This window comes from Theropithecus gelada, chromosome 15 (genome assembly GCF_003255815.1).
Source record: "Theropithecus gelada isolate Dixy chromosome 15, Tgel_1.0, whole genome shotgun sequence".
Taxonomy (NCBI): Eukaryota; Metazoa; Chordata; class Mammalia; order Primates; family Cercopithecidae; genus Theropithecus; species Theropithecus gelada.
Genome location: NC_037683.1, coordinates 8,717,817 through 8,861,218, shown reverse-complemented (window position 1 = coordinate 8,861,218; position 143,402 = coordinate 8,717,817). Strand labels below are relative to the sequence as shown.

At 47.1% G+C, this 143,402-nt stretch overlaps 2 protein-coding genes across 11 annotated transcripts in view; one reads left to right on the top strand and one right to left on the bottom strand.

Annotated features, from left to right (window-relative positions):
• FNBP1 (formin binding protein 1) overlaps positions 1-26,825 on the bottom strand; it is a 161,705-nt gene extending 134,880 nt beyond the window's left edge. For all 10 annotated transcript variants that reach the window (XM_025360746.1, XM_025360747.1, XM_025360750.1 and 7 more), the window contains exon 1: positions 26,552-26,825. In XM_025360746.1, coding sequence (XP_025216531.1) covers positions 26,552-26,575 — 24 coding nt within the window. In that variant the 5' untranslated portion in view covers positions 26,576-26,825. The remainder of the gene's footprint in view (positions 1-26,551) is intronic.
• Positions 26,826-37,628: 10,803 nt separating this feature from the next.
• GPR107 (G protein-coupled receptor 107) lies at positions 37,629-121,046 on the top strand. Its single transcript, XM_025360754.1, is given in 20 exon segments — positions 37,629-37,946; positions 55,356-55,469; positions 56,141-56,191; positions 57,027-57,106; positions 59,364-59,503; positions 63,210-63,247; positions 66,200-66,256; positions 70,995-71,102; positions 72,349-72,482; positions 80,221-80,296; positions 81,352-81,425; positions 81,830-81,947; positions 85,240-85,370; positions 88,575-88,618; positions 90,932-90,963; positions 90,965-90,989; positions 105,766-105,815; positions 108,149-108,232; positions 109,296-109,417; positions 115,940-121,046. Coding segments are annotated over 20 exon segments (1,716 nt in total). The 5' UTR covers positions 37,629-37,805; the 3' UTR covers positions 116,037-121,046.
• Positions 121,047-143,402: the final 22,356 nt, after the last annotated feature.

Here is a 143,402-nt window from a genome sequence, read left to right as displayed (position 1 = left end):
TGAAATGGAGTCTTGCTCTGTCGCCCACGCTGGAGTGCAGTGGCCAGATCTCAGTTCACTGCAAGCTCCGCCTCCCGGGTTTACACCATTCTCCTGCCTCAGCCTCCTGAGTAGCTGGGACTACAGGCGCCCACCACCGCGCCCGGCTAATTTTTTGCATTTTTTAGTAGAGACGGGGTTTCACCGTGTTAGCCAGGATGGTCTCAATCTCCTGACCTCGTGATCCGCCCGTCTCGGCCTCCCAAAGTGCTGGGATTACAGGCTTGAGCCACCGTGCCCGGCCCACAAGGAGAATTTCTACAAACTGTAAATTCTTGTTCCCTGAAAACCTGAAGTGGGGACTTTATTTTAAGCAGGCAAGAATCATCTTTTGCTAGCTAGAAACAGTAAAATAACACATCAAAAAAGATGATTAGGGCTGGGCACAGAGACTCATGCCTGTAATCCCAGCACTTTGGGAGGCCAAGGCAAGTGGATCACCTGAGCTCATAAGTTCAAGACCAGCTTGGGCAATATGGTGAAACCCTGTCTCTACCAAAAATACAAAAAAATTGGCCAGCCATGGTGGCCTGTGTCTGTGGTCTCAGCTACTCAGGAGGCTGAGGTGGGAGGATCGCTTGAGTCTGGGAGGCAGAGGTTGCAGTGAGCCAAGATTGCGTCAATGCACTCTACTCCAGCCTGGATGAGAGTTAGACTTCCGGGAGATAGAGGTTGCAGTAAGCCGAGATCACGCCACTGCACTCTAGCCTAGCAACACAGAAAGACTCATCTCAAAAATAAAAAAAGAAAGAAAAAAAGATCAAATTGTTGTATTTCTCCCCCAGACAAAAACGATCATAAACCAGCCAAATGGTGTTTTTTTTTTTTTGGATTAAACTAACAATTAGATTGCATAGGGTTTTTATAGGTTCAATAGTGATGTCAGATGAAAGATACAACTTTGGAGTGATTTAAGAAAATATTTTGGAATATCAATTTTGTAATTTGCTGAAGTTTACAAAAATCAGTGAGTGAACTTCCAAAAGCAGATCATCATGACTGCTCCATCTGGAACCAAAATCTGCCATATAAATTCAAATTTGGCAATAATTAACTGGAAAGAAATAAATGATAACCACTCTTGCTTGTTTTGTTGTTTGTTTTGATCTTTGAAGTAATGGCTAGCCAGAGAGAAACTTCACTTTTTTCAAGTGGCCAAATGCATAATGCTTATTTTATTTTATATTTTAATTAATTTATTTTTTATTTTCATTTTTTTGAAACGGAGTCTCGCTTCATCACCCAGGTTGGAGTGCCTCCCAAAGGGCTGGGATTATAGGCGTGAGAGCCACTGCGCCTGGCCCACAATGCTTATTTTATCTGTGTAAACACTGGGCTATTTTCACAGGACCCCACTAGATTAAAAACAAAACAAAACAAAAAGGCTACTTGAGAGTGGCTGCTATGGTCCCTTTTTAAAGTTGTTCTAGCTGGTGATTTGCCTTTTAGGCAACAGAATGATGTTTAATCACATTTCTCAATGTGAATACTAAGAAGGAAATTCCTGTTGGCTGTCAAAACGCAACCATGATACAAATAGCATCAAAAGCAGTGACTCTGCCTAGGAAACAATGTGAATGATGTTCATTTTCATATCAACAACATAGATCTCATTTCATCAGAGGACTCCAGAATGGTCTTTTAACTTTTCTTTTTCTTTTATTTTGAGATGGAGTCTAGCTCTGTAGCCCAGGCTGGAGTGCAGCTGCAGGATCCTGGCTCACTGCTACCTCTACCTCCAGGGTTCAAGTGATTCTTTGTTGCCTCAGCCTCCAGAGTAGCTGGGATTACAGGCGCCCGCCCGCCACCACGCCTGGCTAATTTTTGTATTTTTAGCAGAGACAGGGTTTTACCATGTTGGTCAGGCTGGTCTCGAACTCCTGGGTCTCAAGTGATCCACCCGCCTTGGCCTCCCAAAGTGCTGGGATTACAGGCGTGAGCCAGCGTGCCCAGCTTATTAGGCAATTTTTTTTCTTTTTGTTTTATTAAGTGCTGCCTATTTGAGAATGGCAATAGCATAACTTTAAAGCCACTGTTTCTGTAACGCTTAAACTACTTCGCACCAACGTAAAACCAAAAGGTACTAAGAATTTAGCAACAACAAAAGTTACCAATAGAAATAGAAAATTAATATGCTACGCCAGCTCAGCAGACACTGTCCAATTCAAACCTTGAGTTTCTTGTACTGGGCTCTGAATGCCTTAACAGATTCAAGGGAGGTTAACACTCGAGAACTTTGAAAAGCTGCCATTTTTCTCATGTGGCAGGCAGCTTTCAGGCCTTCATTGCCACTGCAGGAACAACGGGGAATGTAAAATGAGATGGCCCCGTTAGGTTGTGGCACTTAGTGCCAACATCCTCTATCACTGAAACGAACTGAAATCACTAGGAAACACTCAGAGTACTGCCTGTTTTTTTTTAGAAAAAAAAAACAGAACATTACTGCTGCTTGCTTGGTTGGTGAAAAACAGAACAGAATAAAACATTTCTCCAAAATGACGTCAAATTGCTGATGATTTTTTTCCAAGTACTTCTGATATAGGATAACACAAAAAGTGGTCATTCAGAACAGGTGAGTTTTAGGCAGTAACACGTTAGTGGAGCAGTATCTAGAAATCTCATGCCTATTAAACTGAAGGACAGTTGTTAAGCCATTTCATATCTATTTCTTGTGGCACCTAAATCAGTGCCTGGAGCAATACATGTTTGTGGAAGTGAATCACAACACAGGTAAACTGAATGATGTTTATAGTCCATCTAACTATAGTGGTTTAAAAAAAGAACCAAATAGTTATTTTCAGCCACATGCTGTAATTACTGTAAGGTATTTTTAAAAGTCCGCCTTCAACACTCACTGCAAATACCATTTTCTGCTACCTCAGCTTACTTCTCCCACGTGCCATGAGAAGGCTACCATAAGCCAACTTGACTAAAAACCACTAAATACTGGTTTTAGTAGATAGCTTAACAACTGATTTGGTGGAAATTACTTTGCAGGAATAACAATTTCCAATTAATTCCCTGAATTCAGTTTAACGTTGTGGGTGTATTTTAAAATAGCACCTAATATACCCTCATTACCTGTTTTGCAACGGGGAGTAAGTACATAGACAATCATTAAAGACTTCAAAAAAAAAAAAACACAGCAATCTTTCATTACTCAGGAGAAAATTTATAGATCCCGCTGAACTGTTAAAGATCAATTGTTTTATACAGCATTTGCATTGGCTTTTTTAAATTTCCAAACACCAAGGAGTGTCCATCCCAAATTAATCCTTTGTCGTCTAAGAGATAACTAAGATGCCCAGTACTAACCTGTTGTTTATTTCTGAAACAAGGTCTTGCTCTGTTGCCCAGGCTGGAGTGCAGTGATGCTATCTTGGCTCACTACAGCCTTGACCTCCTGGGCTCAGGTGATCCTCCCACCTAAACCTCCCAAGTAGCTGGGACCACAGGTGTGGGCTACCATGCCTGGATAACTTTCGTATTTTTGTAGAGACGAGATCTCACCATGTTGGCCAGGCTGGTCTCAAACTCCTGGGCTCAAGGGATCCGCCACCTCAGCCTCCCCAAGTGCTAGGGTTACAGGTGTGAGCCATCGCACCCAGTCTCTTTCTTTTTTTTTAAAATTGAGGTGAAATTCATCTAACATAAAATTAACTTTTTTGTTTGTTTGTTTGTTTGTTTGAGACGGAGTCTCACTCTGTCACCAGGCTGGAGTGTAGTGGTGCGATCTCGGCTCACTGCAATGTCTGCCTCCCGGGTTCAAGCGATTCTCCTGCCTCAGCCTCCCAAGGAGCTGGGAGGCTGAGTTGGGTTGTTTACACCTTTGGCTATTGTTCATAGTGCTGCTATGAACATTCCTGTACAAGTATTTGTTTGCATACCTATTTCCAGTTTGGGGGAGTTTATACATAGAAGTGGAATTCCTGGAGCATCTGGTAAATTGTATGTCTAACTTAACTGCCAAATGGTTCTCCCAAGAGGCTGAACCATTTCACACCCTGCCAGCAATGCACAAGGGTTCCAATTTCTCCCCATTCTAACACTTGTCATTTTCCTATACTTTCCTGACTATAGTCACCCTAGTGGCTATCTCATTGTAGATCTGCATTTCCCAAATAGTAATGATGTTTAGCATCTTTTCATGTGTTTGTTAGCCATCTGTACATCTTCTCTGGAGAATCAATCTGCTTTTATTCCCCACTACCATGACAATAAATAAAAATAATCTTAATCTTTACTATCACTTTCTTTAAAACTGACCCCCACACACTTACTGTTTTTTTGTTTTTTAGACAGAGTCTCACTCTGTCCCCCAGGCTGGAAAGCAGTGGCGGGATCTCTGTTCACTGCAAGCTCCGCCTCCCAGGTTCTCACCATTCTCCTGCCTCAACCTCCTGAGTAGCTGGGACTGCAGGTGTCCGCCACCAGGCCCGGCTAATTTTTTGTATTTTTAGTAGAGATGGGGTTTCACCACATTAGCCAGGATGGTCTCGATCTCCAGACCTCGTGATCCACCCGTCTCAGCCTCCCAAAGTGCTGGGATTACAGGCATGAGCCACCATGCCCGACCTTAAGAATACTGTTAAGGATACTGTTTGGTATACTAAGCAGGCATATTTTACATAGTTACAAGTAGAAAATGAGTCACAAAGCTTTGGGTTCCAAGTATAGAACGTCAACAGTTGGTCTTAATATCCTCAATAAAAATTTCACACAAATACCAACACTCCCTCTTTTTTTTTTTTTTTTTTTTTTTTTTGAGACAGGGTTTCACTCTGTGGCCTACGCTGGTGTGCAGTGACTCAATCACCGCTCAGTGCAGCCTTGATCTCCTCGGGCTCAGGTGATCATCCCACCTCACCCTCCCAAGTACCTGGTACTACAGGTGTGCGTTACCACGCCCAGCTAATGTTTGCTTTTGTTTTGATAGAGACGGGGGGTTGGCCATGTTGCCCAGTGTAATCCCAGCACTTTGGGAGGCTGAGGCAGGAGGGCTGCTTGAGGTCAGGAGTTTGAGACCAGCCTGGGCAACATAGCAAGACCCTGTCTGTCAAAAAAGAAAAAACAAAAACAGAAAAACAGAAGAAGGATTAATAGTTACATTAAGAAGAATGAGGCAGCTAAGGAAAAGAAAATCCCACCAAGATATTATAAGTGGTAAAAGGTACCAAAAAGTGTGACTAGTATGCTAACATTTGTAAGGGACGGGGGAATTTACTCATAAATGCTTGATAGCTCTCTGGAAGAATTCACAAGAAACCAGTTACGGTGGTTGCCTCCAGGGAAGAAAAAAAAATCCCCTAATGACTGGGGCAGTCACACACCCATGGTGTGGCCTATTCAAAAATACATAAACAAGTAAGAAATAAAGTATGCTTTTAAAATCTGGCTTTTCCCCCAATTCCCCTTCTTTAACAGAGTGTATTCAATCTTGGCTGAACCCTCAAAGCTCACTGGCGTGTGTAGCTGACTTTAAAGAGAGCCAGGAGATCGGGACTGCACACAATAGGGTTAGCTGAAGGTGAAGCACCTGGGACTAGAGACTTCCCCAGCCAAGAGTGAGCTGGGACAAAGGAACCCAAAGTCCTGAGGTGGAAGAAGGCTGGTGCATATAAAGAACGATAAGGCAGCTTGGCCTGAGGAGACTGTGTTGCAAGAGAGACCAGCAACATAAAAGGGTTGTCTAAATTTAGCTTTTACTCTGAGAAGTCCTTGTTGGGTTCTGCTCAGATCTGAGCCCCACCCACTCCATGTTAGGTGATCTAGGTACCTAAGTTCTCCCAACAGTACCCTCTTGGTGATGCCTACAGGACCCCATGGAAACGTCATCCTTTTATTGTGAGCATTTGACATTTTACTCAGTTTCCCTGAACTCAATCTTCCATCCACATGAGTGTATCCTACAAATGCAGGATTTCCTTTCCTTTCTTTACTTTTGCCCCATGTCCCTAGGACTGGTCCACAATTCAGACTGGTAACCAAGTACATAGTGTATAAAATAGTACATAATAAGCTCATAATCTCCCCATGTGCTGCCTTGCCTGATCTCGGCCACATCTAAAGAATCAAGATACATATAACCTCTAGGTTGGCTGGCATTTGCAGTCATTTAACGCCCAGGCCCCTCACCCTAAGCATGAGAACTGGGTGGGGTCCATACTACCAGCAAATATTATCTAAACAAACAGAATTGGCCAGGCTCAGTGGCTCACGCCTGTAAGTAATCCCAACACTTTGGGAGGCTGAGGCAGGAGGATCACTTGAGGCCAGGAGTTCAAGGCTAGCCTGGGCAACATAGTGAGATCCCATCTCTACCAAAAAAAAAAAAAAAAAAAAAACCCCGGAAATAATAAGAAATTTACAAAATTAAAAAATTAGCTGGGTGTGGTAGTGTGCACCTGAGTCTTAGCTACTGGGGAGGCTGAAGTGGGAGGATGGCTTGAGGCCAGGAGCTTGAGGCTGCAGTGAGCTCTGATGGAGCCTGGGTGACAGAGCAAAACCCTGTCTCAGACTACTGCACATTGGTGACACCTAATTGAACACTGCTAATAGAGAGTATCTGTTGCCCACCCATGCAATTAACAATTTACATTTTCAATTTTTCTCTAATAATCCAGTGACAATTTCTAAATCTGCTTGAAGTTATCAGAAAGTCTTTTTTTTTTTTTTTTTTTTTTTGAGACGGAGTCTCGCGCTGTGTCACCCAGGCTGGAGTGCAGTGGCGCGATCTCGGCTCACTGCAAGCTCCGCCTCCCAGGTTCAGGCCATTCTCCTGCCTCAGCCTCCGAGTAGCTGGGACTACAGGCGCCCGCCACCACGCCCGGCTAGTTTTTTGTATTTTTAGTAGAGATGGGGTTTCACCATGTTAGCCAGGATGGTCTCGATCTCCTGACCTCGTGATCCGCCCGCCTCGGCCTCCCAAAGTGCTGGGATTACAGGCTTGAGCCACCGCGCCCAGCCTATCAGAAAGTCTTTATCCCACCCAACTACTTTCAACTTCTCTGGAGGGTTTTCTTCCATCTCTAATGACTGTTCATTCCGCTTTCTCAATTACTGGCATTTCAAAATAAAAAGAAAGCGAGAAACTGAAGGAAGAAGCCATAGTATCATCCTGTTTTTCATTTCCATCAGGTGGTTGAATCCTTTTGGCAAATAAAGCACTTGACTGGCTAAAACTTTTCTGCAATGACATTGTTTATCTACCTTACTGACTTGCTGATCGACCAAACTGACAAAATAAACAACAAACCTTCTTAGCCAAAAGATTTCTGTTCAGCAAAATAGTCCTTGAGGCTGGGCGGCTCATCTTGTAATCTCAGCACTTTGAGAGGCCGAGGTGGGTGAATCACCTGAGGTCAGAAGTTCGAGACCAGCCTGGCCAACACAGCAAAACCCCGTCTCTACTAAAAATACAAAAATTAGCCGGGCGTGGTGGTGCACACCTGTAATCCCAGCTACTCAGGAGGCTGAGGCAGGAGAATTGCTTGAACCCAGGAGGTGGAGGTTGCGGTGAGCGGAGATCATGCCACTGCACTCCAGCCTAGGTGACAGAACGAGACTCTATCTCAAAAAAAAAAAGAAAAAAAAAGTCCTATGTCTCACGACTTAAGGAATGTGCCTGATGATTTTACGTATGTGTCACTTTTTGAATTGTTGAACCCTTTACAAACTTCCTGTTAACATTATTAGCACTTCTTTGAGCCATAGTGTGGGACTCAACATAAAATTTCTAAGTAAAGTTTCTAGCTTTAAAAATCGTCTCTTGTCGGCCGGGCGCAGTGGCTCATGCCTGTAATCCCAGCACTTTGGGACGCCGACATGGGCGGATCACCTGAGGTCAGGAGTTCAAAACCAGCCTGACCTACATGGAGAAACCCAGTCTCTACTAAAAATACAAAATTAGCTGAGCATGGTGGCACATGCCTGTAATCCCAGCTACTAGGGAGGCTGAGGCCGGAGAATTGCTTGAACCTGGGAGGCAGAGGTTGCGGTGAGCCAAGATCGCGCCATTGGACTCCAGCCTGGGCAACAAAAGCAAGACTCTGTCTCAAAAAAAAAAAAAGAAATTGTCTCTTGTAATAGGCACTGCCATGTTATCTGCTCATTATGAATCAGTACTCCTAGGATCACTATTTCAGCGTCAGTTGATCCTGGAACTCAGATTACCTTGAAACACTTGAGTTGAAGGGACTCGAGGTCACACAGTCTCGTTCATACCAAATTCACTGATCATGTCCACAATACCCCTAACAAAAAAGTGACCAGTCTCGACAACGAATTCAAGATATCAATGGAAGGTCAGGCGCAGTGGCTCACGCCTGTAATCCCAGCACTTTGGGAGGCCTAGGCGGGTGGATCACCTGAGGTCAGGAGTTCCAGACCAGCTTGGCCAACATGGTGAAACCCCGTCTCTACTAAAAATACAAAAATTAGCCAGGTGTGGTGGTGTGTGCCTGTAATCCCAGCGACTTGGGAGGCTGAGGCAGAAGAACTGCTTGAACCTGGGAAGCGGAGGCTGCAGTGAGCCAAGACCATGCCACTGCACTCCAGCCTGGGTGACAGAGACTCTGTCTCAAAAAAAAAAAAAAAAAAAGATATCAATGAAATATCATGACAGCCAGCAACATGTGGAGGTGGATAATTATAGCCAACACTAGTAGAGCTTATTTCATATATAATCCTATGGAGTAGGCACTATCATTATCTCCATTTTACAGATGAAGGAACTGAGACTAAATGACTTGTCCAAAATCAATCAGTTAGTTAGTGTCAGGATATGAACCAAGCAGTCTGGCTCCAGATCCACACTCTTGAACAATATGACACACTGACTAAATTGTAGAAATCTAATAAGAATGAGAGAATTGGCCAGGCACGGTGGCTCATGCCTGTAATCCCAGCACTTTGGGAGGCTAAGGTGGGTGATCACCTGAGGTCAGGAGTTTGGGACCAGCCTGGCCAATGTGGCAAAATCCCGTTTCTACTAAAAATACCAAAATTAGCCAGGCATGGTGGCATGTGCCTATAGGCCCAGCTACTTGGTAGGTTGAGGCAGGAGAATCACTTGAACCTGGGCAGTGGAGGTTGCAGTGAGCGGAGATCATGCCACTGCACTCCAGTGTGGGCCACAGAACGAGACTCTATCTCAAAAAAAAAATAATAATAATAATAATAATAATAATAATAATATCCTTTCAAGACGTGAGGAGTGAAGACAGAGTGAATAAGTAGCAGAGACAGAACTAGATCTAAGATGCCTAACTGTAGTCTGGCTGATTTACGGCCTCCAGAACAGGAATTCTATTTCACCACTAAAGCTATAGAAAGTTGTGGGTCAGGTGCAGTGGCTCACGCTTCTAATCTTAGCACTTTGGGAGGCCAAGGCGGGTGGATCACTTGAGCCCAGGAGTTTGAGACCAGCCTGGGTAACATGGCAAAACCCTGTCTCTACCAAAAAAAAAAACACACACACACAAAAAAATTAGATGGCCGTGGTGGCTCACACCTGTAGTCCCAGCTACTCTGGAGGCTGAGGTGGGAAGATGGCTTGATCCCAGGAGGTGGAGGTTAGAGTGAGCCAAGACTGCACCACTGCACTCCAGCCTGGGCAACACAGCCAGACCCTGTCTCAAAAAAAAAAAAAAAAAGTTTTGCATTTTGTTTTATATTCCTCAAAACGACACTTCTGAAGGAGATTGGCATGGCTCATATTTCAAGGAAGAGGAAATGAAATTGGGGGGGGGAAATGGCAAAACCATATCTTACTAAAGGAAATTGCAATGAAATGTCCCCTTTTGTGACTCAGTGGTTATGTGGTTATGACGATAATGTAAAAAACCCTGAGATTTTATGAAAAATAACACAGAATCACCATATTCAAAGTGTATGATCTTGTGACAAGAACCTTAGAAAAAACTCCATTTACGGAATTTGCATCATGAAGACATTAAGCCATCATGAAGTCTTAATGTTTTCACATCAGAGCTTTTTGGTTTACTGTTTTCTCATCTTCAGAGAAAAAAGTACAAAACTCTTTGAATGTTCCTCAACTTTTAAATTTCATTTTCTAAGCATTTCTTCAAAGAGACAATGATTTCATTTTATCTTTAAACTAGAATAAAAGGATACATGGTAGCTCTGTTGTTGGATAAATGAAGAAGGGGTAGTGTTAATACTATCTATTACAACTTCCAAAGATATTGTTCGTTCCTATTGTTGTATGATAAATCACTCCCAAAACTTAATGGGAAACAACCACTTTATTATGGGTTAGGAATTTGGACAGGGACAACTTTTCTCTGCGCCATCACTGCTGAGGCCTCAGCTGGGAAGACTTAAAGGCTAGGGGGACCCAACTGCTGGGCGTTAGAATCATCTGGAAGCCCTTCACTCATGGCTGGCAGCTGAGTATGACTGTTGGTTGAGACCTCGACTGAGCTGTCAACATGAACCTCTATGATTGGCTTCTCTGTGTGTCTCTCTACGTGTGCTGTTTCGGCTTCCTAACAATATGGCAACTGGGTTTTAAGAGTAAATATCCTGGCCGGGCGCGGCGGCTCAAGCCTGTAATCCCAGCACTTTGGGAGGCCGAGACGGGCGGATCACGAGGTCAGGAGATCCAGACCATCCTGGCTAACACGGTGAAACCCCGTCTCTACTAAAAAATACAAAAAACTAGCCGGGCGTGGTGGCGGGCGCCTGTAGTCCCAGCTACTCGGGAGGCTGAGGCAGGAGAATGGCGTGAACCCGGGAGGCGGAGCTTGCAGTGAGCCGAGATCGCGCCACTGCACTCCAGCCTGGGCGACAGAGCGAGACTCCGTCTCAAAAAAAAAAAAAAAAAAGAGTAAATATCCTAAAAGAGCAAGGAAAAAGTGCATGGTATATTTGTGATTCTGCTTCAGAAATCATTAAAAACAAAAAAACAAAAAAACCTGGATCTTTCTATGTTGCTCAGGGTGGTCTCAAACTCCTGCGTTCAGACAATCATCCCCCTCACCCCCACCCGCACCCCCACCTGGGCCTCCTAGAAAACCAGGATTACAGGTATGGGCCACCACGCCTGGGGCCATCACTTTCACCATACTCTGTTGGTCAAGGCTGTCACACAGATCTGCCTAGATTCAAATCCAAGTGGTATCAGTCCCCTCTCACCACTCAATGGGAGGAGTCTTGGGGTCACATTCTAAGATAAGCAATGTGGGATGGGCAATATTGTCGCAGACATCTTTCCAAAATATAATCTGTCACACGTCAAGTATCTCTAAGAAAGATAAAGAGGAAAATTAAACAATGTCAGGTACAACAGAAATCTCAGTCAACAGGGTATGAACTGAGTAATTCTAAACTTTCTCTTTTCATTTCCACCTCAAAATAAGCACATGGGCAGCTTTCAAAAGAAAAGCCTACACTATTAGTCTGTCTTCAAAAGCCTGTTAGAATCATGTGTGACATTAATTTCTGATTACTACCAAAAACTGAATGTCCATCAGTAGCCATTTATTTATTTTTTCCACTTATGACTTGGTACATCAGTTCTACTTCTAAGTCTATCAGAACTTCCAGCTCCACTTATTATGCTGTTATAACAATTTGCAAACCAATCAACTCTTAACAGTGTACACCCCTCCCAGTCTAAAATACGATTCACACAATGGTTCTCAGTGAGGTAAACACTTTGGCAAACACAGTGAAGAGTTACTGTCCAAAAGGGCAACACATTATGACAGCTACGCTAAGTAACAGAGTCTTGAAGTTAAATAAAGTGCTTGGAGGAATACAACTACGCCAAGAGCTTAGCATTTTACCAACTTAATTCTAGCTTTTTCTGGTTATCCAAATGTATATCTCCAGCCTGGATCTCCTCCCTGGGTTCCAGATGCATATATTAAGCTATTGATGCAATATTAGATAATTAGTTATGTAACAGGCATCTTGTAAAATGTCTAGCACTACACTTCTGTTCTTCTCCCCAACAAGCTCAATCCTACTGTTCTCAGTCTCCCATTTCCTTGTATTTGTCCATAGCATTTATCATTATCTGATACACAGTAAATATAGATTACATATAAGCAAAACATTTTTTACTATTTGGTTAACTGCCATTTTCCCTTTGCCTGGAACAATGCTTGGCACGTAAGTAGTTTAATTCTTTTTTTTTTTTTTTTTTTTTGAGACGGAGTCTCGCTGTGTCGCCCAGGCTGGAGTGCAGTGGCCGGATCTCAGCTCACTGCAAGCTCCGCCTGCCGGGTTCACGCCATTCTCCTGCCTCAGCCTCCCGAGTAGCTGGGACTACAGGCGTCCGCCACATCGCCCGGCTAGTTTTTTGTATTTTTTAGTAGAGACGGGGTTTCACCGTGTTAGCCAGGATGGTCTCGATCTCCTGACCTCGTGATCCACCCGTCTCGGCCTCCCAAAGTGCTGGGATTACAGGCTTGAGCCACCGCGCCCGGCCGAGATGGAGTTTCACCATGTTGCTCAGGCTGGTCTCAAACTCCTGGGCTCAAGTGATCTGCCCACCTTGGCCTCCCAAAGTGCTGAAATTACAGGCATGAGCCAGCATGCCTAGCCCAATAATCTTTTTCAAATGAATTAATGAATGATGACTTATCTGGGTACCTTAATAAGTCATTACTAGAAAACCATAAAGAACAAAGAGTACCTTAAAGTGATGGTAATGTTTGTCAGTAGCTGACTGGGTAAGGAAGTAGAATATTGCTAGATTTTAGATTTGCTATAAAGAATAAAAATGAGCAAAAACTGAGAATGCATGAGAAGGAATCAAAATGTTAAACAGTGCTACCTAAGCCACATCAAAACTACCTAGAAGAGCTTTTGAAATGACATATTCTTATAAATGGCCAGGTGCAATGGCTCACACCTGCAATCCCAGCACTTTGGGAGGCCAAGGCAGGGGGATCGCTTGGGCTCAGGAGTTCAAGACCAGCCTGGGTGACATGGCAAGACACCATCTCTACAAAAAATACAAAAATCAGCTGGGTGTGGTGCTGCAGGCCTGTAGTCCCAGCTACTTGGGAAGCTGAGGTGGGAGGATCGCTTGAGCTCAGGAGGTCAAGGTTGCAGTGAGCCTTGATTGAGGCACTGTACGCCACCTGGGTGATGGAGTACAAACAAACAAAAATTACAGATTATTATACATAAAAAAACTACAGATTTCTCAGATTGCCAGTTTGGAGAATGCTAGAAAGTGATGAGATAATAAATATCCAGCACCCAATCTGGGTACCTGAATATAATCTCAGGCATCCAAGATTGAATAGAGATTGGAATTAAAAAGATCTAAACAGGGCCAGGCACGCTGGCTTATGCCCGTAATCCCAGCACTTTGGGAGGCCAAGGTGGGTGGATCACTTGAGGTCAGGGGTTCAAGACCAGCCTGGCGACATGGTGAAACCCCACCTCTACTAAAAATACAAAAATTAGCTGGGCGTGGTGGTGGGTGCCTGTAATCTCAGCTACTCAGGAGTCTGAGGCATGAGAATCTCTTGAAACTGGGAGCCGGAGGTTGCAGTGAGCTGAGATCACACCACTACACTCCAGCCTGGGTGACAGAGCAAGACTCTGTCTCAAAAAAAAAGGGAAAAAAAAAAAAATCTAAACGTAACTAATGTGCTATAGTCTGCCTAAAGAAAGAATGGGTTAACAGTAAAGGAATCACCTACACAGCATCTATAAAACAGACTCTATTCTATCTGTAAGGTAGACCTGTCCTTCAGAGGAGGTAGACGCCTAAGGCTGCCATTGTCATCAGCCATTCCATTCATCCAATCCTATTTTCATATTATGCTCTCCAAGAAATGCTATACACAGTTTAGCTTTCCACCCAGATTAGGCTACAGGGAGAGAACGTAGAGATCAGCAAACATGAATATCCAGTCTGTTTATGAATATACTTCTCACTATAAGTTTAAAATTCATTCTGGTTTATTCAACAGCCTTGGGAATTAGGTTAGCGTGAGTCACCTCCAGGCATACTAAAAATAAGAAATTTGCTAACTTAAAAGAGCTGGGGAACAAACCCTGATAACCCTAACAAGGTTGTATCATCTGAGCAGAGACAGAGAGGACAAGAATAAAGTGCTGGTAGGCTTAGGTTCTGCAACCAGCTGGTGGAAAAAAGGACCTGTGGCCGATATTTGATTTACCTCACAAGCCAGAGCAGGGAACGTGCCTCCCCCTTGAACATCTTGAAGTGGGAGGAGGCAGAGGGTGGTTCCTAGGCCTTCTTTGTTCACTACTAGACCTTCCCTTGAATGTCCAAGCCTCCTCAGCAACCCATTTCAACCTAATTCCACCCATATATAAACAGGTTGAGAAATGCAACACATAGAAAGACTCTCTACTGAAACCCACTCCAGTAATCCAGTCAGCCAATTGGCCCAGTGCAGCCTGCAGCTACTGAGCTCCTCTCCATCCTTCTCCACACTGAAAACTGGCACCATAGCTACCTGCTTTCAGCAGTTCAAGGGTATTTCCCATGCTCTCAAGGTGAAGCCGTAGTCCTCGCATGGTTTTTAGCTATAGTCTGCCTCTTCAGGCTCCTATTACAACTCCATCACCTGCTCATCATTTGAGAGCTCTGTGCTCTCCATGACCCTTTGGACATACCATTTCCTTCTTCTTTTCCTGGAAGGCTATGTCTAGATCCCCCTCCACCCTTCTGACCACCCCACTTCACCTGTAAAACTTACTAGTCCTTCAGGACTCCACTTGGATGCCATTTCCCCACCTCAGTTACACTCCTGTACACATTTCCATGGAGTTACCCTACCTTAGTCCTTATTACACAATAATTCCCTCCCTCCCTCCTTTTCTTTTTTCTTTTCTTTTCTTTTCCTTTCTTTTCTTTTCTTTTCTTTCTCAGGGAGTCTCGCTCTGTTGCCCAGGCTGGAGTGCAGTGGCACAATCTTGGCTCACTGCAACATCCACCTCCTAGACTCAAGCGATTCTCCTGCCTCAGCCTCCTGAGTAGCTGGGATTACAGGCACGCGCCACCACACCTGGCTAATTTTTTTGTATTTTTAGTAGAGCTGGGGTTTCACCATGTTGGTCAGGCTGGTCTCGAACTCCTGACCTCATGATCTGCCTGCCTCGGCCTTCCAAAGTGCTGGTATTACAGGAGTGAGCCACTGCACCTGGCCTAATGAAATTTTTATAATTTTGTTTGGTTACCTCTTTTATGTACAAAGTTATAAATATTGAGCACTACCACCATCACTCCTCTTGCCAAAAACGGCTATAACAAGAACTAAACTTCTCCTAGGATGACAGGGAGACACCTTACTTGTGAAACTGAACAATGTAAATAGCCTATTTTTAAGGATAAGTTAAAATAAACTTTTTTTTTTTTTGAGACAGAGTCTTGCTCAGTTGCCCAGGCTGGAATGCGGTGGTGCAATCTCAGCTCACTGCAAGCTCTGCCTCCCGGGTTCACGTCATTCTCCGGCCTCAGCCTCCTGAGTAGCTGGGACTACAGGCACCCCCGCCACTACGACCGGCTAATTTTTTTGTATTTTTAGTAGAGACGGGGTTTTACCATGTTAGCCAGGATGGTCTCGATCTCCTGACCTTGTGATCCACCCGTCTCGGCCTCCCAAAGTGCTGGGATTACAGGCGTGAGCCACTGCGCCCGGCCTATAAACTTTTTTTTTTTTCTTCAGACAAGGTCTTGCTCTGTCACCCAGGCTGGAGTGCAGTGGCGCAAACACAGCTCACTGCAGCCTCGAACTCCTGGCCTAAAGTGATCCTCCCATCTCAGCTTCCCAAGTAGCTGGGACTACAGGCATGCACCACTATACCCTGGTAATTTTTAAATTTTTAGTAGAGATGGGATCTCAATATGTTACCCAGGCTGCTCTTGAACTCCTGAGCTCAAGCTATCCTCCCACCTTGGCCTCCCAAAATGCTGGGATTATAGGTATGCGCCATCGTGCCTGGCCGATAAGTAAAATGTAAATTTAAAAAGTCAGTCATGGTGAAGAATATGTTTTACATACACATATACACTTAGGAAATCTAAATGTCCTTGCCCAAACACTTCCAGAAATTTCCATATCTGTTCCAATGCAAATACTTCTAAACCTCATTATCTCTGCCAAGAAGAAATCAATCCCAAATAAGCTGATAGGCAGAATAATTCATTAGATGTTTCAAGCAGCAAACATCCAGCTTTTTAGGTGGGGAAATAATGTGACTTCAGTGGAACTTTTTTTAAAAAGTGGTAATAATAGCCAAAGAAAACTATTTCCCCCTAGGAAAAACCTTAAATCTTAAGGAGGCCGAAGTATACTGCTAAAAATTAGTATGATTAGTGTTTTGGAGTGGATTTTATTTTTCTTCAAGGAGGAAAAGATAAACATGTGATTGATATGACCTCTTGAAATCCAGATTTCCTGTCCAAAGCAATGCTTTCTAGGCATTTTCCAAATATTAGGTTTATTTTGTTGTTAACATGTATACCAAATATCAAATCAGAGGGCTAGGACCGAAAATAGCTCATTTTTCATGAATCCTGCTTACAGCAAGTGTTCTACAATTTGTTCCCAAGGACCAGAGTTTTTTTCATTAACCCTCCCCATGATTATAATAACTTCTATTTACCTATCACCTTTCATCCAACAACCTCAAAGTACTTTATGAACAATTTCTCATCTTTATGCCTTCTTGTCAAGAGAAAGGCAAGCATCATACCATGCTTTATAGATTGGGAAAGCGAGGAACAGAGATGCAAGGACTTGCCGGATACTAATAAATATTAGATTAGGCAAGCAATGCAACCCAGGCTGAGTCCTCCAGCACTTCCTCACTCAACTGGGAGCACTCACACCGTTTGTCTCCAGAGCCTGTCTGGTCTTTAAACGGATTTCAGGAACCCATTCTCAATTTTGGCTGTGCAAATAGAAGTACAAGGGGAATAGATTCCTTTACAGGTCCCAGGTTTTCTTCTGCTATAGATAATAGAGAAAGTATTTCGTTTCTTGTTTCTGAAGACTCAAAACTTTGAAACCCTGAATGTGGGCCAGGCATGTAGTCCCAGCACTTTGGGAGGCTGAGGCGGGCGATCACTTGAGGTCAAGAGTTCAAGTCCAGCCTGGGCAAAACAGGAAGACCCCCGCCTCTACAAAAAAACTTTTTAAAAAAAGTTACCCAGGCTGGGCCAGGCATGGTGGCTCACGCCTATAAACCCAGCACTTTGGGAGGCCGAGGTGGGCGGATCACAAGGTCAGGAGATCGAGACCAGCCTGGCTAACACAGTGAAACCCCATCTCTACTAAAAAAAAAAAAAAAAAAAAAATTAGCTGGGCATGGTGGCGGGCACCTGTAGTCTCAGCTACTCGGGAGACTGAGGCAGAAGAATGGCATAAACCTGGGAGGCGGAGTTGCAGTGAGCAGAGATTGTGCCACTGCACTCCAGCCTGGGTGACAGAGTAAGATTCTGTCTCAAAAAAAAAAAAAGGCTGGCTGTGGTGGCTCACGCCTGTAATTCCAGCACTTTGGGAGGCCAAGGCAGGTGGATCAAGCAGTCAGGAGATCGAGACCATCCTGGCTAACACTGTGAAACCCCGTCTCTACTAAAAATACAAAAAATTAGCCGGGCAAATGCCTGTAGTCCCAGCTACTTAAGAGGTTGAAACAAGAATCGCTTGAACCCAGGAAGTGGAGATTGCAGTAAGCCGAGATCACACCACTGCACTCCAGCCTGGGTGACAGAGTGAGACTCCATCTCAAAAAAAAAAAAAAAAAGTTAGCCAGGCGTGGTAGCGTACACCTGCGGTCCCAGCTAATTAGGAGGCTGAGGCGAAAGGCTCATTTGGGCCCGGGAGGTTGAGGTTGCAGTGAGCCATGTTTGTGCCACTGCACTCCAGCCTGGTCAACAGAGTGAGACTCTGTATTCCTCCTTGTTCTTTCTCAATTTCATTAAAAATAGTTTTCACCAAGATATACTTCTGTTAGGCAAATTCAGAAACTTGATACTATTCCTACTAATTAATATCCACATAAATTAATTTCTTTAAATTAGAAAAGAAAAACAATAACTGGCTTTGAAAGAATGAGATTACGAGACATCCATGAAGCATCTGCTTGAATACAAGCTTCATTCATGACTGTTTCTGCTGGCTCTGCAGCATTTAGTGGTGTGAGTCATTGATTCTCAGTGATTCTCAATATGAATAACATCAAATGTTTTAAAAAGCAAAATCTACAGCAGTGATGGGGAAATATGAGTGAATGATGGGGATAAAGGGAACCGTGCACTACTAACACAGAAGATCCAGTTTTTGGCCAAGTGCGGTGGCTCATGCCTGTAATCCCAGCTCTTTGAGAGGCCAAGGTGGGAGGATCACTTGAGCCCAGGAGTTCAAGGCCAGCCTGGGCAACATAGACCCCGTCTCTACAAAAAAAATGCAAAAATTAGCAGAGTGTGGTGATGTGCGCCTATAATCCCAGGTACTTGGGAGGCTGAGGCAGGAGCATCACTTGAACCCGAGAGGCAGAGGTTGCAGTGAGCCGAGATCATGCCACTGCACTCCAGCCTGGACAACATAGAGAAGTGCCGAAAAATGACTCGCTGCAAGGACTGTGGCTAGCATGCAGCCTCCTTTAGGGTCCACCTCATCTTTTGAGTTGTGGGCATCTCTTCTTATAGCACCCCAGCCAATGACTGAGCAAGCTGGCAGCCAAGACCACCCTCTTCTTGGGACGACCTCTGGCCAATGATAAAGGAAGGCAGAGGTACAGAGGCCTAGCCATTTCTGCCAGAGGATTCTTGTGTCTGCTCTGGAGCTCCCCATTGGCCTGGTGGGGACTCTGGCAGGTCTGCATCATGATCTGACGGCTTCCACTCTTTTCCCTTCACGGATGTTACTCCCCAATAAAACTGCACTCCTGACTCCATCTAAGCATCTTCTTCCAGGATGTTGGCACAAATGGTACTTACCTTACTGGATTCTTGTAGCAAATAAACAAGATGATGGATGTAAACACTTTGCCCAGCACCTGGGACATGGCAGGCACTCAATAAATGGCAGTGATGATAACAATCATTCAAGAGTTTAAGATAATAGGGAGGCCAGGCACGGTGGCTCATACTTGTAATCCCAGCACTTTGGGAGGCCACCGTGGGCTCTGCAGCATTTAGTGGTGTGAGTCGTTAATCACCTGAGGTCAGGAGTTCAAGACCACCCTGACCAACATGGAGAAACCCTGTTTCTACTAAAAATACAAAATTAGCCGGGCATGGTGGCGCGTGCCTGTAATCCCAGCTACTTGGGAGGCTGAGGCAGGAGAATCGCTTGAACCTGGGAGGCAAAGGTTGCGGTGAGCTGAGATCATGCCATTGCACTTCACCCTGGGCAACAAGAGTGAAACTCCATCTCAAAAAAAAAAAAAGACAATAGAGGATGGCACACGTGAAAATATTACAATAACTACAGAGTTCATAGTAAGTTATTCCCATTTTGGCACCACAGAGAAAGTAGACAAGTACAAATGGAAACTGTGGCTGCTATTAGGTGTTGATGTAGGAATTAATTCTTACTAAAAACCTAATTCCAATCACTAGAACTGTATGTTCTAATTTAAAAAATCGTATCGTTTATATGATGTTATAGTTTACATGTGAAAGTTATTATGGCTTTTGCAACAAGAAAATGGAAGTTCCATCTACCTTTCTTTGTTGGTGGGGGTGGTGGTTTGAATCTATTTCTAGTATTAAACAATTGAGGTTGTTAAGCTTTACATAAGTTTAACATGGAATTTTACAAATAGGGTGAGGTTTGAGTTAAAAGTTGGTCTGAAGTGGAAGATCACGATAAACTGGTATTAAAAACTTACAGCCGGGAGCGGTGGCTCACACCTGTAATCCCAACACTTTGGGAGGCCGAGACGGGTGGATCATCTGAGGTCAGGAGTTGGAGAACCAGCCTGGCCAACATGGCGAAACCCCATCTCTACTAAAAACAAAAAATTTGCTGGGCGTGGTGGCACGCCTGTAATCCCAGCTACTCGGGAGTCTGAGGCAGGAGAATCGCTTGAACCTGGGAGGTGGAGGTTGCAGTGAGCTGAGATGGTGCCATTGCACTCCCGTCTGGGCGACAAGAGCAAAACTTCATCTCAAAAAACAAACAAATAAAGAAACAAAAAAACTTACATACCCCCAAATTACTCTCTAATGTAAATACACACATTTGGCCTCTTATCATTTAAAAAACCAGTTTTTTAACTAAACACATTACTAGGCTCAAGCTAATATGAGTGTACAAGTAAAACAGGAAACAAATATTCCTTTATAAACACTGATTCCAGAAGACTTCACACCCACATTCTAAAATCTAATTAGATTAATTTCCCAGGGCATTCATGTATTCTTAGTAGCTTTCAATTTTTAAGTGTCAAAATAAAGCCTTATTTTTAAATGTGGGTGGTGTTGATGAAACAAGTATGAGTAATACTTGCAGGAAACATAATATTAGCTTTAGGTGGTTAGTGGGTGATACTTGAATGGTCCTTCAAAGAAGTACTTTCCATGTCTCACCAATGTAAAGCATGAATTGTAATGTGTTCACATAGTAAGTACAGACACTTATAAAACTCTTTTACATGCTTAAAGTACAGTTTTGCCTACCAAAATGGCAACTTACACAAATTTTCAGGATTCTGTCTAATGTACAAAGTGAAGGCAACAAACTGATGTCTAAATATCAACTGCAAATTCTCTCCAGGCCTCCCACGGTTTGTTTTCTTTTAATATCTACTAAACAGAAAAGACATGTGCAAAGTTTGTTCTCATGGAGAAGTAAGGATGGCAAAACTAAGTTGATTTTGTTTCTTTTCTGAAGCAGTTCTGCCCTACCCACCATGGTTCAGGGAGTATTATCTCCCCTGTTGGTCTTGCCACGTTTATCCCAAACAGAAATCTCTGAAGGGTTAAGAAAAAGGAGCAGTAGAGGCCAGGCATGGTTGCTTCACCTGTAATCCCAGCACTTTGGAAGGCAGAGGCGGGCAGATCACGTGAGGTTAGGAGTTTGAGACCAGCCTGGTCAACATGGTGAAACCCCATCTCTACTACGAAAAATACACAAACTGGCAGGGCATGGTGGTGGGGGCCTGCAGCTACTCGGGAGGCTGAGGCATGAGAATCACTTGAACCTGGGAGGCAGAGGTTGCAGTGAGCTGAGATGGCGCCACTGCACGCCAGCCTGGGAGACAGAGCAAAACTCCATCTCAAAAAAGAAAAAAGAAAAAAGAGCAGTAGAAGAGCTAGGGACTATTGTTAATACGGTTCTCCAATGTAGCATTCAAGGGCAGTAAGAAGAGGTAATACTTCTCCAATACCTGGAACTGTTAATAATTAGTTACTTTAAGATTAAAAAAAAACTAGTTTAAAATTTCGACACACTAGGAAAAAAAAATTCAACACACCATAAAGTGTTCTTACATAAACATATGTACACATATCATGCCTAAGTAGAATGGACAACAGAGAAGGGATAATTTTTCAAACCCTACTTTAAAGGCAAAAAAGGTCCCTAGACTATGTGTATTTGGGGGGAGAAAGGATATGGAAAATCTCTGTACCTTCTCAATTGTGCTATGGACCATAACTGCTCTAAAAAATAGAGTCTATTTTCCAAAAAGATACCTAAAATTATATATATTTTTTAAACTGCCAAAGTGCAGAAAGGTGTTATAATTATCTTCCCATTATTTTAAAAAAGCAAATGTTAAAAGGAAAAAAAGAGATTTATTCATTTATCCAATAAATATTTATTGAACTCCTACACGGAGTCAAGCATTGTTCCCAGTACAGTCGGTAGACAATCCTCACACGGCTGCCTCTTGAAAGTGCACACCATGATCACGGTCAACATATTCAACAGTCGAATGTACATTATATGCCTGGCATGGTTCTAAAAATCACAGGTTAAAAAAAAAATTACATACAATCAACACAGGTGGGTTTTTTTTGTTTTGTTTTGTGTTGTTTTGTTTTTTTGAGACAGTCTTGCTCTGTCGCCCAGGAGGTAGTGCAATGGCGCCATCTTGGCTCACTGCGAACTCCACCTCCTGGGTTCAAAGGATTCTCTGCCTCAGCCTCCCGAGTAGCTGAGATTACCGGCGTGGACCACCATGCCCGGCTAATTTTTGTATTTTTAGTAGAGATGGGGTTTCCCCATCTTGGTCAGGCAGGTCTCAAACTCCTGACCTCGTGATCTGCCCACCTCAGCCTCCCAAAATGCTGGGATTACAGGCGTGAGCCACCACACCCAGCCCACAGGTGGCTTCTTACTATGCTAACCAATATGCATTATTCAGGTTTCTCTGTTCTCTTTCTTGTACATACTTCATTTCTCATTAGCACCAGAGCAAATAAATAAAGATGACAGAGAGGACACTAGAAGGCAGCAAAACCAGGTTCTGTCACTGAATAATTTGTTAGCTGCAAACAGAATAATTACGAGGAAGGCTTAACTTTCCAATGGATTTATTCATACTTCACACTAACGAGCAAGCTAATAAAAAGCTGAACTAACACTTCAGTAACCTGTCACTTCCCTCAGTAAGCAGGCAAGGAAAAAAAAACAACATTCAAATGTAAGCAACTCTTGCTTTGCCATTTCTCCAACAACCAGCCACAACTTCCACAAGTCAGTGAACATATTTACCTTACTAACACTGCCTTTTTAACAAGTCTTGAGTAAATGTATTTTGGTTGATTTTACATAAAAACATACTTTTTCTTTTGACTCTGATGTTACAGGCTAGAGGTAAAACCTACTTTCTATGCTTCCACGTAGATAGCTTTCAATATATATAACGTGACTTACAACAGATTCAGGCTGGTGTCTTGCGCACACCGTAGTTGTTAAATAAAAATTTTGAAAATTGATTAAAAGGCAATGTTATGAAGAGCTGTAAACTATTTTATTATAACCTAATCACTTCAAAATGGCCATTTAAGCCTGGGTGAGGTAGCTCACGCCTATAATCCGAGCACTTTGGGAGGCCGACGTGGGTGGATCACTTGAGGTCAGGAGTTCGAGGCCAGCCTGGCCAAAATGGTGAAACCCCATCTCTACAAAAAAACCAAAAACTTAGCCAGGTGTGGTAACGCACACCTGTAGTCCTAGCTACGCGGGAAGCTAAGGCAAGGGAATTGCTAGAACCTGGGAGATGGAAGCTGCAGTGAGCCGAGATCGTGACATTGCACTCCAGCCTGGGCAACAAGAGCAAAGCTTTATCTCAAAAAAAAAAAAGAAAGAAAAAAGAAAGTTTATTTCTATGAAGGAGTTGAAGAAAAAGTAAAAAAGAAAGAGGAAGAGAAAGGTTTTACTCCCTCTACAAAGCAGGATGTGGCTTAGAGTAGGCCTTCAGTGTAAAATGCACATTAGAAACCTGTAGCTTCTAAAAGCCTATATTGACTTTAACCTGAAGTCCTAAAATGTATGTAAAATCTGATAGTATTTGTGAAGGTCCCTGAGAGCTGCAACCACCTGTTACAAATAACTCATGGCCACCCAAACCATAGCTCTTTCTCCATCTAGAAGAATAATTCTGCCAAGTTGGGCTTGAGTGCACCATCATTATCTCATTATACATGTGCATGATTCCAAAGCCACCATTCAAGGAAAACCCTTAATCACTGCCCTCCGCTCGGCTACCCAGTGTACCACACATCACCAAGTCTCTGACCGCCGGAGAAACGGGGTTTACTTTTCGTAATCCTTCATTATTCTAGTTTTTTTAAATCTCAAAAGCTACTAAGCCTTATACATCTTTGCATTTCACCTGAAAACTTAGATTTTGCATTTCTCTTAGTAGCACAATCATGTGTTCATTCCTTTCCCTATATTAAACTGTAAGCTACTCAAAGGCAAATGCTAGTACTCATGTCTTTTTTAAGGTCAGGTGTGGTGGCTCACGCCTGTAATCCCAGCACTTTGGGAGGCTGAGGCAGACGGATTACCTGAGGTCAGGAATTTGAGACCAGCCTGGCCAACATGGCGAAACCCCGTCTCTACTAAACACACAAAAAATTAGCTAGGCATGGAGGCAGGTGCCTATAATCCCAGCTACTCGGGAGGCTGAGGCAGGAGAATCGTATGAACCTGGGAGGCAGAGGCTGCAGTGAGCCGAGATCACGCCACTGCATGCCAGCCTGGGCAGGCAACAGAGCAAGACTCCGTCTCAGATAAAAAAAAAAAAAGAAGTTTTTAAAAACGTCTTTTTAAAAACTCCTCATTGCCATACACTTGCATATATAGAACTGTTAACTGATTCATTCTACCTCATAAAATTATCAAGTGAAAAAATTAGATAGTTCATATCCTTCTCCTTTAAAAATATTTTCCAATTATTTTTATTGTAGAAAATGTCAAACATATATACTAGAAAGAATAATGTAATGAACACTTCTGTACTCAGCATCTGGCTTCAATAATGGCCAATTCTGTCTCACTATCTCCGATCTACTAACAACACAAATTATTGTGAAGCAAATCTAAGATTTCATATCATTTATTTGTATATATTCCAGTTCCCATTTATTTTCTTTTTTATTTTTATTTTTAAGAGAAAACATCTCCAGATATTCCCCAAGCTGTTCTTGAACTCCTGGGCCCAAAAGATCCTCCCAACTCGGCCTCCCAAGGTGCTGGGATTACAGGCCTGAGCCACTGTGCCTGGCCTCTCTCATTTATTTTCAACCACTCCTAACCCTGCCTTCCTTCCCACTCCTCCACCCTCAAAAATAAATGTACGGAATAATGCAGGCAATTGCTGCTGTTTTAGCAGTTTTGCTCATAGCCACTCCCTCTCTTTGGAATTATATTCTATCCCATTTACCAACATCACTGAACTGTCCACCAAGGTATTGTGTTCGGTCCCTATTTCACTCAGAAATATATTGTACCTTTTCCCTCCATAATTCCATCTGCTGTTTGAACAAGTGAAAAAAAAATTGTGCCACAGTTTCTACTGTCTTGATAAAGATTTCTTCTGATTTGCTTCCCCACCCCAGATAAGCTAAAGAGAGTGGAAGGATTAGAAGAGGAAAGAAACTTCAATACAGCACTCAAAGTGGTAAATTTTGCCTAAACTGGTGTGTGCAAATATTTTAAACGATTTTATTTTCAAAATGGATACTTGTAAACATCAGTGGAAATTTTGTCATAAATCCCTTTTAGGCAGAAGATGTTTATAAAATGAATTATCTTAATGTAAGGGAGCTATTGCCCTCAGGATTTTGGTAATAACAACCGTAGCTGCTTCTGTACCTAACAGATGGTTATGTAAAAACAATTAAAGCAAAATAAAACAAAACAAAAAACAAGGGAGGACTCGCTCTGTTTCTGCAATTGCTCTAACCTTGTTTTATTTTGACAACAGATTTCTCGGCCTCATCTCAGATAGCAACACCACCCTACACTTTCTCCTCCACACCCTTTGCAAATAGAATTCCAAAAGGCAGTGCAGGCACTTCAGAGTTCATTCTGGGAAATGGCTCATCTTGAGGGCATTTCAGTGCAGTAACTGAGATTTCGTCTACTCCTTCCCCGGCCGCCGCGCTGCCCATCCCCTGCCCAGTGATTTCCCCAGGAATCCGCGGACGGCAGGGAAAGAGCTCCATCCACAGCCGGCCACTCGCCTTCCTGGGGACGGCCCTCAGCCCCGAGGGCTGCCCGTTTACCGTGTGCACCTCCCGGCCAAGCATCCCCGCCAGGCGTCCCTCACCGTCAACTTTCCCCACTGGAAACTCTTTTCTCCGAGCAACCGTTAAAGATTGACCACGCGAAAGCCTCTTCCTGAGGGAGATCACGTAAGATGTCTCCCCAACTCCCACTTTCTCCTCCAGACCAGACGTCGCAGTGCCCACATCCACTCAGGATTGAGCTACCCCGAAAGAACAAGCGCGCCTGGTGCCGCCACGGGCCAGAAGTCCTCGCCTCCAGAGCGAAGACCGCACTGTAGCCCCGGCACCCCAAAACCCGACCCCCGGCGCTCGCCCCGGCCGCCCCGCCCCCGGGGAAGCGCCGGATCCGCCAGCGCCTCCACCGAGCCAGGACAAAACTCGCAGCCGGGGCGCCCAGAGACCCAACGCAGCGCCGCGCAGCCGGGGCCTCCACGCCCCCACGCCCGGTCCCGGCCCCCCCCGGGCATCCGCGGCTCGCCCCGGGGGATTAGGGCTCGGCCCGACACACACCGCCCGCCCCGGGGCGCAGGGGACAGGGAGGCCCGCCTGTGCCGTTCCTCAGGCCGCTGGGAACCCGCACTAACTCCCCTCGCCTCCGAAGGACTAGCCGGTCCGCACCTCCTGCTCGGGCCAAGGCCGACGAGGGGCACGGGGACCCCGCCTCCTCCCCAGGCCGCGGCGACCCCGACGAGCGCGCCCTCGCCTCCGCCCGGCAGCGCGGCCCGCGCCCCCTCCCCAGGCCGCGGGGAAACGCAGCGCACGCCCCGCATCTGCTCGCGGGCCCAGACCCTCACTCACCCAGAGCTCGGTACCCCAGCTCATGGTGCTGGGGGCGCGAAGGGGCGCTCCGCGCGGCGGCCGCGGCTCTCTGGTCCCCCACCCCGGCGATCCCTTTGCCCCCCGAGATCCCCGCGACCGCGGAAAGCCCGGAGTTCGCGCGGCCTCCTCCGGCTCGCAGCTCCTTGCCCGGGGTCTCCTCGGCGGCTCCTCCTCCCCGCCGCTCCACAGCAAAATGGCCCGAGGAAGCAGCAGCCGCGGCCGCCGCAGCGCCCGCCCGCCCTACACCAGGAGAGCGGGGGAGGGGCGGCAGGGGCGGGGCGGGGCGCGGGGGCGGGGCCGGCCTGACAGCTCGCGCACGCGCGCCCGCCCCGCCCCGGCTCGACCCCCTCCCCCGGGCTCCCCCGGGCTCCCCCGGCCGGGTCCGCGTCGCCCCGGGGTCCGGAAGGACGTGGAGGGAGGTGTGAGGGACGGCGGGAACCGCATCCCGAGGACTCCCCCTGCCAGTCTCCTAATGACTTCTTAGTGACCACTCTCTGCTCGCAGTACTAGCGCTTGCCTTGGAACGCGGCCGGCCCTGGGATCACCGATGCTCCGCGGAGGTCTGAGATCGCTCCCCTGCGCGCAGCGCCGCTCTGGATTTAAGGACAATACTTTCCCCTGGCAGCCATGCGCGCCGAGTAGAGTGAGCCCGGGAGGCTCTTTTCCCACCGCCTGAGGGAGGCCCGAGAGCCCCGCAGGCTGGCGCGGTGAGAGTGGGGCGGTAGTATCTGCGTGCTGTGCGAATAGAAACGTCGAAGCAAGCGCGACGGCCTCGAGTGGTTGGGGAAAAAATCCAGGGGCGTGCACCCAGTGATTTCCAATCTTTGAAACCAATGATTTCCAACTTGTTCAGCCAAGAAACTCTCAGGCGTGAAATCACGTTACCGCCTAGTGGGTAAAAGCAAAGGCGTGGGGTACACAGATAACTTGTTTGGTTCAAATCCAGCACGTGCTGACTCGGTGGAGGCGGACAATTCCTCCACCGCTGGAAGCGCAGAGCGCAGTCCACCAGATGGAGGCAATAACGCGACCATCTCACCGCCCGGCGGTGAGGATCAGGGTGAGCCAAAGCCTAGGGTTGGTAAACCCAGCGCTCATTTTATCAATAGACGGACTCCCTCTTTATATATCCAAAGATCTGCACAAATGTCGTTACTGACAAGCTATGGAAAATGTTTGGAATTCCAACTCCTCTGACTCACTAGGCCTTTCCTCACAGCTTATCTTTCTCCCTCGGTTAATGCTACTACTGGATCCTTTTCTGAGTAACCGTGTGGCTCCCAACATGGGCCCCCAGTTAAAAAATACTTTACGATGATGCATTTCTCCAATCCCACCCCACCATTTTCAACCTGCTTATCATTCTCCTCCATTAAAAGGTGCAGCTAACCCGGGTCTAGTGGCTCACGCCTGTAATCCCAGCACATCAGGAGGCCCAGGCAGGAGGATGGCTGCAGGCCAGGAATTTGAGTCCAGCCTGGGCAACATCACAAGACCCTGTCTCTACAAAAAAAAAAAAAGTTAGCTGGGCATGGTGGCATGCACCTATGGTCCCAGCTACTTGGGAAGCTGAGACAGGAGGATAGCTTGAACCTAGAAGGCTGAAGTTGCAGTGAGCCATGATCATGCCATTGCCATCCAGCCTGAGCAAGAGAGCAAGACCCTGTCTCAAAAATATTAACAATAATGAATTAAAGCCGGACATTGTGGCTCACGCCTGAAATCCCAACACTTTGGGAGGCAGAAGAGTAGATCATCTGCGGTCAGGAGTTTGAGACTAGCATGGCCAACATGGAGAAACCCCCTCTCTACTAAAAACACAAAAGGTAGCCGGGCGTGGTGACAGGGCACCTGTAATCCCAGCTACTCAGGAGGTTGAGGCAGGAGAATCGCTTGAACCTGGGAGGCAGAGGTTGGAGTGAGCCAAGATTGTGCCACTGCACTCCAGCCTGGGTGACAGAGCGAGACTCTGTCTCAAAAAATAAAATAAAATGAATAATAATAATAAATTAAGAGGTGGAGCTACAAAAAACAAAACAAAACAAAACAAAAAACCTCTTGGAGATAAACCTCCAACTCTACTTCCTTTGTTGGGCAGTTACAATAAATTTAAGTTGTCAAAACTGTTTTGGTCTGCGTTTTTTCAGTTACAACCCTCCCTTCCTGCCCACCCCCATTCTTGTGTCTGTATAAATATTTTGCTCTCAGTTACTAGGTCTGAGTTCTCTTTCGTCCAGAGACTGCTAGATATATAACAATGAGAACAGCCAGCTACCTATCTCCTAAGGCAGATTAATAGCCAGAGTGAGTTGCAGGGGGAAATTGAAACAATGCTGCACAGTTTAGTCTGCTAAGATTTGGAAATGGTACATGCAATGCAGGTTTATCTAACAAGACTTTGCCTCAGTAATCACCTTCCTGCCAGGGCTTGACTTAGTCAAATACAGTGATCTAATCTTGACCAAGTTCTTGGAGACTTCTCAAAAACAGTGACCACTTGTGAAAATACTCTAATCAAGAAGTAAAACAACCTGCTGCTTTAAAGAGGAGAAAGAGGAAGAGGAAGGGACAGCAGAAGAAAAAGAGACCACATGAAGATGAAACTTTTTAAGACAAGTAAGCAGGAAATTGTTAGTTATAGGAAGGAACCCAATAAAAGTTGCTGCAGAACTCTATGGAAATGAGTTAATTATACCACACTGCAAATATCTTTAATTTTATTAAGCTTTGGCAGTAACTGGAAAATGCTTGAAAGTGTCAAATCTTTCAAAAAATAAAGGAGAAAGACATCAATGATCATGAAGCAATGAGAACAGGGTTTGGGATAAAATGAAATAAGCCAGAAGAAAAAAAAGGCTAAAATACAGCACAGCATGTTTTTAGGAAGAACTAAGTCCATTTCAGTTTCCCTTCAGAGCAGGAGGAAGTGATTCTAAGACAAGGAAGTATCCCCATTAACGAACTACTGTGACCTGACCTACTTAGGAACCAGTTTTCACCAGGGGTACTCTAAACTCGATGTAAACGCTGATATTATCTAGGGGGTTAGTCTGGGTTGCATACACTGGTTTCACCTCTCAGTAAAATCTAGAGAACACTGATTTACAAAATTATGATCTTGGTGTGATATTACAAAATATATATTTGGTCTTCAACCTTGTTTCCTGAAGTACAGCTCCCAAAATCCTTAAAGACCCCAAAATGACGTATTTTTATATACTGAGATGACTGATGGCTGACAGTCCTTGAGTATTAGTAGCTTCAAGACGGGACTGGTCATCATAAAGACCAAGACAAGATTAGAGGCGTGGGACTTTTATCTGCACCCACACTGTCACTCCAACCTCTGGGGACTGGGGAGAGGTGCTGAAAGTTAAGTTGCTCAGCAATGGTCAATAGTTTAATCAATCATGACTACATAAAATAAAGCCTCTATTAAAACTCCAAAAAACAAAGTTCTGAGAACTTCCAGATAGCTAAACACATAAAAGTCCCTACAGAGTTGGCTGGATGTAGTGGCTCACGCCTGTAATCCCAGCACTTTGGGAGGCAGAGGCAGGCAGATCACCTGAGGTCAGGAGTTTGAGACCAGCCTAGCCAACATAGTGAAACCCCATCTCTACTAAAAATACAAAAAATAAAATAAAATAGCCCAGTGTGGTGGTGACTGACTGAATCCCAGCTGCTTGGGAGGCTGAGGCAAGAGATCACTTGAACCCAGGAGGCGGAGGTTGCAGTGAGCTGAGATCGTGCCACTGCACTCCAGCCACTGTACTCTGGCAACACAGTAAGACTCCACCTCAAAAAAAAAAAAAAAAAAGTTCCTAGAGGGTGGCATGCCCAGAGAGGGCACAGAAGTTCCACTCTCCGGCCGGGCATGGTGGCTCAGGCTTGTAATCCCAGCACTTTGGGAGGCCGAGGCAGGCAGATCACGAGGTCAGGAGATCAAGACCACGGTGAAACCCCATCTCTGCTAAAAATACAAAAAATTAACCAAGCATCATGGCGGGCGCCTGTAGTCCCAGCTACTCAGACAGGCTGAGGCAGGAGAATGGCGTGAACCCAGGAGGCAGAGCTCTCAGTGAGCCGAGATCGCCCCACTGCGCTCCAGCCTGGGCGACAGAGCAAGACTCCATCTCCAAAAAAAAAAAAAAAAAAAATAGTTCCACTCTCCTTCCCCCATACTCCATATATCTCTTCATCTATATCCTTTATAATAAACATGTTTCCCTAGGTTCTGAGAGGCACTGTAACAAATTAAACCCAAAAAGGAGGACTTGAGATTTCTGATTTATAAACAGTTGGTCAAAAAGATCACATAACCTAAAACTTAAGATTGACACCTGCTTGGGGTGGGGGGCAGTCTTGAGGACCAAGCCCTCAACCTGTGATATCTGACACTATCTCCAGGTAGATAGTGGCTGAGGCACGTAAAGTTCGAGGCTGCAGTGGGCCATGATCGCACCATTACACTATGGCCAGGGTGACAGCAAGACCCTGTCTCTAAAAGAATAAAAATAAAAACAAAAAAACACTAAATTAAAGGACACTCAGCTGATGTCCACTAAAAAATTACTTGGTTGGCGGTAGGAAGAAATACCAACACATTTTGTCACAAAGTCCCCTATGTTAATTATTAAGTAAAAAACAAAACAGCCGGGCGCAGTGGTTCACGCCTGTAATCCCAGCACTTTGGGAGGCCGAGGCGGATGGATCACGAGGTCAGGAGTTCTAGACCAGCCTGGCCGACATAGTACAACTCTGTCTCTACTAAAAATACAAAAATTAGCTGGGCATGGTGGCGCACGCCTGTAGTCCCAGCTACTCAGGAGGCTGAGGCAGGAGAATCGCTTGAACCCGGGAGGTGGAGGTTGTGGTGATCCAAGATTGCGCCACTGTACTCCAGCTTGGGCAACAGAGTGAGACTCCGTCTCAAAAACAACAACAAAACAAAACAAAACTCTGTAAATTTATGGGTTTTTTTTTTTTTCTACTCTCAGTGGGGGACTCAAACATGTTCCACTGAATAATCTGATCACATGGTCAGTATTAGCAATGAAATAAGGTATCTGGTCAAACAGAACAGAGACCCTGTGTAGTTAGAGGCAAACAATTGTATTAGGGCTTTTTGGCAATTCTAACCCTGCCTGCAACTAATGAACATCTAATTCAGGGGCTTAGATGGACAGATATTTATACAGCTGTAGATAGATATGAGATTTTAAAGCAGATAGGGTTTCAAAATTGTTAAATTGGGATCTGGTGTTCTACTACTTACTCGTTGTATGGCCTTCTGCAAGTTACTTACATTCTCTGAGCTTCAGTTTACTCATTCAGAAGACAGGGATCTTGGCCAGGTGCAGTGGCTCACGCCTGTAATCCTAGCGTATTAGGAGGCCGAGGCAGGCGGATCGCTTGAGCCCAGGGGTTCGAGACCAGCCTGGGCAACATGGCAAAAACCCGTGTCTACTAAAAATACAAAAAAATTAGGCGTGGTGGTGTGCCTGTAACCCCAGTTACTCGGGAGGCTGAGGCAGGAGAATTGCTTGAACCCAGGAGGTAGAGGTTGCAGTGAGCTGAGATCGCACCACTTCACTCCAGCCTCGCGACAGAGAGAGACTCCGTCTCAAAAAAAAAAAAAAAAAAAAAAAACAAACCACGGATCTCATAGGTTGTCATTAGTCTGAAATTAAGGAATTGGAGTTGAGTACAGTCTTTGGTGTTAGCCAGATTTGGATAGCTCTGTCCAGACAGCTATAGAGACCTTTGGCTGAATTACTTTCCTTCTCTAAGCCTCAGTTTCCTTTTTGAGATGGAGTCTTGCTCTGTTGCCCAGGCTGTAGTGCAGTGGTGCAGTCTCGCTCCCTGCAAGCTCCACCCCTTGGGTTCACACCATTCTCCTGCCTCAGCCTCCTGAGTAGCTGGGACTACAGGTGCCCGCGACCATGCCTGGCTAATTTTTTGTATTTTTAGGAGAGACGGGGTTTCACCGTGTTAGCCAGGATGGTCTCAATCTCCTGAACTCGTGATCTGCTCGCCTTGGCCTCCCAAAGTGCTGGGATTACAGGCGTGAGTCCCGATCAGTTTCCTCTTCTTTCTTTCTTTTTTTTTTTTTTTTTTGAGATGGAGTCTTGCTCTGTCACCCAGGCTGGAGTGCAGTGGCCGGATCTCAGCTCACTGCAAGCGCCGCCTCCCGGGTTCACGCCATTCTCCTGCCTCAGCCTCCCGAGTAGCTGGGACTACAGGCGCCCGCCACCACGTCCGGCTAGTTTTTTTGTATTTTTTTAGTAGAGACGGGGTTTCACCGTGTTAGCCAGGATGGTCTCGATCTCCTGACCTCGTGATCCGCCCGTCTCGGCCTCCCAAAGTGCTGGGATTACAGGCTTGAGCCACCGCGCCCGGCTCCTCTTCTTTCAAATGGAAATATGGCCAGGCACAGTGGCTCACGCCTGTAACCCCAACACTTTGGGAGGCCAAGGCAGGCAGATCGCTTGAGACCAGGCATTCAAGGCCAGTTTGAGCAACATGGAAAAACCTTGTGTACACAAAAAAATAAAAAAATTTGCCAAGCATGGTGGTACACAACTGTAATCCCAGCTACCCGGGAGGCTGAGGTGGGATAATTACTTGAGCCTGGTAAATTGAGGCTGCGGTGAGCCTTGATCATGCCACTGCACTCCTGATAGTGAGACCCTGTCTCAAAAATCAAACAAATAAAATGGAAATAACGCTACTTCGAAGGTTATTGTAAAGGTGGAAAGAAAGGTGGTTTATGCCTATAATCCCAGCACTTTGGGAGGTGAAGGTGGGAGAATCGTTTGAGCCCAGGAGATTTAGACCAGCGTGGGCAACACGGCAAAATCGTCTCCACAAAAAAAAAAATACAAAATTTAGCCCGGCAGGGTTGTGCTTGGCTACTTGGGGGCTTGAGGTAGTAGGATCGCTTGAGCCTGGGAGTTGGAAGCTGTAGTGAGCCGTGATCGTACCACTGCACTCCAGCCTGGGAAACAAAGTAAGACTCTGTCTCAAAAAAAAAAAAAAAAAATTAAAATTAAACGAAAGAATATGTACAAAATGTTTACCATATAATATACATACAAGTGTCGGTTACCTTTCCTTTCCTCCTGTTTTCTGGAGGATTTTTACTTATTGTAGAAAATAAAGCAACCCTTTCAGCATTTTCTTTTCGTCTTTGTTCTTAGAGAGGTCTTGCTCTGTTGCCCAGACTGGAGTGCAGTGGCATTATCATAGCTCACTGCAGCCTTGAATTCCTGGGTTCAAATGATCCTCTGCAGTAGCTGGGAATACAGGCCTTTAAACATTTCTGATGCAGCAGGACCGCTTGCTTGAACTTACAGTTGATTGGTTGTCTACTGGTGAAGAACTACTTCTAATGAAATTCTCAGGATTTTTTCTTCTTCAAAATAACTTGTTTTTAGCTTAAAATTTCCAATTTCTTTTGCATTCAAACTACTTACATGGGACCCAAGAAAGTGATCAACTGGCAAAAGTGGAGTAGGATAAAACCAGGAACTCTATGGTGAGTGAAATGCTAAAACTGCAATGAATTTTCACAGCGAATAATCCAATTCCCCTGAAAGTCTGTAACGATGTACATAAAATCAAGAAAAACTGCCTGTCCTGTGGCTGCGCAAGTTATAACTAGGGTCGACAGGTTGAGGAGTAATTTTGAAGTTCCTCTCCAATCCACAGGACTCAAAGTGTGTCACAGCCTGGCTTTTCCATGATCACTTTCTGCAGAAAGATGCGCTTGGAGGCATTCCCGACACCCCAAGAAATGCATGAAAACTTTAGCTGCAATCGTGGAAGAAATGGTGTTTCAAGTCAAAGAACGAAAGTAGCATTTGACTTCTGAATGTATTGCTAGGCCCCAATTTGACCACCAGTTTCCTATACTGTCTTAACAGAGGTTTTTTGATTTGCAATATCAACCAACTTTTTTTTTTTTTTTTTTGACAGGGTCTTTCTCTGTCACCCAAGCTGGATAAAAGTGTCAAGGCTTACTCCAGTGTTGACTCCTGGACTCAAGCGATCTTACCACCTCTCTGCCTCCTGAGTAGCTGGGACTACAGGTGCGTGTCACCATGCCCGCTAATTTTTTGTTGTTGTTGTTGTTGTTGTTGTTGTTTTTGAGACAGAGTCTCCCTCTGTGGCACAGGCTGGAGTAAATTGGTGCAATCATGCCCACTAATTTTTTTTTTTTTGAGATAGAATCTCGCTCTGTCACACAGGCTGGAGTGCAATGGTGCGATCTTAGCTCACTGTAACCTCTGCTTCCCAGGTTCAAGCGATTCTACTGTCTCAGCCTCCTGAGTAGCTGGGATTACAGGCATGCACCACCATGACTGGCTGATTTTTGTATTTTTAGTTAGAGACAGGGTTTTGCCATGTTAGCCAGGCTGGTCTCAAACTCCTGGCCTCAGGTGATCCACTGACCTCAGCCTCCCAAAGTGTTGGGATTACAGGCATGAGCCACCGCACCTGGCCTAATTTTTGTATTTCTTGTAGAGAAAGTGTTTCACTATGTTGCCCAGGCTGGTCGCAAACTCCTGGGCTCAAGTTATCCGCCAGCTTTGGCCTCCCAAAGTGCTGGGATTACAGGCATGAGACACCAGCCAGGCCTATCAAGTCTTTTGATAGGAAAAACAAATGGCAATTATACTTTATTAAACTGGAGAATATTAACCCCTTAATTACTTAAAAGAGTTCTGGAAATGTCTAAACCGATACCAAATAATTATTTAATAACAATAGCACTAGATTCAACACTACACATTCTAGTAGTAACATTAAGCTGATCCTGAAAAGTTAGAGAAAATAGGTCGGATAGGGTGGCTTACGCCTGTAATCCAGCACTTTGGGAAGCCGAGGTGAGCAGATCACTTGAGGCCAGGAGTTCAAGACCAGCCTGGCCAACATGGTGAAACCCTGTCTCTAGCAAAAATACAAAAATTAGGTGAGCATACTGGTGCACATCTGTGGTCCCAGCTAGGGAGGCTGAGGCATGAGAATCCCTTAAACCTGGGAGGTGGAGACTGCAGTGAACAGACAGCACACCGCTGTACTCAGTCCTGGGCAATACAGTGTCTCTGTCTCAAAAATAAAAAAGAGAAAATAGAAAAATAAAATGTACTTGACCAAGAGAGTAAGGCTAAAAGCCACGCTTAGGAGATCAGTCTTTCCAGCCCCTGCAGGCTTTTTCACTCAATACCTTAAAGCGTAACGCCCCTTTGAAAATGTTGCCAGGAGAAGCAGGCATAACTTGTTCTGTCACTCAACCTGTCTGTTTCCAGTTACAGCCTCATGATTATGCAAATAATCTTTTCTTGAAACTATGAAATCACATGGCTAAATGTAATTGTCAAGGTAGCAGTTTTCTCAGAATTTAAGAAGTAACTGTAGAGAAAATGCTCCACAATGTCTTTGTAGTCAGGTTTCCCTCATTCTTATTTCTCTCAATTCCAAAATAATGACTGGCACAATACAGCTTTCAAATACGTGAGAGAAGATATTACCCTTAAACCTCTGGACAGACAGCATTGGTATGACCCCATGTAGTTCACATCATAATACCCAAGTATAAAGAAGCAAGGAATCCTAAGAACCCAGTTTTAAGCCCTTATAAAACTGCTGTCCAGAAACTAAGACAAAAGTCTCCTATTTAAAACTATTTTAATGTTTCATCACTATTATATTATTAAATGGGATTAAGATTCTTACCTGATTTTTTTTTTTTTTTAATTGAGACTGGAGTGCAGTGGCGGGATCTTGGCTTACTGAAACCTCTGCCTTCCAGGTTCAAGTGATTCTCCTGCCTCAGCCTCCAGAGTAGCTGGGACTATAGGCGCATGCCTTGATGCCCGCTAATTTTTGTATTTTTAGTAGAGACCAGGTTTCACCATGTTGCTCAGGCTGGTTCCAAAGAACTGATTTTCAAGTGATCCGCCCGCCTCGGCCTTCCAAAGTGCTGGGATTCAGGCGTGAATCACCCCACCAGGACTCATTTTTTTAGTACAGTATTATATTCAAATTTAAAACCAGAGATTCTCAAAGATGACACTAAACTTTAAAAGATAAAAAATACTCCAAAGCAGGCTGGGTGCAGTGGCTTTATGCCTGTAATACCAGCACTTTGGGAGGCCAAGGCCGGAGGATCACTTGAGGTCAGGAGTTCGAGACCAGCCTGGCCAACATAGTGAAACCCTGTCTCTACTAAAAATACAAAACTTAGCCAAGCGTGGTGGTGCAGGTCTGTAATTCTAGTTACTCTGGAGGCTGAGGCAGGAGAATCACTTGAACCCGGAAGGTGGAGATTGCAGTGAGCTAAGATCGTGGCGTTGCACTCCAGCCTGGGTGACAAGAGCTAGACTCTGTCTCAAAAAAAAGAAGTTCCCATAAGTTCTAAAAGCAAAGAAAGTTTCCATATAGAATTAAGAGAAAAATGTTAAGACCCAGACTCAGGGTTGGATGAAATAGCATGAGGCAACAGAACACAGGAGTTAAGAGCTTCCGCGTGATTCCCAGCTCAACCTGGAGCAAATGACTTATTTCTCAGAGCCTCAGTTTGCTTACCTGTAACGTAGGAATAATGATAATACCTACCTCCTAGTATTTTCCAAAAATTAAATACAACAAAAGGCCTAACGAATTTCCTCAAAAGGGCTCAATAAATCGTATTATTGCAACCATTTCACCTGATACTTGAGTATGAAGCGCTTATTAAAAAAAACCACAGGACCCCTACGGCGAGCCAGGAATTTTTAGATATTTCGCTCCAAGTTAACGCTCAGTGAAATCAGTTCAGTCAGTGAAATCAGTTCAATCAGTGGCCAGACACCGTGCGGCTGACACACCCTATCCTCCGACCCTGAGGTCAGGGGTCCCGAGCCCAAGGTCGCTTCCAAGGCTCTGCGTAGGCGGAGGTGAGGCCCGGGCTGGTCTGGTTCGGCCACCGTTGTTATGGCAACCGCCAAGCGGTTGGCTTCATCTCTTTGGGCTAAACTGAAAGTCTGCACGGGGGAGCCAATCGAAAGGCCCCGAGGTGGTCAGCATAGGCCCCTCGGCGACTTCCCAGGTTGCAATCTCCAGGAAAACCACCACAGGCTCAGCCGAGCTAGCCGCCGAGCTGCGCTCCCCGGGCCCTTCCGGCGGTTGCGCCCTTTAATCCCGGAAGTGGGCAGGAGAGGAAGCGGCTGGTGATGCTGGAACAAACATGGCCGCTCTGGCGCCCGTCGGCTCCTCCGCCTCCCGCCGTCCTAGGCTGGCCGCCGGCCTCCGGCTGCTTCCGATGCTGGCTTTGCTGCAGTTGCTGGCCGAGCCTGGCCTGGGCCGCGTCCATCACCTGGCACTCAAGGTAAAGCCTGGCAAGGCCGGGCCGGGGGGCGGAGGCCGAGGCCACTCCCCCGGGTTTTAGGGCAACTTTGGCCCATTAGGGACCTCTGAGCCACTGGACCATCTCTTTGTCCCTGGCCGCGGCCTTTCAAACTGACAGGTGGCAGGGTCTGTGGGGAAGGCGGGTCTGGGCGGCGCTGGGGTCCTGAGGCTGACCGGCAGGGGCGGGAAGACTCGAACTGAGGGAGGGGAAGGGGCTGAACTGTGGCGTAGCCCCCACGGACTCGGCAGGCTGCTCTTAAATCCCTGCTGGGTTGCCTGAATTCCTCACTCATGGCCCGCTCGCCCTTCTCCTTTCTCCCCTCCAGCTTTTATGCTGGCTTTCCTTGTCCGCGGTCTCCGCTCTTCCGTGCCCTTGTACTGTACCGCCGGTTTGAAGGTATTTGGAACCTTAGCCTCAGTTTCCTATTTTGGTTTAGGGCGCTCTCTGGAGCAAGACTCTTCGGAAGGAATTTCAAATCTTGCTTAAAACACGTGACTGAGAATTTAAAGCCAGCATTAAAATGTGTCTCTAATCAAAGGGCCTGCTTTTTCTTCCTCTATCCCGTCATTGTCTAGGGAAGAGAGATTTTTGATAAACCTAGAATGATCCCCTGGATCTTGCTTTATAACTAGCAGAGAAGAGACCTCTAAGGCTGAAACGCACCCTAAGGTGGTTCAGCAGGTTACTATATCTGGGAAATTGTCCAGGCGCCGTGGCTCATGCCTGTAATCCCAACATTGAGAGGCCTATGCAGGAGGATTATTTGAGCCCAGGAATTCGAGACCAGCCTGGTCAACATGGTAAGGACCCCCTCCCCAAACCTGTCTCTACAAAAAATTAAAAATTAACCAGATGTGGTGGCACACGCCTGCAGCTTCTGGGGAGGCTGAGGCAGGAGGACCACTTGAGCCTAGGAGGTTGAGACTGCAGTGAGCCGTGATTACTCGTTGCACTCCAGCCTGAGCCACACAGCAAGACCCTCTCTCAAAAGATATAGAGAAACAGAAAATTAGAGACATAGAAAAGTAAATTGTTACGACCCAAACTCTTGTACATTATTTTTATACCATACAGTCTTCTAAGAAGTGGAACTGTAGGCCGGGCGCCATGGCTCACGCCGGTAATCCCAGCACTTTGGGAGGCTGAGGCGGGCAAATCACGAGGTCAGGAGATCGAGACCATCCTGGCTAACATGGTGAAACCCTGTCTCTACTAAAAAAAAAAAAAAAAATTAGCCAGGCTTGGTGGTGAGCGCCTGTAGTCCCAGCTACTCAGGAGGCTGAGGCAGGAGAATGGCACGAACCCGGGAGGCGGCGCTTGCAATGAGCCTAGATCCTGCCACTGTACTCCAGCCTGGGCAACAGAATGAGACTCTGTCTCAAAAAAAAAAAAAAAAGAAGTGAAACTATAGAAAGTTTGTCTTGTAAAAACACATTGTTTTAGCAAACTATGAAGCATTATATTTTGTTAATGTAGAATTTAAAGAATACAGAATGAAATTAAAAACTTGACATGACTGGGCGCGGGGGCTCAGGCCTGTAATTCCAGCACTTTGGGAGGCCAAGGTGGGCGGATCACCCGAGGTCAGGAGTTTGAGACCAGCCTGGCCAACATGGCGAAACCCATCTCTACTAAAAATAGAAATATTAGACGGGTATGGTGGCACATGCCCGTAGTCCCAGTTGCTGCTTGGGAGGCTGAGACAGGATAATTGCTTGAACCCGGGAGACTGAGATTGCAGTGAGCAGAGATTGTTGTGCCATTGCGTTCCAGTCTGGGCGAAAGAACGAGACTCTTTGTGTCAAGAAAATAAATAAAGAAAAGCCTGACTAGATCCATACAACCATGCTTTTTGGTAACAACTTTTGTTGTTTGTAAATAAAAATTATCCTGATTAAAATGGTTCAATCACAGGGGTGAGGGTGGGGTAAGTGAATTTTGGCTCTTTTTGAGAATCTATTGAGAGCTATAGAACCTCTCTCCAGAAAAGTGTGTGTAGAAATGGTGGACAAAACTTGGCCAGGCTCGGTAGCTCATGCCTGTAATCCCAGTACTTTCGGAGGCCGAGGTGGGTGGATCACTTGAGGTCAGGAGTTCGAGACCAGCCTGGCCAACATTGTGAAACCACGTCTCTACTAAAAATACAAAAATTAGCTGGGCGTGGTGGCGGGTGCCTGTAATCCCAGCTACTTGGGGGGCTGAGGCAGGAGAATCGCTTGAACCCAGAGGAGGAAGTTGCAGTGAGCCGAGATTGCGTCCCCGTACTCCAGCCTGGGCGACAGAGCAAGACTCCATCTCAAAAAAATAAATAAATAAATAAAATAAAATAGCCATCCTAAGTCAGGGGTGTCCAATCTTTTGGCTTCCCAGGGCCACATTGGAAGATGAAAAATTGTTTTGGGTCACATATAAAATAGACTAACAGTAACCATAGCTGATAAGCTTTAAAAAATTATGAAATAATCTCATAATATTTTAAGAAAGTTCACAGGCTGGGCGCGGTGGCTCAAGCCTGTAATCCCAGCACTTTGGGAGGCCGAGGCGGGTGGATCACGAGGTCAGGAGATCGAGACTATCCTGGCTAACATGGTGAAACCCCGTCTCTACTAAAAATACAAAAAAAAAAAAACTAGCCGGGCGTGGTGGCGGGCGCCTGTGGTCCCAGCTACTTGGGAGGCTGAGGCGGGAGAATGGCGTGAACCTGGGAGGCGGAGCTTGCAGTGAGCCGAGATCAGGGCACTGCACTCCAGCCTGGGAGACACAGCGAGACTCCGTCTCACCAAAAAAAAAAAAAAAAAAAAGAAAGTTCACAAATTTGTCCGGGCACAATGGCTCACACCTGTAATCCCAGCACTTTGGGAGGCCGAGGTGGGCGGATTACTAGGTCAGGAGATCGAGACCATCCTGGCTAACATGGTGAAACCCCGTCTCTACTAAAAATACAAAAAATTAGCTGGGCGTGGTGACAGGCCCCCGTAGTCCCAGCTACTCGGGAGGCTGAGGCAGGAGAATGGCGTGAACTCGGGAGGCGGAGCTTCCAGTGAGCCGAGATCGTGCCACTGCACTCCAGCCTGGGCGACAGAGCGAGACTCCTTCTCAAAAAAAAAAAAGTTCACAAATTTGTGTTGGGCTGCGTTCAAAGCTGTCCTGGGCCGCAGGCATCCTGGGCAAGCTTGTTCTGAGTTCTTGCCCAAGGAAATGGAAATCATTTGAAGAGAGCCTGTCAGAGCAGCAACTTTAGATGGTCTGTTTTGCTTGAGACTGAGTGAAATAGGATACTTGATCAGATTAGAGACCCATAATGGCAAGGATAACATGAAGAGGTCACTGAGCACCAGGTATATGTATTGATCTCTTAAAACCTGGCTGGTGCTGGTGGCTCACGTCTATAATCCCAGCACTTAGGGAGGCTCATTTGAGACCAAGATTTGGAGGCTGCAGTGAGCTATTATGGCGACACTGCACTGCCGCCTGGGTGACAGGAAAGACCCCATCTCAACAACAGCAACAAAATTAGCCAGAGGTGGTGGTGCATACCTATAGTCCCAGCTACTAGAGAGGCTGAGGTGGCAGGATCCCTTGAGCCCAGGAGTCAGAAGCTGTAGTGAGCTATAATGGCGTCACTGTATTCCAGCCTGGGGGACAGAGTGAAACCCTAGTTCTTAAAAAAAAGAAGCAAAACAAACTTTTTATTGTGGAGAATTTCCAGTGTGCTAAAGTAGATAGAATAGTATGATGAACTCCCATTTGCCTGTCACCCTCAATAACCATCAACACATGGCTAATTCTGCCTCATCCCCACATACATCAATTTCTTGTTCTTATTTTTTATTATTTTTAAAATTAGAAATGAGTCCTCTTATATTTTTATTCTTACTCCATGCCACATTTTCCACCATTCTTCTGGCTTTCTCAATCTTCTCACATTCCATCTCTTTTGACCTTTCCCTATATTCCTTGCCTTTTTATTTATTATTATTATTATTTTTTTTTTTTTTTTTGAGATGGAGTTTTGCTCTTGTCACCCAGGCTGGAGTGCAATGGCGCGATCTCTGCTCACAGCAACCTCCGCCTCCCGGGTTCAAGCAATTCTCCTGCCTCAACCTCCCAAGTAGCTGGGATTATAGGCACGTGCCATCACGTCCGGCTAATTTTTGTATTTTTAGTAGAGACAGGGTTTTGCCATGTTGATCAGGCTAGTCTCGATCTCCTAACCTCAGGTGATCCACCTGCCTTAACCTCCCAAAGTGCCGGGATTACAGGCGTGGGCCACCGCTCCTGGCTGTTTATTATTTTTGTTTATTTTTTTAAAGACCTGTCAGCAGGAAATACTCCTTGCCTTTTAAGAACAACTTTATTGAGGTATAATTTACATGCCATAAGATCACCCATTTTAACTGTATAATGCAATGATTGTTAGAAAGTTTACTGAGTTGTACAGCTATGACCACATTCTAGCCACAGAACGTTTCTGTCACCCCATAAGATCCCTTATGTTGGTTTAGAATCAATTCCCATTCCCACCACTAGTCCCAGGAAGCCACTCATCTACTTTCTGTCTCTATAAACCTGCCCTTTCTAGATGTTTCATGTAAGTGGAATCACAGGATAGGTAGGCTTTTTTTTTTTTTTTTTTTTTTTTTTTGGGGGGGGGTCTCAGATTGTTGCCCAGGCTGGAGTGCAATGGCGTTACCTTGGCTCCCTGCAACCTCTACCTTACAGGTTCAAGCTGTTCTCCTGCCTCAGCCTCCCGAGTAGCTGGGATTACAGGCACCCGCCACCACGCTCAGCTAATTTGTGTATTTTTAGTAGAGACAGGATTTTGCCATGTCGGCCAGGCTGGTCTCGAATTCCTGGCCTCAAGCAGTCTGCCCACCTCAGCCTCCCAAAGTTCAGGGATTACAGGTGTGAGCCACTGCGCCCAGCCGATAGGTAGGCTTTTGTGCCTATCTTTCTTTCTTTCTTTTTTGAGCTTCATTCGTTTTGTGCCGTGTGTCAGTAATTCATTCCTTTTTACTGTTGAATGGCCTTCCAGCGCGTGGATGTATCTTCTTTTGCTTAGCGGGTCACCAGTCGATGGATGTTTGGGATGTTTCCACTGTTTGGCCTTTATGAATGATGGTGCCATAAACGTTCACATGCAAGGCTTTGTGGGGCCATATGTTTTCATTTCTCTTGGATGATATCCAGGAGTGGAGTAGAATTGCTGGGTCATGTGGTTTATTTATGTTTAACTTTCTAAGAAACTGCCAAACTGTTTTCCAAACTGGCTCTACCATTTTACATCCCACCAGCAATTTATGAGAGTTCCCTTTCTTCTCATTGGTATCAGCATTTGTCATTGTCTTCCTATATTATTTTAAAGAAAATTGGCTGGGTGTGGTGGCTTATGCCTGTAATCCCAACACTTTGGGAGGCAAAGGCAAGTGGATCACCTGAGGTCAGGAGTTCGAGACCAGCCTGGCCAACATGGTGAAACCCCGTCTCTACTAAAAAGACAAAAATTAGTCAGTGCAGTGGTGGGCACCTGCAATCCCAGCTACTGTGGAGGCTAAGGCAGGAGAATCACTTTAATGCAGGAGGTGGAGGTTGCAGTGAGCTGAGATTGTGCCACTGCACTCAAGCCTGTGTGATAGAGTGAGACCCCCCCAAATAAATAAATAAATAAATAAGTAAATAAGTAAATAAAGCAAATCAAAGGTATTGCATCATTTCATTCATAAATATTTTGTTTTTTTTTTTTTGAGACGGAGTCTCGCTGTGCTCCCAGGCTGGAGTGCAGTGGCGCGATCTCGGCTCACTGCAAGCTCCGCCCCCCGGGTTCACGCCATTCTCCCGCCTCAGCCTCCCAAGTAGCTGGGACTACAGGCGCCCGCTACCGCGCCCGGCTAGTTTTTTGTATTTTTAGTAGAGACGGGGTTTCACCATGTTAGCCAGGATAGTCTCGATCTCCTGACCTTGTGATCCACCCGCCTCGGCCTCCCAAAGTGCTGGGATTACAGGCTTGAGCCACCGTGCCCGGCCCATTCATAAATATTTTGGTATTACCTATAAAAAATAAGAGCTCTTTTAAAAACATGACTACAATGCCATTATAACAAAAATATCCTTAATATCATATAATGTCAAATCAGATTCAGATTTTCATTGGTCATAAATGGATTGAAAAATCAGTATCTAAATCACGTCCTTGTACTGTGATCAGTTAATGCATTTTTTTTTTTTTTTTTTTTTTTGAGATGGAGTTTGCCCTTCTTGCCCAGGCTGGAATGCCATGGCACAATCTTGGCTCACTGCAACCTCTGCCTCCCGGGTTCAAGTGATTCTCCTGCCTCGACCTCCTGAGTAGGTGGGATTACAGGCACCTGCCACCACACCCTGCTAATTTTTTGTATTTTTAGTAGAGGTAGAGTTTCACCATGTTTGTCAGTCTGGTCTCAAACTCCTGACCTCAGGTGATTTACCTGCCTTGGCCTCCCAAAGTGATAGGATTACAGGCGTGAGCCACCACGCCCAGCGTGATCAGTTAATTTTTTTTTTTTTTTTTTTTTTTTGCGAGGGGGTCACGGAGTCTCACCCTGTCCCCCAGGCTGGAGTGCAATGGTGCGATCTCAGCAAACTGCAACCTCTGCTTCCTGGGTTCAAGCAATTCTCCTGCCTCAGCCTCCCCAGTAGCTGGGACTACAGGCACCTGCCACCACGCCCGGCTAATTTTTTGGATTTTTTAGTAGAGACAGGGTTTCACTGTATGAACCAGGATGGTCTTGATCTCCTGGCCTCATGATCTGCTCGCCTCGGCCTCCCAAAGTGCTGGGGTTGCAGGCATGAGCCTCCGCACCCAGCTATAAAATGCTTTTTTAATTATTTAAAACATTTTTGAGTTTGTAATTATTTTTTCCTATTATTTGTTTTTCTTGTTTTTTTAAGTTTCCATACTCTGCATCGAACATACCTTTTTTACTGACTGCTGTTTGGTGGCATGTATGCCAGTGTACTTCCTTCTGAAAATACCAGAGTAGTATAATAAAATATTTGATAAAACAGCCCTGGAAAATTCCAGTGATTGCTCTGTCTTTTTTTTTTTTTTTTCTTTCTCCTTTTTATTGCCTCCCTTTACTACTGCTGTATAGATTTTTTTCTTCCTGGAATTTATTCTTTTTTTTTTTTTTTTTTTGGAGAGTCGTGCTCTGTCACCCAGGCTGGAGTGCAGGGGCACAATCTCGGCTCACTGCAACCTCTGTCTCGCAGATTCAAGAGAATCTCTTGCCTCAGCCTCCCAAGTAGCTGGGACTGCAGGTGTGCGCCACCATGCCCAGCTAATTTTTTTATTTTTGGTAGAGATAGGCTTTCATCATGTTGGCCATACTGGTCTCGAACTCCTGACCTCAGGTTATCCATCCACCTCGGCCTCCCAGAGTGTTGGGATTACAGACGTGAGCCACTGCGCCTAGCCAGGGTTTATTCTTTTTGTAACTAATAGGAAAAAAGTAGGTGTCAGTAAATTATATCTGAACTATAAAATAACTTTTCTTTTTCCGTTTCTGCATCTGTTTAGTTGCAGAGTAACAAAAATATGGGTCATGTAATTAAGCACTAGAACATTTCAGTGTAAATGAGCAAGAGGATGGATTTGTTTGTGTTGGGTTGACTAGTGTCCCCCCAAGTTCATGTCTGCTTGGAACCTCAGAAGGTAACCTTATTTGGAATAGGGTCTTTGCAGTTAACATTAGGTCATATGGGGTTAGGGTGGGCCCTATTTTCAGTGTGCCAGGTGCCATTATAAAAAGAGGAGAGGGCGCAGAGACATATGCAGAGGGAGGAAGGCCATGTGATGGTGGAGGCAGAGCCTGGAGTGAGGTGGCTACAAACCAAGAATGTTAAAAATCCTGGTAGTCACCAGCAGCTTGAAAGAGGCAAGGAAGTGTTCTTCCCCAGAGCCTTTAAAGGGACTGTGGCCCTGCTGATGCCTTGATTTTGGACTTGTAGCCTCCAGAACTGTGAGAGAACAAACTTCTGTGGTTGATTACAGCAGCCTTAGGAAGCGAATGCAATATATACCAATAATCTCACCCCAAAGCTCTACCTTCATAGGAACGTGTTATTACTTTATTTTTGAGTAATAACTTTCAGAGAACATGTTTAGCCATTAAGTGATGTTTGCAGCCAGGCACGGTGGCTCACGTCTATAATCCTAGCACTTTGGGAGGCTGAGGTGGGCAATCACCTGAGGTCTGGAGTTTGAGACCAGCGTGGCCAACATGGTGAAACCCCATCTCTACTAAAAATACAAATAATTAGCCAGGCGTGGATCCCAGCTTCTCAGGAGGCTGAGGCAGGAGATTCGCTTGAACCCAGGAGGCAGAGGTTACAGTTAGCCGAGATCGCGCCATTGCACTCCAGCCTGGACAACAAGAGTGAAATTCCATCTCAAAATAATAATAATAATTAATAAACCATTAAGTGATGTCTGTAGGCCTGGCGCGGTGGCTTATGCTGGTAATCCCAGCATTTAGGGAGGCCACGACGGGCAGATCACTTGACGTCAAAAGTTGAAGACCAACCTGGCCAGTATGGTGAAACCCCATCTCTACCAGAAAATACAAGTATTAGCCCGAGGTGGTGTTAGGTGCCCATAGTCCCAGCTACTTGGGAGGCTGAGGCAGGAGAATCACTTGAACCCGAGAGGTGGAGATTTCAGTGAGCCAAGATGGTGCCCCTGCCCTCCAGCCTAGGCGACAAAGACCCTGTCTCAAAACAAAACAAAACAAACAAACAAAAAACAGTGATGTGGCCCGGCGCGGTGGCTCACACCTGTAATCCCAGCACTTTGGGAGGCCGAGGTGGGCGGATCACGAGGTCAGGAGATCGAGACCATCCTGGCAAACACAGTGAAACCCCGTTTCTATTAAAAATACAAAAAATTAGCTGGGCGTGGTGGCGGGCGCCTGTAGTCCCAGCTACTCGGGAGGCTGAGGCAGGAGAATGGTGTGAACCCGGGAGGTGGAGCTTCCAGTGAGCCAAGATCGTGCCACTGCACTCTAGCCTGGGCAACAGAGTGAGACTCTGTCTCAAAAAAAAAAAAAAGGTGATGTTTGTAAGTAAGTAAGTAAAATCTTTCTTTGCACAAATACTCTAGAATCAGTGCCAGTTGATCAGGACCCACCTGATTACATCAGCTTTATGCAGTGGATCTTTCCTAATTCATTGGCTGCAGCCTCACTTTACATACTGCTTTCTGAGTTCTGAGTAGGGAGGGATGCATTTATTCACTCCCATCCAAAAGTATCTGGAAAGTTTGGGGAAATTAAAAGAGGATTTTCCTGGCTGGGCGCGGTGGCTCACGCCTGTAATCCCAGCACTTTGGGATTACCAGGGTGAGTGAATCACCTGAAGTTCGAGATCAGCCTGGCCAACATGGTGAAACCCCATCTCTACTAAGAATACAAAATTATCCAGGTGTGGTGGCGCATGTCTGTAATCCCAGCTACTTGGGAGGCTGAGGCAGGAGAATCACTTGAACCTGGGAGGCGGAGGTTGCAGTGAGCTGAAATTGCGCCACTGCACTCCAGCCTGGGCAACAAGAGTGAAACTCTGTCTCAAGAAAAATAAAAATAAAAAGAATAAAAGAGGATTTTCCTCATCTCATGCCCATTGATTATTATGATTGCCCATTGACGATGATGATGATGGTGATGATTGTACCTCATCTCAGGCCCACTGATGATTAGCTGCTCCATTCTGGTAAATCTCAAACCTTTCCTAGGCATGCCTCCAAAACTGTGATCAGTATGAAAAGTTAGTGTTTGCCACAACTGGGCGCATGTCCATCCATAGGTTAGCCATGTCTGTCCAGAATTTTTAGTTGGCCATGTGGACCCAGTGGTGTAGAAAAGGAGACAGTGTACTGTCACAGCAGTGTGTGGTCAAGCCCAGCACCTTTGTCTTGGGAGTGTAGGAAAGAGCTTGGTTATGGCAGCCAGCAGCTTACTCAAGCTGACTTGGATGGAAGGACAGGAGGAGAACTGGGAGAGTGTGACACTGAGGGGGATGGTGTTGACATATTTAGTGTCCTTTTAAATCTTTCTTCCCTCTTAAGTATGCAGATAGAGTTCTAGTATAATGAGACCGTGCTGTGTATGCAGAAAGGTTGAGACTACTGAGCTAATGATAACTGTTTTGAGCTCATTTGGGGAAAATGAAGTGTCCTATAGAATCCAAAATTTAAGTGATAGAAATAGCTGCTTGTTATTAAAGCATCTGTGATAAGTCAGAGACTGTGCTAAATATTTGATGCTTTTTATTCATCGACTCCTCATAGCAGCCCCTTGAGATAAATGTTATTATCCCTGCTTTATAAATTAAGAAAATGGAGCTCTGGTTAAATAAGTGGAGGAGTCAGAAATTGAACCCAGGTTAGCGCACCTTCCATTTTACCTGCACTGGGTAAGCTTCCGGTGGGTGCCTCAAGCCCTCAGTGACTGTCTGAGAGGATAGCCCATTTGCCAGCACCTCAGTCTTCTGTGTAGTTCTTCTCTCACTTCATGTGCTTAGCTGGTGGATTTTGGTTATATGAGTGAATTTGACCCCATTCCATTTGTGAATTGCTATGTATGTGCAATGAGCCAAGAATTACAGTATTAAACTTCTTAGGTTAGTTTCTCCTACCACTAATAGAAGGCAGCTGCCCCACCCTCCACCCTTTTTTTTTTTTTTTTTTTTTGAGACAGTTGCACTCTGTCATCCAGACTGGAGTGCAGTGGTCTGATCTTGGCTCACTGCAACCTTTATCTCCCAAGTTCAAGTGATCCTCCTGCTCCAGCCTCCCAAGTATTTGGGATTACAACGGGCGTCACTACGCCTGGCTAATTTTTGTATTTTCAGTAGAGATGGGGTTTCACCATATTGGCCAGGCTGAAACTCCTGACTTCAAGTGATCCTCCCGCCTCAGCCCCACAAAGTGCTGGGAATACAGATGTGAGCCATCGAGCCCAGCCATGATTGGTAGTCTTATTCTTGTTTTCTTTTTTCTGTATTAGTAGAGAAATTGCTTCTGGTGCCTGAAGGTACTTTTTGCTTACCTTTTGGATGTGATTTTTGTTTTGATCAGTGGTCACAAACTCAAGTGCCATGAGAAGCCAGCTTGGTTTTGTACGTCAGCTGGCTCAGTGAGACTGCAGCAGGAGGGATAGCGGAAGAGCACAGGCTCCTGCCACGGCGGCCCCTGCTCCTTGCTCCAATGCGTTTTTATTGTACTGGAACGTGGCCTACAAGCGCTGGATCTTGTGGCTTTTTTTTTTTTCCTCTTTTTTTAAATAAGAAAAGCTGGAAATTCATGTTTTTACGTGGAATCCGTTAGCAACTAATTTAAATTTAAAACAAAAGTAAAACATAACACTGTGTTGGCCATATATAACATGATGTGGGTTAGTACAGTCTGTAGACCACCAGTTGGCGAGCCGAAGCTAGCTAAGTGTTACTGTATTTCTTACTTTCTAAAATTCAGTTTATAAGAAAAACTAAATTGAGGTATCATTGCTGTATTTTTTTTTTATGACTGAAAGCAGTTTAATATGAAGTCATTGCAGAAGTTCTGACATTTAGTTAAAATAACAGAATTGTCAGTAAAAAACAACTGGTTTTAAAGTGAGGAAGAAAAGAGCAAATACATCAAAATAGTATATCCTTTTTTTTTTTTTGAGGTGGGGTTTTGCTTTGTCACCCAGACTGGAGTGCTGTGGCGCAATCTCGGCTCACTGCAGCCTCTGCCTCCTGGGTGGGTTCAAGTGATCCTCAGCCTTCTGAGTAGCTGGGACCACAAGTGCACACTGCCACACCCAGCTAATTTTTTGTATTTTTGGCAGAGATGGGGTTTCACCATGTTGCCCAGGCTGTTCTCAAACTCCTTAGCTCAAGTGATCTGCCTGCCTCAGCCTCCTGAAGTGCTGGGATTACCACGCCCAGCCCTTTGATACACTTTTTATTTGGTTGTAAAAAGTATGTGGTAGTTAAAAGAATAGATTTGGGACTTAATTCTGAGTTAGGTTACTGGCCCTGCCATCTACTAGCCTTATGATTTTATGCAAGTTTTAACTCTGAGCCTCTGTTTCCTCGTCTACCAAATGGACATGTTTGAGGCTACTTCCCTCAGAGTTGTAAGAAGAACTTGAGGTGATATATGAAGCTCTTAGTGTGGTACTGGAGACAAGGTTAAGTGCTTGCAGTCTCTGAAATCCTTGGTGAAACAGGCAACCTTTACTGTGGTGTCAGTGCTAACGGAAATGGTAGGGTAGAGATTGAGAATATAGCTGAACCTCCATTGCCTGTGTCAGTGCTAATGGAAATAGTAGAGTGGAGGTGGAGACGGTAGCTGAATCTCCATTGCCTGTGTCAGTGCTAATAGAAATGGTAGGGTGGAGGTGGAGACGGTAGATGAATCTTCATTGCTTGCATCTAGTATTGTTGTGCTTATGCTGCTTTGTCACATCATCCTCACTTGTACTTTCTTCCAGTCTCAAGATATCTATGTCTGTATGATTTTTATAGTGAGGTATAGTTTGCAAAGTCACTTCCATACATACCTTATTTGACATGACATGATAGCTTAAAATGGAAGTGGGGAACAGGTTAGGTGAAGGTCCTGCAGATATTATGGGCAACAGTGCTTGCTTGCTTTTTATTTTATTTATTTATTTATTTATTTATTTATTAATTATTATTTTTTTTTGAGACGGAGTCTCGCGCTGTGTCACCCAGGCTGGAGTGCAGTGGCGTGATCTCGGCTCACTGCAAGCTCCGCCTCCCAGGTTCACGCCATTCTCCTGCCTCAGCCTCCGAGTAGCTGGGACTACAGGCGCCCGCCACCACGCCCGGCTAGTTTTTTGTATTTTTAGTAGAGATGGGGTTTCACCGAGTTAGCCAGGATAGTCTCGATCTCCTGACCTCGTGATCCACCCGTCTCGGCCTCCCAAAGTGCTGGGATTACAGGCTTGAGCCACCGCGCCCGGCCTATTTTATTTATTTTTTGAGACGGAGTCTCACTCTGTCACCCAGGCTGGAGTGCAGTGGCATAATCTTGGCTCACTGCCACCTCTACCTCCCGGGTTCAAGCGATTCTTCTGCCTCAGACTCTCTAGTAGCTGGGACTACAGGCATACACCACCACATCCGGCAAATGTTTGTATTTTTAGTAGAAATGGGGTTTCACGTTGGCCAGGCTGATCTCGAGCTGACCTTAGGGGATCTGCCCACCTTGGCCTCACATAGTGCTGGGATTACAGGCATAAGCCACCGTGCCTTATTTATTTATTTATTTATTTATTTATTTATTTATTTATTGAGACAGAGTCTCGCTCTGTCTCCCAGGCTGGAGTGCAGTGGTACAGTCTTGGCTCACTGCAACCTTGGCCTTGTGGGCCCAAACTATCCTCCCACCTCAGCCTCTTGAGTAGCTGGGACCACAGGCTTGTGCCACCACACCCTGGTAAATTTTTTTTTTTTTTTGGTAGAGATGGGTTTTCACCATGTTGCCCAGGCCAGTCTCAAACTACGGGGCTCAAGTGATCCTTCTGCGTTAGCCTCCTGAGTAGCTAGCATCACAGGCACCTGCTATTACTCCTGGCTATTTATTTGTTTACTCTGTTGCCCAGGCTAGAGTGCAGTGGCGTGATCTCAGCTCACTATAAACTCCCCCTCCCAGGTTCAAGTGATTGTCCTGCGTCAGCCTCCCAAGTTGCTGGGATTACAGGCATGTGTCACCACGCTTGACTACTTTTTGTATTTTTAGTAGAGATGAGATTTCGCCCTGTTGGCCAGGCTGGCCTCAAACTCCAGACCTCAAGTGATCCGCCCACCTTGACCCCCAAAGTGCTGGGATTACAGGCGCCCGCCACCATGCCGGGCTAATTTTTGTATTTTTAGTAGAGATGGGGTTTCACCATGTTGGCCAGGCTGATCTCGAACTCCTGACCTCAGGTGATCCGTCCGCCTCAGCCTCCCAAAATGCTGGGATTACAGGTGTGAGCCACCACACCCAGCCTTATTATTATTGTTTTTGAGACAGAGTCTCACTTTGTTGCCCAGGCTGGAGTGCAGTGGTACAACCTGGCTCCCTGCAACCTCCGCCTCCTGGGTTCAAGCAGTTCTGCCTGAGCCTCCCGAGTAGCTGGGATTACAGGCACGCACCACCACACCTGGCTAATTTTTGTATTTAGTAGAGGTGGCGTTTCACCATGTTGGCCAGGCTGATCTCGAACTCTTGATCTCAGGTGATCTGCCTGCCTTGGCTTCCCAAAGTGCTGGGATTACTGCCATGAGCCACCATGCCCGGCCGATGCTGTTATTGTTGTTTAAAATAGTCTTCAAAAACCTGTTTTTCATGGCATTGTATAATCAAATGAAATGATGATGCAAAGGTTAAAAAAAAAAATAGTAAAATTTTTTGTACTATTTATGTGGGGGAAAACTGTTATCAGGTTGCAATTGAAACATTTTCTGGGGAAAAAAAAAACAAAACAAAACTAGAAAACCTGTGTTGTGGTGGACTAAGTATAAATGAAACGCTTAGCAGGTTTCCATTCTGCTACAAAGCAGCTTTCTACTGGATCAGTTAGAAAAAACATACTTTTAAAATGTAAACTTTTTTGAAGTGTAATATACATGGCTAAAAAGTACTCATTATAAGCAGACAACTCAGTGCATTTCCAAAATGTAGACACACTCATGCAGCCTGCAGGAAATGAGGCAGAACCATTGCCAAGCCCCTCCAGAAGCACCGTGCGTAAGCCTCACCTTCCCTCAAGTCCCAGGAAAGCCCCTTTCTCCTGAGAGTAGTCACTGTCTTCACCTCCGTCACCACAGATGATTTCCCCCTGCATTCCAGTTTGTTTTACATGAATATGGCTGTGATTCACATACGTCGTTTTATGTGGCAGGAACTGTGTGTTCATTTTCCCTCATCCTCTCCCTCTACAGTCCTGTTCCACTGAGGATTCTGCCAGAGAATGAAATCCTAAGGTGCTAAGGCATCCATTTATGTAGTTGAGTTAATTTCTTATGTGCCTCTAGGATGGTGGTCATCATATACTGTCCTTGAGAGAATTGAGAAAATAGACAGTGAAGATATTTTCAGTGGATTTAATTCTCTCCGAGAATTCCAAGAAAGGCTGGGAGCCTTAGCTTTTCTGGCTTTTACCATTGACCCGCTCTTGTAGATTCCAGGAGATGACCTCTGTTATCTTATCTGGCTTTTCTGATTGTTCTCTGTCAGAATGTTGGTTTACTGCAAGCCACTCCAGCCCACCAGGAAGTGGAAATCCAGCAAACATGTTTTCACCACATAGCCAAGCTCCTAAGAAAATAAGGGAAATTCCCAGGGGCCCCAAAAAGGGAAGGAGCTGAAACTCCAGTGGGCAAAGAACAGGGAAGCCAGGGCTGCCCTGTGGCGTTGCAGAAACTTGAAGCCCAGAGTCCTGGGTTTTTGTTCGTTTTCGTTATTTATTTATTTATTTATTTATTTATTTATTTATTTTTGAGACAGAGTCTCACTCTGTCACCCAGGCTGGAGTGCCATGGCACGATCTTGGCTCACTGCAACCTCTGCTTCCTGGGCTCAAGCGATTCTCCTGCCTCAGCCTCCTGAGTAGCTGGGATTACAGGCATATGCCACCACGCCCAGCTAGTTTTTTTTGTATTTTTAGTAGAGACAGGGTTTCACCGTTTTGGCCAGGCTGGTCTTGAACCCCTGACCTCAAGTGATCCGCCTGCCTCGGCCTCTCAGAGTGCTGGGATTACAGGTGTGAGCTACCACTCCCGGCCGAGTCCTGGGTTTTTAACAGATGTTGAGGGGAAACAGGGACCGTAGCCTTAGGCCTGAGCAGGGAGGTGAGTTGGAACTGTGTCCCTCTGCTTCTCAGCCCATAATCTAGGACTGTCAAAAAGCTGTGTTCCTTGAATGCAAGAGTGGGCAGGAAAGGACATCCTGCTGGTGATAGTACAGTGTGGTGTAGTTCTGTGGGGGAGGGTTTGGTTTATGCCGTTTCTGCCGAAGACCTGCTCCACAGCCCATCCTCGCAGGCCTTTGGTGTTTGCCATTGGACTACCCGTGATGTCCAGGAAACCCCAAATCTGGAAATAAAAAGTTACCCTTCACACAAAGAATCAAACTGCAGACTTATGGAAGATGTTGCAATTTAGCCAAATCTCAATATAAAGCTCAGTTGTTGCATAGCGTAAAGTGTGTTTGTGGCAGCCCTGTTTTAGAAGTGTTCACTGACACCATTGTTCTGTTGGCCCTGCAGTGTACTGACTTAGTTGAGATTGGAGTCATGATGTTGAGACAGCATCAAGCAGGTGGGGTAGGCGTCTGCCCATGTGATTCAGTCTCACCAAACCTTAGGATTATCCTGTATCCAAAAGCCTGTGTCTCCATGTCACTAATTTCCTATTCCTGGGATTCCTCTTGCATAAGGCTTTGTTCCCTGAAAACCCATCATCTACTGTATCATTTTTAGGTGAAAATTCACCTTTTTAAATAATGGAATTATAGCTTAGCTTCATTATTTATCCTGCCAGTGGGAGGAGCCAGGTACACACAAATTAATAAGAGGATTTATATAAATGAGTGTATTCTTGGAACAACTTCAGCCACTCCTTTTCTTCCTTCCCACCCCCGAGCATGTTTTGAGTGCCTACTAGATGCCAGGCATTGTACTATCAGGAAGGATATGGGGATGACGAAAACATGGTTCCTCCTGCCCTGGAATTCACATTTCAGCCAACCACTGAGTTTGCTCCTAGAACCCATCCCAATGCATTGGAGTGAATTTGAAGCCATTGAATACTTCCTTCTGCAGAAACTGTTGATGTCTTTTGGATTTCTGATGAGTTGTCTTCAGCTTTTGGAGAAAGACATGTTACCACAGCTGTGTATGTTACGGAGCATATGGAAACATTGGCTGGCTAGCAGGAAATGAGATATCATAGTTTTTCTTTTCTTTCTTTCTTTTTTTTTTTTTTCTGAGACAGAGTCTTGCTCTGTTGCTTAAGCTGGATTGCAGTGGCATGATCTCGGCTCACTGCAACCTCCTCCTCCCAGGTTCGAGCAGTTCTCCTGGCTCAGCCTCCCAAGTAGCTGGGATTACAGGTGCCTGCCACCATGCCCGGCTAACTTTTTGTATTTTTAGTAGAAACAGCGTTTCACCATGTTGGCCAGTGTGGTCTCAAACTCCTGACCTCAGGTGATCCACCCACCTCAGTCTCCCAAAGTGCTGGGATTACAGGCTTGAGCCACCGCGCCCAACCTGACATCACAGTTTTTAAAGCAAATGAATAGGTTAAATAATCAGAAGCACTTTTCCATATAACTAATTCCACCACTACAAATTTCTTTAGGATGATGTGAGGCATAAAGTTCATCTGAACACCTTTGGCTTCTTCAAGGATGGGTACATGGTGGTGAATGTCAGTAGCCTCTCATTGAATGAGCCTGAAGACAAGGATGTGACTGTAAGTACCTGTTAATGAGATCCAGGGGTTTACTCTTTTTTTTTTCTTTTTTTTTTTTTTTTGAGACTGAGCCTTGCTCTGTCACCCAGGCTGGAGTGCAGTGGTGCAATCTCAGCTCACTGCAACCTCTGCCTCCCGGGTTTAAGCAGTTCTGTGCCTCAGCCTCCCAAGTAGCTGGGATTACAGGTGCCCACCACCATGACCAACTAATTTTTGTATTTTTAGTAGAGACGGGGTTTCACCATCTTGGCCACACTGGTCTTGAACTCCTGACCTCGTGATCCACCGCACTTGGCCTCACAAAGTGCTGGTATTACAGGTGTGAGCCACCGTGCCCAGCCCAGGGGTTTACTCTTTTAGCTTAGGTGCGAGTCACCTTCCAACCTCAATGCTTAAATATAAAATACAAGAATATGGAGATAATTAAGCTTGTGAGTAGCAAATTATGATTCAGGCATCAAATAATTTCTTTTAACACTTAAAATGTAATTCTGTAATAATTCTAGTAATTAGTGACTTTACTTGAGTGATTTTACTTTGCCTCTTTACAAAATGAATGCTAAGAAAACAAAGGAATCCACGTTAGAAGTACCACTTTTTCTGCTTTTTGAGTAAGAGAAGTATGGACAATTGTGTAGATATTTACTTCTACTCTTTTTACTCCCCATTAGATTGGATTTAGCCTAGACCGTACAAAGAATGATGGCTTTTCTTCTTACCTGGTGAGTATTAAATGTGTGACCTGATTCATCTCTTCACTCGAGCCCAGGCCATTGAACGGGAATACCCTACTTCTTGCAGTACCATTTTCTTTTTTTTTTTTGGAGTACAGTGACACAATCATAGCTCACTGCAACCTTGACCTCCCAGGCTTAAGCGATCCTCCTGCCTCAGTCCCCTGAGTAGCTGGGACTACCAGCATGTGCCACCACGCCTGCCTAATTTTTGTATTTTTAATAGAGACAGGGTTTCACATTTTGTTGGCCGTGTCTTGAACTCCTGGACTCAAGTGATCCATCCACCACGGCCTCCCAAAGTGCTAGGATTGCAGGCGTGAACCACCACACCTGGCCACAGCACCATTTTCTTGAGGCAGTGGCTTCTTTGACTTCCAAGCATTTTTGAGAACCCACAATTGGTTTACTATTTTTTTTTTTTTTTTTTTAGATAGAGTCTCACTCTTGTTGCCGAGGCTGGAGTGCAATGGTGTGATCTCAGCTCACTGCAACCTCTGCTTTCCTGGTTCAGGTGATTTTCCTGCCTCATGCTCCTAAGTAGCTGGGATTACAGGCGCCTGCCACCACACCTGGCTAATTTTTGTATTTTTAGCAGAGATGGGGTTTCACCATGTTGGCCAGGATGGTCTTGATCTCCTGACCTTGTGATCCACCCGCCTCAGCGTCCCAAAGTGCTGGGATTACAGGCGTGAGCCACCGCGCCCACTGGTTTACTACTTTGAATGGAGTTTGAGCCACTCATTTGCTATGTTCCTGAACACTTTCTGTTCTTGTTCTAGTGTGAATGAATAAGATGTACAATTGGCTCTTCCTTTCTCAGGATGAAGATGTGAATTACTGTATTTTAAAGAAACAGTCTGTCTCTGTCACCCTTCTAATCCTAGACATCTCCAGAAGTGAGTAAGTAATTCTAAAGTTCCTTCAGTTCAGTCCTAGAGTAGAATGGGGAAGAATTTAGTAGTATGCTAACATTCCTTGGGTGTCTGCCATGTGCCAAAGACTGTGCTGAGTGCCAGAGATTCAAGACAAGGCTAGGGAGACAGAGGGCCTCTCCTTGATGGGAGAGGCAGAACGGCAGTACATGTGATCACAGCCAAACAGAAGTGGAAGGGAAGAACTCATGAATTGTAGAAAGGAAGGAGAGGCTTCAGAAAAGTGTTGGCCCAAGCAGCTTTCTAGTGAGTAGCCTTTTACCAGATGAATAAGAAAAGCATTCTAGGCAGAGGGCATAGTCTATGCAAAGGCAGAGTGGAAACAAGACTGGGTCCAAATAATGGCTTCTGCCACTCGTCAGCCCTGTGACTCCGGGCCTCAGTGTCCTTACCTACTTCATGATGATGGTATCTGCCTCATGAGATGGTTGGTGAGGATTTCTGGCAATTTAGCCTCTTTAAAAATGTTGAACTTTGATGAATTATCAGACTTTGTGTTTTGGTGTTTGTTTGTTTTTTTTTTGAGACGGAGTCTCACTCTGTCACCCAGGCTGGAGTGCAGTGGCGTGATCCCAACTCACTGCAAGCTCCGCCTTCCGGGTTCACGCCATTCTCCTGCCTCAGCCTCCAGAGTAGCTGGGACTACAGGCGCCCGCCACCACGCCCGGCTAATTTTTTTTTGTATTTTTAGTAGAGACGGGTTTTCACCATGTTTGCCAGGATGATCTCGATCTCCTGACCTCGTGATCCGACCGCCTCGGCCTCCCAAAGTGCTGGGATTACAGGCGTGAGCCACCGCGCCCGGCCAGACTGTGTATTTTCAAGTTCAGCATACTTCCACCTGCCTACTTTGTAATTGCTGAGGGAGCCTTTAAGGTAGGAATCGTGCTCAGACTTGCCTGTAAAGTAGACTCCTGGCAGCCCAGAAGAGGATGGATTTGAGATGAACAAGATTGGAGGTAAGAAGACGAATGAATAAGCTTCTAAAAAAAAAATTGCTTTGTCATAAAACCATCGTAGACCCTAACTTTTAAAATATTCTCCGTGATAACCTCTGTTTTCATTTAATAAAATTGATCTGACAGTCTCCTGTATTAGTTAGGCTACTTTTGGCAGCAAGCAACAAAAGATTTGTCTTAGACTCTGGCATGAATAGTGAAGACATTGATTACCTCACCTATGTGCAGTGGGGCAGGCGAGAGACAGGCCTGCAGTGGCTTACTGATGTTAGGGACTCTGGTGCATTTCATCTCTCTGCTCTGCCATCCTGGGTGTTAGCTTCTTCCTCAGGCAGGTTTCCCAGCCATCACAAGGTGGCTCTGCTCTGTCATTCATATCCAGCCAAGGGACAGAGAGCAGACTCCTCCCCCAGTTAGAATGAGAAGTGCTTAAATGTGCCAGCTTAGGTTGGGCATCCACTCAGGCATGGGAACTGTCACTGGCCCCTCCTGGGTAGGATGGGGTAAACAAAAGTGGGTCTCATGAGAAGGCGGGAGGGTGGAAATGGATATTAGACAGGCAGCTAACTTTGCCACTGCCCTCTTTTGCTTCCCTGAATTTCACTTTATTTATTTTTTGAGATGGGGTCTCGCTCTGTGGCCCAGGCTGAAGTGCAGTGGCACGATCTTGGCTCATTGCATCGTCCACCTCCCAGGTTCAAGCGATTCTCCTGCCTTAGCCTCCAAGTAGCTGGGATTACAGGCGCGTGCCAATAGGCCCGGCCAATTTTTTTTTGTAATTTTAGTAGAGACAGGGTTTCGCCATGTTGGCCAGGCTGTTCTTGAACTCCTGACCTCAAGTGACCCGCCTCAGCCTCCCAAAGTGCTGAGATTATAGATGTGAGCCACCACGCCCGGCCTGGATTTCACTCTAAAGTCTTACTGATGCTGTACGTTTTGTCTGTTTCCCTTGTGCACCAATTTGCTGAGCATTTTCACGATACTTAAGGAAAAAGATGTACCTCAGAATTGTGTGGTTGCTAAGATCTTACGTCTAAGAGAGACTGCCTGGATCCTCGTCCAGCTACTTCCTAGCTTGGTGCCCTTGGGCAGGTTATTTGACTTTTCTGAGCCTCGGTTTCGGTATCTGTAGAATGTGGCTAATAGAATCTACATTGTAGAACATCATAAGGACTGCATGAGCTTGGCACAGGGCCTGCATGCAGCATGCTCAGTGGCCAGGAGCACTGCTTTGACCTTTTTTCCTTCTGTCTTATTTGAATGTAGGGTAAGAATAAAGTCTCCACCAGAAGCTGGTACCCAGTTACCAAAGATCGTCTTCAGCAGGGATGAGAAAGTCCTTGGTCAGAGCCAGGAGCCTAATGTTAACCCTGTTTCAGCAGGCAGCCAGACTCAGAAGACACAAGGTAAACTGTAAGGTGGAAACTGGCTTTCAGTTTTCGCTACCTGCTTTGTAGAAGCTTTTTTGTTCCTAAGTAAAAGTGAAAGTAAAACATGATCTGTTGTTGTCTTAGCATTATATTTTGGAAGTTACACAAAAATGCATAAACGTTCAAGAAAAATGTGGAAAATCTGAAGCAAATGGAAAAACGACAGTCATTTTTCCTTATTCCCAGTGTTAGAATTTTAGTAATTTATGTTTTCTTTTAAGCTTGTTTCATAATTCTAGAACGTTTGATTTGTAAAATTCAGTCATGCTTCTAATTGTATATGCATGCCTGATTACTTTTTAGCCCGTGTCATACCTATCATATATCTGTTAAGCGGATACTGTAATTTCCTCAACCTTTCCCCTTAAGGAGACACATTTCCATTTTTGTGTGGTTATGAATATTGCTGCAGTGGACTTCTTTACTCATAGACCTCTCTTCATATAGTCCTGTTCTTTATGATGGCTTTCAGAATTGCAGTTTCTGGTTCAAAGGATATGAATGCTTTTGAGAGTATTGGTAGATATTTTTAAATTCCTTTCCAGATGAGTTGTGTGGATTTATATTCTTATCAGAAATATGCAGGAATAGTGGGCACGTTATCATGTCCTAGCCACTATGGGATATTTTCTTTTCTTTTTTTTTTTTTTTGAGATGGAGTCTTGCTCTGTCGCCCAGGCTGGAGTGCAGTGGCCGGATCTCAGCTCACTGCAAGCTCCGCCTCCCGGGTTCAGGCCATTCTCCTGCCTCAGCCTCCCGAGTAGCTGGGACTACAGGCGCCCGCCACCTTGCCCGGCTAATTTTTTTGTATTTTTTTAGTAGAGACGGGGTTTCACCTTGTTAGCCAGGATGGTCTCGATCTCCTGACCTCGTGATCCGCCCGTCTCGGCCTCCCAAAGTGCTGGGATTACAGGCTTGAGCCACCGTGCCCGGCCGGATATTTTCTTTTCAAAAAAAAAAAATCCTAAAGTGAAAGGCAAAAAAGGTATTCCTGTTTATTTATATTTACGCTTATTACAGCTGTACTTTTTCTCCATGTGTTGATTAACCAATTTATATTCACCTTTTTTTATTAACTGTCAGGTTCATCTGATGATTCATGTGAGCTCTTTAAAGATAATTTATGGACAGGTGCAGTGGCTCACGCCTGTAATCCCAGCACTTTGGGAGGCCTAAGTGGGAGGATCACTTGAGGCTAGGAGTTTGGTACCAGCCTGAGCAACATAGCGAGGCTCTGTCTCTGCAAAAATAAAAATAAAAAAATTAGCCATGTGTGGTGGCATGTCCTGTAGTCACAACTCCTCAGGAGACTGAGACAGGAGGATTGCTTGAACGTGACTGGTCTAGGAGACATTGAACCATGATGCACTGCAGCCTGGATGACAGAACAAGACCCTGTCTCTGAAATAAATACATACATACTTACTGCTTATACAGTGTTTTTCTCAAAAGAGGCTGGGCTTGGTGGCTCATGCCTGTAATCCCAGCACTTTGGGAGGCCAAGGCGGGCAGATTACTTGAGGTCAGGAGTTCAAGACCAGCCTGGCCAACATGGTGAAACCCCATCTGTACTAAAAATACAAAAATTAGGCTGGGCGTGGTGGCTCACGCCTGTAATCCCAGCACTTTGGGAGGCCGAAGTGGGCGGATCACAAGGTCAGGAGATCGAGACCATCCTGGCCAACATGGTGAAACCCCGTCTCTACTAAAAATACAAAAAAAATTAGCTGGGCGTGGTGGCACGTGCCTGTTATCCCAGCTACTTGGGAGGCTGAGGCAGGAGAATCACTTGGACCAGGGAGACGGAGGTTGCAGTGAGCCGAGATCGTGCCACTGCACTCCAGCCTGGCGACAGAGTAAGACTCTGTCTCAAAAAAAGAAAAAAAAAAAAAATTAGCCAGATGTGGTGGCATGCGCCTGTAGTCCCAACTATTGAGGAGGCTGAGGCAAGAGAATTTCTTGAACCCAGGAAACGGAGGCTGCAGTGAGCAAAGATTGTGCCACTGCACTCCAGCCTGGGTGACAGAATGAGAACCTGTCTCAAAAACAACCACCACCACCGAAAACAACAACAACAAAACAACAAAAGAAGAGGTTGAATTGTCTAATTGGCTCACAGTTCTGCAGGCTATACAAAGCATGGCGCCGGAATCTATTCCTGGTGAGGGCCTCAGGAAACTTCCAATAATGGCAGAAGACAAGAGGGGGCAGGCAGGTCACATGGTGAGAACAGGAGCAAGAGGGAGTGGGGAGGTACCACACTTTTTTAAAACAACCAGATCATGCCTGAACTTGGAGCAAGAACTCACTCATTACCACAAGGAGGGCACCAAGCCATTCATGAGGGATATGCCCTCGTGACTCAGATATCTCACACTAGGCCTCACATCCAACACCGGGGATTACTTTTCCACATGAGATTTGGAGGGAACAGACATCCAAACTATGTTACTCAGTCTGTCCAGCTTGACTGCAGTTAAAAGCCATACGGAAAGACTGCATTTGTGCGATGGTGTAGGTTTGTGCCTGTGCACCATCTCCTTCTTGTCTAGGTTCTTTGTGCTCATATCACCATTCTCTGGGAAGAAAATATTCTTTTCATTTTATTCTCTTTCTTCCTGCGGGGAGCTTGAAGTCCAGTCTTTCCCACAAAGAATATCTTTTTTTTGTTTGTTTTGAGACGGAGTCTCACTCTGTCGCCCAGGCTGGAGTGTGGTGGCGCGATCTTGGCTCACCGCAAGCTCCACCTCCTGGGTTCACGTGATTCTCCTGCCTCAGCCTCCTGAGTAACTGGGACTACAGGCGCCCGCCACCATGCAGATCTCCTGACCTCATGATCCACCCACCTCAGCCTCCCAAAGTGCTGGGATTACAGGCGTGAGCCACTGCGCCCGGCCCAAGAATATCTTAAGTGAAAACGAGATAGAGGCCCACTCTGTTCCATGAAAGAAGCCATTAGCAATCTTCTTGCTGTAGGGAAGAAAGTATTATTATGCTAATATTACTTGCTATTAACTTTTTCAAGTGTGTAAATGTATCTCATGTTTTTCTTTTTGAGATGGAGTCTCGCTCTGTCACCCAGGCTGGAGTGCAGTGGTATGATCTCAGCTCACTGCAACCTACACCTTCTGGGTTCAAGGGATTCTCCTGTGTCAGCCTCCCGAGTAGCTGGGATTACAGGCATGCACCACCACATCTGGCTAATTTTTGTATTTTTAGTAGAGATGAGGGTTCACCATGTTGGCCAGGCTGGTCTCAAACTCCTGACCTCAGGTGATCCAACTGCCTCGGCCTCCCAAAGTGCTGGGATTACAGGCGTGAGCCACCGCTCCTGGCCTTTTTCTTAAAAATTATGTTTTCAAATGTGATTACTTAGAAAGTTAGGAAAGGCATTCCATGTGGCCTGTCTGGCAATAACATATGCTAGAATATCCAGAAATGAATTCTGTTGTTACTATTATCAGTTACTAGATACCATTTATAATATAACAAGGTCTGATTTGCTGCTTCAGCAGTACAAGAATTATGTTTTGGGACCTGAGGAAATGGCAGTCCCCAAGATTATTTTGTTTAATTATTAGATATTAGACAAGCTGGAGTCTCAGAAAATGATACTGTAATATATATATGTATCCATAAGTTGAGTCATGCAGTGCTCTCTTTTGAATGTTTCTGCTTCTAGATGGTGGAAAGTCTAAAAGAAGTACAGTGGATTCAAAGGTAAGAACTAACCACCCTTTTGTGCTCAGCTTTCCTGGATATGTGTGTACATGTGTGTGTTGTGTGCCTGTGTGTGTGTGTATTGATATATATACATGCATGCATGCACAAACACATACATAAACAGTCGTCCCTTGGTGTCCACAGGGGATTGGTTACAGGAACCCTAGTGAATATCAAAATCAGTGGATGTTCATGTCTCTTATATAAAATGGCATAGTATTTACACATAACCTACACACATCCTCCTGTGTACTTTAAATCATCTCTGGAGTACTCATGATACCTAACACAATGTAAACGCTGTGTAAATAGTTGTGACACTGTTGGTTTTTTATTTGTGTTATTTATTACTATTACTTTTTAATCTTACTGTAAAAAATACTTTTGGTTGGCAGTTGGTTCAGTCTGCAGATGTAGAACCTGCAATACAGAGATCTTACATATATGTGTGTGTGTGTGTATATATGTGTATATGTATGTATATATGTGTATATATCTGTATATGTGTGTATATGTGTATATATGTATATATGTATATATACACACACATACACACACACACACGTCTCATCTACAGGGGCCAGATGCAGTGGTTCATGCCGTAATCCTAGCACATTGGGAGGCTGAGGTCAGGGGATCACAGCACTTTGGAAGGCTGAGGTCAGGAGTTCGAGACCAGACTGGCCAACATGGTGAAACTCTGTCTCTACTAAAAATACAAAAATTAGCTGGGCTTGGTGGTGCATTCTTGTAATCCCAGCTACTTGGGAGACTGAGGAAGGAGAATCACTTGAACCTGGGAGGCAGAGGCTGCAGTGAGCCAAGATCGCGCTACTGCACTTCAGCCTGGGTGACAGAGTGAGACTGTCTCAAAAAAAGTTCAAAAAAATAAAAACAAAAAAAAGTCTACAGGGAATTGTCTCCCATTTTGGGGGAGAGCATTGACATACTGAAACAATTTCAAAGGAAAATTGATTCCTGGCTAGGCATGGTGGCTTGTGCCTGTAATCCCAGCACTTTGGGAGGCTGAGGTGGGTGGATTGATTGAGCCCGGGAGTTCAAGACCACCCTGGGTTACATGGTGAAACCTTGTCTCTACAAAAAAATAGAGAATTAGTGGGAGTGGTGGTATGTGCCTGTGCTCCCAGCCGCTCTGGAGGCTGAGGTGGAAGGATCACCTGAACCTGGGAGGCTGAGGCTACAGTGAGCTATGATTGTGTGACTTCACCCTACTAGCCTGGGTGACAGAGTGAGACCCTGTCTCAAAAAAAAAAAAAAAAAGAGAAAAGGAGGACGGAAGGAGAAAATTGATTTCTAAGTTGCATATCTCTTACATGATATAGGATGAGGTAGTTAGGGAAGGAAGATACCAAACCATCAGAAAAGCCCTCCGGTAGGAACTGTCACCGGGGCTGAGTTTGGAGTTTGTTCAGGGAAGAGGAAGACAAGCAAGGGGAGGAAGAATGCCATACACAAAGACTGGATGATGACACATGCTGAACACTGGCTCGTTTGAAGTGAAACACACAGATTTGGGAGCAGAGAGAGATCTTAGATAATATAGGGCCAGGCAATAGAGGGAATTGATGGGCAGGCAATGGGAAGTCATCCTGAGTTCCTGATTGGGAAAGACTGTTTATTAAAGATCGTAATTCTGGAAGTGATGTGAAGGGTAGCCTTGGGGAAGGAGAAAGGGTTGTTCGAAGGACCAGGAAGGACACGGTTGTGAGAATACCGTGTTTCGGTTGTTTCGGGTGATGAGGATGTGGACTAGAGCAGAGCCTTGGACAGTAAATGACTGGGAAGCCAGTTAGGGTGATGGGAGGGAAAGAGAGGAGCAGAGGAGTGGGTGGTAGAAATAGCAGAAGTGGAAAAACTGGGAAAGTTTTGGTTTGTGATATCTTGATTTCTCCTTGAGGGGGACATCTAAATGGTGATGTTTTGTCTTAACAGCTTTGTTGAAGTATAATTGACCTAAAATAAACTGTACATATGTAAAGCAGCAATCTGATAACTCTGACTTATCAATCAAGATAGTGAAATATCCATCACCCCAAAAATTTCTTCTGCCTTTTTGTAAGCCCCCTGTCCCCAAGCAATCACTGATCTGTCACTATAGTATAGATTAGATTTATAGAACTTTATATAACTGAATTATGCAGCGCTCTTTTCTGTCTTATATTCAGCATAGTTACTTTGAGTTCATCCACATTGTTGCATGTATCATTTCTTTTTCATTGCTCAGTTTTACTGTATATATGGCAATATTTTGATTTCTTTTCTTTTCTTTTTCCTTTTTTTTGCTTTGGGGAATGGAGTCTTGCTCTACCACCCAGGCTGGAGTGCAGTGGCACAGTCTCATCCTCTGCCTCCCAGGTTCAAGCAATTCTCCTGCTTCAGCCTCCTGAGTAGCTGGGATTATAGACACGTATCACCATGCCCGGCTGATTTTTGTATTTTTAGTAGAGATGGGATTTCACCTTGTTGGCCAGGCTAGTCTTGAACTCCTGACCTCAAGTGATCTGCCCATCTCGGCCTCCCAGCGTGTTGGGATTACAGGCTTGAGCCACTGCGCCTGGTCAATATTTTGATCATTTGATGTCAGGAGTGGAATTCAGGGGATGTGACAGGGCATGGCCTGGGTCAGCACCCTTAGTCTGGCTGAAGCTTCAAGGGTAGACACGCTGTCTAGCCGAAAGATTCAAGGCAGGGGGCAGAGGTAGGGGTTAGTGCAGAGGCAGAAGAAACAGGTGAAGAACTACTGCCATTCTCTGTGAAAGCAGATTTCAGACATCTTGAAAGGATAGTCATTTTTATTTTCAGAGAGCTTTTGAAGGTCGGCAAATTTAGAGTTTAAGAAACATGTTTTGTTTTGTTTAATAAATTACTTTTAATTAGCACACTTTCTATGCCAGTGCCATCCTAAAACATACTATTATGTCTTTTTAGGCCATGGGAGAGAAATCCTTTTCTGTTCATAATAATGGTGGGGCAGTGTCATTTCAGGTATGTATGCTCTTTGTGTAAAGCCTCCTAGAATTTCTCTCTACCATGTAAAAGGATAATTTTTTTTTTTAGAGGAATTTTGAATTTAGGAATAACAACTTAGGTATGCCCTGTATCAGTCACTTAAATGTAATAGCTGTCTCTTTAACAAACCCACAAGGTGGATATTGTTATCCATCTACTTATCAAATCGTGAGTCTCTGAGAGTGAATAACTTTGTGACTATCTATTGTAGGTGATGAGGTACAGTTTCCAACCCAGTCCTACTTGGCTGTTCCCATGACCCCTTTGCCCTGACCCCATGCTACCTCCCATTCAAAGTGTGCCGGAAGCATAGTACCCCATGCCTGAAAGGACCATTGGTGACGATTTACGGTGATGTTGTAATTTTAGAGATGATTTCACCCAGACTCAGAGGCTTTGAGTGACCTGCTCAACTGTCAGTTATTAATTGCCCATGAGTGTTTAGGGGCAGCAGAATAGCATACGTATGGGAACAAGATATTGGCCTGGGCCTCAAAACCCACTTACTAGTTGGGTGATATTGGACAACTCACTTCATTTCTTTTTGTTTTGTTTTTGAGACAAGGTCTCACTCTGTTGCCCAGGCTGGAGTGCAGTGGTATAATCACGGCTCACTGCAGCCTCAACCATCCAGGCTCAAGTGATCCTCCTGCCTCAGCCTCCCAAGTAGCTGAGACTACAGGCATAGACCACCATGCCTGGCTAATTTTTAAATTTTTTGTAGAGATGAGGTCTTGCTCTGTTGCCCAGGCTGGTCTCAAACTCCTGGGATCAAGCAGTCCTCTTGCCTGGGCCTCCCACAGTGCCGAGATTACAGATGTGAGCCACCTTGCCTGGTCTCACTTACTTTCTGAACCTCATCTAAAAATGAAAAATGGCAGGGCGTGGTGGCTCACGCCTGTTATCCCAGCACTTTGGGAGACTAAGGTAGGTGGATTGCTTGAGCCCAGGAGTTTTGAGACCAGCCTGGGCAACATGGTGAAACCTCATCTCTACAAAAAATGCAAAAATTAGCCAGGCATGGTGGTAGATGCTTATAGTCCCAGCTACTAGGGAGGCTGAGATGGGAGGATCACTTGAGCCCAGGAGTTAAAGACTCCTTGGAAATATGGTGAAACTTCATCTCTTAAAAAAAAATACAAAAATTAGCCAGGTATGGTGACATGTGTCTGTAGTCCCAGCTACTAGGGAGGCTGAGGGAGGAGGATTACTTGAGCCTGGGAGGTCTAGGTCACACAGTGAACCTCGAGCATGCCACTGCACTGTAGCCTGGGTGACAGCGTGAGACCCTGTCTCAAAAAAAACAAAAACAAAAACAAAAAAAATGCATACAGTGAAATGCACAGGTCTTAAGTGTAGAGTTTGTTCAGTTCTGACAAATGCGTATATACCTATGGAATTCACTGTCTCAAGATTTCTGTGTTTCCATCTTCTGAGAAACCCCTCTATCCCCACAAGTACTGTTTTGATTTCTTTTTCCATACATCATTTTGCCTGTTCAACAATTTTTGTATGTTCTTTAAGCTTAGTAAGCATCATTTTCGTCGCTATCCATATTAATAGCTAACAGTTATTGAGAACTTGCAGGATGCTCGTTTGCTCAGAACCCTCCAGCAGCTTTCCATCTGTCTTGGAGTAAAGCCCAAGTCTTCCCACTGGTCTGCAAGGCCCGTGTGGTCTAGCCCCTGTTGTCTCTCTGACCTCAGCTCCTGTTATTCACACTGTTCTCTCACAAGCCGCCTTGCTCTTTCTCAGACAGACCAGGCTTTAGGCTCTGCTCTTGCTGTTCCCACAGGCAGGAATGCTGTCTCTCAGAATTCCCAAGTCTTTGCTGAAATGTCACCTTCTCAACAAAGCTTCTCTTGATTGCAGCTCACTCCTATTTCCCTCATTGTGCTCTGTCTTTCCTTAGCATTATCCCTTCCAACATGCTATATACTGTACTTAGTTATGTTTATTGCCTGTCTCCCCCTCTACAGAAGGTACCTTAAGGGCAGGGGTTTTCTCTCTCTTATTATTGATGTATATGAAACTCCTAATGTTGGCCTTGGCCTTGGCCTATATTTATAGAGACTAATAAACCAATGTCAGGCATTGTGCTAAGTGCTTCTATGTCATTATCTCAGTTAATCCTCTCAACAACTCTGTGAAGTCAATATTAATTTTTTCTTGTACTGATGAGGAACTGAGGCTCAGAGAGGTGATGTAACTTGCCCCAAGCAGGGGATTCAGGTCCACGTTTGTTTGAATCCAAGGCCCATGTGTTTAATCACTTTGCCTTTTACTGCCTCCTTGAGAAAATACAAAAGTTACTTTTCTCTCTTCCTTCTCTCACTTTAGAATGCTTATTAATAAAATGAGTTTTTAAAACGTTTTTCAGGCCGGGCATGGTGGCTCATGCCTGTAATCCCAGCACTTTGGGATCATGAGGTCAGTAGTTTGAGACCAGCCTGGCCAACACAGTGAAACCCCGTCTCTACTAAAAATAAATACGCCGGGCGCGGTGGCTCACGCCTGTAATCCCAGCACTTTGGGAGGCCGAGGCGGGCGGATCACAAGGTCAGGAGATCGAGACCACAGTGAAACCCCGTCTCTACTAAAAATACAAAAAACTAGCCGGGCGCGGTGGCGGGCGCCTGTAGTCCCAGCTACTCAGGAGGCTGAGGCAGGAGAATGGCGTGAATCCAGGAGGCGGAGCTTGCAGTGAGCCGAGATCGCGCCACTGCACTCCAACCTGGGCGACAGCGTGAGACTCCGTCTCAAAAAAAAAAAAAATAAATAAATAAAAAATAAATAAAATAAATACATACATACATACATACATACATACATACAAACAAAAAATTAGCTGGGTGGTGGTGGTGGGCGCCCGTAATCCCAGCTACTTGGGAGGCTGAGGCAGGAGAATCGCTTGAACCTGGGAGGTGGAGGTTGCAGTGAGCCGAGATCGTGCCACTGCATTCCAGCCCAGGCGACAGTCCGAGACTCCATCTCAAGACAAAACAACAAAAAAAAGTTTTTCAAATGCTCCCCTCTTTTTTAATCACAAAGGAAAGTGTTACAGGATGCACACGTATGTCCGGCACCAGTGCTTTGTGTCGGGCGAGCATCCAAGCACAGCAGTCTGCATGGTGATTAGCAGCTCGTGCTGAAACAGCCTGTCCGCAGGGTTCTTGGGATGCGTGGAGCAGGCAGTGCATGGGTACTTTGCTTTTCTCCGGCTTTCCCTACCTTGGAAAGAAGTCATCATGATTTCTCACTGTTCTACCCAGTGTCTCCTGGTCTTGGATGGTGCAGTCCACTCTGAGCTCTTCTGCTTCATTCATGGCATGGGGAGAGTGGTTTATCTACCTAAATACAGAAGGGGACTCTCAGGGCTTATTCCAACCCTACAGTTGACATTTTTGTTTTGTTTTTGTCTCTAAGGGTCAGGTGCCTACTCTGATCAACCATGGTGATTCTATTGATTTTTTAAAATTATATCTTTTAAACTTTTATATCTTTTTTAGGCTTCCCCTGAATCTAAAAATAGAGGTTGTCCATGGTTTTAAAAGGTTTTCTTATTGTGGCTGTAGCTCAGGGGATTAAAATACGCATTCACAATTGAGTTTGGCACATGGTTTAACAGATTAATAATTCCAGCTCATGTGTTCTTGGTCTTTTATTTTTATTTTTGCCAGATGTCTTTTTTTCCCCATTTTTTAAAGTTGTGAGGTACAGTATACATGCAGAAGAGTGTAAAGTACTTATATTGAGTTTAACATGTAACTATGAACTGTCACCTTTATGATCCAGCACCCAGGACAAGAAATAGAGCAGTTCCAGCCCCTGAGAAACCTTATGTCTCCCTCGCAGTCCTTCCCAACTCTAGAGTAGCCCCTGTCATGAAAAATGCTACCATAGTCACTTCCTAGCTTTTCTTTGTAGTTTAATGGTTATATATATGTAGCCCTAAAAATGTATTTCAGGGGTATTTCTTTTTATTGGTAGAACTCATGGCTGAAGTAAAATTTTCTTAGGCTTGACCAAGAAGTCATATTCTCTAAGTCTGTCTGTCTGTCTTTTGGTTTACATTAAACTTCATTTAAACTCATGAAATGTATGAAAAACAGAAAACTGTCTAAATCTACAAAATGTAGCCTTCATTATTGTTCTCTAAAACCATAGTTGAAAATTTTGATGAGGAAATATTGATTGGTTTTCAAGTATAAGATGAGCCTCCTTTTTAAAGAGTATTTTATACCTATAAAGAGCAAAATAATAACGTTAGCTTGAAGACGAGATAACTACATCTTAGGTTATCTTTGAAGACTTCTGCAAAGACCATTACAAATGGCTAGATCTGTGATAGAACAGGCATAGTAAAATGTTCATTGTAGAAGCGAGGTTGTGGCTATGTAGCTTTCACTATACAATTGTCAGCTGTTCTGTATACTTGAAAACTGTTGTAACAAAATATTGGAAGGGAATCATAGAATAAGAAAATATCTCTTTAAACTCTGCCATGGGAGAGTCAATAATTTAAGCAGTCTGTCTTTATTTCCTTCCATCCATTAATATTCATAATTTATTTCTAAGGTTTAAAAATATAGCTGAGTAGAATTTGAAGAAAAAAGTAAACAACACTTTAAAAGAAAAAATAAAATAAAAAAATATATATATACACACAGCTGAGGATTTGGGTACCTTTAAATGTTTTCTTCTTCACTTTCAGTTTTTCTTTAACATCAGCACTGATGACCAAGAAGGCCTTTACAGTCTTTATTTTCACAAATGCCTTGGAAAAGAATTGCCAAGTGACAAGTTTTCATTCAGCCTTGATGTGAGTACTGTTTGGAGACTGTTCTACGTGGATTTTGTCAGCATAAAATGCAAGATTTATTTCTGTTTAAGGTTAGATTTTAAGAACACTTAAGAATGTGGACAGACACACATCCTTGCCACTGTGCGGGATACTTCAGTAGAGGATTCATAGGAAAATACACAGCAATTAGGATGTGTCTGCACTTCAACCTGTGCATTAAGAATGTGGTTGTTTTGGCCGGGCATGGTGGCTCATGCCTGTAATCCCAGCACTTTGGGAGGCTGAAGTGGGCAGATCACCTGAGTCCAAGAGTTTGAGACCAGCGTGGGCAACATGGCAAAACCCTCTCTCTACAAAAAATATGAAAAATTAGCCAGGCGTGGTGGTGCACACCTCTAGTCCCAGCTACTCAGGAGGATGAGGTGGGAGGATCTCTTGAGCCCAGGAGGCAGAGGTTACAGTAAACCGAGATTGCATCACTGCACTCCAGCCTGGGCAAAAGGGTGCGATCCTGTCTCAAATTTAAAAAAAAAAAGGGGGTGGTTGTTTGCTGGTACTCACTTTTTTTTTTTTTTTTTTGAGATGGAGTTTCATTCTTGTTGCCCAGGCTGGAGTGCAATGGCATGATCTTGCCTCACCGCAACCTCCACCTCCTGGGTTCAAGCGATTCTCCTTCCTCAGCCTCCCGAGTAGCCGAGATTACAGGTGCCTGTCACAATGCCTGGCTAATTTTATCTTTTCGAGACAGAGTCTTGCTCTGTCACCCAGGTTAGAGTGCAGTGGTACAATCTTGGCTCACTGCAACCTCCGCCTCCTGGGTTCAAGTGATTGTCCTTTCTCAGCCTCCCAAGTAGCTGGCGTGCCACCACACCCAGCTAATTTTTGTATTTTTAGTAGAGACGGGGTTTCACCGTGTTGGCCAGGCTGGTCTTGAACGCCTAACCTTGTGATCCGCCTGCCTTGGCCTCCCAGAGTGCTGGGATTACAGGCGTGAGCCACTACGCCCAGCCCTAATTTTTTTTGTATTTTTAATAGAGACGGGGTTTCACCATGTTGGCCAGGCTGGTGGTGAACTCCTGATCTCAGGTGATCCTGATCCACCTGCCTCAGCCTCCCAAAGTGCTGAGATTACGGGCATAAGCCACCATGCCCAGCCGCTGGTACTTATTTTCTTAGGCTTAAGTGAAACAGCTGAGATTCCAAATTGCTGAATAAGGGATGATATGTACCTGAAAAGTAAAAATTAATTTCATGCTGGTTTCAGATTGAGATCACAGAGAAGAATCCTGACAGCTACCTCTCAGCAGGAGAAATTCCTCTCCCCAAATTATACATCTCAATGGCCTTTTTCTTCTTTCTTTCTGGGACCATCTGGATTCATATCCTTCGAAAACGACGGTAAACTATTACTTCCTTGAGCGCTTCAACTTAAGAGTGTGTTGAGATTTGAATAATTTCACTGTTTGCTGGCTTCTGAACCTGGAGGCAGTTGGTGCTAAGCAGTGTTGTTCCTTTCAAAGGGCATCTACCCGGAAACAGTATGAAGATTGTGCGGTAGCATTGTGGTGTGGGAGCCCTTTGCATGCCTGCCTTGGTGTCTGTTCACTTCCTGTTGTTCTGTTTAAAAAGTAAATCTAAATTTTTTTTTTTTTTTTTGGAGACATAGTCTCGCTCTGTCTCCCAGGCTGGAGTACAATGGCATGATCTCAGCTCACTGCAAACTCTACCTCCCGGGTTCATGCCATTCTCCCACCTAAGCATCCCGAGTAGCTGGGACTACAGGCGCCTGCCACCATGCCCGGCTAATTTTGTTTTTGTCTTTTTAGTAGAGGTGGGGTTTCACCGTGTTAGCCAGGATGGTCTCAATCTCCTGATCTCATGATCTGCCCACCTGGGCCTCCCAAAGTCTTGGGATTACAAGCATGAACCACCACGCACGGCCCTAAATATTTTTGATAGTATGCAAGCAGAATAGACTGTATGAGCTAAGTGTTTCCATGGTGGAGATCCCACAGTCCAGGACTGAGAGTAAACACATGGGTCTCATTCAGGGACTGTTGCTTCTGGAGAAGAAGTTAGTGACGATGAGCACTGCCTGGCGAGAGCATGGAGTTACCTCTTAGAACTGAAGGTCTTGGCTGAAAGCTGCGCTGGGATAGATTCTCTGCATTGACTTCCAGATGCTTGTCACTGGACAAAACCTCTTCAAAGCCCATCTGCCTGGGCTTTAGCCTTTTTTTCTGAAACCCCTGAGGCTTTAACTTCCTGTACTTGGTTCTTGAGGGGAGCAGCTGCATGTGCGTGAATTCTTTCTCCCTCCAAGACAATTGAAAACAAAATATTCACTTAGGGAATTGTGTAAAGTGTTTATTATAATGCTCACAAACTGAGTAAATGATGGTATCTGAATATGCTATTATAATATGGATTGATTTAAATTCGTAGAATAATTAAACACCCTGAAATACCTCTTTCTCTGGAGCACTGGGGTGGAAATGGAGACTTCTTTAGTCCCTGCTAGCTTGATTGTCTTCTAATGAACATGCTCAGAGTCTGGTATATTAGACTCTGGCTGGGTTCACTTGCTGATACCCATTTGTTATGATATCCTGTACACCCACAGATAGAAAGAGTTTCTTGTTTATTTGGGAAGGACCTGTATAATCATGTTTGGACTAGATTTTCAAGGAGCAGTTACTAAGAAAGAAAGCAGTTACTATGGGCTGGGCGTGGTGGCTCACACCTGTAATCCCAGTGCTTTGGGAAGCCAAGGCAGGAGGATCACTTGAGTCTGTGAGTTTGAGACCAGCTTGGGCAACATAGCAAGACCCCCCCCCCTTTTTTTTTTTTTTTTTTCCGAGATGGAGTCTCACTCTCTCCTCTAGCCCCCAGGCTGGAGTGCAGTGCCTAATCTCAACTCACTGCAATCTCCACCTCTGGGTTCAAGTAATTATTGCGCTTCAGCCTCCAAAGTAGGTGGGATTACAGGCATGTGCCAACACACTCAGCTGATTGTTATATTTTTAGTAGAGATGGGGTTTCACCATGTTGACCAGGCTGGTCTTGAACTGCTGACCTCGGGTAACTCACCTTGCTCGGTCTCCCAAAGTGCTAGGATTATAGGCATGAGCCACCACACCTGGCCCAGCAAGACCCCATTTCTACAAACAAATTTAAAAATTATCCAGTCGTGGACTGGGAGCGGTGGCTAATGCCTGTAATCCCAGCACTTTGGGAGGCCGAGGCGGGCGGATCATGAGGTCAGGAGATTGAGACCATACTGGCTAACACAGTGAAACCCCATCTCTATTAAAAATACAAAAAATTAGCTGGGCATGGTAGTGGGTGCCTGTAGTCCCAGCTACTCAGGGGGCTGAGGCAGGAGAATGGTGTGAACCCAGGAGGTGGAGCTTGCAGTGAGCTGAGACTGTGCCACTGCATAAAATAAAAAAATATTAAAAAGTTATCCAGTTGGCTGGGCGCTGTGGCTCATGCCTGTAATCCCAGCACTTTGGGAAGCCGAGGCGGGTGGATCCCGAGGTCAGGAGATCGAGACCATCTTGGCTAATACGGTGAAACCCCGTCTCTACTAAAAATGCAAAAAATTAGCCGGGCGTGGCAGTGGGCGCCTGTAGTCCCAGCTACTTGGGAGGCTGAGGCGGGAGAATGGCGTGAACTCGGGAGGCGGAGCTTGCAGTGATCTGAGATCATGCCACTGCACTGCAGCCTGGGCAACTGAGTGAGACTCTGTCTCAAAAAAAAAAAAAAAAAAAGTTATCCAGTTATGGTGGTGCACACCTGTAGTGCTCACTACTTGGGAGGCTGAGGTGGGAGGATTGCTTGAGCCCAAGGGTTGGAGGCTGCAGTGAGCTATGTTTGTACCACTGCATTCCAGCTCGGGACACAGAGTAAGACTCTGTCTCTAAGAAAGAAAGAGAGAGACGCAGATGGAAGGAGGGAAGATTATAAAACTTTAGGCCATAAAAGTTTTTGGGTGTGTTTTGTTTTGTTTTGTTTTGTTTTGTTTTGTTTTTGAGACACAGTCTTGACTGTCGCCCAGGCTGGAGTACTTCAGCTCACCGCAACCTCTGTCCCCCAGGTTCAAGCAATTCTCTTGCCTCAACCTCCCAAGTAGCTGGGATTACAGGTGCCCGCCACCATGCATGGCTAATTTTTGCATTTTTAGTAGAGACGGGGTTTTGCCATGTTGACCAGGCTGGTCTTGAACTCCTGACCTCAGGTGATCCACCTGCCTTGGCCTCCAAAAGTGCTGGGATTATAGGCGTGAGTCACTGCGCCCGACCTCAGTTTTTGTTTTTTGTTTTTTGTTTTTTTTTTAAAGAAAGTTCTACTTTTTTGCCTTTACTGGAAAAGTAAGAACTAGGAGTCAGACCTGATTTCAGGTGTGAACTTGGACAGTGACTGCCTGTGTGCCTTGCTTCACTCTAAATCTGTTTTTTCTTGGCTATGAAACTGGGACAGTAATAGTTAATTACTCTGCCTTCCTGTAAGAGTCTTGGATTCTTAGACTTGTTCCGTGATTCCCCCTAAGATAATGTATATGAGAGGGCTTTCCAAATCAGGGTGCCATCCAAATATGAGGAATTTTTTTTTTTTTTTTTTGAGACAGAGTCTTGCTCTGTTGCCCAGGCTGGAGCGCAGTGGCCGGATCTCAGCTCACTGCAAGTTCCGCCTCCCGGGTTTACGCCATTCTCCTGCCTCAGCCTCCTGAGTAGCTGGGACTACAGGCGCCCACCACCTCGCCCGGCTAGTTTTTTGTACTTTTTAGTAGAGACAGGGTTTCATAGTGTTAGCCAGGATGGTCTTGATCTCCTGACCTTGTGATCCACCCATCTCGGCCTCCCCAAATATGAGGTATTTATAAAATAGTTTAGTAGCCAGGGATTCAGTGGTGGTTTAATTTCCTTTAGTTATTGGTGGCAATAGTCATTGTCACTGGTTCAATTATACCAAATTGTGGTAACAGTTTTATTTTTTATTTTATTTTTTTTGAAACAGAGTCATGTTCTGTCACCAGGCTGGAGTGCAGTGGCGCAATCTTGGCTCACTGCAACCTCTGCCTTCCAGGTTCAGGTGATTCTCCTGTCTCAGCCTCCCAAGTAGCTGGGACTACAGGCGTCTGCCACCATGCCCGGCTAATTTTTGTGTTTTTAGTAGAGACAGGATTTCACCATGTTGACCAGTATGGTCTTGATCTCCTTACCTCGTGATCCACCCGCCTCAACCTCCCAATATGTTGGGATTACTGGCATGAGCCACCGTGCCCAGGCCGTAGTAACAGTTTTCAATCTGTGGTTAAATGAGGCTGACCTGTTGTGTACAAGTCTCACCTATACTTTTTGTTGGCGTATAGTGTGGTCTCATTTAAGTCCTGCCCATGTTTTCCCGGGAGTCTTAGAGTCAGTTCTGGTAGGCTGGAAACCCACATGATATAAAGGCATATGACCAAGGCCGCCAGGCACATTTCACTGGCCCCTGAAAGCTGGAAGCAACTGAGCATCTTTGCCTAATTTATTGAGGGAAATAAACTGAGAGGGGAAACGAGAGCCAGTGTCACCCAACAGAGCTGGGACTGGAACCCAGGTCTGCCTGCTAGTATGTATCAGGCCCCTCCCAACTTCAAGTGTAGGGAGAACTAGTATTTGAGCCGAGGTCAGTGAGGCTTGCTCTTTCCATCACATCTCTGCCCCGTCGTAGATGTTCTAACCATGGACTGCAAGTCAGAGTTGCCAGAGTGTGTGAATGAGCGCAGCTCTTTGTGGTGGGTGGTTTTACACTCTGGGTAAATCTCATTGGCATTCAGTAGTTCCAGACTATTCTGGCCTTGACTTCCCTTTTGACCTTCAAATAGGTGGGCACTGGAACAGGAAAGTACCAAGGAGGAAATGAGCCCAGAAACTGACATCGCTTTGTGGCACACTCTCATTCTCACTCGGTGCCAGGCCCCTCTCCTGCTGTATTGTTCCCCTTCATTTCCTGTCCCCTCTCCCACTCCTTCCTAGCTGTGAAGAACTGCTCAAATGTGTTACATGTACATTTTTGGACTTTTTTCTTTTTTTTTTTTTTTGAAACCTAGTCTCACTCTGTGCCCCCAGCTAGAGTGCAGTGGCGCAGTCTCGGCTCACTGCAACCTCCGCCTCCTGGGTTCAAGCAATTCTCCTGCCTCAGCCTCCCAAGTAGCTGGGATTACAGGTGCATGCCAACACGTCTGGCTAATTTTTGTATTTTTAGTAGAGACGGGGTTTCGCCATCTTGGCCTGGCTGGTCTAGAACTCCTGACCTCAGGTGATCCGCCTCCCAAAGTGCTGGGATTCCAGGCGTGAGCCACTGCGCCTGGCCTCATTTTTGGATAGTTCTGTATTCTTATATTATTGGTGTTGCATTTATTTTACATAAATGTAAAATACGTTTATATTTATATAAATACATTTGTGTATATGTAATGTATTTATGTAAATGTATTGTAAATACATAAAATACATTTATATTTACATAAAATATCTCTAGACATTGTTGTACATTTTTTACTCAGTAGTATCCTTTCTACGATCTAGCCATGTGACTGAGCGTGCGTCTCATTCATTGATTTTTACCTACTCCACGGCATCCCATGCTCTGTGTCCTCATGTTTGACTGCTTTGGTCCTTTAGTGATGGACACGTGGCTGGACTGCTACCCCAGCCAGTGCTAGCATGAACCTCTGAAGATCCCCTGTGGATCTCTGCAGCCTCCGAGCTACAGTCCTAGAAGGAAGCACACTGTGCCATGGGTAGTTAATTTCTTTTATTTTCTTTCTTTTTTTTTTTTTTTTTGAGAGACAGAGTATTACTCTGTCACCCAAGCTGGAGTGCAGTGGCACCATCTTGGCTCACTGCAACCTCTGCCTCCTGAGTGCAAGTGATTCTCCTGCCTCACCCTCCTGAGTAGCTGGGACTACAGGCATGCACCACCATGCCGGGCTAATTTTTGTATTTTTAGTAGAGGCGGGTTTTCACCATGTTGGCCAAGCTGGTCTTGAACTCCTGGCCTCAAGAGATCCTCCTGCCTCCACCTCCCGAAGTGCTGGGACTACAGGCATGAGCCACTGCACCCAGCCATCAGTTAATTTCATTAAGGGCCAGATTGCCTTCCAGTGTGGCATATAGGTTTATACATCTACTAGTGGTGCATACATAATAAGGTTTGCTGTTTCTCCACATTCTCACCAATACGGACATCTTAATTTTTGCCAATCTGATAGGTGTAAACTGGTGTTTTATTTTGCATTTCTCAGAATATTGGCGATGTGGATTATCGTTTTAGGGACTCATTAGCCATTTCAGTTTCCCCTCTTGTGGCTGCCTGTATTCTTTGCTTTTTTTTTTTTTTTTTTTTTTGAGACAGGGTCTCACTATGTTGTCCAGGCTGGAGCAGTGGCGTAATCAAGGATTACTGCAGCCTCAAACTCCTGAGCTCAAGTGATCCTTCCACCTCAGCCTCCCGAATAGCTGAAACTATAGGGACACACCACCACTCCTGGCTTAATTTTTGTTTGTTTTGAGACTGTTTGTTTTGAGACAGGGGCTCGCTCTGTCACCCAGTCTGCAGAGCACTGGCACAGTCATGGCTCACTGCAGCCTTTGCCTCCTGGGCTCAAGTGATCCTCCCACCTCAGCCTCCCAAGTAGCTGGGACTACAGGTGTGCACTGCCACACCCAGCTAACTTTTTGTATTTTTGGTAGAGACAGAGTTTCATCATTTTGCCCAGGCTAATCCCAAACTCCTGGGCTCAAGTGATCTTCCCACTTCAGCTTCCCTAAGTGCTGGGATTACAGGGATGAGCCACTGAACCTGGCCTCATAATAGTCTTAATGTGTTCTATGAGGTTAGTTCCTAAGGGGAAGTGGGAAGGAGTAGAGGAATTTAATGCCCGGCAGCCCAAAGGTGGACTCTAGTACCTATGACAGGGTGGGCCTGGGAATGCGTGCTTTGTCTCATTGGCCTGGGGTATTTGCAGACACCAGCCATGAAGGAGAGAGAAATGGGCACAACCCTGGCACTTTCCCCTCACACATCCCTGCTGCTGGCTCCCAGCCCCCCTACTCTGGGCTGCAGGCTTCCCCTACAGCTGTTTTGTAGTCGCTTTCTGCTTTCCTGGGAGCTCTGTGCTGTTTTCTCAGGTCCATCTACCTCATTCTTGCCTCTGGCTTTCCCAGGGTGGTTTCCGGGAACAAGCTGGCAGCCTGTGTTAGATTTCCATTTACTCAAGAGTTGGAATCCATCATGTCTGGCTTTAGTGCATAACTTTCAGGTTCATTCACAACATTAAATTGTGTATTAGAGATTACTTTAGGACTCCAATCAAGGCCTTTTTTACCAGTAAAAAGTACCTTATAAAAAAAAGTGGCCGGGCGCGGTGGCTCACCCCTGTAATCCCAGCACTTTGGGAGGCCGAGGTGGGTAGATTACTTGAGGTCAGGAGATCAAGATCAGCCTGGCCAATATGGTGAAACCCTGTCTCTACTAAAAATACAAAAATTAGCTGGACATCGTGGTGCACGCCTGTAACCCCGGCTACTCAGGAGGTTGAGGCAGTGGGGGGCATCACTTGATCCCGGGAGTTGGAGTTTGCGGTGAGCGAAGTTCATGCCACTACACTCCAGCCTGGGTGACAGAGCAATACTCTGTCTCAAAAAAAAATAGTTTTTGCTGGGTACAGTGGCTCATGCCTGTAATATCGACACTTTGAGAGGCCAAGGTGGGTGGATTGCTTGGCCAGGGGTTCAAGACCAGCCTGGAAAACTTAGCAAAACCCTTTCTGTATAAAAAATACAAAACCAATTAGTTGGGCATGGTGGCATACACCTAAAGCCATCCTCCCACCTCAGCTTCCTGAGAGCTGCTTGATCGCTTGAGCCCGAGTTCAAGGCTGTAGTGAGCCGTGATGACACCACTGTCCTCTAGCCTGGGCGACAGAATAAGACCCTGTCTCAAAAAAAAAAAAAAAAAAAAAGTTTCATGTTTGTGGTTTGCACATATTTCCTGTCTCTTTGTAAATATAGCTGATGTCTGGAGCTTTGACTGTCCTTTGGGAGAATGGAATCGTCCTTTAATTCTTTTTTCTCTGTTTTTATAGGAATGATGTATTTAAAATCCACTGGCTGATGGCGGCCCTTCCTTTCACCAAGTCTCTTTCCTTGGTGTTCCACGCAGTATGTATTAGCATTTTGGGGATCATTCATGAAATTACGTATAATGCCTGTGTGAGCAGGCAAAAGACATTTGAAGAAAGGGGATAGATGGGTGGGAAACAGAGAATATGTTTCACATAAAGCCTCCTCTTGTCTGGGAGGGCCTGGCCATGCAGGTAAATGATTACCACCTCCCCTCATATTAGACTTCAGACATCTTCTGATGCTGCTTACAGACCTACGATTTGTCTAGAACACTTATTATTGTTTTCATTTCTTTGTTTTTTGTTTTGTTTTGTTTTTGCCATTTCTAGAGATGAGAGTGCCACCTGCTGACTTGTTTCCATGACTTTTTTTTTTTTTTTTGAGACGGGGTCTCACTCTGTCGCCCAGGCTGGAGTGCAGTGGCGCGATCTATGCTCACTCAAGCTCCGCCCGCCGGGTTCATGCCATTCTCCTGCCTCAGCCTCCCGAATAGCTGGGACTACAGGTGCCCGCCAGCACGCCCGGCTAATTTTTTTGTATTTTTAGTAGAGACCGGGTTTCACCGTGTTTGCCAGGATGGTCTCGATCTCCTGACCCCGTGATCTGCCCGCCTTGGTCTCCCAAAGTGCTGGGATTACAGGCGTGAGCCACCACGCCCGGCCTCCACGACGTTTTTATGTTTCCAAGTATTCCCTCATGTTCCTATGTGATTTGAAGTTCAATTCAGTATTAGCATATTTATCTGAGAGAAAATTGATGCTATAAAGCTGGAGGCATGAGAATTGAGCTTCAGCTTTGAGTATTTGGAACTTATACAAATTAAAATGAACTTGCCCAAGGGGGTAAGATCACAACTTCTCCTGTCTGTGGGCCTCCAAGTGCCCATGGAGCACACTTGCAAGGGTGACCGTCTCTAGACATGTACTCTTTGCTATACTTGAAAGTGCAAAAAGGCAATAATATATCCCGTGACAGCATCACAAAATGATAATGATTTGGATAATTTCCCATCTGGGTCCAAGTTAAAAGATTCTTTGTGGAGCCATGTAGATAATGAGTGATTCTGAAATGCAGTTGTTGTTTGATTTCAGATTGACTACCACTACATCTCCTCCCAGGGCTTCCCTATCGAAGGCTGGGCTGTTGTGTACTACATAACTCACCTGTAAGTATGCAGGTCCATGTGAAATACACCGTGAAATGACATACGAGACAAGTGGGAGTGGGCAACAACCTGCCCCGAGTTAACCAGCCCTGCCCTCTCATGGCAGCCTATCTGCTCTAGCTACACTAGAGGAGTGTAGCTGATGGGTGGCTGTCCAGACTTGGGAACTCGGGCTTAGTGGCATGCTCCTGCCTCCCTGTGGCCATTGGCTGTTCAGGCTGTGGGGTGCAGAGCTAACTTTGTGTGCCCTGAAGGAAGTGGTGCTCATGTATGATGTATTTCCTAAATTTGGCTGCCCGTCTTTTGTAATAAGCTTGTGAACTCATAGAATGAGCTATGCAATCTAACTGGCAGTGAGAGTCTAAAGAGACCTGCTGGTGTCTTTTCCTTGTTTTCTCTTCCAGTTTGAAAGGGGCGCTACTCTTCATCACCATTGCACTCATTGGCACTGGCTGGGCTTTCATTAAGCACATCCTTTCTGATAAAGACAAAAAGATCTTCATGATTGTCATCCCACTCCAGGTAATTTCTCTCTTGGCACTTAGCAGGGCTCAGCTCCAAGCCTGTATGGCAAGAGGGAGTCAGCTCACCCTGAAACCCCAGCTTCTGCTAGTGGAGGTTGAAGACTGGGATTCTCCTTCTGAATTCTGAATAGACTTCAGATCATTGCACTGGGAGATGCTTGGCCATCAGTCAGCCACTGGCCTTTGGGTGCCTAGATTTTGAGTAGAGAGCTGCTGACAGTGTAGGGAGACACACAGTAACACACAGGACTGTTTTCTCTTCTGCATCATTTGCTTCATAACTAAATGGTGCTGTTGGCGAGGAAGCTCAGAGATGTAGTGATTTTATTAATAAAGTATTTTAAAACCGTGAACTACACCAGTGAGTTTCCACAGGTAGAATATGGTAGTAGACTTGAGGGGCAAACATTTCCTAAATCCTTACCATGTTTGGGGCTGAGGGCTGAGGGCTGAGGCCAGCCTTACAAGGCTGTGAGTCTATTGGGGGAGGAGCCTTGTCTTACTGGAAGCAGAACTTGGATGTAAAGAACTTACAGTGAACAGAGGTTTTAGCAGGAATGCACAACTACCCTGCTATGCTTGACCAGACAGCATCTGCTTGACAGAGTTGTCCCCATCAGCTGTTCTCACATTTTAGAGAGCAAAGTAAATGTGGAAGGTTGGGGGTAGAAGGGGGACAACTCCTGAGGCTCCCAGCTCTGGCAGAGTTTGCAGCAAAGCTCCTCTCCGAGTTCTGACAGACCTCATCCACCCTCACGTTCAATAATAAGGAACGTGTGTTGACATCTGATGAATGGGACAGGCCAGTTGCTCTGGGTTTCCAAGGAGAGAGTAAGCACTCAAGTTGGAAGGATCAAGGAGGGCTTTCTTTGTGACAGAGATGGGGTTGGCCTGAGTGTTGAAAGAAAAGGATGTGACAGGGGCAGTGGCATAGCAGTAGATACACATGACCCTGCTGCCTGCTGAGCAAAACGTGCTGCGGGACTGTGCCAGTCTTTCAGCTGTCAAGCCACTAGGGCCACTTCTTTAGCCAGACTGAGTCCTACAGCCTGGTGAGGTCTTGGAGTTGTGAATGACAGAGCCTGGGTTGTCACCTGGCTGCGTGCTCCCCTTCCCTTTAGTAGATTCCCTCATCCCTCTAGAGTCTCCCCCCACCAGCCTGAACTGTGCTGTTGTGGGGCACAGCCTTCCAGGAAGCCGGTCCTGGGCTTCCCTGAAAGACAGACGCACACAGTCCCATGGAGTACCACTCTGAGAAAATAAGGACATTTAACAAATTAAGAAAGTTATGAGTATTTAGACAATGGAACTAGTCTGGGAGGGGCCTTGAATGTCAGCCTGAAAAATTAAAACTGCTTCCTTTTGGCCATGGGCAGTGACAGAAAGTTTCTAAGTAAGGAGTAGATGATGTCCATGCAAAATGGTGTTTCAAGAACACTCTCGGCACGTTGTTCAACATCGGGAACATTCTGTCTCTCATGTAGTGTGTACTGTCTCATTCATCTAAATTTTGAATTTAAGATGTGAAAGCCTTTGTTTTCTACTTTGTCTTTTTATTTTTAGACAGTGTCTCACTCTGTCGCCCGGGCTGGAGTGCAGTGGTGATCATGGCTCACTGCAGCCTTGAACTCCTGGGCTCAGGCAATCCTCCTGCTCCTGCCTCAGTCTCCCGAGTATCTGGGACCACAGGCGCGCACCATCACGCCTGACTAATTTTTGAATTTTTTTTTTTTTTAGTAGAGGCATGGTCTCACTGTTTAGCCCAGGCAGGTGTCAAACTCCTGGGCTCAAGCAATCCTTCTGCCTTGGCTCCTCAACGTTCTGGGATTACGGGTATGAGCCACCACACCCAGCCCTACTTTGTCTTTTCAGATAGAGCCACAGATGCTAATGTTTTGGATAGACAGGGCTTCCCGAGCAGCGTGGGACAGGGAAGAACCCAGAAGCTGGGTATCAGTGGAGAGGCGGAAATTTCAGATATTTTTTGCGTTAGTATTAAATGAAGTTTTAGGTAATTTGATTTCTAAGTCCTGTGTAGAAAGAAAAATTACACTGAGAGACTTGCTGAATAATAGCACTACAGATTTTACATGCAAAGTGTGGAGGATTACCTTTACAGCAAGTCAGGCAGAGTATTTGGGACCAGGGACTTCTCATGGGGTGTTCAGGTGGAATGATCATCTCTGCATCCATTCCCAGTGGTAATCTTCAAAAGGATGTATTATAAGTGGTAAATTTCCCTCATGCTCTGAGGCATCTCAGTTTAGCCAGCGGAAGGACTTTTTATAAAGACTTATGCTAAGAGCCTAATAATGGGCCTGAGTACATGAGGCAGAGCCTTACCTTTGGAGGGAGAAGCAGTGCGCAGACACTGGTGAACCTCAGTGGACGCACTCGCCATGTCCTGTGTGGGGAGGACCTGGACTTGGATGATCCCATGAGCAGCAGTGTGGCCACTCAGCTGTGGGGCTGGAATCAGCCATTCTCACCGCTCTAGTCTCTGAAAACACAGTTCCATTGTCTGGCACTTAGATGAGTTATTGTCACTGAGCACCAGGGCCTGAAAAGTGTGTGCATTGTGGCTAAATAGGGTGTTAAGTGCCACCTGTCCAGCAGTCCAGCACCTGAGTGACTCCACTGGGTTAGGGGTACCTGAAAAGCAAAGTGTCCCTGTTATCTACTGCTGCATAACAAATCACCCCGAAACCCAGCGACTTAAAACAACAGTAACCCTTCATTCTCTCTCTCAGTTTCTGTGGGTTAGGAATTCAAGAGTGGCTAGCTGGGTGGGTCTGACTGGGGTCTTGTGGTCATAGTCACACCGTGACTGGGAGCATCTTGAAGTCTCCACTCGCATCTGTCTTCTGGGCTGAGAAGCTTGCTCAGGTGGGGACTGGGACAGCTGGGGCTCCTGGGGGGGTCTTTCCGTCTCTGCATGGTCTGTACAGCAGGGTAGTTTCAGGGTAGCCAGACTTCTTACAAGAAGGCTTAGGGCTCCAAAGGTCCCAAGAGAGCTGGGTGGAAGCTTTACCTACCTTGGAAATCACACAGCAGCCTTCCATCTTACCGTATTAGAGCAATTACAGGCCTGTCCAGATACAGGGGGATGGCATGGAGACTCTCCTTGATAGCAGAATGGCAGAGTTCTGAAAAAGCATGTGGAACTGGAAAGAATGCTGTGGTCGCACATTGCGGGTCTAGAGGCCGAGGTGTACACCCCTCATTGGGGCTGCTAGCGTCGTAACAGTGCACCCATGCTTTGGGGCCTCAACAAATTCTCATGTCTGTAGGTCCTGGCAAATGTAGCCTACATCATCATAGAGTCCACCGAGGAGGGCACGACTGAATATGGCTTGTGGAAGGACTCTCTCTTTCTGGTCGACCTGTTGTGTTGTGGTGCCATCCTCTTCCCAGTGGTGTGGTGAGTAGCTCACAGGGAGGGAGGCCACATGAAAGCTTGGCTGTCAAGCCCGACAGCTGAACTGGCCATTCCCAAATTGATCTCAGTCACATGTGATGTGTGTTTAAAAGTACAGCTTTCTGAGTCCCAGACTGACCTGAATCAGCCTCCAGGGGCAGAACCCTGTGTCTTTTTCCAGTTACTCAGGGGATTCTGGTAGAGCTAATCCATCACCATGAGCTGGCTTTTAACAGAGTTCTAAGATGATAGAGAGGAATTGGGAAATGAGAACTTGGTAGTAACTTAAAGTAGCAGCCTGAATTTGTGGTGGTGATAGGGAGTTGGCGAAATCCCATAAACAGTCAGTTCTTGCCAACTTAGGTGGAAAATGAGGAAGTTCATTAACATAAAACTAGTGATAGTTCTCAGCACACAACCATTTTTGATATTTTCAGAATGGATTGCTCCATTCCTGGAAATGGCAGTGTTTAGATGCATAGATTGTGCTTTGGGTCTGTGTAAAGAAGTGTTAGTGTCAAGTCAGTGGTTGATGAGAAAATATCCTTATTAAATCACATGCAAAGTGGTAGAAATTCAGAAGGCTAGCAGCAATAAAACACTTCACCCTTGGTGATGTAATTCCATGGCTATTGGAATGCAATTCTTTTGAAATAAATTTTAAAGAAAATAGATTTACCCCTGCCTTCAATTAGAAGTGAAGTGCTTCTTTTTTTTTTTTTTTAACCTGAGATGGAGTTTCGCTCTTGTTGCCCAGGCTGGAGTGCAATGGCTCAATCTCGGTTCACTGCAACCTCTGCCTCCCAGGTTCAAATGATTCTCCTGCCTCAGCCTCCTGAGTAGCTGGGATTACAGGTGCGTGCCATATGCCTGGCTAATTTTTTTTTTGTATTTTTAGTAGAGACAGGGTTTCGCCATTTTGGCCAGGCTGGTCTCAAACTCCTGACCTCAGGTGATCTGCCCGCCTTGTCCTCCCAAAGTGCTGGGACTACAGGCGTGAGCCACCACATCTGTCTGAGGTGCTTCTTATTGCAATGCACCATCCAATAAATTAATATTTTTGAGGATCCAGGGGTTTGTCAGTTACTCTCATTATTTATAACATGGTGCCAGTGGAGAGTACTTCTCATTCCAGCCAGTTAGATTCACTCTTCACCCTAATTCCATCATACATCACACATGATCTAGTATCAGTTCACCAGACAGCTACCAGCATAGAAGAGAGTATGAATGATGCTCTTACCTCAGCCTCTTGGGTAGCTGGGACCACAGGCACACACTACCATACCCAGCCAATTTTTTGGAGACAGGGTTTTGCCATGTTGCCCAGGCTGGTCTCAAACTCCTGAGTTCAAGTGATCTTCCCACCCCAGCCTCCCAATGTGCTAGGATTACAGGCATGAGCCACCGCATCCGGTGGAGTATGAATGACTCTTCCTCCTCACTGCAGCCTACTGCCGTCCTGCACAGGAATGAGTCACTTGGGTATCTGTAACATAGGATGTCCAGCATTGTTTCCAGATCGAAAAGAGCGCCTCATTAGGGAACAGAGGTTCACGCCCTACTTTTTTTTTCTTTTTTTTTTTTTTGAGACAGAGTCTTGCTCTGTTGCCCAGGCTGGAGTGCAGTGGCGCGATTTTGGCTCACTGAAAGCTCCACCTCCTGGGTTCACGCCATTCTCCTGCCTCAGCCTCCTGAGTAGCTGGGACTGCAGGAGCCCGCCACCACGCCCGGCTAATTTTTGGTATTTTTTTTAGTAGAGACGGGGTTTCACTGTGTTAGCCAGGATGGTCTTGATCGCCTGACCTTGTGATCCGCCTGCCTACGCCTCCCAAAGTTCTGGGATTATAGGCGTGAGCCACTGCGCCCGGCCCACGCCCTACTTTTTACACATGCCACTATCAGAACGGTCAAATGTAAGGGACACCAACAAGCTGTCGAGGTGTAAGCAGCCATTTCCTGCCCCTTGTTAATTACGACGCTAATGAGCAGATTCCAAATGGCAAAATTCCTTAAGGTAAATATCCTAAAAATTACTGTAAAATGAAAAAAAGTAAGTACTGGAGAGGTGATTCAAGATTAGTAATATTTTTTAGGCCGGGCGGATCATGAGGTCAAGAGATCAAGACCATCCTGGCCAACATGGTGAAACCCCGTCTCAACTAAAAATACAAAAATTAGCTGGGGATGGTGGCGTGCGCCTGTAGTCCCAACTGCTCCGGAGACTGAGGCAGGAGAATCGCTTGAACCCAGGAGGCGGAGGTTGCAGTGAGCCAAGATCATGCCACTGCACCTCAGCCTGGCAACAGAGCAAGACTGTGTCTCAAAAATAAATAAATAAAATAAAAATAATAATAATAATACTTGTAAATATCCCGATTCAGCCAGCATTGCTTCAGGGCCAGCAGTGTACTGGTTAGCTTTCGTGTGGTGGTCCATTCAGTTCTCAAGCAGATAGCCCCTCTCACAGGTGCGCAAATTACGGAGGATTTAAAGAGTAATTGATTTGCTGACAAGAGTGAGTGACAGTGTCAGACCCCAGCTGCCTTCCCTCACACAGCCTGTCTGCCTGTGCCCTGCTTAACCCTCAGGGTAGTCTCTCCGTTGGTGGCTTTTCATGGTGCCTCCACCTCTCACCTGCGGCTTCTGTAATGATGTTAATGTTCCTCTGCCTGAACCGTAATGATGGTCGTTAGTTACCAGCACATCACAGCCCGAAACAGTGTCCCTGGAGGCTGGCATTTTCCAGCAATGTTAAAAATCTCCACTCAATGAGTTTGTATGGAGCTGTACGTTCACAGCTCTTAGACCTAGACTCTAGAAGTCAGCTGGTGACTTTCTTCTTGGGTTTATTCTCTCCTGGTGGCAGGTGAGTTCAGTGATGCTCCGTTGTCATGGGAGTGTTGGGTGGGGGGTGGTTGTGGGAGTGAGCGATTAACAGGAGCATTAAATGATGGAGTTTTGTTTTTTCCTCACCCTCTGGTCCCTGCTAGACTTACTGCCACAGATTTGGCCAGCAGAGGGCGACTTTACCTCAGGCGTGTTGATTAGCAACCATCCCCTATTTTAGGGAGAGTGCTCTAAAGTGATCTAGTCCAGCCTTTCAGCATATAATTGAGGAATTCAGTCTCAAGTTACTAGAGCTGCAAATAGAGAGGAGTGCAGATTTGCCAGCTAACTTTTTGTTCTCTAAATGTTTATTTTTAGGTCAATCAGACATTTACAAGAAGCATCAGCAACAGATGGAAAAGGCAAGTTCCCTCGTGCTCATTTTGTGTTGCTCAGCTTGCTCTGAACCCACGTGCTGGGGCACTGCAGAGGAGTGGAGGCAGCCTGTGGCCTCCAGATGCTGTCTTCCTGGGAGGCGAGCTAGGGGAGGCCTGGGGCCCACTTCGTGAGAGCAGCCAGGGGTGGTTTGGAGAAGGAGGTGTTGAGTCAGTTGTATAAGGAGGAGGTTGGGGGTGACTGCTGCTTATTAAGATGATTCATTTCATTTCCACTTGTGATTGTGATTTTCACCTTCTCAAAACTGAGTCAGGAAGAGAAAATCTTGTCTTGGAAGGGCCAGATAACACTTCACTGTGAGAACAGGAGGGATAATGGATTGGAGATCGCTATGTGTAAAGCAGCCCTGCCTGCTGATTTCACACACTTTCAAAATAGATGTGTCGGTATTCATTTAAAGCGAGACTCTGATGGCAGAAGGAACCTTGAAAACTACCTGATATTGAAATGGTTGTGCCCTTTATAGCCCTTTTACATCTCCTTGATGTTCCAGTTATGCCTCCTAAATCAGAAGAGAAGCTGCAAAGACAATGTTTTGTGTGGTTCTGGGCTTATTTGAATAATGTTCATGACCACAGACTGCCATGGCACAAGTGGGAATTTCAGACCACAGGGGTTTAAGGAGCACCGCTGTCTCTGAAAGCTCAGAACGGTCTCTGGATCCATGGTATCATACACTCAGTGTGGATATTAACATTCTTTAAGGCAGGTTATGAATAATAAATAAAACAGGTTTTTGTTATTAATAAAATTTTGTTGCTGACCCTATTTCTGATTATAAAGCCAATGTAGCTTCATTTTAGAAAATTTGGAAAATGCATAGTAGCTGTAAATCTTATTTCATCAACCTGGTATACAGCTAATAACACATTATTTATTTAAGTTGAATTAAACATGACTTTGAGGTTTCAAGCCAGGGTCAGCCCTAGGTTGTTATTTAGGGCACAGTATTCTGGAGGATCTTGCCAGTTTGGGCCTGGAACAGATAGTATGGCATTCCTGCTGTCCAGGCTCAAGTAACTTTTGCTCCTGGGAAGCCTGTGTGCAAGTCTCACCCAGGCTAGGAGCCTTGGTCAGTGCTCAGAGGCCAGCAAGGCCCACTCAGCTTCTACGACCTGCACCAGCCTTTGTTTTCTTTCTGGCCCTGGGAATAGCCCTTCTTTCATTTTTCTCATTTTTTTCCCTCAAAGATACCAGGTTCCCTTCTTTTACCTCTAGAGTGTCCTCTTGTGATAGGTTCTTTTCAGTGGGTTTAAGCAGGAGTCACAGAGCTTTTACTTCTAGCCTGTCTACATAGACTTTCTTGGAGCCCAGTAAAGCACCCTGCCATCAGTAGAAGAACCCAAGGTAGGAAGTACAAATCCACCTCTGGGAATAACTGGGGATATTCTTTTTTTTTTTTTTTTTTGAGATGGAATTTTGCTCTTGTTGCCCAGGCTGGAGTGCAATGGTGCGATCTCTGCTCACTGGAGCCTCTGCCTTCTGGGTTCAAGCAATTCTCCCTCCTCAACCTTCCAAGTAGCTGGGATTACAGGTGCCTGCTACCACACTAGGCTAATTTTTGTGTTTTTAGGACAGATGGGGTTTCACCACATTGGCCAGGCTGGTCTCGAACTCCTGACCTCAAGAGATCCACCTGCCTCGGCCTCCCAAAGTGCTGGGATTACAAGTGTGAACCACCACGCCCAGCCTGTTTGGAGATATTCTTGTCCTTATTTTTCTTTTATCCATGTTATATAAGAAGATAGTTTTATTGTATTTGTAACTTGGTGAACAGGTAGGCTTTTTCTTATTTTAATATATCGCGATGAGACCATTTAACTTTATTATCTTGTAAACTTCTGTATTTCTCATTGGTTCTTCCGGCTGTTTGGCTAAAAATGTGTAAAAATCCCAAGGGCAATGTTTTTTGTTGGCGAGGCTTACCTGTGTGTTTCTCCTTGCTCGATCCTGCCCCTTGATGAATTCCTCCCTTCTTCGCGTCCTCCCCGGCCCCTGCTTTGTCCTCCTGACTCACCTGCCTCTTCAATCCTCCATCTCGCTTTAGCAAGTGTGGGGTGGCTGTAGTGACTGCCGCTGGGACAATTTATTCCACCTGAGGTTGGTTGGTAGCTGAGGATCTTAGTAAGGTGCTCTGTCTGGAGTAGATGGCACAGCAGGTGAGGCAGCGCAGGGTCAGCGTTGTCCCCCAGCATCTGTAGTAAAGGGTAACTTCCTTTAACAGGAATGCTTTTGTCATGGCCTGAGCACACAAGGCAGTTTCTCATTTTTTCCACCAGGTGACAGCATGGGACCTCTTCAGCAGAGAGCGAAATCTAAGAGCAGGAAGTCGCATAGGTAAACCAGGGTTCACATTCCCCATTCTTAGGAAGACATCTGCTAAGGAAGCACCCATTTCTCATCAGCAAATATCACAAATCCTCTGAAAGAGGGACAGAGCAGATTAGAACGAGATTGTCATTTTGGTTCATGGTCTTTTCCCTGAATTGATTGAGGCTGTGAAGTGCTTTTGGGCATCACTCTGTACCCTGAAAAATGGTTATGCTTGTGACACTGCCAGAGCCAGAGCAGCCATGTTCCCAGCTGGAGCCTCCCCTGCAGAGAGGTCTCAGGAATGGCCTTCTGTGCTGGAGCCGACCTCGGGTGTGACTGCAGGGTGGCTATGTGCTATGGAGCTTGCGGGAAAGTGGGAGTGAGCACGCTGCTAGTCGCTGGTTCTGAGATCTGTGGCCCCATCGGCCTCTGTGCCCCCACGGTTCACTTCTCCTGAGATCTGGAGGCGACTGGGAGCACAAAGGCCATGGGCAGTAATGTCCCCTATTAGATTTGGAAGCTTTGCTGGGTAGAGCCTGACATTCTGTTTCCTGTTCTCAGGCTCATTATTCCAGTGACTCATTTCATGGCCTTGACAGTAACTTGAGCTTTTATTTTTTTTAATTTAAAGTTTTTGTAGAGATGAGGTTGTGTTGCCCACGCTGGTCTTGAACTCCTAACCTCAAGCCATCCTCCTACCTCATGGGGCCTCCCAAAATGCTGTCATTACAGGTGTGAGCCACTTCATCTGGCCACTTTGGGCTTAAGAATCTCATTTTTAGACCAGGCATGGTGGCTCATGCCTATAATCCTAGCACTTTGGGAGGCCGAGGCAGGAGGATTGCTTGAGGCCAGGAGTTTGAGACCAGCGTGGGTGACATAGCAACATCCCATCTCTACCAAAAACCATACAAAAAACTGTGGCAGACCAGCCTGGGCAACATGGCAAAACCCCACGTCTACAAAAAAATACAAAAATTAGCCGGACTTGATGGCACACACCTGTAGTCCCAGCTACTTGGGAGAGTGAGGTGAGAAGATCACTTGAGCCCAGGAGATCGAGGCTACAGTGAGCTGAGATTGTACCACTGCACTCCAGCTTGGGCAACAGAGCCAGACCCTATCTCTCTTCTTTTTTTTTTTTTTTTTTTTGAGACGGAGTCTTGCTGTGTCCCCCAGGCTGGAGTGCAGTGGCGCGATCTCGGCTCACTGCAAGCTCCACCTCCCGGATTCACGCCATTCTCCTGCCTCAGCCTCCTGAGTAGCTGGGACTACAGGCGCCCACTACCGCGCCCGGCTAATTTTTTGTATTTTTAGTAGAGACGGTGTTTCACCGTGGTCTCGATCTCCTGACCTTGTGATCCGCCCGCCTCGGCCTCCCAAAGTGTTAGGATTACAGGCGTGAGCCACCGCGCCCGGCCGACAGACCCTATCTCAAAGCAACAACAACAAAAGCCACTATGGCAAAGAATCTCATTTTTAGTTTAGATGCAGTCCAGGCCCAGTAATTGCAAGTGAGAGAAATGCTATTTGTAGTTTTTCTTCCTGCATTTGGGGTGAATATAGCTTTCAGAGAGTGTTTTTTTTTTTTTTGGCTTTTATTTCTTTGTCTTTGGATTCCTTTTGACCATACCTGAGGGAAATCTAAAGGAAAGCATTGAGGCCGAAGCTGCCCACTGTCCTTTAGCCATGTCTTTGTCTCTCCTGTCACATGCTGTGGCTTCTCTCAGGTCCTCGGTCACTGAAACTCACAGCTGCACTGCATCCTCCGAGGGGGAGCTTAATTGAGTCTCGCACAGACACACCTAGCGCTGGCTCCACTCTGTCTTGCCTGCCAAGATTTACTGGCTCTGACTGCCCTTGAGCCCACATCCCCATTGCCTTCTCTTTCTCCAGTGTCATTACCTTATAGGACTGGTGTCGAGATACACACTGTAAATTTAATTAACAGTCTCTGCTGCTGACCATCCTTTTTTTGGCCTTGTGTTTCGGAGGAAAAGTCAGAAGATATATTCTGAAGAGCCTTAACTTTCATGTGAGCTTCAGAAGTATTTAAATAATCCCGGTTGGCTGGCTGCAGAGTTGAGGGAGGAATGGCTTCGTTCCGAGGTGCCGCTGTGCTCTGAAAGGAGCCGCGGCCATGCGAGGCATTTGTTAGGGCAGCGGTTCTCGAGGGGGTCCTCAGGATCTAAACTATTTTCATAATCATACAGTATGAGTCTCTTGTACTGTTGACATTGCCTGATGGTGAAAAGCAATGATGGGTAAAATTGCCGGCACCCTCACGTGATTCCAGGCTGTGGCACCAGACTTTACTAGTAGCCACTGCATTCTTGACTGTCACCTACTCACAGGGGGCGAAAAAGGCTCATATCACTTAAGAATGGTCTTGAAATAATAAAACTGTTCACGTGATTAAATCTCAACCCTTGCCTTTTAATGTTCTGTGAGACAGCATGGGAGGGGTGCACACAGCACTGCTGCTGGGCCTGAAGTGTGATGGGTGTGGCCTTGAGGGAAAGTACATGTGCACTTGTTTGAATTGCAAGCTGAACTAGCTGCTTTTATTTTTTGTTGTTGTTGTTTTTTATTTATTTATTTGAGACAGGGTCTTGCACTGTTGCCCAGGCTGGAGTCCAGTGGTATAATCTTGGCTCACTGCAGCCGCAGTCTCAGCCTCCTGGGCTCAGCTGATCTTCTCACCTTACCCCTCACAGTAGCTGGGACTACAGGCGTGTGCTGCCATGCCCGGCTAATTTTTGTATTTTTTGTAGAGATAGGATTTTGTCATATTGCCCAGGCTGGTCTCAAACTCCTGAGCTCAAGTGATCCATCCGCCTAGGCCTCCCAGAGTACTGGGATTACAGGCATGAGCCACTGTGCCTGGCCAAGCTGCTTTTATCTGGAAGAATGACTGTTATGGTGACACAGACTTGGGTTTTTGGTGGACATTCTCTTGAAAATGAACAAAGTGAACATATTACTTCAACAAAAATAACTAACAGTATTTGTTGCTAGTGATAAAGGAAAACTTGTATTTATCCCTGTAAGCCTGACAGTTTTCTAACTGACAGTTTCCCAGTTCTTTTTTTTTTTTTTTTTTTTTTTTTCCTTGAGTCAGGCTGGAGTGCAGTGGCACAATCTCAGCTCACTGCAGCCTTGACCTCCTGGGCTCAAGTGAGCCTCCCACTGCAGCCTCCTGAGTAGGTAGGACTTCAGGTCTTTGCCACCATGCCCGGCTAATTCTTGTATTTTTTGTAGAGATAGGGTCTCACTTTGTTGCCCAAGCTGGTCTCAAACTCTGACCTCAAGTGATCCGCTCACCTTGGCCTCCCAAAATGCTGGGATTATAGATGTGAGCCACCACGCCCGGCCAGTTTCCCAGTTCTTATAAGACTTCTGATGTAAGCAGAGGTGATACTAACAATGTGATTTTTTAGGAATTCTGTAATAAAATGTTTCTGTATCTGGGAGATCTACATAACACACTGAAACAGTGTCTTCCACCTGGCCAGTGCAGGATGTTCCAGTCATGCACTGGGGTAAAAGCTCTCCTGAAACTGCAAGATGGACCAGGGGAGTTTTTTGGTTTTTTTTTTTTTTTTTTTTTTTTTGAGACGGAGTCTCGCTCTGTCACCCAGGCTGGAGTGCAGTGGCTGGATCTCAGCTCACTGCAAGCTCCGCCTCCCGGGTTCACGCCATTCTCCTGCCTTAGCCTCCTGCGTAGCTGGGACTACAGGCACCCGCCACCTCGCCCGGCTAGTTTTTTGTATTTTTTAGTAGAGACGGGGTTTCACTGTGTTAGCCAGGATGGTCTCGATCTCTTGACCTCGTGATCCGCCCGTCTCAGCCTCCCAAATTGCTGGGATTACAGGCTTGAGCCACTGCGCCTGGCCCAGAGGAGTTTATTAATGTGAGAGTGTGGAACGTTCATTGATACATTTCAGATTCCCCACCTCCCTCATCTTTAGAAGCAACCTCTTGTCAGGCTTTAATGTAGAATCACAGACTATTCACAGTAATCTGAAAAGGCCTATATCTATCTGTATGGGGCCAGATTTTCTTCATATATTTTAACCGAATACTCCCTCACAGCAAGTTGAATGCTGATTGAATCAAATATGAGGGCCCAGCTGCATCTTATTAAGCTAGACATTAAAGAGAACTACAAAAATAATTCCACTCTTCTCATTCTTCTTCTTCTTTTTTTTTTTTTTTAGAAAAGAGGTTTTTTATTTTGGGGCCAGGCAAAGTAGCTTATGCCTGTAATCCCAGCACTTTGGGAGGAGGAGGCAAACGGATCAGTTGAGGTCAGGAGTTCGAGACTAGCCTGGCCAACATGGTAAAACCCTGTCTCTACTAAAAATACAAAAATTAGCTGGGCATGGTAGCACACACCTGTAGTCCCAGCTACCCAGGAAGCTGAGGCAGAAGGATTGCTTGAACCTGGGAGGTGGAGGTTGCAGTGAATTGATATCGTGCCACTGCACTCCAGCCTGAGCCACAGAATAGGACTCTGTCTCAAATATATATATATATATATATATATGTGTTAATTTTAGAGACAGGGTCCTGTGTCATGCAGGCTGGAGTGCAGTGGTGTGATCATAGTTCATTGTAACCTCGAACTCCTAGGCTCATGTGGTCTTCTCATCTTAGCCTTCCATGTAGCTGGAACTACAGGCATGCACTACCATGCCTCACTAATTAAAAACATTTTTTTTGCGGAGATGGAGTCTCACCATATTGCCCAGGCTGATCTTGAACTCCTGGCCTCTAGCTGTCCTCCTGCCTCAGTCTCCCAAAGGGCTGGGATTACAGGTGTGAGCCACTGGACCCATCCTGTTTTACTTTCTGATCCATATTTGTAGATGTAATCATATTAACAAAAATCTTGGGGTCTTAGGGAATTTTTAAAAGTGTGAAAAGGTCTTCAGACCAAAAGATGGAGAACTGTTGTGTTAGAGATGAGGCTTGTTGAGTCTCTCATGGACATGGGGATGTGAAGTTGAGTGAAGGTCTGTCTGGTTCTTCTCTTTGCCTATTGAGCTTATTCCAGACTTAGTTGGCCAGATGCTTATGGTTATTTAAGATGTCTGTTAGCCCAGGGCAGCTTATGCCAAAGAACTCTGTTGTATTTGGGTATGTTCATATAAACAGACCTAACAAGAAACCTACTAGGGAAGACAAGAAGAGAAATAATCACTGCGTGTATCATGGCTGCAACTCATCTTTATATATTTAATTCTTATTTTTCATCCTTGCTTTCCTTTTCCTATTGGTGGTTTTTATCCCTTTGGGGAATAATAGACCTATTTGAGAATCTAGTGAGAGATACAGACTTTCCCATGTCTATATAAAATTTTCCATGTAATATCATGAGATTCATGGACCCCAGATTTAATAACCTCTTCTTTAGATTAATTTAAATCATCTTATTACCCTTCTGCAGTGATTTGGATAGGAACACACCAGCCTTATTATGATGTGAGACTTACCCGGAAGGACTCATTCCCAGGAGAGACCCTCTCCCCTTTTTCTGCTTTTTTTTTTTCTTGCTTTCTCTTTTCTATCACTTCCACTGGAATGAACCTCAAAGAGCAGTTCTGCTCTGTTCTTTTTTGTTTTCTTTAAAAAAAAAAAAAAAAAATAGGCCAGGCATGGTGGCTCTCACCTGTAATCCCAGCACTTCAGGAAGGCGAGGTGGGTGGATTGCTTGAGGCCAGGAGATTGAGACTATCCTGGCTAACAGGGTGAAACCCCGTCTCTACTAAAAATACAAAAAATTAGCCGGGCGTGGTGGCGGGCGCCTGTAGTTCCAGCTACTTGGGAGGCTGAGGCAGGAGAATGGCGTGAACCCGGGAGGCGGAGCTTGCAGTGAGCTGAGATCACGCCACTGGACTCCAGACTGGGCAACAGTGAGACTCTGTCTCAAAAAAAAAAAAAAAAAATTAACCAGGCGTACGTAGTGGTGCACACCTGTAACCCTAGCTATTTGGGAGGCTCAGGTGATCTGCCTGTCTCGGCCTCTCAAAGTGCTGGGATTACAGGCATGAGCCACTGTGCCTGGCCAATGTGTGTTTTTTATTAAGCTGGTTTAATACAGTGATTTTAAATTTCTTTAATCACCAAAACCCTCTTGTCATTACTTTTCGTTAGCAGATTGCACTGTATTCCTGTAATGCCATCAACCGAGTCACAGCTTCTGATCAACATTATGAAATAATCCATTAACCAGTGGTACCACTCTCAGTTCATTTAAGCTATACCCAAGAGCAGAGGCCTCTCATATCATCCTGCTGAGAGGCAGTCTTGTCTTGGACACACTGTCAGGCTTTTTTTAGGCCTTTAAAGTGTTGGGAATCTAGTACTTCAGGGGGCCCACAGCCTGCCAGAGGACCTGGTTAGTGGTCTGTGGTGGCAGACCCTCCCTGGACCTGCCGGGCCTGGTTCTTCTGCCTACTGGTGTTAACATGCATGTGCTTTCCGTGTGCCTTGAGACATTGTGAGAACCACCAGCTCTTCTCAATTGATGACTGCAGTATTTAGGGAAGGTCAGAGTCTCTTGCTGAGAAGGTTCTGCCTGCTATTAACCAGCCTTTGTCATCAAGCATTGGGAAGTCTGACCTTCATTCTTGCCTAGCTCGCTGCTGTGATTGTGTGCAGTGGACAGGAGGGGTGGGCGGTAGTGTGCGCCTCAGCCCAGCTGCAGCATTGTGTCCCAAGTCTCACTGGCATAGCTCACAGCATTGCGGCTGCAGGTTGCCACTGGCAGAGAAACAGGAGAGACTGACGGGAACTGAGTCTGAGATCAGCATGGCCCTTTGCACACCATCCTCTCGCAGGGCCTTTGGTGCACTGTGGTTCTAGAATCGAAGGTAAATAGGAGCTGGAAACCTAACAGGCTTGGCAGCAGAGGTCTTTGTCAGAGCTAACTCTCCTGGTGGTGTGTGTGGTCTTTAGTGCTCTCAGGAGCTGTTTCTGCTGCTTTCATTGATGCTTTTTATCATTTAAGATATAATTTTGTTTACAATAATATGCACAGTCCTTAACTATTCAGTTTGATGACTTTTCATATCTCCTGGGTCATCGCTTCAAATGTATATTGCAAATGCTTTTTGTTTGTTTGTTTGTTTTTTGAGACAGACTTCTGCTCTTGTTGCCTAGGCTGGAGTGCAATGGTGCGATCTCGGCTCACTGCAACCTCTGCCTCCTGGTTTCAAGCAATTCTGCCTCAGTCTCCCGAGTAGCTGGGATTACAGGCATGTGCCACCGTGCCTGGCTAATTTTTGTATTTTTAGTAGAGACGGGGTTTCACCATGTTGGCCAGGCTGATCTTGAATTCCTAACCTCAGGTGATCCGCCCACAGTGCTGAGATTACAGGTGTGAGCCACCATGCCCGGCCAGAAATGTATTTTTGATTCATTTTCACATGACTCAACATTTTGAAGATCAAAGAATTTCATTCTCTGTGTAGTTGTTCTTGGCCACTCGCAGCCTTTCCCATACTTGCTCCTGATATGGTCTTTGAGTGGGATTAGTGGGATCTTTTCCTAGTGGAGGCCAGAGGACAGCTCGTGAACTAAACCCTCCCCAGAAGGGACATTTCAAGCCAGTGTGGTCCCAGGTCAGCCCGTGGCCTGCGTCCTTTGGTGATTGAGGGAAGCTGTTCAGCCAGACTTTCAGGCCTGTGCCTGACCACAAACGGGGGATGCTCCTCTGTCCCCCATGCTGAGCAAGCTGAATGGAGCCCAGGACGTAAGCAGATTGTGGAAATGCTGAGACTCAGAGTAAATCTGAGGTACTCTTAACGCCAGCCGGGCTGTCCATATCTTTATGTCTTTAATTTTTGTGTTTGACTCAAAATTCCCTTTGACGCACAGCAGAGAGGAAGCAGACAATGAGGATGAAGAGTAGGTGGGGGTGTTTCTAGGCTCTGAGGCTGTCTTGCACTCAGGAAAGGATTGTTTTAGAAATTTTTCACCCTTTAAGTGGCTGTTGTGGGCCTTTGCTTCTGTGTGTCCCATAAATCATGTGGTATAAACTCCTTAGAAAGGATTACTGCCTGCTCTTGGGCATTGCCCAGCCTTTTGAGTCATGACTGCCTCGTCCTGAAGTAATCGTCCTGAACTGTGTCGTCCTAAAGTCGCTAGTGGACTTTAAGGTTATGAACTGCCTGTCACTTAGCATGAAGCGTAGGTGTTAAGAGCTTGGTCCTTGGAGGGAGGTGGACTTGAGTTTGCGTATTGGCTTCTCCACTTACAAGCTGGGTGACTTTGATCATTTACTAAACTTCTCCAGGCCTGAATGTGTCAGGCCTGCTTCCCGCACAGAGGCCATTGTGAGATGAAGCATGAGAGGTGCCCACCCCAGCCCCTGGCACATGGTGATGACTCAGTTGATGGCAGTGACCAGTGCTGTTGTTTTTGTCCTTGTCACAGTTCCAGGATCCTCCTGGGAAGTCAGCTGGGAAGGAGGGGATAATCTGTCTCCTTGCTGGCCTTCTTAGTTCCTCTTTCACTTAGAGGGGAGAGGGGACCACCTAGGGCAGGGGCAGCGCCTCCTGTGCACTGTGGGGGGCGTTGCTCTTCTGTTGCTGAGTCAGGGAGAGAATTGACTTGTTGGGCATTTGCAGGGGCTGTGGTATTTCCTGCCTCAGTGGGCACTTGTCCTGTTCTCATCAGTAAGAAGGATTTACCAGAATGGAGTGTCATGGTCATTTTCCTGAGAGTGAGTTGGAGGTAGAGGAACCCACAGGACAAGAGGCCAGCCTTACAGGACCCCCAGGACCAGGTGGACATGACACCCTCCCCCACCCCCATCTCCTCCTTCCCTTTCCCCTGCAGAGGTTTCAGAATGTTCATAGCTGGGCCTGATTCCATAAGATGAATGGGGGTGGCCTGGGCATCTATACTTAAAGCTCTTCGGGTGATTCTGTTGTTCACCCCCATTAAGAACCATTGCTACAAAGGAATTCTCCTACATATGAGGAGTTCGATGCCTGGAGACGGAGGCGGCAGGCCAAGGGCAGGCACACCAAGCTGGGATGGGGCAGGGCTGGAAGGCAGGCCTCCTACCTGGGGCCTTGTTTCTCTTCCTACACTCATTCTTCACCATATTTGCTGCTCCTAATGGTGAGGTCAGAAATAGCCCGCCCAGCCTTGGTGAGCCTCCACTCCCACAGAAGCCCAACACCCAGCCTGCCACAGTCCGGTGAGCAGCAGGCTGTCAGTGTTCCTAAGTCAGGGAAATCTTTGGAAGAACAGTGGAGGGAGGCGTGGGACCCCAGGCTGCAACCTGCCGCCTGGCTGCTCACTGCATCATGCCGGTTTCACCCTGCTCGGAGCGGGCTCAGCCCCTGCTCGGCGTCCTGACTCATCCTGTGCATATGGCAGCGCTGCTTGTAGGAGAGCCCAGGCGCCCTGGCAGCCCCCAGGTCCCCATTTGTTCTACTTTTACTTACTGGATTCTTGCCAGAGGTGGCAGCCGCTGTGACTGTATATGCTACATTTGGTATTGGGCTAATCCTATATGATACAAACACTGTCATGGCAAGTAGCCAACTGCTCACTGCGAGCCGATTGCTTTCTGTGTACTACCCCATTAATTCCCCCAGCAACCCCAAGGGTGGGTATCATTACTCCTGCCTTAACAGGTGAAGAAACCGAGGCCCAGAGAGGGTTAGCTGACTTATCGGAGGCCACACAGGCAGTGAGCAGCAGAGTTGGAATTTGAACCCAGGATGTTCAATTGTGCAGGGCCGAGACTCTTAACCCCCCTGCTCTCCTTTTTCTTACTCCACGAGTAAGCTTAGTCCCTGCCTCTGCTGCTTCAGCTGTGACTGGAGCTCCAGTGCAAGGCTTGGGAGCCTCACCCCTGCCAACTGCTATCCGATAAAGGAATGTCTTACACGTGACTGGAAATGATGGCATCACCACTGGTGGGTTTTTATTTTTAATCTCTCTGTTTGTTTTACTGAGACAGGGTCTCACTCGGTCACCCAAGCTGGAGTGCAGTGGCACAGTCAGGGCTCACTTTGGCCTCTGCTTCCCCTCCTACTTCAGCCTCTCAAGTAGCTGGGACTACAGGCATGTGTCACCATGTCCAGCTGATTTATGTTTATTTTTAGTAGAGACAAGGTCTCCCTATGTTGCCCAAGCTGGTCTCTCCCTCCTGGGCTCAAGTGATCCTCTCGCCTCAGCCTCCCAAAGTACTGGGATTATAGGCGTGAGCCAGCCTGCTGGGTTTTGGAAACAACGGTGAGCTCCGCTTATTCTAACTACATTTCTCAAAGATAGCACTTGTCCCCAAGGTCCATTTGTCAGTCTTAGCACCTACATGGCCTGGCATCTGCACCGTGGTGATGTTTCTTCATCAGTCCCCATGTGGGGTGCACAGGCTCATTTATGGAGTGGCTCATAGCCTACCTCCCTTCAGAGGGTGTCTTGCCTGAGCCTGGAGGATGTGACGTGGTGACGCATGATGCCAGGGAGGTGCCAGGCGGAGCACCTTCCTCTCCTTTGCTCTCACCCCACCCTGGGCCTTACTTGGTTAAGACCTGCAGTGCCTTAACCTCTTTGCTTTCTCTCGGTCCCCTCCCCATCCTCATTTCCTTCCCTGTGAAAGGACAGACCCGTCAGACTTTACCTTAAAGATTCTCTCTGCTGTCTTCAACTTCATTACCTTGTTGCTCTTCCTTCTTTCCTAGCAACCACTGAGGTGGGATCAGCCTGCTGTTCACTGCCCCATCCACTCTTTGATTGCTCTACATCGATGGACATCTCACTGCCTTTTAGAGGGGCCTCTGCAGACTCAAGGTCTTTGACCTCATTTGGGCTCTTCCTCTTTTTTCTCTTCATCCTTCCTCCACGGAGGGATTGGTCTCAACATCTGATCATGGTGTTGTCTAAAGCCTTTGGGAGGCTGGTTCAAAGGTGGTTGTGGCTCCTCTCCATTGGTTTTTCATAGTTACAGATCGAACTCCTTGTTCTGCTCTTTCCCTTCTTCTCACTGCTGCAGTTGACTAGTCTAAAAAACAAAAACGGGCTGGCAGGGTGCCTCATGCCCACAGTCCTAGCAGTTTGGAAAACAGATGGGAGGATTGCTTGAGCTCCAGAATTCGAGACCAGCCTGGGCAACGTAGTGAGACCCTGTCTCCATAAGAAGTTAGCTGGACGCGATGGTGTGCGCCTATAGTCCCAGCTGTTTGAGATCATGTAAGCCCAGCAGGTTGAGCCTTCAGTGAACCATGATCACGCCACTGCACTCCAGCCTGGGAGATAGAGTGAGCCCCTATCGCAAAACAAAACCCTTCAGAGCAGGAGTGTCCAATCTTTTGGCTTCCCTGGGCCACATTGGAAGAATTGTCTTGGGCCACACTTAAAGCACACTAACACTAACGATAGCTGATGAGCTAAAAAAGAAAAATAAAATAATTGCAAAAAAAATCTCATAATGTTTTAAGAAAGTTTACGAATTTGTGTTGGACCGCATTCAAAGGTGTCCTGGGGTGCAGGTTGGACAATCTTGCTTTAGAGGTTCCCTGGGACCCCCAAAACCAACGAGGAGAACAAGTTCAGTCTTCTGTGTGTTACTGAATTTTTGGCTTTACTCTTAGCCCTGCCCTGTTTCCTAGGCTGTGCACAGGCCAGCCGCTTTGAGCTACTTTTCGTTCCCTGATATGTGCAGCTCTCTCACCTCTGAGCCTCCACACCTGCTGTTCTCCAGCACTCTCCGCATTGCCTTCTAACACTCTGGCTCATGGCTGAGCTGTGTTCAGGCCCTTTGAGAAACCCTCTCTTTCACCCCTTTTCCCTGGTCTGGCTTGGGAGCCCGTGCTTACGCCTGCCAGGGCACCTTGAAACCCAGGAATGAAAACATGACACCTCTGTCTGTCTGATTTTCTTAGTGAAGCAAGGTAGGAGTTTCCTTTGTCAGGACCTCAGCAAGCAAAATTCAGGAGAGACTTTTAAAGCATTTTTTAATCATTTAAACCGTCTAATTGTTGGTGCTGTGAAGAATCGAGTGTTCATGTGGAAGAGGTGTTTGGCTGGTTTGGGAGGGCCACAGTTCCGGTCGTGTCGCTGGTTCTGTTAGGCAGAGTACAGTATGAACTGGTCATTTCATTGTCCCCTGCCGATGGGAGCAGCAGGTTTGCGTCCAGAGAGGAACACAAAAAGTTCATCCCAGAGGGTGAAGGTTAAAATCCCTGGGAGCACTTCATTATCCATATCTGATGCTTCTCAGTTCTCATGTCTTGTCCTCTGTGAAGGCCTTCCCATCCCCCAGGGGAGGAGGAGTACCTGATCGCACGCCCGTCGGCAGTGGCTGTGTGTACATGTCACTCAGTGAGTGCATAATTTGTGCTTCAGTGCCCTTCTCTCCTCACAGGATGGCAGCTGCCCCAGGGGTAAAGGCTGCAGCTGTCGTGTATACTGCTGTATCCCAGGGCCTGGCTCAGAGTCAGGGCTTGGTGAGTTTGTATTGACTGAATAAAAAAGAGATGAGGCCAGACGCGGTGTCTCACACCTGAATCCCAGCACTTTGGGAGACTGAGGCAGGCTGTTGCCTGCCTGAGCAACATAGTGAAACCACGTCTCTACTAAAAATACAAAAATTAGTCGGGCGTGGTGGCGCACACCTGTGGTCCCAGCTACTCAGGATTCTGAGGATCACTTGAGTCTAGGAGGTCGAGGCTGCAGCGAGCTGTGATTGTGCCACTGTGCTACACCCTGGGTGACAGCAAGACCTCTCAAAAAAAAAAAAAGAAAAGAAAAAAAGAAATGATGAGAACCAGAGAGATTTAATTTTTAAATGTACTTTTTGTGTTGTTTTTTGAACTGGGTTCCTTATATTCACCCAGCCTGGAGTGCAGTAGCATGATCTTGGCTCACTGCAACTGCCACCTCCCAGATTCAAGCAATTCTCCATCTCAGCCTCCCGAATAGCTGGGATTACAGGCGTCTGCCACCATGTCTGGCTAAGTTTTGTATTTTTAGTTGAGATGGGGTTTCACCATCTTTGCCAGGCTGGTCTTGAACTCCTGGCCTCATGATCCACCTGCCTTGGACTCCCAAAGTGCTGGGATTACAGGCGTGGGCCCCCATACCTGGTCTTTTTTTTTTTTTTTTTTTTTTGGAGACAGAGTCTTGCTCTGTCACCCACGCTGGAGAGTGCAGTGGCGTGATCTTGGCTCAGTGCAACCTCTGCCTCCTGGGTTCAAGCAGTTCCCCTGCCTCAGCCTCCCAAGTAGCTGGGATTACAGGCACCCACCCGGCTAATTTTTGTATTTTTAGTAGAGACGAGATTTTGCCAAGTTGGCCAGGCTAGTCTCGAACTCCTGACCTCAGATGATCTGCCCTCCTCAGCCTCCCAAAGTGCTGGGATTACAGGCGTGCGCCCAGCCTATTTCTCTTTTCTTTCCTTCCTTCCTTTTTTTTTTTTTTTTTTTTGAAACGGGGTTCTACTGTGTTGCCCAGGTTGGTCTCAAACTCCTGGACTCAAGCAGTCCACCTGCCTCAGCCCCCCAAGTAGGCAGCATACCTGGCTAATTTTTAAATTTTTTTTTAAAGAGACAGGGGTCTCACCCTCTATATCCAGGCTGGTCTCAAACTCCTGGGCTCAAGGGATCCTCCCATCTTGGCTTCCCAAAGTGTTGGATTCCAAACAGATATGAGCCACCGCACCTGGCTGAGATTTAATTTTTTCAAAATAACAAGACTGCCAGAGAGGTTGCCAGATAACAGATAAGAAAGCTGCTGTGATTTTGCGTCTTCGGATGTTGTGTGCGTGCCTGCGTGAATCCACTGCAGCCCCAGAGGCAGGTGTTCTATCTTCTCAACTGTGAGACTTTCTGAGTGTCCCTCATTAATGCACTGGGTTTCTCAGAGGAGGTTCTTGTAGATTCTGTTAGTTGATACTCATCTTGAAGATAATTTAGGATTACAGGAATTTCTTTTGGAATCCTAAGCCTGATTGCTCCTCCCTGCCCGTCAACTCATCATGAGCCCAAAGGAGGAAGAAGAGGAAATTTGAACCTTCACCACCCACGGTCCCATTCTTAAACTGAATCAGTAATTGAATGCTATTAAGCAAAATTAATTTGCCTCCTGCAGGAAGGTTTATGATGAATGAAAGGATTGCTGATCTGGGAGGGAGCCAGGCTTCCCTCTACTCATCAATATTTCAGAGCCATAGGCAGTGTCAGGAAGGTAGCTGTCCTGGCTCAGCTGACCTTGAGCATGCATGAAGGTAGGATCCAGCCAGGAAGGTACTGAAAGGGCTTATTACAAGTAGCTTAATGATAACTTCAGTGAAATTTGCAAAATGCACCTGTGGGTTAATTGAATTTACACCCTCAACTAGTGGGAAGCTCCCCCAGATGGTTCTCTGGGACCAACCTGAGACTGGTCCCAGTGGAGGTCACAGCTCTGTGCAGAGCTGGAATGTTTAATGCTGGCTCTCTGGGGGGAAAAAATTCCTGATTTGTAGCATCTTCCAATTCCTGTGATGTCAGTATACTCCCACCATAGCCAGGTTACAGCTGCTGACCCTTGGGCGGGAATCGCTGGTGCAAGCCAACTCCAGCTCACGCCTGTGGCTGTGCTGCTCCCACATTTTTTTCCTGGTGATTGGCGGAGAGCCTGCCCAGCAGACTTGATTCCAGATAGATGGATGTGCCTCTGAGTGGTCCTCATCTGCATCAGAGGTGGCCTCTTGACTGAGAGGGTGTCTGAATGAGGCTTGCTTTTTAAAATGAGAAGTTAACGAGCTCTTCATTTTGTTCTTTCTTCTCTCTAGCTGCTATTAACTTAGCAAAGCTGAAACTTTTCAGACATTATTACGTCTTGGTAAGTAAAAAAAAAAAAATCCTTAATCTATAAATAAAATCAATTCAAGGAGTAGAGCAAATGAAGTTCCAAAGAATTGGTGAAAGCACAAGATGTGCCACCTAGAGCTGAGCAGGGTGGCTTGCTTTTTTTTTTCTTATCTTTTTATTTTTTTCTTTTTTGAGATGAAGTCTAGCTCTGTCACCCAGGCTGGAGTGCAGTGGCGCAGAGATCTTGGCTCACTGCAATCTCCACTTCCCGGGTTCAAGCAATTCTCCCTGCCTCAGCTTTCCTGAGTAGCTGGGATTATGGGCACCTGCCATTACACCCAGCTTATTTTTGTATTTTTCGTAGAGACGGGGTTTCACCAAGTTGGCCAGGCTAGTCTCGAACTCCTGACCTCAGGTGATCCACCTGCCTCAGTCTCCCAAAGTGCGAGGATTACAGCGTGAGTCACTGCACCTGGCCAGTGTGACTTGCTTTTTTGATTTTTTTTTTTTTTTTTTAAAGACTGGATCTCTCTATGCTACCTTAAGATGGACTCCAACTCCTGGGCTCAAAAAGATCCTCCCACCTTAGTCACCTGAGTAGCTGGGACTGCAGGTGCACGCCACCACGCCTGGCTTTCATTTTATAAAATCTAGTTGTGTCTTTTAAAATAGGAAATTAAATATCTGAGTTACATTTTTTAAATTTTTTTTTATATTTTATTTTTAAGATGGAGTCTCACTGTGTCGCCCAGGCTGGAGTGCAGTGGTGCAATCCCGGCCACTATTTTTACTCATTTACAAAACTGGGATCGCACTATCATGTTCTTCTGCAGCCATTTTTGTTTTATTCATTTAAAAAATTATTGGAGTATCAGCCGGGTGCGATGGCTCCCGGCTATAATCCCCACACTTTGGGAGACCGAATAATCCCAGCACTTTGGGAGACCGAGGTGGGTGGATCACAGGGTCAGGAGATCGAGACCATCCTGGCCAACATGGTGAAACCCCGTCTCTACTAAAAATAAAAAATAAAAACAAAATTAGCTGGGCGGGGTGGCTCATGCCTGTCCAACATGGTGAAACTCCATCTCTACTAAAAATACAAAAAAAAAAAAAAAAATTAGCTGGACATGCTGGCGCATGCCTGTAGTCCCAGCTACTTGGGAGGCTGAGGCAGGAGAATTGCTTGAACCCGGGAGGCGGAGATTGCAGTGAGATGAGATAGAGTGCCACTGCACTCCAGCCTGGGCAACAGAGCGAGACTTCGTCTCAAAAAAAAAATTATTGGAGTATCTACCTCTCTCTTCTTTCAGATTTCCCTGCAGAAAACTAGTTACATGTTGTGGTAATAAATTTTCCTTAAGAACAAAAAAATAAGACAAGTTTTTTTAAAACCTAAAAACAGGACTCTGATGGACATGAAAAGTTCTATCAGCTAGCACCAAAAGACAGAGCTTGTTAGGAATTGTTAGGATCATAATTTCTTAGACTGTATAAGGTACATGCCTCCCAGAGTTAGTTTGCTTCCTGAGTCTTGAAAGAACATTGCTAAGTCTTTCATCTGTGAGTTTGGCATTGTCACTTCGGACAGTTCCTTTGCTCAAGCAAACATCAGACTTCAGTGGTAGAGAGAGATGCAAGAGCAGACACTCCACTTAGGGTGGATTTTTTTTTCTTTCTTTCTTTTATTTTTTCTTTCCCATGGATTTTATATCATCCACCAAACAGGCACAGGTCATCACAGAACCTCTCTTGTTGCGTGCAGTGATAATGAGTGGTCCTTGGCCAGCTGAGCTTAGTCCCCGTGCACAGGCCATGCTCTGGTGGCCAGCACATTGAGTCCTTGTCACTGCAGGGAGAAATTAAGGCATCCTGTCTTGCTAGAGAACTTGGTAGTATTTGTACTTCTGTGAGTGTGGACCTTGAATGCTTGCAGCATCTGCCAGAGAAGAGGACAGAAGCCAGTAATTTCCCTGTGTGGCTTTATTTTGCTCTCACTACTGGTAAATATTCCTCAAAGCCTGAGAATAAGCAATACAATCTGTGGAGAGTGAAATCAAGGCCTTCTGTCTGTGGATAGGGTGAGGAAGGGTTAAGAACAGCCCTACTGAAGTGTCCTGTGCTCCCCGTGGGTGTGGCTGTTAGCAATATCTTGGTCACCTGGAGAGTGAAGACATTCAAGTGTAACTAGCAGAGTAGCCGTGTCTCTCCGCTGCATGTATTAATTCACACTGTAAGTGTCACATACTTTTCTTTGAGTGATTCTGTTTTCTGTTTCCTAGTTCATTTGTGAAAGCAGATTGTTAAAGTGGTGTCCTGATTTTCCTGTTGATTTGATTTCCTGTTTCTTTCCTCCTCATACAGATTGTGTGTTACATATACTTCACTAGGATCATTGCATTTCTCCTCAAACTCGCTGTTCCATTCCAGTGGAAGTGGCTCTACCAGGTATGCTGCTCACAGGGCAGAATGCCAGAGAATTTATGCCTGAGGATAAAATCTTGAAGTGTAACTTAACAGTTGTTACTAATTTGTCTGGGAATGACCACGAAGACCTTCCATCTCTTTTTTTTAATTAAAATTTTTTTTTTTTTAGTTTTTGAGACAGGGTCTCTGTTGCCCAGGCTGGAGTGCAGTGGTGCGATCTCAGCTCACTGCAACCTCCACCTCCCAGGTTCAAGCGATTCTCCTGCCTCAGCCTCCCGAGTAGCTGGGATTATAGGGATGAACCACCATGCCTGGTTAATTTTTGTTTTTTTAGTAGAGATGGGGCTTCGCCATGTTGGCCAGGCTGGTCTCAAACTCCTGATCTCAAGTGATCCGCCCACCTCGGCCTCCCAGTGTTCTGGGATTACAGGTGTGAGCCACCACGCCCAGCCTCCTTCCATCTCTATAATTGAGATGATCTGTTTGTCCAGAAATGCTGCTGGATTCATGAGGAATCTGAAAATCATTGCATTCTTGATTTTAGTTTTCAGTCTTAAAAGTCTGAAGAGAAAAGCCTCAGGCAGAGAAAGATTTGCCCTGAATAATTGGAACTTAGATGAGATGTGGTCTTTTCCTTTAGTTACAGGGCTTAGAGTAGTTAGAAATCAAGACTGCCCTTCTTCTTTGCCCATTTTATTATTTCAGTAATAAAGTATCTTTGCAATAAACTAGAACCAGTTTAACTACTAGAGTAGGCACCAAATGACTTTTTTCTTGAATAACTCACTTTGTGCTGTAGGCGCTGTAGGAGGAAGTGGGTGTGTAAGGAGCTCTTAAAAGCTCCCCACGAAGACTGGGTAAAGCAGAGCAGAGCGCGGCCTCTGAAAGGTCATCCCTGGGCAGGACGCTCCTCGTTTAGGCCTCGGCAAGTCTCAGGAAAATGCCCTCTAGCAGGAAGTGGCATTTGAGTGAAGAACCAGCAAGTGGTGGGTTTTGGGGGATATGTCAGTTCATTGAGTTGCGCTGCTTTCTGAAGAACAGTTTTGCTAATCTCTTTATTTTGGGGTGGTTTTTAAACTTGCAGCTCCTGGACGAAACGGCCACACTGGTCTTCTTTGTTCTAACGGGGTATAAATTCCGTCCGGCTTCGGATAACCCCTACCTACAACTCTCTCAGGAAGAAGATGACTTGGAAATGGAGTCTGTGTAAGAAATCTTTCTTCCCTCTTCCTTAGCCCTGACCCCTTTGCCTAACTCAAAGCAGCGCAGTGTGAATCGGGCCAGCTGCTCTCAGCATTTCGTGGCTCTAGGGGTGGTTCCTCTATTTTTAGCAGAAGGAATGGACACTGGAAAGGGACAGGCTGTCTGATTTGGTTTGAAGTACAGTATCTGCCAAGCCTTGCTGGGTCTTGTCAGGGAAGATGGAACTTGCCATTCCACTAAGCATCATTGGAGCCTGCTTTCAAGAACTCAGTGGCAAGAACTTAGGAATATCCATGGCCAGTTCACGAGGGAGAACAAGGAGCCCACTTTCTGTCAGGCCCGCCATCGGGTGCTTATGTCTGAAAATGGAATCTTCTGAGTCATCTCTTAAGTCTGCTAATGATCCTCAGACATCCTCTATCGTCAGATAACTACGCGCCTTTTCACAGCACAATGACTTTGACCTATATCTGAGCACTAATAGGGGCTTTTCTGAGTCACAGAGTGAGTGACTCTAGGGTCCTATTTTCTGGGAAAGGGCGATCATTGTCTAGAAAAATGAATAGTGATTAAGCATATTTGCTTGTTAGCTCTGAAATTTGATAAGCCAGGTCAATTGCTGTGTTTGATGATTAGCCTAAGGCAGAGTTGTCCCTTCTTGGTTCACTGGTATTAAGTGTTCTGCCCCCAGCCCTGGCAGTCTTTGAATTCTTCCCAGTTCAGAGGCTGAGACTCGGCCCATGCTAGGCTCTGCTTGGCTGTCAGCGGGTCAGGCAGCATGAGACAGCTCTCTGTGCTCTGCTCCATGGCAACAGTAAAGGAAGGCAGGTCCTGCCAGTGGGCTCCAAACAGCATCTCCCATGCAGAGGAAGAAACTCCTCCTTCTAAACAGTGGAGTGGAGTGCAGGAGGACCATCAGCTGTGCCTTTCCTAGTAGTAGCAGGGTCTGAGCAAGCGTCTGTTGGTTGAAGAGGCACACATGTGTCAGGCTGGTAACCAGCAGCATCAGGAAATAACCTAAAACATGGTGTGTTTATCATTCCCCTGCTGGGAGGCTTTAGCTTCGTCCAGCCCCGTAACACGGGGTCTTTGGGTGAGAGTGGCTGGGTCACAGCATCGTCTCCTTTACTGCACTGTACTCCACAGTGGTAATGGGGGCTTCCCGCTTCCCACATCCTTTCCCTCAGCCATTACATCTTGGAATCTGGATGCATTATGAAGGTATTTTTGTTTCATGGCAACAGTTTTTTGAAAATTTTGTTTTGGCACTTGTTTTCTCTCTGACAGTGCGGCCCACGCGGCTGCTCTCTGTGCAGCCATTACCCCACCAGGCCTGATGCAGCTTCTCTCTCTGGGCCTGGGAATGAGGGCACCGTCCAAAGTAACACTGACTTTCTCTCTGTTTCCCCGTCTGTGTCTTTGACCATCTCTCTTTAGGCCTACCAATTTTGGCACAAGAAGTTATCGGTAAATAATCAGCAAGTTAAAAAGTATGGGGTGCAGTTTCAATTATCAGACTTGGTAGCTGCCTCCTAGGCTGTGGGCATCCTTAATAATCTGAACTACTTCTGTCATCTTGAGGAGTGAGAGTGGAAAGAAGTGTTTGGTGTGGGTTCCTGGGCCAGGAGGTTTTCTCCCTGGGGTTCCCATTCCAGAACGCCGTCCTCATTCATGGCTGCTGTTCACCTTTTACCACTCCCTGCATTCTTTCATGTGGGCAGAAAACGAACGTGGAAATGGGAACTGGAGATTAATAGAATTGTCTCACCACGAGGTCTCCCCGCATTTCCAGTCCAGAAAACACTTTTTAGTTATAGAAATGGATGTAGCAGCTGGGTGTGGTGGCTCGGCCTGTAATCCCAGCACTTTAGGGGGCCGAGGCAGGTAGATCACGAGGTCAGGAGTGCACCCTGGCTAACATGGTGAAACCCCATCTGTACTAAAAATACAAAAATTAACTGGGCTTGGTGGTAGGCGCCTGTAATCCCAGCTACTCGGGAGGCTGAGGCAGGAGAATCTCTTGAAATCAGAAGGCAGAAGTTGCAGTGAGCTGAGATCGCGCCACTGCACTAGAGCCTGGGCGATGAAAGTGAAACTCCATCTCAAAAAAGAAAAAAAAAAGAAAGAAAGAAATGGATGTATCCATGGACCACTTAGACCCAAGCCACATTCGACTGCAGTCTTGTGTGGCAGAAGGAACCTGTGTCCCATTCGGCACTTTGGTTGCAACTACAGAGACTTGGGGCTTTGTGAGGAAAGGGGGTTACCGTTTAGATGTCAAGGAAAGAACGCTTATCTGTGGCGTAGATTGCTGCTCGGATGTTGGCCCTTCAGCTGTTCGGCCTCTTAAGTGTTGGCACCAAAATTAGGACACCTAGCGAGGTGCCTGTGACGCTGCTGAAGCCCCACCGCGGCGTGTTCCTGCCAGCGAGGCTTTTGGGTGTTCACCGGAGCCAGCTCTCTCTTCTCACTGCTGCAGAGCCTGAGCTGCCAGGAGCGTTGCGGGCGCCCTGTCTGCGGGGGGCTAGCCAGGTTTCCTCACGCCGTGGGGGCCCCAGGTGTCCCTTCAGCCTCCCGGAGGTTTGCTGGGAGAACAGGATGTAGCGCCCACCCCACCCTGGGCATCTGCCATCAGGTTTCTTCCTCTCCTTGAGTTCACTTCTGCCACTCCCAGTCCTGGCCACACACTGAAGCTCCCTGTCACCCGCCCTGCCTGTGACAACCTCCCACACGCCCTTGCTCCCATTTTCCCTCTTCTCCCAGGACTCACCCAAGCCCAGGGTTGCCTCTGCTACCCCCTCACTGCCCCCGGCCCCTCCTGAATGCCAGGTCCCCGTCCTTCTGCTCCGTGTCGCCTCAGGAGGCACACTCTTACTTGAAGCCGCACTCTTTTTTTTTTTTGAGACGGAGTCTCGCTCTGTCGCCCAGGCTGGAGTGCAGTGGCCGGATCTCAGCTCACTGCCAGCTCCACCTCCCGGGTTCACGCCATTCTCCTGCCTCAGCCTCCCGAGTAGCTGGGACTACAGGCGCCCGCCACCTCGCCCGGCTAGTTTTTTTTGTATTTTTTAGTAGAGACGGGGTTTCACCGTGTTAGCCAGGATAGTCTCGATCTCCTGACCTCGTGATCCGCCCGTCTCGGCCTCCCAAAGTGCTGGGATTACAGGCTTGAGCCACCGCGCCCGGCCTGAAGCCGCACTCTTACTGTGTCACACCAAGCTGGCCCCTCCCAAGCGTTCCCTACAGGCCTTGGTGACACGGACATCTGCCCAGTCTCCCACAGCCATGGCTGAAACACCTCCCTCCTGCTCAGCCCGTGCGGAGCGTCCTGTAGGCCTCACTTTGTGCCTGTCACCCATAGCCCCACCCTGCCTCTTTCTCTGTGCCTGGGCTTTGTGGTGGCTGACCTCTTCACTCCCGATCCTCTCCCCTTCCTGTCCATTCTTTTATTCCCCTGGAGACAGGGTCTCACTCTGTCACCCAGGCTGGAGTGCAGTGGCACTATCACGGCTCACTGCAGCCTTGACCTCCCCGGGCTCAGGCAGTCCTTTCACCTCAGCCTCCTTAGCTGGGACCACAGATGAATGCCACCATGCCCAGCTAATGTTTTTGTATTTTTTTGTAGAGATAGGGTTTTGCCATGTTGCCCGGGCTGGTCTCAAATTCCTGGGCTTAAGCGATCCTCCCGTCTCCACTGCCCAACGTGCTGGGAATGCAGGCATGAGCTGCCCTGGGAATACATGTGTGCCCGGCCCTTCCTGTCTGTTCTCCCAGGCTCTAGAATCACCTGTAGAGTGTTTTTGCTGTGCCAGTTTCCTGGCCACACCCCTGGAGACACTGATTCTCACCTCCTTGTGCTCAGGATTTATGCTTTTCTCACTCCCTAGGGCAGCCTGAGCAGGAGGCAGAACTGAGAACCACTGGAGTAAGAATCAGGGCCATCCTTGGGTGACCAGGCAGACTGGCCCTGGACAGCCCTGCCGTCCTGTGTCCGCCCCTGGCTCTCTCCCTGCCTCTCTCCTTCGCAGACTGACTGGAGGTATTAAATATATATACTGTAGGCTGGGTGCAGTGGCTCAAGCCTGTAATCCCAGCACTTTGGGAGACCGAGGGAGGTGGATCACCTGAGGTCAGGAGTTTGAGCCCAGCCTGGCCAACATGGTGAAACCCCATCTCTACCAAAAATAGAAAAATTAGCTGGGCATAGTGGCATGTACCTGTAATCCCAGCTACTTGGGAGGTTGAGGCACAAGAATCACTTGAACCCAGGAGACGGAGGTTGCAGTGAGTCGAGATGGTGCCACTGCACTCCAGCCTGGGTGGCAGTGAGACTTCATCTCAAAAACTAAAATCAAAATATGTATACCCTGTGAGTACTTAGCACTCTCTGACTGCCCCAGGAAATGTCCTGGGTTTTTCCTTCATGCTTTTTGCCTGTTATACTTCTTCTTTTTGGAAACTCCTCTGACTTCCTCCCACCCAGCTCCTCCACGTCTCATGACAGGCTTCCTGGCTTCCCCAGTTCCCCAGCAGAGGGGATTCTTCTCAGCCGGAGCCATCACCGAACCCGGTTCCCAGCACTCCCGTCTCTGCTGGAAGTGGCTTTGCAGTGCTGCTCTGGAAGACCATCTCTTCTCCTGGGCTGTGGGCCCGCTAAGAGCAATAAGTCCATTTCTTTTTCCTCTATGACCTAGCATGAGGCCTGTCTTGAAGAGTAAAAATTGTTTTCTCTCTTGGCCCACCATGTGGAAAGGAGTATTTTCTTAGAGAAAGAGACGGAGAAAATGTTTTTTCCCAAGTCTGCTGTCAGGCCCATACCCGGGTCACAGTGAATGTGCTTTGCCTCTTAGAGTCAACGTGCATTGAACTCCTTGTCGTTTTTTAACAAGATGCAGTAACCATAGGACAGCTGTGTGATTACTGGAATGTTTCTGGAAGACATGGGGTCGCATTTCTTTGTAGTCTCAGTCGCTGTGGAGAGGCACAGGGGCTGCTGTGTGGCTCGGGACAGGGGCTTCTCTGGCTCATGCAGAGGTCCTCCCTCCTGTGTCCCCGTCTAAAGAAGGTCCCTTCAGGAGCAGCCCTGTGCACATGGATCCCTCCTGGGGCAGGTGTCTTCCTAAAGAGGCCAGGCCTGAGACACAAGCCAGCTGGCAGGAAGTGACGCTGGGCGGCTTCAGCTGAGGCATTTTCGTCTTAGGGGATGCTTTTAGACTCACGTACAGCATCTATGGGATCTGGCCATACACTTTGTCCCAACTTTGCCATAAGTACAAATAACCTGTGAGTCTAAAGGACTTATTTGAGAAAGGTCCCGGCTGGGGGTGATTCTTTGAGCCTAGGCATGGTAGCACCATGATGGCAAAGAATGAAGAGACAAAGAAGAGGGGAAGGGAAGTTTTCTTCCCTTACCCCATACAACCATTTACTTACCATGAGCTCCAGCTGCATGCACTCTAGATGGGTCACATATACGGCCACTGTGTCACCATTTGTAGGGGAAGGGGTTAGGTAGTTGGCAGAGGGATGGGATGGGTCCTTGGAAAGAGTCTGTTGAGTTGATTGATTGAATTTATTTTACTGATGAGGAAATTTCTTTTGGTCCACAGTGGGGGAGCATAAATCCTCATTGTTTCGTAGTGTGCAGGGAAGATGCTGGGCCAAGTGGCTTTTGACACCCAGTATCTCTGCCTAGTTCTCCCGCTACTCACAGAGCTGCCCACTTCCCTCATAGACCAGCTCACCTTCTGTGAGGCAAGAGATTATCCTCTCGAGATGGTGGGGCCTGTGCATGTGATTCCGTCTAATGGAAAGGACTGCCTTGCTCAGCTCCTCATGCCCCATGAGACCAGCGATCTTCCATTTTTAATTCTCGAATTCAACAAATGGCTCCATGGGGCCTCCTCAGAACCAGGCACCAACAGACAGAGCCCTGGGAGCTCACAGAGTGGAGGCAGAGGCCACGCGCTGAGGCACAGCCACATGGCCCAGCCCCCGCCTGCAGAAAGCAGCCAGTTCTCTGTCTGTAGCGGCCAAAGAATCTTTGATCCTGGAAGGTTACCCTAAACCTGTGTTCTGTCCCCTGGCTCAGAAATGATTCATTGTGACTGGTTATTAAAAATGTCTGGTTGGCTAATTAGCTTTCTTTTCTGAATGTCCATTACGATTCAGATTTCAGTCTCATAACCGTCACTGTCACCTATCTATGCACCACAAAAATTCCGCAAGCTGTGACAAAAAGATTCATGACGATTGTAATAATGATAGCTGGTGTTTATTGATTAGGCACTCTGGAGAATCTCATTTTTCCTCATGCCAGTTCTGGAAAGTGAGAATTAAGCACAGAGAGGTCAAGTGACTTGGCCAAGGTTACACAGCTAGTAAGGAATGGGCCAGGAATCAAACTTAGATTCGCCTGTTTCGAAAACCAACGCCTATCATCAGTCCTAACCACTGTGCTGTGGCAGAGATGGCCTTTTACTAAGAGACTGTGAGATGTTCCTAATTGTTTCTTCTTTCCTTGTTCAGTGTGACAACATCTGGGGTGATGGAAAGTATGAAGAAAGTCAAGAAGGTGACCAACGGCTCCGTGGAGCCCCAGGGCGAGTGGGAAGGCGCCGTGTGACAGAGCCGACCCTGAGGATGGCACTGTCCAAGGAAACTGTTAACTTATTCATAGTCCTATTGGAGAGCGGGAGCAGCTCCTCCAGTGAACTATTGGCACCTCCGACAGTGACACCAGGGCACATGGCTGGAGCACAGTGCCGCAGAAACCTGACTTTATACTCTCTTTTATGGAAATGATCTGTGGCTGGTTCGAGGCAGCTGGATCCTCCTTCAGGCGGGAATGGGAGGGCGGGCACAGAGAGGAGGAGAGGAAGAGGAAAGGAAGAATTCATTTTTTATTTAGGTTTATTTTTTTCTTCTTCATTTGGGAGCTCTAAGGGGTATGCAGTTGTGACCCCACGTGTGGGGCAGCGTAGCAAGGACGGCTGGTGGAGGGGGAAGGAGGGTGCGAGGTATCTGTCTGAGGCTTTAGGAAATGTCTACTGAGGACCCCGGACTAATGAAGAGGGGCGGGGAGAGTGCCGTTGCCTGTTCAGGAGACAAAAATGAATGAAAACAGGTGACTTTGGAAAGCAAAGTCAAAACCCAGTTGAGGATGTAGCATCTGCTCCAGGATTCCTGCCCTCAGCATTGTCCCAGACCCTTATCCCGGATGCTTAGAGTGACCAGGACAGCAGCTCCTGCGGCCCAGTGGTCTTCTTTCCAACAGGAAAAGAAGGCTGTGATGTCACTGTCAGGGTCATGCCCTGTGGCACAGCCCAGGTGGTGGGAGGTGGTTTTCTGATTGAGATGTTGCCTGATGGATGGAAAGAAATGTATTTTTAAGTTCAAAAAGCATTAGCCTGTGGCATTCCCTGGACATCCACTCCCTGACAGCCCAGAGCAGCACCGTCTTGGCTTCCCTTCACGTTTGTGGCTTTGTGGTGTGTGATCAGAATTTTGGGGGAAATGGAAAGGAGTTTTCTTTAAGGAGCAGCTGGGGGCAGAATAGGTAGTCTTTAAGCAAATACTTAAGTCCAAGCAAATCATCCCCATTAAAAAGCTTTTCCTGTAGGCTAGTAGGATTTCTAAATAGATGAATTCAACAGACTTGGTCCCCATAGTCCAAGAGTATGTATGTGAAGAAAGTGAGCACGATTCAACAGTTTCACTCTCAGGGATTTTAGGATGGCGAAATCTTTCACAGAAACTCAGTGATTAAGTTCCCTTCCACACTTGCAGAGCTTGGCAGTGAACACAGGTAGCCACCTAAAGTGAGTATTGCAACTCAGAAAATCATCTGAATAGTGGGACAAGCTCAGAAGGTCCATTGTGACTGAGGACTTAAAAGGAGACCAAACCATGGCCCCATCAGGAAAGCTTCTTAATGCTTGGGGGCCAGCTAGGTGGGGTTGCTTCCAAAAGCTGGAGCCCACCCCTGCCTGGGGCTTGTCAGAGAGCCACCCCTGCAGGGGATCAGGGACCTCCCGGGGGTGATAGTCGTGGGGTCTGGGAGTTTTCTCACCTCTAGCTTAGAAGGGTCAGGCAGAAACCACAGGATGTGGGATCACACTCACTAGCCCAGGTTTGGGAACCCGAAAAAGTCTCCATTCAGAACATGGTTGTTTTCCCTGTCCCGTGCCATTTCATCTTCCTGAATGACTAATGAGGAAGCGGGTGTTCTTTTTCTGCGCTTCGATTCGCCATCTGGGTTCTGTACGGTGCTCTGAAAGTGCGACCTGCCTTCTGGCTCGTGTGGAGGAAGAGCGAGCGCCTTCCCAGGCCACAGCTGCTCACCTCTCGGCAGATATTTTAGGCGAGCATCCGTGTGTCTTCCCATCTTCAGGAGAAGGGTGAATGCGCCCTAAGAATTCACTCCTGGACCTTTTTAAAATTCACTCGGGACTGTGTGACAGAAGGGAGTTGGGGGGAGAATGGGAATATTTTTAACACTTTGTTTTCCTGTGCAGAAAACACAATACCAGTTTTTGCAGAAATGTGTCTCAATCTGTGACTACCAAAGCCCTCCTTAGTCCCTCCCTCAGAGGGACACATTTGCTGTTTCTCCCGCAAGCAGATGTTGTGGATGAGGCGACAGACTCCTTGGCAAGAACGAAAGGTGTGATGAAACCTCCCTGCTCGGAAGGGTCTCCGTGGAGGTGTCCTCATTTCACATGCTGGGTTTTGCAAGCACAGAAGCCAGGGAGGGAAGGAGCTAGAGAGAGGCAGGCATGTGTGTGGACAATCGCTAGAGCCGCAGCCGTCAGACTGGCACGGGAACGCCAGTGTTGAGTGTTCAGATTCCACGCGTATGTCTGGGCTCACTCACGGCATGGCCAAGTGTCTGCAGTGCTGGTCCTGACCCTTCCAGAGCAGCAGTGGACAGGTGAGATAAGACTGTTTCAGAAACAAAGATGGCCACAGCCTTCCTAACAAGGAGGTCATCTGGCCATGTCTGTATTGTAACTGGTAAAAAGGCTTCAAGTCAGACTGATGATCAAGAAAAGTTAAAACCCCAGCCCAAGATTGAGAAAGCAGGTGGTGGTTCCAAGCTTTTAAGAAAGTATTGAAGCTCTCCATCCTGTTCTGTGAGTGTGTCTTCTCTTTCTCCTTCACGTCATAGCTATAACCCACCGTTCATCTCTGCTCTTGCGTAAAGATGACCAATGGCGTCCAAAGCCAAGTGGCTTCACCAGCTGACAAGCCACCCTCCTGCAGCCTGAGTTTCACACTCCACTGGGTTCGTTGTCATGTGGCGTTTGAACGGTTAAGCCCTTGCAGTATTTCAGGGATCGGGCAGAAGATATCGGATGCACATAGCAGAGCCATTGGTGGTATTTACAGCTTCGCTTGGTACTCCTCACTGTTTCTGCCTATGCAAAATAGCCATGTTTCCTTTGAGAAATCTGTTGTGGACTGAAAGTGCTGCTGGCTGTGAAATTTAATAAAATGTGTATGTTTTGCTAGAAAGTTATTTCTTAGACAATAGGAATAGTCATTGATCTCTAAATCCTGGCTCCTAACAGTGGCTGAGGACTTAGCAGCCCATTTCTTGGCCCCTCAGTGCTTTAAAGTGTAAGTAGCACTGCATTTGATGATGTTGAATATGACTCTGGTGAATCGTAGGAAGCACTTGTGAGGAGATGCTTGCTTCAGTGTAAAAGATGCTCATGGCCTGAGTCAGTTGAGTTTTCTTTAAAGAAACCACTTTAGAGTGAAATATCCAGGGTTTCCCCGCCCCTGACATGTCCAGCCTACCAAGGCAGCACACGGCCCCGTAAGTCCACTTCGTGTAGGTGAGATTTCCTCCTGCATGATGACCTCATCACCGTCTCTGCTGTCTCTTGTCCCACAGCCTCCCTCCCTCTTCCCTCCTCCTCTGCCCTCGCCCTTCCCCCTCCCCCTTGCCCTCTTCCTCCCCCTCCTCCTCCTCCCTCCTCCACTTCCTCCTTCTCTTCCATCCCTCCTCCTCCCTCTTCTTCCCTTCTCTGCCCTCTTTCTCCCCGTGCCTATTGATCCGACGTAGGCTCATTCTGGGCACGGGCTAAAGGCTTTGGTGCATTGCAGCATTTTCTCCCAGCAGCTGTGTGAAAGATGCATTTTTCTAAGTGAAGGAGAATTTTCTCAAGAGCGTGCATACTCGTGCCATATATTACTGCTTTGGGTCATATAGGATGGTCTTCCTCCACACTAAAATGGGTGTCTTGTTTTGGTACTTACAACAGTCTACTCCAGGCACCCAGTCCTTACAGACCAAGGAAGAGCATAGCGATGCCTGTTGGAATTGCAGATGCATTCTGGCCTCCTCCCCCGTCCTGAAGCATTTTCTTCAAGGAAGGCTCTTAGAACATTAGGTAGTCTGCTGAGGTTGTTGGCCCAGCTCCATACACCCAGTAGAACAGCGGAACAACTCATGCTTCATGCTGCCAAGCTGCTGTACTTCAAAGGAAACAGATCCTAGCCCATTCCCGCACCCCTGCTTCCACACTCCACGCTTCACCCCTCTGCTTTTCTCTGACCCGCCCCTGGCCTTGTAAGACTCACCGTAAGCTAAGTCCAGGGTGCCTGTGGCCTGCGGCTTGATTCTTCCCTTTAGGATTCAGCAAGTTAATGACTTCCCCGCTAAGGAAGTTAGACTTTGACTTGATACCTCTTGGTATATCAAAAAGGTATTCATCCAGAACGCACCAAATGTTCTGAAAGAGCCGCTCTTCACTCCAGTTTTCCCTAGGGTGTTTCTGGCAGGGCGTCTTTAAAAGGCATCTACCTGAGTGGACGCTAATACTTGTCACCACCTGGAAGGTAGTTACTGGTCGGCAGGCTGAACGTACTCCAGATTGCCCAGAGGCCACTTCTGTAGCCCAGCGATGCCTCTGAGCCTCTCTGCGTGGTTTATGCTTGAAAAATAGATAATGCTTTTAGATGGCTCACTGCCAGGCCATGGGCCCCGCACATCTCAGGCCCCATGTGAGGGAGCACACTGAGATGGTGCGGGAGTGAGTGGGCATGGCTTGGCCTCGCTGCCTCAGGGACCTGTTGGGGTTCTGGCAGCAGGGCGTCTGCAGGTGGGACGGCGTTCTGGGCAGAGTCAGAACGGTCAGAATGAAACAGAACAGTGAACTCACCCAGAGGGCAGCTTATTTTGAGGCAGGGTTTTGGATTTTGGAGGGGGCAGCCGGATGAGGCAGTGAGCCTCCAGAAGGTCAGCCTTTGGAGTACATAAGATTAACTGTTAACAGGGTCCAGAAGTTGTGTCCACACGGGGGCTTTGACTCTTCAAACAGCTTTTGCAGATCGTAAATTGCATTTGCCTAGTCATGTGACCTCAAAAGAAGTCAGACATATTTAATCCAGAAATAGTTTCGTTTGAGGGAGGGCTTGCAGGTCTGTAAATAGCATTTGCTTTCCTGGTTAGAGATTGGGATGCAGAAGGAGTTTTCAGTATTTTTTTTTTTTAAACACTAATCATTGAAGAGTATTTATGTAAACATACAATGTATAATGGGTGGGGGATCCAATCAGGGTGATGTACGGGGTGAATTCTCTTGCCGTGTTGCAAAATGTGTAAAATAAAGATTATCTGGCAGAACCGTGTGTGTATGAGATCCAGGGAGTCGCCAGCTCCTGGTGCTTTCTCTCCTCCACCTTCCTCTCATAATTTTTTTTTTTTTTTTTTTGTGATTTTTGTTCATTAAATTAGTTAACTGCCTCCCACCAGTTCCTACTGACAATAGTGACACCTACTAGAGAAGTTCCAGGCATCTTAGCAGATCTGTGGCAGCGCGATGAAGACCCAGATGCCTGAAAACCGGTTGTAGGTTACTGATGTCCTGCTTATGCTGGAGGCGGGTGATGCCTTGTGAACCAGTGTCAGGGCACTGCTGCCATTTGAGGGGAGATGACAGGCCTGGCGCAGAGCGCGCACTGTGACAGGCGCAAGCGCACCTCCTCCTGCATCGGTTAGCAATAACTCTGGGTTACCCCAGTTGGAAGCAGAGAAATCTAGGATTTTAGACTCAAAGCATTTTTAGAAGTCATTCAGTTCCAAAGCCCATATTTTACTAAGAATGTTTTAAATTGAGGCCTATTTTACCTGCAGTAGAATCCTTTTTTTTGTTTGTTTGTTTAGACGGAGTTTCGCTCTTGCTGCCCAGGCTAGAGTGCAATGGCGTGATCTCAGCTCACCGCAACCTCCGCCTCCCAGGTTCAAGCAATTCTCCTGCCTCAGCCTCCTGAGTAGCTGGGATTACAGGCATGCACCACCATGTCTGGTTAATTTTGTATTTTTAGTAGAGACGGGGTTTCTCCATGTTGAGGCTGGTCTCGAACTCCTGACCTTAGGTGATCCGCCCTCCTTGGCCTCCCAAAGTGCTGGGATTACAGGCGTGAGCCACTGCAGCTGGCCAGAATCCATCCTTTTTAAATGTAGAGTTTGTTGCGTTTTGACAGATGCATGTACAGTCCTGTGGCCTCTACCACAATCAAGATGGAACATGCCCATCACCCCATGCAGCCCCTTTTGCCCCTTCCCGGTCCCGACTGCCCCCTTTCTGAAACTACCACAGCCCCGGCTCTGATCCCACCATAGTCTCATTTGCCTCGTCTAGAACTTCATGTGAATGAAACTGCGCCGGGTGCCCTCTTTTCGTGTCTGGCTGCTTTCACGCAGCATACTGATTTGTGATTCATCCCTCCAAAGCCCTGCCTTCAAAACTGCAAAAATGGGCCTAAAGAAGGTTCTGCCACTGCCCACCCACATCCTTCCCCTTTTTCCCACAGCTATTAAGTGTCGGAGCTGAGACAAGAACCCCGGCCTGCTGACTCCAACCTTGTTGGGATAATAAGGATTAAGTCAAGGACTTGGCCCAGTGCCTGGCACGGGAAGGCCTCAGAGAAATGACTGTGTTGGTTACTGCTGTTGTGCTCATAAAAATGTGAGCATGGGCCAGGTGCAGTGGCTCACGCCTGTAATCCCAACACTTTGGGAGGCCGAGGCAGGCGATCACCTGAGGTCAAGAGTTCAAGACCAGCCTGAGCAATATGGCAAAACCCTATCTGTACTAAAAACTACAAAAATTAGCCAGGCGTGGTGGTGCGTGCCTGTGGTCCCAGCTACTCGGGAGGCTGAGGCAGGAGAATTGCTTGAACCCCAGAGGTGGAGGTTGCAGTGAACCGAGATCCTACCACTGCACTCCAGCCCGGGCGACAGTGAGACTCCATCTCAAAAAAAAAAAAAAAAAAAATTTGAGCATGAACCTCAGTTCACCAGATCATAGAACTTCAGAATGAAGAGGAGAGAGAATCCCTGTCCGTGGCCAAGGTTTCCCAGTTAGTGGCCATGCCCCACCCACAGCTGTTTCCGCCAAGCACCAGCAGGAGGCATGGGGTATCCTGAGAGTGGAAAGCCCAGGATTCAGAACCAGGATGAGAGACGCCAAGGCAACTCGGGAAGGGGACAGCTGAGAAAGACTCGGGAAGGACCTTGCTGATCATCTAATCTAGTGGTCCTCAAACTTAGCGAGCACCTGAATCCCCGATAGGGTTCCTGGGGCGCCCGAGACTCAGCATTGCTAACACACTCCCAGCTGGTGCCAACATGGCAGATCTGGACCACACTGAGAACAGATCCAACCCAGTTTTCTTCCCGAGCCTTGGGTCAGTCTCCAGCTGGCGACACAGACAAGGGCCCACCTTGCACACAGCTCTTGTGGGACAGAAGTCAGCGGCTCTGTCCTGCCAGGGGGCACTGCAGTGGGGACCAGGTAAGAGACGGCAGGCAGGTGCTAGCAGGGGCCTAGCTGTCCTGCTGCTCCCCTGAACCATCCAACGTGGAGCCCCCTTGCTGTTCAGGTCTCTCTGGCTCCTTCTTCCCCTACCACTAGCGTGGAGCTTTGCCAGTTAGAAATTCAGGGGCTGACTGAGGAGGGGCTTGAGAAGCCTCGGCGCCCGTGGGTTTGGCGTTAGGAAAGCCCACGCCCGCGAATCTGACCCCAGCTTCAGTAGTTGTGCCTTGCACCCTCCTTTGATCAGTGTCAGCAGAGGAAGAGCCACCTGGCACAAAGCAAGGGCTTAGCAAATGAGAGCCCTTCAGTGCCTGTGGCAGGCTGGACTTCATCCAGCAAGACCACCTCAAGAGGGCGATAGGTCGTTTCAAGGTCATTTCAGAACATCCCCTCTGCTTCCTCTGTTTGCTGAGCTTCCCATCACTAGGACCCTGACTGCACAGACACCAGCTAGCCAGGAGCTCCAGTGTGAGGCCGAGGAGACCAACCTGCCCTGCTGGCCTCAAAGACACAGGTCGTACCAAGCTGGTGTATTGACTTACTCTGAATATAAGCACCCACAAGCACTTACTGTCTGCAGCACTGGAACAGGCCTGGGCATCGCAGTTGCTTGGTAAATACTGACTGGACTTGAACCTCCACCCGCGTCCTGGGAGGAACAGTTCTGTCCCAGGAAGTCTGGAAGCCAGCTTGGTGATTGGCGGGTATTGTCAGGGGAGCCAGATGCCTCCCAGGTTGGCCGCCCTTGTTGGCTGCAGCATCTCATTTCTTCCCATTGTGCAGGAGTCTTGTCATGTCATTGGTCATCTCCGGCTGGTCCATTCTGATTGGCAGCTGCCACTGCTGGAAAAACGTAACAGTCAACAACTCTAGTCTGGTAAGCAAACTGTTTTGAAGTCAGAGAAATAACTGGGTCCTGATCATCGCGAGGCCGGGGGCTTTCTGGTTGTTCTGATAAAACAGGCAGTGCAGGCTAAGTCTGGAGCAGATATTGGCCCCAACATGTGTTTCTGAGAATAGCCTACTGCTCCCGGGCCCCAGGACCCTGGGTAGATCCTCCCTGCCCCTACCCGGGTTCCTTATCACAGCTGCCCTTGGGTGGCCTGCCCTTCACCAGGAATCTCTCAGGTGGGCAGATCGGTAGCTGTAGACTCCCTCAGGCTAAGTTGCAAGGAGGCTGGGTAAGTACTCACCCTGAGGAAAGAAAGCGCAGACTTCCTTCCTAGAGGCTGGCATCGGCTTTGCCCTCCTGTAAGCCACCTGCATGGTGGGGCGTTTCTGAGAATCCGTCCTGAGCCCCTTGGCACTGGCCTGCCCACCCCCACGAAGAGAAGCACGCTCAGCAGTTGGGAACTGGATGTTGGGGGGTCGGTGTGACCCACTTGGGAGCTGCACCTTAAACTGCTCCTTCCCAGTTTGTCAAAGGAACGCTGACCTCTGCAGAAATGAGGAAGCTGCTCATTAACACACATCCGCAGGAATCGAGCTTGCGCCCTGCATCAGCCATTCTAGTGTATGTCCTTAGACATAACTGCGTCTCTTGTCACTCAGAGCCCTGGTTCCAGTTGGCCCCCGCCGCCTGAGGCTGAACATCATTCAGCACATGCTGGTAGGGGCAGGGCTGCAGATGAAATGAGGAGTGGCCGGGCGCGGTGGCTCACGCCTGTAATCCCAGCACTTTGGAAGGCCGAGGCGGGCGGATCACAAGGTCAGGAGATCGAGACCATGGTGAAACCCCGTCTCTACTAAAAATAGAAAAAATTAGCCGGGCGCAGTGGCGGGCGCCTGTAGTCCCAGCTACTCGGGAGGCTGAGGCCGGAGAATGGCGTGAACCCGGGAGGCGGAGCTTGCAGTGAGCCGAGATTGCGCCACTGCACTCCAGCCTGGGCGACAGAGCGAGACTCCGTCTCAAAAAAAAAAAAAAAAAAAAAAAAGATGAAATGAGGAGTAAGTCTGGCTGTTCCATACAGGAGAACAGTCCTGGGGAGGGGAGCAAGCCATGGGGCGAAGCCATGGGGCACAGCTGAGCGGCGGCACCGCGTCTCCTCCCTTCCCGCTCGCTGCTTCCTTCTACCTTTGCAGCCATCTCGCTGTCCGTCGGTCCCCTCACTCTGCATCTTCCCCCTTTCCATGTCACCTGGCCCCTTCTATCAAGCAATCAAGCTTGTTCAAGTTTTTCCTTTAACAAAAAGCAGCTAACAACAACAACAACAAAAAAAAAACAGCTGCAGGCCTCCATCTCCCTTCAGAGCTGTCTGGGGTCCACTGCTTCACCTTCCAGACACCCCGGCGCACTGTGGGCTGGTTTCAACCCTGCCACAGTCTGGCTAGAGTGACTCACAACCTCTGGGGGCTTGGCTATTGTCTTCCTTGACTTTAGCAGCTTTTAACACAGTGGGACAGTCTTCCCCTGTTGAGATGCCTGCCACCACCCGTCATACGCTCCATCGACCAAATTCAACTTCCTGTGGTTTTCCAGGCTCTCCAGCTGAGTGGCCATGGTCAGCTCGTGTCCACCCTTTAGTGCCGGGTCCTGGGCTCTGTCCCAGCTCTGGCCCTGCCCAGTCTCTCCCACTCTCTGGCTTCCTGACACCCAGGAGTTTATTTCAGCCTAACCCTGTCCTGAGTGGTCCCTTTTTTTTTGAGACAGAGTCTCGCTTTGTCACCCAGGCTGGAGTGCAGTGGCACAATCTCAGCTCACTGCAACCCCCGCGTCCCATGTTCACACCATTCTCCTGCCTCAGCCTCCCAGGTAGCTGGGATTGCAGGCACCTGCCACCATGCCCAGCTATTTTTTTGTGTTTTTAGTAGAGACAGGGTTTCACCGTGTTGGCCAGGGTGGTCTCAAACTCTCACCTCAAGCGATCCACCTGCCTCAGGGCGCTGGGATTACAGGTGTGAACCACGGCGCCCTCCTGGGCTGTTTTAAAGGGACATCAAAAGCCATATTTTATCTTTTTTCCTTCTTTTTTTTTTTTTTTTCGAGACGGAGTCTCGCTCTGTCGTCCAGGCTGGAGTGCAGTGGTGCTCTCTCAGCTCACTGCAAGCTCCACCTCCCAGGTTCATGCCATTCTCCTGCCTCAGCCTCCTGCGTAGCTGGAATTACAGGCGCCCGCCACCACGCCCGGCTAATTCTTTGTATTTTTCGTAGAGACGGGGTTTCACCGTGTTAGCCAGGATGATCTCGATCTCCTGACCTCATGATCTGCCCACCTCGACCTCCCAAAGTGCTGGGATTACAGGCGTGAGCCACCGCGCCTGGCCTATACTTTCAAAATGAAATGACCACGCCCCTCCCTGATCCTGGTTAAAAAAAAAAAAACAAAAAAAAACAGGCCGGGCACGGTGGCTCAAGCCTGTAATCCCAGCACTTTGGGAGGCCGAGACGGGCGGATCACGAGGTGAGGATATCGCGACCATCCTGGCTAACACGGTGAAACCCCGTCTCTACTAAAAAATACAAAAAACTAGCCGGGTGAGGTGGCAGGCGTCTGTAGTCCCAGCTACTTGGGAGGCTGAGGCAGGAGAATGGCGTGAACCCAGGAGGCGGAGCTTGCAGTGAGCTGAGATCCGGCCACTGCACTCCAGCCTGGGCGACAGAGCAAGACTCTGTCTCCAAAAAAAAAAAAAAAAAAGACAATATTGTTAAGATGACAATACTCCCCAAATTGATGTACAAATTCAATGTCATTTCTATCAAAATCTCAGATGGCTTCTTTGCACAAATTCACAAGCTGAAGCTCATATGCAAATACAAGGAATCAAGAATAGCAAAAACAACGTTGGGATAAAAGGGATAGAGTTAATGAACTCATTTCTCAGTGAGTTTTTTTGTTTGTTTGTTTTGAGACAGAGTCTTGCTCTGTTGCTCAGGCTGGAGTGCAGTGGCGCAATCTTGGCTCACTGCAACCTCTGCCTCCTAGGTTCAAGTGATTCTCCTGCCTCAGCCTCCCAAGTAGCTGGGATTACAGGCATGTGCCACCATGCCTGGCTAATTTTTGTATTTTTAGTAGAGACGTGGTTTCACCATGTTGGCTAGGCTGGTCTCCAACTCCTGACCTCAGGTTATCTGCCCTCCCAAAGTGCTGGGATTACTGGTATGAGCCGCCACGCCTGGCCACTTCTCAGTGTTAAAATTTACTGCAAAGCTACAGTAATCAAGAGAGTGTAGTACTGGCAGAAGTATAGCTATGTAGATCAATAAAACATAACTGAGAGTATGAAAGAGTTGCCCAGGCTGGACTGCAGTGGCTATTTACAGGCATGAGCATAGCTCATTGCGGCCTCAAACTCCTGGGCTCAAGCCATCCTCCTGTTTCCTGAGTAGCCAGGACTACAGGCTCGTGCCACCACACACAGCTCGTTTTTTTGTTTGTTTTGTTTTTTGTTGTTGTTGTTTTTGTTGAGACTACCCTGGGCTGGTCTCAAACTCCTGGCCTCAAATGTTTTTGTTTTTTTGAGATGGAGTCTCGCTCTGTCGCCAGGCTGGAGTGCAGTGGCACAGTCTTGGCTCACTGCAACCTCTGACTCCCTGGTTCAAGTGATTCTCCTGCCTCAGCCTCCCAAGTAGCTGGGACTACAGGCATGCGCCACCATGCCTGGCTAATTTTTGTATTTTTAGTAAAGACGGGGTTTCACCATGTTGGCCAGGCTGGTCTCGAACTCCTGACCTCAGGTGATCCACCCGCCTCAGCCTCCCAGAGTGCTGACATTTACAGGTATGAGCCACTGCACCTGGCCAAAATTTACCGTCTTTCACATGTATAGTCCAGTCATGTTAAGTACATTCACCGATCTCCAGAATTCTTCATCTTGCAAAAATGGATACTCTATACCTATTCCACAACTCTCTGTTTCTTCCAGCTCCTTACCTCCACCCCTTGCCAACCACCGTTCTGTTGTCTTTGTGAATCTGACTACTCCAGAGATTTCATATATCTGGAATCATATAGTATTTACCTTTTTGTGACTGACTTATTTCTCTTAGCGTAATGTCCTCAAGGTTGCTCTTTGCTTATTTCTGTTTTTTGTTTTTTTGAGACAAGGTCTCCCTCTGTCACCCAGGTTGGAGTCAGTGGCATGGTCAAGGCTCACGGCAGCCTCGACCTCCTGGGCTCAAGCAATCCTCCCACCTCAGCCTCCCTAGTAGCTGGGATTACAGGCATGCACCACCATGCCTGGCTAATCATTTTATTTTGTGCAGAGATAGGGTCTCACTATATTGACCAGGCTGGTCTGGAACTCCTGGACTTAAATGATCCTTTCACCTCAGCCTCCCAGAAATTCTTTATATCTTCTGAATATTAATCCATTTTCAAATATATGGTTTACAAATAATTTCTTTCATTCCGTGGGTGTCTTGTCACATTTTTTAGAGCGTCCTTTGATGCACAAACATTTTTAATTTTGATGAAGTCCAGTTTATTTGTTGCCTATGCTTTCAGCATCCAACGATATCCAAGAAATAACTGGCAAATCCAACATCACGAAGATTTCCTCTATGTTTTCTTCTAAGAGTTTTATATTTTTAGCTTTTCTATTAGAGCTTTGATTTATTTTATTTTTGTGTATAGTGTAAGACAAAGGTCCAACTTCATTCTTGTGCATGCAGATACCCAGTTTTCCCAGAAACCACTGTTTCAAAAAACTGTCCTTTTTCCATTTCTCCAAAGAAGGTACACAACCAGCCAGCATGCGAACAGATGCTCAGCATCATTAGCCATCCAGGGAGTGTAAATGAAAATCACAGTGAGATTCACTTCACACCCACCAGGGTGACTGTAATCAGAAAGACAGATGATGACAAGTGTTGGTGAGGACATGGAGAAACTGGCACCCACATACACCGCTGGTGGGAATGAAAAAGGGGGCACCTGCCCTGGAAAAGCTTGACAGTTCCTCAAGAGAGTAAGTGTAGAGCTACCATATGACCCAATAATTCTACCCCTAGAGACAAAGGGTAAAATGTTTTTCTTTTTTTCTTTTTTTTTTTTTTTGAGACGGAGTCTCGCTCTGTCTCCCAGGCTGGAGTGCAGTGGCCAGATCTCAGCTCACTGCAAGCTCCGCCTCCCGGGTTTACGCCATTCTCCTGCCTCGGCCTCTGGAGTAGCTGGGACTACAGGTGCCCGCCACCTCGCCCGGCTAGTTTTTTTTTTTTTTTTTGTATTTTTTAGTAGAGACGGGGTGTCACCGTGTTAGCCAGGATGGTCTCGATCTCCTGACCTCGATCCGCCCGTCTCGGCCTCCCAAAGTGCTGGGATTACAGGCTTGAGCCACCGCGCCTGGCCCATGTTTTTCTTTTTTTTTATTTTTGAGACAAAAGAAATAAAAACCAGGCTGGGCACAGTGGCTCACACACATAATCCCAGCACTTTGGGAGCCCAAGGTGGGTGGATCACGTGAGGTCAGGAGTTCGAGATCAGCCTGGCCAATATGGTGAAACCCCGTCTCTACTAATCATACAAAAATTAGTCAGGCGTGGTGGTGTGCACCTGTAATCCCAGCTACTCAGGAGGCTGAGGCAGGAGAATCACTTGAACCAGGAGGTGGAGGTTGGAGTGAACCAAGATTGCGCCACTGTACTCCAGCCTGGGTGAGAGAGAGAGAGAGACTGTCTCAAAAATAAAGAAAAAGAAAGAAAGGAAGGAAGGAAGGGAGGGAGGGAGGGAGAGAGGGAGGGGGGAGGGGGGAGGAGGTGAGGGGGGAGGGAGGGGGAGGGGAGGGGGGAGGGGAGGGGAGGGGAGGGGAGGAAGGAAGGAAAAGAAAAAAAAGAAACGAAAACCGATCTCCATACGAAAATTTGTCTGCAAATGTCCATGGCAGCATTACTCATAATAGTCAAAAAGTGGAAACACCTCAGCTGTCCGTCAACTGATAAATGGATCAATGAAACGCGGTACAGCCACCCCATGGGATATTATTGAGCAGTGAAAAGGAAAAAAGTCCTTATCCACGCTGCAGCATGGAGGAAACTTGAGAACGCAATGTTCAGAGAAAGACACAAAGGCCACAGGTTGTGTGACTGTTTCCATACAGGGTCCAATTTCCACTTTCTATACAAAATCCAATTTTAGATGTGTCCAGAATAGGCAAGTCTATAGCAAGTGGATTCGTGGTTGCTTAGGGGTAGGGGAAGGAAGATTGTGGGGAGTGAATGCTACGGGGCAGGAGGTTCTTTTGGGGGGGTGATGAAAATGTTCTAAAATTGTGGTGCGTGATGCTGGTTGCGCAGCTCTGCGAATAGACTAAAAGTCACTACAATGTACACTTTTTTTTTGAGAGAGAGAGGGTCTTGCTCTGTCACCCAGGTTGGAGTGCAGTGGTACCATCAAGGCTCACTGCAGCCTCCATCTCCTGGGCTCAAGCAATCTTCCCCTCTCAGCTCCCCAAGCAGCTAGGACAACAGGTGCAAGCCACCATGACCAGCTAATGTTTGTATTGTTTATAGGCAGGAGGTCTCCCTATGTTGCCCAAGCTGGTGTCAAACTCCTGGGGTCAAGTGATCCTCCCTCGGCCTCCCAAAGTGCTGGGATTACAGACATGAGCCACCATGCTCTGCTAGAACTGTACAGTTTCAATAGGCAAATTATATGGTATGTGAATTATATCTCTTTAAAGCTGTTTAAAAAATAAACAAGATAGGGCCGGGAGTGGTGGCTCACGCCGAGTATCACTCTGGTGCCCAGGCTGGAGTGCAATGGCACGATCTCGGCTCACTGCAACCTCCACCTCCCAGGTTTAAGCAATTCTCCTGCCTCGGCCTCCCGAGTAGCTGGGATTATAAGCGCCCACCACCACCTCTGGCTAATTTTTGTAATCCCAGCACTTTGGGAGGCCGAGGCAGGCAGATCACCTGAGGTTGGGAGTTCAAGACCAGCCTGACCAACATGGAGAAACCCTGTCTCTACTAAAAATACAAAATTAGCCATGCCTGGTGGCTTATGCCTGTAATCTCAGCTACTCTGGAGGCTGAGGCAGGAGAATCGCTTGAGCCTGGGAGGCGGAGTTTGCGGTGAGCCGACTTCACGTCACTGCACCCAGTCTGGGCAACAAGAGTGAAACCTCTATCTCAAAAAAAAAAAAAAAAAAAAAAAAAAAAAGACAAGATATACCATGATTTGAGTTGAGAGGTGCCTGTGGGGGCACAGCGTCATGTACTCAGCCCTGGCTAGGTGTGTTCAAGGAGGGCTGCCTGGAGGAGGTACTAGCCAAACTCTCCCGTGGAGGATGAGTTAGCTTGATAAAGTGGATGGTGGTGGGGAGGTGTTCACACAGGGGGGACAGCATGTGCTAGGGCTGGTCATGAGAGAGTGCTGTGGGGGACCTTTCCTGGCTGCCTCTCTGGCCTTTATCCCTTATTTTTTATTTATTTATTTTTTGAGACAGAGTCTCACTCTATCACCCAGGCTAGAGTGCAATGGTGTGATCTCGGCTCACTGCAACCTCTGCCTCCTAGGTTCAAGTGATTCTTGTGCCTCAGCCTCCTGAGTAGCTGGGATTACAGGTGTGTATCACCATGCCTGGCTTTTTTTTTTTTTTTTTTTTTTTTAAATTTTTGTAGCGGTGGGGTTTCACCATGTTGCCCAGGCTGGTCTTGAACTCCTAACCTCAAGTGATCCACAGCCTCGGCCTCCCAACGCGCTGGGATTACAGGTGTGAGCCACTGCGCCCAGCCCCTTTCTTCCCTATTCTAGACTGGATTCTTCAGGCTTGTGGTTTAGGTGGGACTGACCCCTACTCCTAGCCCTAAACTTGGCCCTTGATTAGCTGAAGTTTAACACACCCCTTTTCTCTCCTCCCTGCCCCTTGTGTTAATTGGTTCAAGAATAGACAAACGACCCCCTTCAGGCCAATCTGGGCCAGTGAGACCCAGTTCCTAAGACTTGATTGGCAGGGTCAGGGTGGGGAAGAAGTGGGTTTTTTTCAGCAAGATAGGAACACTGAGCAGAAGCCCTAAGCTGCTGCCTTCAGCCAAGCAGAGTGCCTTCCTGGGAATGGCTCCACTACCAAGGAAGCAGAGCCAGACACGCAGAGAGGAAAACTAGATTCTCTTTACAGCCTGTGAGCCCTGGATCAAGCCTTACCTGAAGGCATTGTTGCTGGACTCAAGTTTCACGAGTCAAAAAGTTCCCTTTTTGCTTTAGCCAGTTTGGGTCAGGTTTTCTGTCGCTGTAAAGTACTTTTGCAGGTGATTGTTACTGGAAAGGGGTCCAGATCCAGACCCCTAGAGAGGGTTCTTGGATCTTGCACGAGAAAGAATTTGGGGTGAGTCCATAAAGTGAAAGCAAGTTTATTAAGTAGGTAAAGGAATAAAGAAAGGCTATTCCATAGACAGAACAGCCCCAAGGGGTCACCTGGTTGCTTTTTTTTTTTTTTTTTTTGAGACGGAGTCTTGCTCTGTTGCTCAGGCTGAAGTGCAATGGCGTGATCTTGGCTCACTGCAACCTCCACCTCCCAGGTTCAAGCGATTCTCCTGCCTCAGCAGTAGTGGGGACTACAGGCATGTGCCACCACGCCCAGCTAATTTTTGTAGTTTTAGTAGAGGCGTGGTTTCACCATGTTGGCCAGGCTGGTCTCGATCTCCTGACCTCAGTTGATCTGCGCGCCTTGACCTCCCAAAGCGCTGGGATTACAGGGGTGAACCACGGCGCCCAGTCTGGTTGCCCATTTTTATGGTTATTCCTTGATGATATGTCAAACAAACGGTGGATTATTCATGCCTCCCCCTTTTAAACCCTACAGGATAACTTCCTGACGTTGCCATGGCATTTGTAAACTGCCATGGTGCTGGTAGGAGTGTAGCAGTGAGGATGGCCGGAGGTCACTCTCGTCGCCATCTTGGTTTTGGTGGGTTTTGGCTGCCTTCTTTACTGCAACCTGTTTTATCAGCAAGGTCTTTATGACCTGTATCTTGTGCTGACCTTCTATGTCATCCTGTGACTCAGAATGCCTTAACTGTCTGGGAATGCAGCCCAGTAGGTCTCAGCCTTACTTTATCCAGCCCCTATTCAAAATGGAGTTGCTCTGGTTCAAACGCCCTGACGGAAGGAACACACGAGGCATTGGGGAGCCTGAGGGTAACAGTCTCTCTGGAGCATCTGGGAAGACTCCCCAGATAATGTTGGGGCAGAATTCTGAAAGAGGAGTAGGGAGTAATCAGGGAAGGAAGGGCAGCGCTGTCACAGGGAGGATTGAGACAAAGTGTCCCTCCTGCGAATCTGCAGAGGAATTCATTCATCAGCAGTGGTGGCCTAAGAGAGCCCTGCAGGCAGGCGGGCAGCCAGGTGGGACGCATTAGCGAGGGTCTCAACCCCAAGCCAACACCGAGGGCGTAAGAGGGGGCTGAGTTGGCTCTGCCCCCAGATTAGCTCATCCTCCCATCTTGCTCTTTTTTATTCTGAGATAGAGTCTCGCTCTGTGATTGCTGGAGTGCGCTGGCACGATCTCGGCTCACTGCAATCTCTGCCTCCTGGGTTCAAGTGATTCTCCTGCCTCACCCTCCTGAGTAGCTGGGATTACAGGCACACGCCACCATGCCCGGCTAATTTTTGCATTTTTAGTAGAGACTGGGTTTCACCATGTTGGCCAGGCTGGTCTCGAACCCCTAACCTCAGGTGATCTGCCTGCCTTGGCCTCCCAAAGTGCCGGGATTACAAGCGTGAGCCACCGTACCCAGCACTTCTCGTCTCATTCTAAGGTGAGGTCCGAGGGGATCACCCAGGAACTCTGGCTGGGGAGTCTGGGTTTGCTGTTTCCTGGGCCAAGTCCTTTCCAGCTACCACTCTGGGTTTTGGCCGGAAGCAAACCTTCCAGGCCTGAGCCCGGGATAAGGCTGATTTTGTTGTTTTTGGGGAAAAGCTCCTTTGCCTCATCTAGAGTTCCCATTCTAGAGGGCTCCTTTGCCCTCCCTGTTTTTCGGTGAGTTTGCCTCTTTCTCCTGCCTTTTTACTGTCCAGGCCTCATAAAATCCATCAGTGGGTGGCTGCATTGATTTTTAATCATGTTTTACCTCTGTAGAATGAGTCTCTCTGGACCCTTTGGAACTGCTTTGAGCATCAGGCATCCAGAGCGTCTTGCACTGGGCGATTCAGACAGAATTATGAACAATGCTGCATGACTCCCCCGGAGGGGCCTGCTGGGAGCCCTGTCCATGCGGCAAAGCAGGCAAGCGTCTAGGGCCACTCAGGAGGCAAAGGGCCCAATTGATGCAGGACCTTCCAGGCTAAGGGCTGAACCTCACCCTGTAGATGATCAGAGACAGTTGGTAATGACTGGTGCTTAAGTCACCCCCAAGCCACGAGCCCATGTGGAAGATGCTTAAATCTACATATTCCCTTCTCTCTAGTCTATTTTCATTCTGTCCACCCAGTGGCCAGCAAGACCCTGTCACCAGCTTGGTGTTGACAGGTATCTTAGTCTGTGTGGTCTGCTATGGTAAAATACCATAGACTGAGTGGCTTATAAACAACAGAAACTTATTACTCACGGTTCTGGAGGCTGGGAAGTCCAAGACCAACATGTCTGCAGATTCCATGTCTGGTGAGGACCTCTTCCTCATTGCCGTCTTCTTACTGTAATCTCACATGGCAAGATTTCCTTGGGGCCTCTTATTTGTTTTTTGGGACAGAGTCTCACTCTGTTACCCAGGCTACAGTACAGTGGCATGATCTCAGCTCACTGCAACCTCTGCCTCCTGGGTTCAAGTAATTTTCCTGTCTCAGCCTCCTGAGTAGCTAGGACTACAGGCACATGCCACCACGTCTATTTTTTGTATTTTTAGTAGAGACAGGGTTTTACCATATTGATCAGGCTGGTCTCGAACTCCTGACCTCAGATGATCCACCCACCTCAGCCTTCCAAAGTGCTGGGATTACAGGTATGAGCACCCGGCGGGGACCTCTTTTTAAGGGCACAAATCCCATTCATGATAGCTCCATCCTCATGACCTGATCACTTCCCAAAGGCCCCATCTCCTCACAGCATCATCTTGGGAGTCAGTATTTCAACATAGGAATTTAGGGGAGGCCAGTGTGGTGGCTTATGCCTGTAATCCCAACACTTTGGGAGGAAGAGGCGGGATGATAGCTTGAGCCCAGGAGTTCAAGACCAGCATGGACAACATAATGAGACCCTGTCTCTATATGTTTAAAAAAAAAAAAAAAGAGTCTGGGCGCGGTGGCTCACGCCTACCCAGCCCTTTGGGAGGCCGAGGCGGGCGGATCACAAGGTAAAGAGATTGAAACCAGGCTGGCCAACATGGTGAAACCCCTTCTCTACTAAAAATACAAAAAATTAGCCGGGCGTGGTGGCACACGCCTGTAGTCCCAGCTACTCAGAAGGCTGAGGCAGAAGAATCACTTGAACCTGGGAGGCGGAGGTTGCAGTGAGCCAAGATTGTGCCACTGTACTCCAGCCTGGGTGACAGAGAGTGAGACTCAGTCTCAAATGAAAAAAAAAAAGAAAAGGAATTTTAGGGGAACACAAATATTCAGTCCATCACAGCATATTTCCTTCCAGTGGAGCAGGGCTGAGGACCACGAGGAGCGGGAGAAGCTGGGTGGTCAGGAGGTAGAGAAAGGCCAACCTCCATGGACTGCCCCGCATTTTTGCCTCTTCTTCCACTTCCTGCCCCCAACCTGGAACCCAGCTCTGGGCAAAGGCAATTGGGTATTGCTGTTGTTGCTGGACAGGAATGAGGGCTGAGGAACTGCTCCACTCCCCTGTCTCCATATTTCACCTGTTGGGAGAACAGGAGGAGCGGCTAGGTCACTAAGTTGGGTGCATTTCAGAGCCCAGGGAGCAGATACCATTGTTTTGCAAATGAAGCCCAGGGAGGTAGGGGGCTGTCCCAGACCTCCTGCCTTACTGCAAGTCCTAGAGAGTGTTCCAGAACTTCACCTAGGCCTCTCAACTCTCAGCCCTGTGCCCTCACCTGAGGGGCTTTTCCTACATCCTATTTTTTTTTTTTTTTTTTGTGAGACAGAGTCTCGCTCTGTCGCCCAGGCTGGAGTGCAGTGGCATGATCTCGGCTCACTGCAACCCCACCTCCCAGGCTCAGGTGATTCTCCTGCCTCAGTCTCCTGAGTAGCTGGGATTATAGGCACCACTATGCCTTATTTTATTTATTTATTTTTTTTGAGGCGGAGTCTCGCTCTGTTACCAAGTTGGAGTGTGGTGGTGTGATCTCGGCTCACCGCAACCTCTGCCTCCTGGATTCAAGCGATTCCCCTGCCTCAGCCTCCCGAGTAGCTGGGACTACAGACACATGCCAACACGCGTGACTAATTTTTTTTTGTATTTTAGTAGAGACGGGGTTTTACCATGTTGGCCAGGATGATCTTGATCTCCTGACCTCGTGATCACCCGCCTTGGCCTCCCAAAGTACGGGGATTACAGGCATGAGCCACCGGCTAATTTTTGTATTTTTAGTAGAGACAGGGTTTCACCATGGTGGCCAGGCTGCTCTTGAACTCCTGACCTCAGATGATCTGCCCACCTCGACCTCCCAAAGTGCTGGGAGTACAGGTGTGAGCCAACGTGCTCGGCCTTTTTTTCTATTTTGGAGACAGGGTCTCACTCTGGTTGCTCAGGCTGGAGTGCAGTGGCATGATCTCAGCTCACTACAGCCTTGACCTCCTGGACTTGGGTGATTTCCCCACCTCAGCCTCCTGAGTAGCTGGGACTACAGGCATGTGCCACCAAGCCTGGCTAATTTTTTTGTATTTTTAGTAGAGACGGGTTTTGCTATGTTGCCCAGGCTGGTCTTGAACTCCTGGACTCAAGCAATCTGCCTGCCTTGGCCTGAGTGCTGGGATTACAGGCATGAGGCCTAATTTGAAACATTCTTCCTCTCTGTTCCTCAGAATCCACACAAAGTCCTGTCTGACCACCTGCAGAGGGTCAGTCTTCAAAGGCCAGTCAGGAATCCTAGGCTGAACGTGGAGTCTCAGGCAGGGCGGGCAGGAGCCAGGCACCACCATCGGCACAGCAGCCAATGAATGAGGTCTCGAGGCAATTGAGGATGAAGGGCACCTGCAAATGACAGGTGTTCGCCAGTGTCTGGACCCCAGGAAGGGGATGTCAAGCTCCATCTGTGGAACCTCAGGAGCCTTGCTGGTGGGGTCCCCCCAGGCCCTCCTACAGCTGCTTGGAGGAAGAGGCTATGGGGGTGGAGGGCTGGTAAAGGGAGGCTGACTTACCCACACAGCAAGCGCTTGGTAGCCCTAAACACTGGGACCCCTCTGCCTTCTGCCAACCCCAGCAAGGTGCCCACAAAACTGGGCAGAGTAACATGGTGGGTCATAGCAGAACACACACCTCTTTGTAGCTAGATTTTGTTTGTTTGTTTGTTTTTTGAGACTGAGTCTCACTCTGTTGCCCAGGCTAGAGTACCATGGTACGATCTTGGCTCACTGCAACCTCCACCTCCCAGGTTCAAGCAATTCTCCTGCCTCAGCCTCCCGAGTAGCTGGGATTATAGGCGCCCACGACCACCTCTGGCTAATTTTTGTATTTTTAGTAGAGACGGGATTTTGCCACGTTGGCCAGGCTGGTCTCGAACTCCTGACCTCAGGTGATCTACGCACCTCGGCCTCCCAGAGTGCTGGGATTACAGGCGTGAGTCACTGTGCTCAGCAATTACAGGCTTTTTGTATCACACAGTGAGCCCAGCATGCACAGAGAGGGGCTCAGATATAAGCCTGACCTGAATCCTTTATGGCTGGTTACCAGCTGTGTGACCTGGTCGCCAGCTCCTCAACCTCTCTGGGCTTCGCTGCCTAACCCACAGGATCCTGCAAAGGCTCAGCGAGCTGATGCACAGAAGGACCTGGTGCCCTGTCTGGCACACAACCAGGCGCAGTAAGTGGTAGCTGCCATTTTTGCCACTGGACTTACTAATTACCAAGGCTACGCCAAGTTCAAGTCTAAAAGCAAGAGTCACTAAAGGACTCCAGAGAAGGCAGCATGTCCTGCTTTCTCCCCTGGTCAATTCTGATGCCTCAAGACTAGCCCCCAACTTAGAACTGTTTTGTTTGTTTTGAGATGGAGTCTCACCCTGTTGCCCAGGCTGGAGTGCAGTGGTGTGATCTCGGTTCACTGCAACCTCCGACTCCCGGGTTCGAGCAGTTCTCCTTCCTCCGCCTCCTGCGTAGCTGGGATTACAGGCGCCCGCCACCCCGCCCAGCTAATTTTTGTATTTTTAGTAGAGATGGGATTTCCCCATGTTGGTCAGGCTGGAACTTAGAACTGTTATAGCACACAGCGTCTCAGCTGGAAGGAACCTTGAAGCCCCTCATTGTACAGACAGGGAAACCGAGGCCCAGAGAGTGACAGCGATGGTCTTAGTGTGCACCAGAGGTTCGTGGGCTTGGAGCCCAGACAGTTGCCTGGGCATTATTGGATTCCATGTGTGGCTGACCTTGAGGATGGACTTCATGTCATTGCCAAAGGGCAGCTAGGGGTAGGGGACCTAAGAGGCCACGTCCACCCATTCAGCAGTGTTGTTGTGGCTTCACTCTCAGTTGGGCATGGGGCAGGCAGCAGTGACAAGACACACACAGACCTGCCCTCATGGGGTGGGGCTCCTGGATTGGCCCACATACAACTCATGTATGGGGGCTGAGACCCTGGGAGGGCTGGGCCAGGACCTGTCCCTTGGATCTGTCTCAGGGAGTCCATATCTCAGCCCTGGCTTGGGAAACCAGCAGGTGTCACCCTAATGAGCGGTGCTGGGATAGGCCAGATGGCGGGGAGCTCCCTGGCACCAGAGTGCAGAGGGGCTGCGGTGCCTGGCTCCTCCTCCCAGCTCATGGTCTGAGCGTCTCTGAGCTTGGCCCTGGGAGAGCCCATTGCTTGGAGGCTTAACTATGAACCTGGTCAAATCATCCACCCCACACCGGGAGAAGCAAAGCCCCGGGTCACCTTCTCCTGTCTGAAACATGAGCACATTGGACCTGGTGGTCTTTGAAGTGTCCCTCAAAGCTTGGAAGGTTCTCAAATCCTGTAATAGATGGTATTTGGGGTGTCTGCCCAGCACCCCCTTTCCTGAGGGTAGACCTCTGGAGCCATAGTGACATGATCCCACCTTCGTTGGCCACAGCTGATTAGACTGTGCCAAACACCTGGCTCATGTGGGCCATTCAGATCCTCCCTCCCAGATTCGGGTGCTGTGACTCAGCCGTCAGTCTGGTGGGCAGGTGAGCTGGGGGGAAGGTGAGATCCAGGCGGGGGCAGAGGCTCAGGGAAAGCTATCTACAGAGACAGAAACTGCCCTGAGAGCTGGGCTCCTGGAACTTTTCCTTTAGCCTCTTCCCACCATTCGTTCCCCATACTTGCAGACAAAGCACCTAAGTTACTTTGAAGCACCTCTCCGGCCACACCCCCGCCTACTGGGAGCAGCCTTGGCAAAACTGTCCAGCAAGCTACCCTGCTTACCTCCTGTCCGGTGTGGTCCTGTGACCCCTGCATAGCTTCTCCGGGGACTTATTTATTTATTTATTTTGAGACGGAGTTTCGCTCTGTCGCCCAGGCTGGAGTGCAGTGGTGGGATCTTGGCTCACTGCAACCTCTGCCTCCTGGGTTCAAGCGATTCTCGTCCCTCAGCCCCCCGAGTAGCTGGGATTACAGGCGTGCGCCACCATGCCTGGCTAATTTTTATGTTTTTAGTAGAGATGGGATTTCACCATGTTGGCCAGGCTGGTCTCAAACTCCCAACTTCAAGTGATCCACCCACCTCGGCCTCCCAAAGTGTTGGGATTACAGGCGTGAGCCACCATGCCCGGCCTCCTAGGAATGAATTTTGAGCAAATGGCTCCACAGAGGGAGGAGAACGGCCAGGGCTGATGGCTGTGTCCAGGGCTGAGAGCTGTGTCCTGGGCTGATGGCTGTGTCCTGAACTGGCAGCCTGGAGATCCCGTGCCCTTGTTCCTGCTGTGTCCACCTCAGATCCTGCAGATTCCCAGGCCCTGCCCCTCCTCCTTCCCTGAGCGCTTCCACACGCATGTTGCCAACTCTGCTGCCACCTTTGGTCTCTGTTGCAGGCCACCCTAGAGTCCGGGTGGTTGGAGAGAGGAACCAGCTTCCTCCCAGTGGCTGTCGTCACTGTGGGTGCCCTGGCTGGCTCTCCTGCCTTTCTGTAAGGTTCCCCTTTTTGCTTCACTGGCTTGGGAGCTTCTAGCCTTGCAAACAAAGATTCCCTGACCTTCCTTCAGACACAGATGAAAGCCGTGAGTGAGAAAATGGCAGGCACTGGGGAACACAGCCGGCTCCCCTGGCCCCCAGGAGAGGCTGTGCAGTTCAGCCCACCATTGCCCCATGCTGGGATACCAGGAGGCCGTGGCCAGCTGCCCAGAGTGAGAAGAGCGTCACTTGGATCCTCACCAAAGCCTCGAGACTCACTGGGGAAGGTGAAGTTCAGAGAGGGCACGTCTTCCCCAGGCAGCAAGAGGCTTCGAGGACCGGAACACACTGCCTGATGGCTCCCTGGAAAGAGAGCGAAGAGGTCCCTTCTCACATGCAGGGCACCTAAGAAAACCGAGGAGGGGCTGGGCACGGTGACTCATGCCTGTAATCCCAACACGTTGGGAGGCTGACGTGGGCAAATCACCTGAGGTCAGGAGTTCAAGACCAGCCTGGCCAACATGGCAAAACCCTGTCTCTACTAAAAATGCAAAAATTAGCCAGGCATGGTGGTGCACCTCTGTAATCCCAGCTACTCCAGAGGGGCCATGCCGGGAGCAGAGGGCAGAGGGCTGTGGTCAGCCCGCTGCAGCAGGAGGACACGAGCCAGGCCTGTCCAGGGGGCTTCTGCATCCTCTGCTGGAATAAGGACCAGGGAGGTACCTGTTTCATGCCCAGGAGGTCATGATAGTGCCTATCAGCGTTAAATGCCATCTGGTTCTCACCTGGCAAGGAGCCCCATCCCCTGGTTCACTGGCTTAGGGGTGCCCCCAGGTCAGGGTTTCCTCAGCGTGGGGTGGGCACCCCTGGTGACCTAGGAGACAGTGACATCAGGGATCACACAGCCTCATACCACACAAGTTTGCACCACTGTACTCCAGCCTGGTGACAGAACAAGACACTGTCTAAAAAAAGAAAGAAAAAAGAAAGAAGGAAGGAAGGAAGGAAGGAAAAGAAAGAAAGAAAGAAAGAAAGAAAGAAAGAAAGAAAGAAAGAAAGAAAGAAAGAAAGAAAGAAAGAAAGAAAGAGAGAGAGAGAGAGAGAGAGAGAGAAAGAAAGAAAGAAAGAAAGAAAAGAAAGAAAGAAAGAAAGAAAGAAAGAAAGAAAGAAAGAAAGAAAGAAAGAAAGAAGGAAGGAAGGAAGGAAGGAAGGAAGGAAGGAAGGAAGGAAGGAAGGAAAGAAAGAAAGAAAGAAAGAAAGAAAGAAAGAAAGAAAGAAAGAAAGAAAGAAAGAAAGAAAGAGAGAGAGAAAGGGAGAAAGGAAGAAAGGAAGAAAGAAAGAAAAAGAAAGAAAGAAAACTGAGGATGGAGGCCTTTGTCCCCGCCCAGATGGGCTTTGCATCTGTCTCTCAACAAGCAGGCTGCATGTTCATTCACAAATGCACTCGGCTCAGTGGCTCCATGTAATGACTGCTCCTCCCATGCAGGAGAGGCCAGCTTCAAGGTCCACAAACAGCCTGTGAGGCAGCCGGCACCCGGGACACCTCCATCCCCACTTCCCATGGAGGAAACCGAGGCTCAGAGGCCACACGCCCGGCCTCAGCCCCCACAGCCGGGACTATAGCACTCAGACTGCTGGTGTGGGGACCTTTCCACAGGAAGTTTAGTGACATGATTTCTTTTTTTTCTTCTTTGTCAATAATATTATAATAATATAGCTAAAACAAATATATTATTGTCAGTAATAATAATAGCCAGGTTTTACTGAACAGTGCTAAGCATTCTACACACATCAGTTAATTCTCATAACAACACTGAGGGGAGGTGGTATTTTTTATTATCCCTATTTTCCAGATGAGAAAACTGAGGCTTAAGGAGTTTCAGCGACTTACCTAAGGCCACACAACCTGTAAGTGCAGTCCGGCTCCAGGGCCTGCGCTAACTAATCAGTGTTCCACCCTGTTTTTCTCTTGCACAGCAAAAAAAAAAAAACAAGGACTGGCCAGGGGACCCAGTAAGAGTGTGACCACTGTGGTAGACAGCTCTGATGTGCAGGGATGCCCACCTCCTGGTCCTGTCTGAATACAGCCTTGCAAATTGCCATTTGGCCTGAGTGGGGAGTGATGTACTCCAGGTGAAGTCAGCCTGCCAACTGGCAGGGGAGGTGGGAGAGACTGTAGAATTCTTCCTAAGGGAGCACAGAGATACCTGTGCCCCAGCTGACTCCTCCTCCCCAGTGACTATGATTGACAGCATAAGGGATCAAGCCACTCCCTCCAGCTGAGTCTGTCCTGCCTCCCATTCCTCCCGACATAATGGTCCAGCAGCCGCTATCCATGGGCTGGAGTTGGCAGCCTGCTGAAGAGGATGGTGGGGTCAACTGAGAACCAGCTCAGCTGGAGCCAGTGCGTGGTAACTGAGCCCCTGCTATGGGCTGGCCACCTGCTGATGTGACGTCAGATGCTGAAGGAGCTGGTGGCTGGGTGGGCTGTCTCCAGCACTGTCCATCCTGTGAATTTCAGCACTGTATTAGTCTGTTCTTGTGCTGCTGATAAAGACATACCCGAGACTGGGTAATTTATAAAGGAAAGAGGTATAATGGACTCACAGTTTCACCTGGCTGGGGAGGCCTCACAATCATGGTAGACAGCGAAAGGCACGTTTTACACGGTGTCAGGGAAGAGAGAATGAGCTAAGCGAAAAGGGAAACCCCTTATAAAAACATCAGATCTCGTGAGACTTACTACCATGGGAACAGTATGGCGGGAACCACCTCCATGATTCAATTATCTCCCACCGGGTCCCTCCCACAACACATGGGAATTGTGGGAACTACAATTCAAGGTGAGATTTGGGTGGGGACACAGCCAAACCATATCAGGTACATTCCATAGCACCTACTCGGGAGGCTGAGTGTTTGACTCCCTTCACCTGAGCCTCCCGCCAGGGTTTAATGTCGCTCCACTCACCTGCAGGAAATACGCTCCTCACTCCACAATGTCTTCTCCCAGGGGAGCAGGGACTCATACAACAACGGGCTCCTCA